Source organism: Eulemur rufifrons, chromosome 25 (assembly GCF_041146395.1).
Source record: "Eulemur rufifrons isolate Redbay chromosome 25, OSU_ERuf_1, whole genome shotgun sequence".
NCBI lineage: Eukaryota > Metazoa > Chordata > Mammalia > Primates > Lemuridae > Eulemur > Eulemur rufifrons.
In genome coordinates, this window is record NC_091007.1 from 1,491,908 (window position 1) to 1,606,349 (window position 114,442).

The following is a 114,442-nucleotide window of genomic DNA, read 5'->3' on the forward strand; positions in this document are numbered from 1 at the left end:
AGTTCTGTTTAAAAAGAGATGTCATGACCATCTCCCGTAATCCAAACATAATTGCTTTCATGAGCTGAAGTCTGCAAAGTCCTTAAAAACTTGCCTGAAACAGTTTAAGTGTAGTATAATAAGCTACTTAGTATAAATAAATAGATATGGCATGTATTTATCAAGTGAGTGTTTCATTCCTCTATTGGTAGGCATTCAAGTTATTTTCAAGATTTCCGTACAACTAACAGTGCTGCAATGATTATCTGTCTCTTTTGCTGTTATAAACAGTGCCTCAGGTGCTCATGAGAATATTTCTGTAGAATTGAGTCCTTTATGAGAATGCTAGACAATAATAGTGCTAAATTGCCCTCAAATGATTATACCCTTTTATGTTCACTCTCTCAAAAGATGTGTTTTTATCTCCCATTCTGGCCAGCACTGCATAGTAACAGTATTTTAAAAATATTTTATCTAATTAAAAATAACATCTTTTAATTTTTATCTTCCTAGATGAATAAAAAAGTTAAACATTTTTGACTGAGTCATATCCTTTGCTGATGTTTTTATTGGATCCAAGCTCTCTTTGACCCATTTAGTTATTACCACTATAGTGGTTGTTGTTGTTGCTGCTGTTGTTGTTTTGTGACAGAGTGTCACTGTGTTGCCTGGGGTAGAGTGCCATGGCATCAGCGTAGCTCACAGCAACCTCAAACTCCTGGGCTTAAGCCATCCTCTTGCCTCAGCCTCCTGAGTTGCTGGGACTACAGGCATGAGCCACCATGCCTGGCTAATTTTTTCTATATATATATTTTTAGCTGTCCATATGATTTCTTCCTATTTTTAGTAGAGACAGGGTCTCACTCCTGCTCAGGCTGGTCTCGAACTCCTGAGCTCAAACGATCTGCTGGTCTCAGTCTCCCAGACTGCGCCCGGCCCATGGTGTTTTAATTATTATAGTTTTATAATATATTTTGGTACTTTCTTTTGAAAAAAGCTTTGACTTCTGCATTTTTCTTCTAGATGAAACTTACAACCATCTTTTCACGTTTTTTGTTTTTGGGGGGTTTTTTGGAGACAAGAGTTTCTGTCTGTTGCCTCCAGCTAGGGTGCAGTGGTGCCATCATGGCGCACTGCAACCTCAATTCCTGGGCTCAAGTGATCCTCCTGCCTTAGCTTTGTGAGTAGCTGGGGCTACCAGCATGCACCACCACTCTCGGCCAATTTTTCTATTTTTAATTGGAACTGATCTTGCTCTTGCTTAGGCTGGTCTTGAACTCCTGAGCTCAAGGGATCCTCCTGCCTCGACCTCCCAGAGTGCTGGGATCATAGGCATGAGCCTCTGCACCTGGCCTGTCTTTTCAAGTTTTATAGAATATCTTGTTGGGACAGTGTGTGTGATGGCAAGGAAATATTTATAGATTAATTTGAGAAAAGATATTCTTTTGAGTTTTTTTTTTTTTTAGGAGAATAAGGTATGTCTCCCTGTTTCTTCTTTTAAAATTTCTATTGTGAAATATGCCATTAATATGTGTGTATGTTTCGTTTTTTTACAAAAAACTTGTCTGTGTACCCAGCTCAGTAGAACATCTTAAGTACCTTAGAAACTTTTGTGTGTGTCTACCTCAGAAGGAAAGCATTCCCTGCCCCCATCACCATGGTCATTATGAACTTTGTGTTAATTATTCCCTTGCCTTTCTTTCCAGTTTTATCACCTGTGTGTCCTTAACCAACATATTGTTTACTTTTACCTGTTTTTGAATTTTGTATTTAAATGGAATCATACTGTATATTCTGCGAATTACTTTTGTTAAACATTATGTTTCGGAGATTCATCCATGTTGAAGAATGTGCCTATAGTTTAGCAATTCAGAAACTTCAGTCTCAGGACTCCTTTATATTTTTAAAAACTATTGAGGAACCCAAAGATCTTTTGTTTAGTGGATTATATCTATTGATAATTACCATGTCAGATACTAAAACTGAATGATTTTAAATATATGTACATTTATTGTTACCTTTAAAAATAACAACCCCATTATATCTTAACATTTTATAAAAAGAAAACATTGACAAGGGTAGCATTGTTTTACATTTTTGCAAGTACTCTGAATGTCTGCTTTAATGTCTAGAGTCTCATGTCTGCTTTTGCATTCAATCTGTTGCAGTATATTGTTATGGTTGAAGCATGTGAAGAAAATCAGGCCTCATTCAGCTGAGTAGTTGCAAAAGGGAAGAATATTTTAATAATTTTTTCAGATAATTATGTTCGTTGATACTCATCAAAACCTAACAGTTTCTTAAAGGTTAGCTGCAATGTAGAATTTGAAACCTCATCAATGAATTCCTCATACTCTGTGATGTTATATAATATCAAAAAATCACATGCATTAGCATTATCACCACTTGTGGGAACCACTGCTGTAGCTCATTCATTTTCATTGAAATACAGTAATCTGTAAAAATACATAACCATGTTATTCTTTGTGAACATATTATTTCCAACATTGGATTATTAATAATTAGTGCTGCCATAAACGTTCTTATTCATGTCTCCAAGTGCACTGACTTTTCCAAAATGGTGGTTCTGATTCATCCTCCAGCAATAGTGAATGAAACCACCCTTTGCTCCCTGTTCTCCAAATATGGCATTGTCCAACATTTTAATTTTTGTCAGTGTGGTGGAAGTTAAATGATGTAGTTTTGTGGTTTTAAACTGCATTTCTCTGCTTACTTAAACATATTGAGAATCTTTGCATAGTTTTTGGCCAGTTGAATGTTTTTTCTAAGTTTAGTCATGTTTTTCTCACTTTTTCTATTGAGTGTTTTCTTAGTAGTTTGTAGAAGTTTTTTAAAATGCAGTTTTATGTGCAAGTTGATCTTTTCCTGTTGCTAAAAAGTGATTAGAATCATTTATTTAAACAATTAAAAAATATATAAAGGCATACATTGAAAAAAATCTTTGTTCCCTGTACCTATCCAACTCATTCTCCACCTCCCTAACTCTTAGTATCCTGTTCTTCCTTCAGTGCTTTTTGAGTGTATGAGTATGTATTTTTATATTCCTTCTTCTCACCCTAATTTTTACTACATTATGTTTTTTCCCCCACATGACAACATATCCTGGAAATCTTCACAAATCGGTGTATGAGAAACTTTGCTCTCCCGAAGCATAGGAAAACATAATTTTCCATTGTATGGCTGTAATCAGTTTATTTAACTAGTCTGTAATACATGGATTATTTGGTTGTTTGTAGTCTTTTGCTATTACAAACAATGGTACATGGAATAACTTTATATAGTTGTCATTTTGTATGTAAGCAGGTATATGATTCTATATGATTAATTTCCAGAACTGTGATTACTGTCATTTGAAAGATAAATGCTTTTGAAATTTTTCTAATTATTGCTAAACTGCCTTCTGTTAGGATTTTGTGCTTACCTGCTGTGTACTGGGGTGATTGTTTTCCCAAAGGCCTCCCCAACTGAATGTATTGCTAGACTTGTGGATTTTTGATAATCTGGTAAGTGAAAGGGGCTATCTCGGTTTAGTTTAAATTTGCATTTTATTATGACCGAGTTTGAATATCTTTTCATGTTAAAGATCCTTTTTTCCTTTTTCTTTGTACCAGCTATTCATATCTCCTTTGTCCATTTTTCTATTTTTTATTGGGTTGTGATACTATGAAATATATATTTAAATGGTCTTCAGCCCTGCTTCCTGGTGTACAACTCCTAAAGTACTTGGATTTTACAACTCCTAAAATCTCTGAAGTGATGGGGCCTTTTGTATGCTAATGAGTTGATTGATGGCCTGCAGACCCTTTGGTAGCTTCAGGATTGGGGCTGGCCACTGGGAAGACCAAGCCTTGATTAGAGGGGGTAGGACTTTGAACCCCACCCCACAACCTTTGCGGGGAGGGAAGAGGGGCTGAATGAAGGTTGAGCTGATCACCAGTGGCCAATGATTTAATCAGTCATGTCTGCATATCCCAGAGCTTCCAGATCACTGAACTTGTGGAGGTTCCTGGAGGGCATAGACGTTCTGCAACACTTCCCACATGCCTTGCCCTATACATCTCTTCACCTGTACCCTTTGTGATATCCTTTATAATAAACCAGTAAATGTACTTAAGTGTTTCCCTGAGTTCTATGAGCAGTTTAGCAAATTAATTAGACCTTAAGGAAGGAGGTGGGTCAGAGGTAAAACCAACTGGGGCTTGTGATTGGTATAGCAACTGAGCTCAGTCTTGTGGGACTGACCCCTCAATTTGTATGATCGGACACTCTCTCCAGGTAGATGGTGTCAGAACTGAATTAAATTAGGGGACATCCATCTGGTGTCTGGCAAATTGATTGATTTTTGGTGGGGAGAAATCCCAACACATTGCTTGATTGTTGTTGTGAAAGAATGGAAAAAACTTTTTTCTTCTCAAATGAGATGTTGGGCTGTAGGATGTCTTTACATACTCTGGATACTAATCTTAATAATTAAATGGGTTGTAAGTACCTTTTCTGTGTGGTTTTTGATAAGCAGAAACTCTTAATAGTTGAATTTTTCAGTGTTTTCTTTGTAAAGCTATTCCATAGTTTCAGAGTAATTTTAGAGATTTTCATTTCATGTTTATATACTTGGAATTGTTTGTGTGCATTGTGGGGTATAGGTATAATTTAATTTTATTCTCATGTAGATAGCCAGTTGTAGAATTTGCCATTGAATTCGCCTGGGCCTGAAGTTTTGTTGGTGGCAGATGTTTGGCCAGTGATCTAATTTCTTTAGTTGTTATAGGACTACTGAGATTTTTTTAAGAAAAATTATGTCAGGTTTGCTAAATTAGATTTTTCTAGGTCTCTGTCCATTTGTCTAAATTTTAATATTGGCAGCATTGTCATAAGTACCTTCCTACTATCTAGTATATATTTCTTTTCATATTTTTTTGGTTTTTCATTTATTAAACTATTTTGAGATAACTGTAGATTTATGTTTTAGATTTTTTTAATGCAGTTTTAAAATATTTTTAGGTAGAACATATAGCCCATTTACATTTAATGCAGTTTCTCTTGTGTTTTCTATTTTTCCTGCCCTGTATTTCTTTTTTCTCCTTTGTTGTTATTTTTTTATATTGATTTAATATCTTTTATCGTTCCATTTTTCCCATCTAGTATTTGGGAGTTAAATATGACCTTTCAAAATCTAAAGTTAACCAATATCTTTACCTTCCTCCTGGAAAATATGAGAACCATAGAACTTTAACTTCATTCAGCCCCTCATGATTTATATATTATTGTTATGTATTTGAATTCTTTATTAAATAAATTCCTGCCTGTTAGAAGAGGGCTTGTTTAGAATTATTGTTGTGTTTTACAGTTGGTGCTTGTTTATATTTCCCACATTTTTTACTGGTTTCTCCGTTGTTCGTAGCTTCTTTTATCCTTCTGGGACTATTTTCCTTTTGCTTAAAGTACCTTCTTTGGAATGGCTTTTACGTGAAGGTCTGTTGATAAACGAACATTCAGTTTTTGTTTACCTGGAAATATCTTTACTTCACTGTCATTCTTGAAAGATGTTTTTGCTGAATATGGAAGTTTAGGTTGGCAGTTGTTTCCTTGTAGCGCACTGAAGATCTTATTCCTTTGTTATTTGCCTTGAGTTATTGCTGTTGAGAAGTCACCTGCCAGTCTACCAATTACTTTTTCTCTGCTTCTGATTTTGTTTTTTGTCTTTAGCTTTTTGCTGTTTCACTGTAATATATTTATCTTGCTTGGGATTGTTTGGCTTCTTAAATCTGTAAATTGGGGATGTTTTTAAATGTTAATTGGCTATTCATAATTTCTGAAATGTGAATTTCCATTTTACATTCTATTTATCTATATGTATAAATAAATATTTTATTACCTACGTAGTAAATAGTCTCTTCTGGTCTTTTGCTTTTCTTTTCATATTGTTTCCTATAATTTCTCCAACAGAATACATTGCCAAACTTGTGGATTTTTGATAATTTGCTAAAAGTAAGACAATAAATCTCTGGAATTGATCTTTTGGAAGAGGAGTAGACTTATGACTACTTTTAGTTTTTTTAGTTATTGGTTTATTTAAATGTTTCTTCCATTTAGACTGGTATTGGTAAATTATATTTTTATAGGTTTCAAATTTATTTGTATAAATTGTATATGGTCATTTATAATTTTAGAAATATTTTTCTCTATTTGTGGTTATATTCCCTTTGTTCCCAATATTTGATATTTTCTTTTTTCTTGTTTGTAGTTGATAAAAGATTACCTGTTTTATTAGTCTTTTCGAAGAACCAACTTTTGTTTTTATTGATTAACTCAGTTGGCTTTTTAAATTGGCTTTTTAAAATTACTGCTTTCGCCATCAGAAATGTGTCTGGGGTGTATTTTCTGTTTTCCCTTAATAAGCTTTTAATAACATTTAATTGGAGAACTAAATCCCTAGCTAATATTTTGTATAAGAATTCACTAGCCTCCTTGGCTTGGTGAAATAGACACTGTTTAGAACCTTTGATGTACACCTGCCCCCTCATTAGGAGAAAGAATATTCAAAATCCCAGCTCCTGAGGCCTAGCTTGTCCAGTTGAGGCACCTGCTTCACCCGTGTGAATATCCCTTATTTATCTGTGCCCAGGGCATTTTTGGGTGGGATATATCTAGAGGAAGTGGCAATAAAAAATTATCTTTGTTCTGGCATGGATCAGATGTCACTTTCTCTTTTGTCATATGTAATAATTAAAAGAATCCAAAGGTGAGTCTTAATATTGTTCCTGAAAGAAATTTATTCTCAAGATTTTCTTAGCCGGGCGCGGTGGCTCACGCCTGTAATCCTAGCACTCTGGGAGGCTGAGGTGGGCGGATCGTTTGAGCTCAGGAGTTAGAGACCAGCCTGAGCAAGATCGAGACCCCCATCTCTACTAAAAAAATAGAAAGAAATTATATGGACAGCTAAAAATATATATAAAAAAAAAAATTAGCCGGGCATGGTGGTGCATGCCTGTAGTCCCAGCTACTCGGGAGGCTGAGACAGGAGGATCCCTTGAGCTCAGGAGTTTGAGGTTGCTGTGAGCTAGGCTGATGCCACGGCACTCACTCTAGCCTGGGCAACAGAGTGAGACTCTGTCTCAAAAAAAAAAAAAAAAAAAAAAAATTTCTTACAAGAGGTACAAAATTACTTAATATCCTTGTAATATAATAATGAGTTTGATGCATCCATTTTATCATAGGCCAATAGTTTAATGCTAAAGCACAAATTCGTATACCCAGTTTGATGAGGCGCCAAAACAATGGTCATTGATAGCTGTCTTAAAAAGTCACTGTATAGGTGAGGCATTGTGGCTCACACCTGTAATCCCAGCACTTTAAGAGGCTAAGGCAGGAGGATCATTTGAGGCCAGGAGTTCAGGACCAGCCTGGGCAACATAGCAAGACCCCATCTGTACAAAAAATTTTAAAAATCAGCGATGCATGGTGGTGTGCACCTGTAGTCCCAGCTACTTGGGAAGCTGAAATAGGAGGATCACTTGAGCCAAGGAGTTTGAGGCTGTAGTGAGCTATGATTGTGTCATTGCACTCCAGCTTGGACAGAGTGAGAAAAGTCACCGGCCGGGTACGGTGGCTCAGGCCTGTAATCCTAGCACTCTGGGAGGCTGAGGTGGGTGGATCATTTGAGCTCAGGAGTTAGAGACCAGCCTGAGCAGGAGCTCTACTGAAAATAGAAATTATATGGACAACTAAAAATATATACAGAAAAAATTAGCCAGGCATGGTGGCGTATGCCTGTGAGTCCCAGCTACTCGGGAGGCTGAGGCAGGAGGATGGCTTGAGCCCAGGAGTTTGAGGTTGCTGCAAGCTAGGCTAACGCCACGGCACTCTAGCCTGGGCAACAGAGTGAGACTCTGTCTCAAAAAAAAATAAAAAAGTCACCATATAAACTTTGAAATGATTCTAATGAAAGTTGTATGATCTTGAATATCAAAAGTAAGCAAGCCACAGTTAAACAAAAAGTCATAGTACCTAGGTATGATTCATTTTACTCAATGAGTGTAATCTACAAAAAATCTTTTTTAAAAAGGCAATTTCTTTCTCACTAAATATGCTAAATACCCAAAGTGAATTTTCTATTTTAAATAACACAGGAGTTAATCTACATACTGAATTTAAACAATTTGTTTTATGAGTTTAAATTATCATATATAAGTTCTATATAACACAATAACAATAATGATTCATAAGATCTACTTAGGTTTTCCTTTAGGAAATGTGGATATCTAAGACATAATGAGTTAGGAGTAAAGATATCCTTAGGTCAGGCCAAATACCTCCCCTGTTCGATTTTATGTTTGATAAATTTTGTTAGGGCCGCAGTGCACGGCTCAGTGTGTGTTTGAGGGAGGGGTGGGCAGGCGGATCCTATCTTAGGTACTAGTATCAGCATCTACTGCGGATGTGTGAGGATTCAAAACCATTTCCAGTAGTCCTTTCATTTTTGCAAATTAAAAAATAAAGCCCCATGAAACCGTAGCCAGCGAGGCTGCATAGACAACGGCGGGACAATAAATGAGCTGTGATAACTTGGGGTCGCTGTAGTCAAAGGAACATGGATTTCGGATTAGACGCGATTTGCTGTCTGCCATCATTACTGGGTGCCTGTGGGCGGGACACTTAGCGAGACTGGAGCTTGGAGTGATCCTTGTAAAATAACACTAAAACCATCCTGCTAGAGGGGTTACTGTGCGACATCCGAGAACCCGAGGCCCAAGGGCACTCTGCTGTCCCACCCTGCTTTCTGACGACTAGGCCCGCCTGGGTCAGCGGGGTCGACAGGTGTGGGGGTCCCCCGGTCTTACCAGCTCTTTTGGGTCTGCGGAGGGTGCGGGTCCCGGTCCTGCTTGCTCTGCAGGGTCCCCTGGCCCTACCAGCTGTGTTGGATCTGTGGAGGGTGGGACGCGGGGGGTCCCGACCACGCTGGCCCTGCAGGGTCAAGGGCACTGAGGCTGAGGCAGGCGGTGCCCTCCGCACTCAGCTCGCGGAGCCGCCGCCACCCTCGTTGGCTTTCAACAGGCGCCGCCCGCCCCGCGCCCCTGCGCCGGGTCGCCCTGCCCCTGGCACTGTGGTCGCCGTGTGTGGGAGGGGGCCACAGGGGCTGCTGGCAGGGCAGAGGCACAGCCCCCTCTCCCACACGCTATGAGGTGAGGCGGGAAGGCGCCCCGGTGTCCTCCCTGCTGCTGTGAGACTCCCCGAGACCCCCGTGCTTGGGCCGAACTCGCCTCCTACAGCGCTGGGTGCGAAAGAGAAGGATTTTGCGTAGCGTTTTACCATCGGGTGGGAGTGTGGGGCGTGAAGCTTTGGCGGGGCCGAGTCGGGGCCGCCCAGCCCGGCCCGCCCCCGCCGGCCACCGAGAGCCGGTGATGACTGACGTTTGGTTGGCGCTCGAAGGTTGACTGTCGCGTTTGTATGGTGCTCGAAGGTTTACTTCACCCCTGTTCCTCTTCGGACTGTGAGTGTGGTGGTGGAACCCTTGCAGAGCTGCTTCCAGGTGGCGCCACTTCGCACAGCTGGTGTGTGTTCTGTGTAGACTGCCGTAGTTAAGCTCGCCTTTTGAAATGGAGACCAGGGATTCCAAATGAATTTTTAAATTTATGTGAAAATTGCACATTTCTCTATCTGTAGTATTTTCTATTTTTTAATAAGCTCGCTTTGTTTTATGGGTCCATTATTTTGACTCATGGAAATACTATTTTTTATTTATTTTCTCTACTTTTTCTTCACTCAAATAACTATAACTGGCTACTACATAGGGCTGTGGGAGATTTTTTTTTCCAATATGAAAATATCTCTATTTCTCACCAGATTATATTTATGCTTACGTAAAGTTTCAGATAATATAGTAAGCTGTAAAAAAAAAAAAAAAAAAAAAGCAAAAATTACCTGTACTTGGCCCACCCAAAGATAAACTTGGTAGAGTATTACCTCCTGGGGTGTTAGGAGCTCTGCTGACACTGGGGGGCTTTGGGGACCAAGACAAACAGTATCAGTGTCTCTCTCTCTATAAACCTTACATTCTAGTGGGGAGGACAGACCTCCCACCCAAAGAAAAGTAAATTGGTAAAATAATTACATGCTGCAATGAGTGCTTTAAAGAAAACACTTTCGGTGGGGTGATCAGAGAAGGTTTATTTGAGGGGACAACTTCTGGGTTTCACTGAAGGAAGACAGGGAGCTCAACCTTGGGCAGAATGGGAAAAACAATATTGCAGCATGCACGAAGGCCTTAAAAGAGGAAAGAACTGTAAATGGAAAGATCAGTGTAGCTGGCTTCCACGGTAAGTCTGGCAGGGAAGGTGGGACAAGGTGAATTATAGGAAACCAGAAAGGCATAGAATGTATTTGTCCTTGGCAGGGAATGGTGTGTTGTGTCCTGAGGGCAATGAGAGGCTGTGAAATGGTTTTAAGTAGAAAGGGAAAGTGATCTGGAAAACTAATTAATTCTTTAAGTAAATACGTATTGAAACCCTGTGACGTACCAGGTGCTGTTCTGAGCCTTGGCAATACAGTGTTGAAAAGGGCAGGGCCAAAGTGGTGGTGGGGATAACCAGATAAACAAGAAAAATAACAGAGATTGATAAATGTTAGGAGGAAGATGACCATTGTTTAAATTGTGGTATATGGTCTGTAAGACTTCTTTTTTATAGTCTACTTTTCTTTCCCCTAAACAGTTTATGGTAGGACATTTTTCATTGTTAATAAAATGAACAGTTTTCTTTCATTTGAGGGCATCTTAATTAATTTTTGGACTAAGTGGTGAAAATAGCATGCATAAATGAAAAAATACTGTGCAGCAATAAAAATTTACATATTACAAGGCATCTGCTGGAAAAGAGTAATTAGTAACTTCCTTTTGATAGTCTGACTTGCGGCTATCTTCCTTATTAATTCCAGACCCCAACAGCCTCTTTGTGATTTTTTTACTTTGACCTATTAATGTGATTACTTAAATTTATAGATTTACTATTTATTGAATCATTTTCTTGCATTTGTAGAATGAACCCTAAATGATCTCTTATTATAATATTTTAATGTCCTGATGGATTTTCTTTGCCAGTACATATATTTAGGATTCTAGTATCAATATTCATAAGAGATAGGTCTATAGTTTTATTTTTTATGTGTTTTCTTTGTCCAGTTTTGGTATTAGCATTTGATTGCTTTGTAAAAACAACTGAGAAGCTCTATTCTTTTTTCTGAGTTTTGGGACAGATTAAATAGCCAGGTATTATTTATTCTTTAATTCAGTTACCACATACCTATTTCCAAAACACCCACTATGTACCAGGTATTGGGCTGGATGCTGGGTAATCAGTGGTACACAAAACTGACGTGGTTCTTACCATCATAGGGCTTGGTTTATTAAGGGAAAAGACATCAATGAAATAATTATACATATGCAATTGTAAAGCATGCTAAGCACTCCTAATGAAGAGGAAAGGGTGCATTGAGAGAGTGTGATTGAAACTCTAGATTGTACTTCTTAAAAAAAAAGGAAGTGGTTTTTTAGTAGATATGTGCTAACAATTCTCTTTTACCAAATATGTATTGATTTGGTGTGTAATTAGGGCTGCGATATATAAGTAAATAAAATGAGGTCTTCATAGTATAAATTAACATATAAAATAATGGTAGCTATCATAGTAGATGGTAAGACTTAAGTGCACACTTTTAGTTTAACATGTTCAGTTGTACACACTCTTTGGAAATCCCTCCAAGATTATATTAAAGGAATAAAGATATAAACCCACAAAAATCAAGAGGAGAGCAGAAGACAGAGGAAATCAATATTGGGGAAACTAGAAAGGAGGTGGACAAGTAATAAATGACGCAATGGATTAGAGAATGCCAAAAACTGAAGAGAGATGAGCCAACAGGAAAGAAGCAGATTCTCTCCACAGAATCTGGAAAAGGCTTAGGAATTGGAGGTACCAAGTACAGTACTTCTCAAGGCAAGAATATAGGACAGGGCGGGAATTGGGATTGGTTGGTGATCTTTATGATTTTGACACCCTGGATGCCCTTCTCCACTCCTGTACAACCAGGCAACTATGCCCTGCTCTACCCTGACAGAAGACCGAAGGTTTACACTCAGGAGACATTAAGTAGGCAGGCTCCAGATAGCTGAGGTCCAGGTGAAGCATCTAAATGAAAATGAGGATTAAGTGAAAGTCAACCTGCAGCACAGTGAAGCCCAGAGATATTTTTTTCTGTTTGGCTCCCAGAAGTAATAGTCAAGCTTATGTGCCCCTTAACAAGATATTAAGGGGTTCTTTTCTGGGAAACAGACTAGCCCATGGCAAAATATTTAACAGATGAGGGCTTCATTTGGCCTCTCACTTGGTTAAACAGCTGGATCCCCATCAGATCCGCTCGAGAGTGAGAGCTGCTGGTCAGGAAGCTGTTTGTGTCCCACGACTTCCATCAACTTTAAGTGCCTCACACTTGGGCATCAGTGTACAGCCATGGGGTGAAAGTCTCTGACAAATAAGAAACCAAATAGGAAATAAAGAAGGAGGAAGTAAAAGCAGCTTGGTAGAAATAGATTTACTGCAGGGAACAGAAACTTCAACAAATAGTATCTTTAGAGAGAAGAAAAGATGTTACATCCATGAAAGTGGAAGAGGTTCTATTTTAAAAGGAGAGAGAGAGAGAAATTATTCAGAGAAATCTCCCCAAAAAATAGAATAGTAACAAGAATTTGAAAAGATAAGAAAATTAGAGGATCAGCCAAAGAAGTCCTTCATCTGATACAATGGGAGGAAACTAATCATCTGTATCTCAGAATTGAAAGATGGGAGTTTCTACATTGAAAGGGTCTATTTAGTGCCCTGATCAATAAACCAGGAAAAACAAAACAAAAACAAAGGCCGGGCTCGGTGGCCTGTAATCGTAGCACTCTGGGAGGCCGAGGTGGGTGGATCACTCGAGGTCAGCAGTTTGAGACCAGCCTGAGCAAGAGCGAGAACCCCCGTCTCTACTAAAAATAGAAAGAAATTATCTGGCCAACTAAAATATATATATAGAAAAAATTAGCCCGGGCATTGTGGCACATGCCTGTAGTCCCAGCTACTCGGGAGGCTAAGGCAGTAGGCTCGCTTAAGCCCAGGAAGTTTGAGGTTGCTGTGAGCTGGGCTGACGCCACGGCACTCACTCTAGCCAGGGCACTCACTCTAGCCAGGGCAACAAAGTGACACTCTGTCTCAAAAAAAAAAAAAACCAAAAAAGTCCCACCATACTGAATGTATATTCCAAAAGGAACAAGACCAGATGAGTTTTTAATCTTTCTACTTGTGAAAAGCATGGGATGGGGGCAAGGGGATAGCTTTCAAATTATATTTTTAACCAATTCAGAGAAAAGAGAACCTTTGTCAACTTCAAATTATATGTAAGTGCTATTAGGAAGCCCTGATGGGAAGTTCCAACGGTGCTGTGAGAAAGAGAAAGTTGTGCAGAGGAAACATGTCTCAGACAGCAGCAGCAGCTACAATCCCAGAATCAGAGAGCCCTATCCTATGACAGAAGTGCAGTAGTATACCAGGTCAAGACTGAACAGTCACACAGCGTCCATTAAGGAAGGTGCCTTGTGGGCCCCAGTGATCTTAGATCATGCTAGCAAAATACTTCTAGGAGTGAGTGTATAACTTTGGAGAGCAAGGGTTGTCTCTCTTAGTAACAGTCATCTCTAAGAGGAAAGCAGAGCTGGCAGTAAAGGCCCTCCTGAGCCAGATGACGTTTGGAAGTTCAAAGAGGATCAACACGGCACCATATTATAAAACAACAATGCTCAGATGCAGGAAGAAAAGAGGAAACCCTAAAGAAACCTGACAACTGCGCTGTCCCCTTCGTTACACCCTGAGTTTTCTGGTAACAGTTGTCCAGGATAGTTCATCTCATTCATATAAGAAAAAGAGCACGTACGGTAGCCACACAGTGACGCTCTGGTGCATTATATTTTTTCTTATTGGTTTTTGTTCTTTTAATATATTATTTTTTATTATTGAGATATACCATAAAATTCACCATTTAAAAGTATAATTCTGGATTGGTGTGGTGGCTCATGCCTGTAATCTCAGCACTTTGGGAGGCCAAGGCAGGAGGATCACTTGAGGCCAGAAGTTCAAGACCAGCCTGAGCAATACAGTGAAACCCTGTCTCTACAAAAAAAAAACCAAAAAAAAAACCAAACAACTTAGGCATGGTGGTCTGCACCTGTTGTCCCAGCTACCTGGGAGCCTAAGGCAGGAGGATCACTTGAGCCAGGGAGTTTGAGGTTGCAGTGAGCTATGATGATCCCACTACATGCTAGCCTCGGTTTAAAAAAAAAAAAAAAAATACAATTCCTTGGTTTTTAGCATATTCACAAGGTTATATAACCATCACCACTATTGATTGTAGAGCCCAGTGCTTTATTTCTCCTTTTCTCCTTGTATTCACTCCATGACCCTATGCAGTTCCTCTGGATAAGGGGACAGAGTGTATTTCCCTGTCTTTTGACTTTGGGTTTGGATGGATGGCTTGCTTTGGGCAGCAGTATAAGGTACACATGACAGCATGTCAGTTTTAAGCCTAAGCCTTAAGAGGCCTTGGCTATTTCCATTTGCTCTCTGCACCTCTGCTCTTTCCATGAGAGACACGCGTGGCCAAGGCCATCCCAGCTGAGCTAAGCCAGATTCAGCAAACACTGTAGACATGTGAGTAATAAATGATTATGACTGTAAACCACTGAATTTTCAGATGGTTTGTTACTGAGCAATAGTTAACTGAAAAATTATATAAGAAAAAAGTTAAAAGGACAGAGAAAGAATCACAGTTTTCTACAGATGATAAACAACAACAAAGATATTGACAGAATGTACATCAGGGGTGGGTGAGCTACTGCCTGTGGTCTTGCCTATTTTTGTAAATGAAGTTTTATTTATGCCTTGTCTGTGGCTGCTTTTATGCTTCACCAGCAGAGATGAGTAGTTGTGGCAGAGACCATGTGGTTCACAGTCCTAAAATATTTATACTCTTGTGGCCCTTTATGAAATCTCAAGAATTAACTAGATGGGATTATTGTCTTCCTCATTTTAAAGGGAGTATTTTAATGTCCCACTGTTATGTATGTAGGCTGTTTTCTAGGTATCTGTTTATCAGGTAACTTATTTACTGGGAATTTTCTTTTTAATCACAGGTATCTGTTGAATTTGATGAAGTACTTCTGTACTAGGTCATAGGTTTTTCTTTAATCTCTTAGTGTGGTCAATTTCATGAATAAATTATGTTAAGCTTTCCATGAATTCCTGGCAGAAACTTCACTCAATCATGTTGTTTTGTATTTTATATATATTTGCCAGTTTAGTTTTTTTAATGCTTTTATTTAAGATTTTTGCATGTATTTTCTTTCTTTTTCTTTCTTTCTTTTTTTTAGGAGACAGGATCTTGCTCTGTTGCCCAGGCCAGAGTGCAGTGGTGCTATCATAGCTCACTGTAACATTGAACACCTGGGCTCAGGTGGTTCTCCTGCCTCAGCTTCACGAATAGCTGGGACTACAGATGCGCTACCACACCCAGCTAATTTTTTTTAATTTTTATTTTTGTAGATACAAGATCTTGCTATGTTGTCCAGGCTGGTCTCAAATTCCTAGGATTATAAGAGTGAGCTACCTACCATGCCTGCCCCAAAATTTTCTGTAGATGTTAAAGACTCTTAGAGGAACAGCATTTCAGACTGTTATTCTCTATAGAGCAAATTTAGTCTTTAGCTGTCGAGACTTGTCAAAGGAGGTAAATAAACATTACAGAATCATTCCTAATACAAATTACTCAGTAAACATTTATGTAGTAGATATGCTATAAATAGAATTATTCACGTTATGATTTTTTCTTCTTTTTTCATTTTAGCATTTATGACATTAACAAAGAACAGGACTGGGCCAAGAACTCTGTGGGTATACTTGGTGAAAATGAATTAAGACCACCTTCCCAGCCACATTCTCTCTTAGAGAAGATCAAGACAGGGTTCATATCAGAGAACAGTGGGTATTGAACTAAGTGCTATAAGTTACAACTAATGAATCCAAAGTAGAATGATAAAAAATATTTTTAATTTTAATTTAGATCATGTAAAATAAAAGGACTCTTAGAAAATTATGATTTCCAGTAGCTATACTTTTTTATAATTGTTAGTCCAAAATTAATACATGATTAAGTTTTCAGATTGGATCATAAAAGGTATATTCCTCATTTGGATTCATTTTTTTATTTGTTTCTGAATTGAAGTATTTTAAATGGTAGACAAAATAAATGATTGTGTAAGAAAAACCTAAATTGTAGTAATATATGTAAGGTAAAAAAAACTTAAGTTCCCCTTTTATCCATCCCCCAATCTCAGTAACCATTGGTTTAGTCATTATTAACAATTCAGTTTCCTATCTTTCTAGATCTTTTTCTGTACACTTTCAGATAATTTTATTTATGCATTTTATTTACCAAATGGCATTATATAGCATATGTTGTTTACTCAGTAGTATATAATATATATCTTTATATGTCAGTATATACAAATTTACCTTGTTTTTATTTAATAGTTGGAAAGGTATTCCCTGTTGGTGGCAATTTAGGTTATTGCCGGTGTTTTCGCTATTATAGATGCTGATGTACTGCACACCTGTGTGTGTGTCCTGTGTACTTATCCTAGTATTTCTCAGGAATAGATTCCTAGAAATGGGATGGTTATTGGGTATGTACATTTAAGGGTTTATTTAGGTCCTGCCAAATTGTGCTCTAAAAAGTTGTATTTATCTTAAACCAGCTATCCTTCAAAATCTTAAAAGTAAAAGTAATGCCTTTAGGATTAAGTAATGGACTGTTCCTTCAGCAACTGTCAAATAGCTTACTAGACTACATAAAATATATAGGTATTGTCGGTATTGACAGCTGCAGGTTGCAGTTCTTCTGTAGGGAGATATGGTCATGAAAGTCGTGGGGAGGTGTACAAGTGGCTAGTTTTTGTTAGAATTATTGTGACACCTAAGATGTTGACATTAAGTTTATCTCATCTGCTTTCAGACTAGATGTTTATAGAACAGAAAACAGGTACCTGTGACATAGCATCGGAAGTTGGTTTGTAACTTTCTCATTCCTATTATTAGAAGTTGAAAAGAGAAAAGAGTGTCTAAAACCAGTCTCACTCAGTATCTCTGTGACAGATTTTGAGAAAGGGAGGAGGTTATTACAGGCACTTTGTCCAGAATCCAACCTCTGTGAAGCTTGACTTAACCTTTAAGGCTGAACACACAGAGAAATATGTGTCAAAAGCCAGATGCTACAGAAAAACTCAAGTTTCCAGAGCCATTGTCATTCAACTTAACCTTTTCCCACATGGCTCTTTATTGGTCACTTAAGGCCTAAGCAATACTCTTAATGCTTTACAGACAGACATTTTCAAGTTACCTTGTTAGATGTTGCTTTAGGTTTCTTTGTGGAATAGCCTCCTCTTACTTGTTTCAAATACACTGATAACCTTGAATGTTTAAAGCATGAGCATTGCTCAGCAAAAATGAGGACATTCATTCACAAAGTGTTCATATTGTTTGGTGAGCTAAGTTAGACTCTTAAATGAAAGTATATTGTGTAAAGAAGAGAAAGCGTCAAGTAATTTTCTAGATAAAATTCTCATCCGTCTCCAAATTTACAAAGCAGGAAATTTGTGCTTTTTTGAGAGTGTCATTGAGGTTGTTATTGTGAAGCTGTGAAAGATTGAAGATTAGCTATGGTTTTCCAACAACTTTGCTTTTGACATACTTGTCCCTCTGCTAACCATAAAATTATTACTTTTATCAATATACTGGTATGTGGAGAATGCTGACCTAAAGGGGAAGCATTTGTAACCAAAAATAGTTCTAGAAATAGAAATATATAAGCACAGAATAATTTATTTGCTACTTGTTCCTCTTTGCTTTAAATCATTAGCTTTACTTGTAGCTTTACTAGGAACAATATTCCCCATACCCATGTTAATAAATGTTCTCTGAGCACGTGTATTTAGGAGACAGTGTGTTAAATAGTGTTTTTAATTGCACCATCTCTCACAGTTTTCAGCTTATTCTTGTGCATCATGATGCTCAAAAATGGGGCTGTCTGTAGTATTCAGTACTTCCCAAATTTAAAATCTGTGCCTACTAATGTCTTGTAGAATTTAGAGAAGTTGATAATCATAGAGTCATTTCCAGAGTTCCTTTTTTAAACTTTGATTTCTTCCACTTTAAACAATGTTTCTCAAATATTGAGCCTCAAAGTATATTGAGTTAGATTTTTGAAAATTATCTTTTCAAAAATACTAAATGCAAAGTTTCCGAAATTATAGTTTCCTAAAGGATTCTTGATTTGTGTTTGGGCTAGTGGGACAGGTTACTTGTAACATGAATTTGAAGAAGCACAGGATTCCCAGTTTGTTTTGAGTAATGCAGCTAATAAGGTTATAATTTTAACTATTGTCACTGGTGTTGCGCTGTGTGACTCCATTCAGATAGCCATGTTTTACAGCACTGGTACACTGATAGTGAAGGAGAAAGCGAAACTGAGCAAAAGTGATAGTGAAACTCAGAAGAAATATGTAGATCAGGTGCACCAGCTTCAGAACAGGCTTTTTAACACCATCCTTTTTTCTTTCCTATTCTGTTTACAATATTTCATTCTGATAATAGGAAGTTTGTTGAAGGATTTTTAAAATACCTCAATAATTGAAGTATTAGGATAGTTTAGTCCAAATTAAGTTTTTTGAAATGTTTCTTTTCAGTCCTGTGATAGTCTACTTTTTGTATATGTGTTTTTCATAAGTTAATTAAAAAGCTTTTTGCTCTTTAACTTTTGAGTTTTAATGCATTGGGCAGAGTTTTGGTAAAAGTAGGAAGCCATATTAATGTACTTACTTATACCATATGACCAAAACTTCCAGTGCTATATAATTCATTCCATTCTTATTATTTATAAGTAACAGGTCTATAAACCTCCCTGCCTTGATAAAGGGAATATAAAGAATACAAATAGAAGAGAGTAAACTCTTCAAATGGTTAAATGTTAAGAGCATTCGTCAGGCTTGGTTCTTGCTGAAGTGAAGACTTGTAAAATCAAAAGACACAAAGGGTTAATCAGCAGAACTCCGGGATCCAGGCAGTGCTTCTCCTAAGCCAGCCTCTCATAGCAGGGGCATAGCAGTCTCTGGGGTAGCACGTGGGTATCACTGGAAAAAAGTGCTTTCAAAAAAATGTAATATGGGTTTATTTTTTAAAATGGAAAAAATAATTTTATAATACAACCCATAGGAAGTAAAACTCAGCAGACTCTTTGGCTGGTGAGGAAACCTCAGAGACACAGTGATTCTTGTCTTTCGAAGAAGGGGCAGCAGTAGGCCCCTTCAAAGGAACCTAGCAGGCATTTGATGAGAAGATGGGGAGGGTAAGTTTACCAGAATGTGACATGGGTCAAAAAAAAACTCCAGGGGAGAAACACTGAAGAATGAAAAAAACTAAAGGTCACTTATCGATGAGAAATTTGCTTAAAGGTCTAAGCAATTGCTGACCACCATTTGATGCTACAGTTACCTCTGCTTTTGATCAGCGATTATGGTGGATAGCTTTCAACCAAAGACATGAGGAGTCCGGCAGGGCATATTTTAGCTCCTGTATTAAAAGTAATTCACCTTCACTTGTAATTTATTTAGGTTATTTTCTTCACGTGGCAAGTCTTTTAAATTTTAAAACCGTACAGATATGGTAGCCACAACACATTACAGAATTTCTCAGTTATACAGGAAGGGAATAGGTAATGTTTTGAGTCATATTCAGCGTGTCCCTCTTAACCCCATCCTTTGATATCTTAAACAGCTGCATTATCTTTGTTTGTGTTTTACAGTTTTTGAGACAGTGTCCTTGAGTTCAGACTCTCTCTTCCAGAGGGCAGTTTCACTTCTCCACACTTCTTACTTGGACTCTGCATCTGAGCATGGTTTTCAGTACAGTCAAGTGACTTTGGTGAAAAATGACATTTTCTTAAATGAGGTGAGGTATTTGGTACACACCATGTGATGGTTTTTTTTGTTTTTTTTTTTTTTAGTTTTAAAAGAAATAGACCCATCATCTTTGGTATATAAGCCTAGCACTTTTTAGGTATCGGTTTTTAGACACAATGAAAGATCCTTGGAAATAGTCGCTTGGAAGGTAATATATTCTATTTTTTATTTTTTTTCTTTTTTAGATTTTTTTTCTTTTTGGGGGGTTTTCTGGTAAGGACCGGAAAACCTGCTAGACAAATTCTAAAAGAGCTGTAACACTAATATATTCTAGGGAATAGAAAAATAATACCTTTAATTAGTCTTATAACAGAAGGAATTCAGATGCATTTAAAAAATTAATTTGCAAGGCTAAATAGCATGTTTATAGTATTTGGTTTTTCTCTCTTTCTACAGTACAAAACTTTTTACCAACAAAAAAAAGCAAGTAACTATACTCAGGAAGAACTTCAAGAAACTTACGGGTTTCTTCTGTTTGAAACTGAAAGTCAGGTAAGGGAATTAGGTTGTAGAAAATTAATTTTGTGGTATTGTACAAAATTAATGGTATCATTAGTCTTAAACATTGGTGCTTCAGTTCTGTAAGATGTGTCAGATTACCAGTTCATCAGTGTTTGTTGTTACTTAGTTCGGTAGCAGTATAAATGACAGTGGTGAGAACCAGTCATGAAAGAGATTTGATATGTACAGCTTTATTTTTTAATGAAGACTCAGATCCAAGTAACCTTGGATATAAGTTCCAATATCTGCAACTTTTCATATTTTCTCTTTGATTTTATCTTAAATGTGTTTGTAAGTTTAGGGTGAGAGTTGGATTAATACAGGTTTCTTCAGTGTCAGTAATGCCCTTTTTAGTGGAGTGAATGGATATTTCTCCATTCTGGATCATTGCTTAACATAGATATTGTTTGCTGTTGAGGTTTTTCAAGTTTAAATTACATGGTTGGGGGATAAGATGAATACTTTAAGCATTCTCATTAGTTGGAATTATTTCATTCAATCTTTGAAGATTGAACATCCCTATTATTGCCTGTACCTAAATTGTGAGAGAAGGGAACTACTATATACAGAGTATGTCTCCAAAGATATGTGTGGCTTCCTAGATACAAGTTAAACAATACCAGAGATCCATCATCAAAACTTAAAGTAATTTGGCTCATGCCTGTAATCTTAGCACTTTGGGAGGGTGAGGCAGGACAATTGCTTGAGGCCAGGAGTTTGAGGTTGCAGTGAGCAGTGATAACATCACTCACCGCACAGTAGCCCGGGAAACAGCAAGACCTTGTCTCAAAAAAAAAAAAAAAAACTTAAAATAATCCACAGGTAATACTTTGGTTGGGTTAATGGTTTATAAAAAATAAAGGCAGATTTGCTTAAAGAATAATTAACACTGACATACAAGAATTATATAGTAACACTAGAAGAGCTTATCCCTTTTTAACTTACTCATGTAAATTCAAATAAGATATGCTATGGATTCACACCAAAAATGACATTTGAAGATAAGGCATTTTTGAATGTAGTGGTTTTAAAGCCATAATTGGAAAAGAAGTCTTCAAGAGAGGCTTTATCCGTGACCTTGTTTAATTTAGTTTTGCTGGTGACATTTTTGTTAGTAGAAGTAGTAAAATTTTATGAACATTTTACACCATTAATCAAAACATGATTGCTTTACATAAAGCTCGCTTTGTGCCATGAATATATACAGTGAACAGATTCTATAGTTATTTTAAAGCTTATAGATTTATAGCCTTATTTCATTGCCTCTTCAAAGACTGATATTGATAAGCAAAGTAATATCTTGTGTTTAAAGGCAAAATTGGTATGTCAGCGTGGACTGCGTGTTGGCAGCAGTGCTATTAGTACCCTCGGTGATCCAGCCAAAGGTAAGTCTGTAAAGAAAAAAGGCATCTCTTTTACAAGATGAAGTGAGGTTTAGTTAATTTCATTAGATGCCTATATTAAAAGCTGGTTTCATTAATGTCATACAGATCATAATCTTCAGAGTCAGACCTTTAAACATATAACTGAGCTTTGAGTCTAAAACTTAAGGTATCTTTCAGTGCCGAGAGATCAGTTTGGTCATGAGGATCTCTTCTGAAATATCATAACGGCAGTTGGAATACAGAATAGATAGAACTGACAAAACTTGGCAACTGTGGAATGTGAAGGGTAAGAGAGAGGAAAGAATCAAATACAAGGTTTTAAACTTCAACTATCGTGATAATAGAAAGAGACACAAAAGAAAAGAAGCAGAATAGGAGGGAAGCTGATGTATTAGAAAAGTAATCTAATGGTTAAGAACATGAATTAGTACTCAACTTTTTTAAGCTTCAGTTTCCTCATCTGTAACATAGATTACCTTATAGAATTGTCATAAGGATTAAATGAGACTGAGTAAAGTGCTTAGCCCGGAGGCTTGCACCTAGTAAGTTCTCAATGAGTTGATAGTACTACTTTTATGAGTTAAATTTGAGAAATAATGAGATTTTCATAAGTGTTTCTTAAAAATAGCCTATAGGTGGTAGAAATAGTTGACCTGGACATGGTGGCTCACACCTGTGTAGTTCTTGGAAGGCTGAGGCAGGAGGATCACTTGAGCCCAGGAGTTTGAGTCCATCCTGGGCAAAATAGATTCTGTCTCTAAAAATAGTTGGGAAAGGGATTAGAACTGAGTTTGAGGCTGGGATGGTAGGAGTGGGGTATAAGTTGAAACCAAGACATTGTTAGCAGGATGGTATAGAAGAGAGAAGATGGTGAAGAACAGAACTTTTTGGATCGTTAATGGTACCAGGGCATGGGGAGATGCAGGGGGTAGAATGAGAAGGTGTCAAGAGCAGACCCTTGGATGGAGAGTCAGAAAATAGTTTCCCAAAAAGAGGAGGGATGTTTAGCAGTGCCAGGTGCTATAGAATGTGGAGATCAGGACTGAGAAAGATGATAGGGCTTCATGGTTAGATTCCTGCTGCCCTTTAAAAAAACAAAAACACTGCTTTATTGAGATGTAATTCACATACCATTGAATTCATGCATTTAAAGTATACAATTCAGTGTTGTAGCATGTATCAGTGGTACTTCATTTCTTTTTATGGTTTGAATAGTGTAGCCATGTGCTGCTTAACAGTGGGGATACATTCTGAGAAATAGATTGTTAGGCGATTTGTGTGAACATAGAGTGCCCTTACACAAATTTAGATGGTATTGCTCCTAGGAACCGCACAGCATGTTATTGTACTGAATACTAGACTGTTGAAACGCAGTGGCAAACATTTGTGTATCTAAACATAGAAAATGGACAGTTAAAATATATTACAATCTTATGGGACCACCATCATATGTGTGGTCCGTTGTTGACTGAAATGTTATGTGGTGCATGATTGTGTTCTCCGTTATGGTTATCCCACCTTTTTTCTTTTTTTATCCATTCATCAAGTCTTGGACATTTGGGTTATTCTTACTTTTTGGCTATTGTGAATAATGCTGCTATGAACATACATGTACAAATTTTTGTGTGGACATGTGTTTTCTTTTCTCCTGGGTATATAACTAGGAATGAGATCACTGGGGCATGTGGTAACTCTATGTAAAACAAAAAATTTTTAAACTTAATTCAACTCACCTTCTAAAGGACATTAAAGGTGACAAATTCATGACTCCAGTAACCCTACAAAAAACCTTTTTTCTTCTCCCCTATTTCTTTCACCCCATCTTCTTTTCATTATGAAAAATTCAAACGTAGAAAAAGTGGAGAGCACAGTATAATATACCTGTCACCTAAGTTTATTTGCCTCATTTGTTTAAATTTTTTTCTGAAGAATTTGAGAGTAAATTACATATAATCACCTCAGCTTACATCTCAAAAAACAAAAAAAACATTTTCGTACATTGTTACAATCCCATGATTTTATTGTGGATGTTTGAGAGGCAGGCTTTAGCAGAGCTGTGGAGGTAGCAGCTGGATTGTTCCTGACAAATACACGTTCTTCAAACACATGTGACGCATGCTGGGGTTGATACTGAAATAGCACTGCTGCCTGTGTATATTTTATAGTTTTTGGCTTGAATAGAACTGGGTAGTTCTGTATGTAACAGTTATACTTTCTATCATTAGAGTGTTTCATGGTTTTAAAAGCTTAATGATCTTTTTAAATCTTCGTGAGAACCCTGAGGTTTATGTGTGTGACCCTGGCCCACCCTTCCCACTTCAGTGGCTTATTCCTAACTGGAACGCAGGCTTCTGACCGCAGATTCATTGCTCTTTTCCACTGCACACAATTTTCTCACCCATTGTCTTTTACATTTCAAACGGGATGCGTCCATGAAGGAAGAGCTCTGGCCTTCCCTCCTTGTTTTCACTGCTGCTTCGATGGGCAGTGAGCTGCTTAAAACCTTGGATGATCCTCTGCTGCCTCCAGAATAAAGTCTAAGCTGATTATTGAGTCGTACTAAGATCTTTGCTCTCCAGCTCCAACCTTCCTCCTCAGCCTCAGTCTCCACTGCTTTCTCCCCAGCTCCCAACCCTGTGGCCTGTGCCCTAAACACTTTATGATCTTTATGCTTCTGTACTTTTGGTCATTCTCTTCTCTACTTAGGATTTCATTCCCCTCTCTAAAGAACTTGTTCTTGCCCTGACAAATTTAATTATTTCTGTGTTCTTATAGTTTTTTTTTTTTTATTTCATCTTATTGTTATGGGGGATACAGAATTGCAGGTTACATACGTTGCCCATGTACCGCCTTTCTCCCCAAGTCAGAGCTCCAGGCGTGTCTGTTCCCCAGATAGTGCGCGTTGCACCCATCATGTAGGTATATATCCCTCCCTTCCCCACCCCCCTATAGTTTTTTATACATACCACTTTATAGCATTTAATGATACTTGTTTCCATTTCTGTGTACACTCAAATAGAACACGTTTCACAAATGTTTAAGTACCTGATACATGTTGGGCTGTGGTGTGGCTACAGTAGTAAACAGAACAAATATAAACCCTGCCTTAATGGAATTTATAATCTATCAAAATAAGCATCTTGAAGGCAGGAACTTTGTTTTCTTTACCTTTGTGTCCCTGCTGTCTAGCACAGAACCTGCCATGTAGCAGTAAACTCTCAGTACATATCATTAAATAAGAGAACTTACTGATACTTTTCGTGGAGAATAACTTGAGAATCAGATTACCATAGACATCTTGGTTGAATGATTACATGGAGGAAAAAAACAGACTAATTTAGAATTTTCTAAGAATGTGATATTTTTATCTTTTTTCAGTTATACCCAACTAGAAAAATTAGTTTTCAAATGTATATTTTAAACTTTGTTTCCATACCTTTAGAATATCACATATAGTAATTCTTTAAAAGATAAGCAGTATCAAAACATGTTTTAAGTGGACATTTATTTGTCCTTTGTATAGTCTTGTTCAGTTAAAGGTAGCCTTACATGTGAATTGTGTCAGTGTAAATAGTCTTTTTAAAACTGTAAATTAATCTATATTTTATACTTTTATAGGTGTATACATTTCCAAATACTCAGACTATCTTCATCCAAGACCATGGTATCATGGAAAATCTGGTTATGTTGTAATTTTTAATCTAATTAAGGTAAAGCTTAGATGTGCTTTTATGTAATTTTCTTTTAAAGACCGAAGGTTATCTGCCTATGATATTCTGTGTAGCTCATTAGCTACACATAGTCCTTGCCAAAGACAGCTGCTCAAATTCAGGGAAAACAAAGTTATTTTTTCTTTTTATTAAAAACAGAACTTTCTCATTTACAAGATCATCAATGAGCATTTTGTTAAATAAAAAACTTAAGAATAATAAAAGGAGTATGCGGTGGAAAGCATTCCTCTCACCTGTCAGAGCTACTTTTGGAACATGAAATAACAGAGAGTGGGTAGCTTGCTTATAAAATGATATGATTACACTTACAAAAGGTGAATTTGAAAAAATTCCCTGTCTGGTTTAAATTGTCAGCATAAGAAATCTTTATTTTCTTTCTCCGTAAAACATCCAGACCTTGTTGACAGCTTCATGTGGCACCTAGAACTGATGATCTCAAAAATTCTTAAATGTCCTAAATAGTGCTTTTTATGTGACTCGGGCAATTAGAATTTTTACGTAAATAGTAGGGAAAAACTGATTTTAGATGTCGGTGGGCTTTTTGAGGACATTTCTGTGATCTAGTTTTGTTTTGTTTAATTGTTTTTGTTTTTAGCTTTCTTGCCATCTTAAATTTTTTGGTTATAAACTCAACATTACTGACCTTTTTTTATTTTTAAGAGTCTGAACTCTTCATATTCCAAAGTTTGCTCCCCAGAACCGGAGGAAACGTAACATTGTTTTGAAACGCAGTCACTGCTTTCCCCCCTTAATCTTTCTTCTGCTCCGTGATAAGTTCTGCTGCAGGAAGTGTGCCTGTCCGTGCAGACAATAAGCATTCGGTTTTTTAGTTAGATTGTGCCTCAGCCTTGGTTTCTCACCACTGTATCCTGCCCTCTCTGGCTGGAGATTGCTATTTAGTTTTTGCCTATATCTGTTAGTCCTCTTTACCTTATTTCACAAAACTGAGCCACAGTCAGTGCCATAAGGTGTTTGATGAGAAGGTAGAGATTGTGATTGCTTACTGAGAAGTGCTAGTCGCATTATTTGGCTTCTTAGGATTGCCCATGGTGGGCCTATAAATGAAGAGGCAGGATTTTAACAACAGCAACAAAATCCTTTTTTAGAAAAGTCATTACCACCTTCTTATAAAAAATTACCTATAGTCCCAAATCCCACTTCGGTATATTTGTTAGTATATATTTTTATTTTTTCCATATATGTTGATTTCTTAAGCCATAAAAAGTTTATACTATGTACACTTACATGCTAATTCTTTACCTTAACGTTACGTTGTGAACATTGTCTTATATTATTCAAAACAGTTTTTTAAATCATTGTATAATATTTCATCATATGGTAAACTTGGCCCTCCCCCACCCTTTTTTGAGAGCTGTGTGACCCTTGATGAAGAGAAATCTACAATGGGAAACACTGGACTGCACAGTGATCAGGGCCAGCTGCCTGCTGAGCACTTGGCTAAATATTTATTTGCCCCTTTCTGACTAACTAAGCCCTGACATAATAGAAGTATCTTAATCTATAATTTACAATTGATGATTCAGTTTGGAGACTCATCTTTTGAAATTTTAGATTTTGTCATCCTTTATGCTACAATCACCTAATAGCCATTGAATGACTGTAACATAAAAGATGGTGGGCTAGGCCAGGCATGATGGCTCATGCCTATAATCCCAGCACTTTGGGAGGCCGAGAAGGGAGGATCACTTGAGCTTAGGAGTTTGAGACCAGCCTGGGCAATATAGCAAGACCCCATCTCTTTAAAAAAATTAGCCGGGCATAGTGGTGCTTATCATCCTATCTACTCGGAAGGCTGAGGCAAGAGATTCCCTTGAGCCTAGGAGTTTGAGGCTACAGTGAGTTATGATCACACAACTGCAGTCTAGCCAGGTGACAGATCTAGACCCTGTCTCAAAAAAAAAAAAAAAAAAAAAATGGCCTATATAGTTTTTCTTTAAAGAAACAGCTCTCTTAAATTTGGGGCAACTCATGTATTCCTTTCGATATGGTGATTGGAAACTATGGATATTTGCCTTAGATGCCCAACACAGTATTTTTTAATACAATTTTAAGAGTTTGTGTATAATTGTAACTGTTGTTTGCCTTAAGATTGGTTTTTTTAAAGATAATTGTTTTTTTGTTTTTTTTTAGAAGCCTAGTTTTTAATACACTTACTGTTAGTTGAAACACATCCACATCTTCATTAGGCTACTTTTAAATGAATCCTAGAGTAAAGGTTATTGCTATTTGAAGACATCTGATTAGCTTTAATATTTTTATTCTAGGGAAAAGTCAAGTTTGTGTCTGAGAATTTTACCGCTAACTATACTAGGCCATCTTCTGGCTATGATTGCCACGTGGCTGCAAATATTAACAAGGTTTCTGACAAGACGAGTCATTTTCGTGCCTTTGAACTGAGTCAGGTATAGTCACCTGTGAATAAATAATCTAATGTGTTACCTTTCAGGGCTGGGTGGGGTTGAGATAAGCTTGGTGTATATGCAATTTCTGATAATACTTATTTTTCTTCTTTCAGTATTACCTTTATGAACTCTCGGGCAGCACTATTACCGAGCGGCCTAGACAGATCTGTCCATATGTAATTGTGGCTTTTCGATACAGGGAACCCAAAAAGATGGCAGCACCAGCTCGTGAAAGCATGTAGGTAATCATGTGCATACTTTGCTTTGCTGTGTTTGTTTCTTACGCTTTTACGAAAGTGCTTTTCTTTCTTTTCTCTTTTAGACTTGAACTCGGTGAAAATGGTAAGCAATCTTTCATTGATTTTAGATTTTTTCTTTCATCTTTTAGATTTTTTTTTAAGGAAATTTTTCATTTATAAATAATCTGTTGCTCTCTTACCATCATTTCTTAAAGTTCCCAGATCTCCATGGAAAGGGAAATTAACTATTCAAGGCAGTATGCTATGTGATATAACTCTCTGGCCCACTTACGGTACAGTGCTCCCAGCACAGCTGTAAGTATTAAATTTTGTGTCCTTTACAAATGCTTGTATTAAAAGGGTTTTTTTGTTTGTTTTAAAATTCTCATTTCAAGGTCTTGATGGGTGGCACTGGTGTGAAATACAGATATTGTACTTGGTTTTAGATTAGAGCACATTCGGCCTTGATGTTTAGAGCCCAGGGCCATGACCCAGGAGACCTAAATTCTAATCCATTAATGGAAAAATGACCTCTCAGGATAAGTTAAATTATTTGTTACAAGAAGTTTGACTTTCTCCAAGAAACAGATCAGATTTGCCTAGATAGCAGATTATAGGCACTTAATCCTGTTGTTGAGTTTTTATCAGGATTTGCAGTATCTGGTTTTCTAATTTCACATGATTCTTTTAGAAAAATATTGACTAGAGAAGCTGTTACATGTATTTACATTAAGCTGAATGACCATGCAGAGTGTTTTCTCCTGCGAAACTGTGAAGGCAGCTTATGAAATCTTTTTCTTTGGCCTGTTCCTAGTTTGTACCCGAAACTATTGCAAGATAGTCATACTTTAATGGAAATCTAAGGTGAAAACTGATGTGCTGTCAGAATTCATTTTCTTTTTATTGGCCTTTCTAAAAAAAGAGGCAGGGTATTATAACCTGTAAAATAAAGTAAGAATTCTGTGAATAAAATAAGTGAGAGAGAAGGGAAAGTTCTTCCTCACTACAGAGTACAGCTAATAAATGTGGAAAGAGTAATGAATTAGAAAACCACTGTGGGCCGGGCGCGGTGGCTCAAGCCTGTAATCCTAGCACTCTGGGAGGCCGAGGTGGGCGGATTGTTTGAGCTCAGGAGTTCGAGACCAGCCTGAGCAAGAGCGAGACCCCATCTCTACTAAAAATAGAAAGAAATTATATGGACAGCTAAAAATATATATAGAAAAAATTAGCCGGGCATGGTGGTGCATGCCTGTAGTCCCAGCTACTCGGGAGGCTGAGGCAGGAGGATTGCTTGAGCCCAGGAGTTTGAGGTTGCTGTGAGCTAGGCTGACGCCACGGCACTCACTCTAGCCTGGGCAACAGAGTGAGACTCTGTCTCAAAAAAAAAAAAAAAAAAAGAAAACCACTGTGTTGCAATACAATAATACCAACCAATGGATGCTAAAAATAGCAGGTGAAAGGTTGATAATGTTTATATATCTCACGACATTTTCCCACAACTTGCACATTAATCAGAATGGAAGAAAATACAGAACTGGGTGCATTGGCTCACGCCTGTAATCCTAACATTCTGGAGGCTGAGGCGGGAGGATCACTTGAGCTCAGGAGTTCAAGACCAGCCTAAGCAAGTTCAAGACCCCGTCTCTACTAAAAATAGAAAATAAAAAAATTAGCCAGACAACTAAAAACTTAGCTGGGCATGGTGCCATGTTCCTGTAGTCCCACCTACTTGGGAGTCAGACAGGAGGATCTCTTGAGCCCAGGAGTTTGAGGTTGCTGTGAGTTATGACAACAAAACACAACACAACACAGCAACAAGAAAAGAAGTTTAAAAAAATAACCTGTGTGTGTGTGTGTGTGTGTGCGCGCGTGTGGAGAAAGAATGACAAAGTAAATATTCTATACTCTTAACATTTGGAGATTCAAGATGAAGAGTCTAAAAATGCTTTGCAGCCTCCCGCAGTGGCTCATGCCTGTAATCCTAGCTAGCACTCTGGGAGGCCAAGGCAGGTGGATCGTTTGAGCTCAGGAGTTCCAGACCAGCCTGAGCAAGAGCAAGACTCGTCTCTACTAAAAATAGAAAGAAATTATATGGACAACTAAAAATATATACAGAAAAAATTAGCTGGGCATGGTGGCACATGCCTGTGGTCTCAGCCACTCAGGAGGCTGAGGCAGAAGGAGTGCTTAAGCCCAGGAGTTTGAGGTTGCTGTTAGCTGGGCTGACGCGATGGCACTCTACCCTGGGCAACAGAGTGAGACTCTGTCTCAAAAAAAAAAAAAACACGCTTTGTACTACCTTTGCAACTTTTCTGTAAGTCTAAAAGTATTTCAGAAGAAGTAGTTGAGAAATGATACAAAGATCCGTATGTGGTTCATTCTGTGGCACTGCATGGTAGACGATCCACCATTACCAAGGGTTTTCAACTCTTACATAGCTTAACTTCTTTAAATTCTCAGTTCCTGTATACGTAATTCTTTGGCACATTTGGAAATTTTGTTTATACCAAAAATACATGTGTTTAGAAAATGAACATATTTGCAGACCATGCTCTGTTACATCTATAAGTATGCATATTATTTAACCTAGAGTATTTTGATTTAAGGGCTTTTTTGTGGTTGTGATATTTTTGTTTGCGTTTACATTAGAAAACCAAAAATTATGGAACTATACGTAGTTCCAGTATTTATTACACTGCTCGATATTGTTGTTTTGTTTTTTAGACCACAGGAACTAGATTTTAAGTATGTAATAAAAGTGTCTTCCTTGAAAAAACAACTACCAGAAGCTGCCTTTAGAAAGCAGAATTACTTGGAGCAAGAAGGTCTGTTGAAACGTAATGACATACCTGCATGTCTCGGGCTTTGTTTCAGTTATTTTTACTCTGTCTTCCAAACACGCATGCACACACACTCTCCTGTCTCATGTTAAGTGATTCTTAAAAGGGTGTTTTGTGAGAAAGTTCTAGAGTTGCCCTGTTTTTCAGTTCCCTAGAACCCAACTAGAAACTGAAAGGCAGTTTTATCCAAGTTGACAAAGACTAGCTTTGATACAGAATACTAACGGAATTAAGCAGATGTTAAAAATAGTTGGAAACTCATAACCATTCCTCTGAAGGAGAACAGAATTTTTGTTTTTATTTATTTATGTTTTTTAAATCTCAGATGAAAAACAAAATATGAGAAGGAAATTTCTTGGTGTTTAGGTTAGTTCTAGGAACGTTATTTTGCAGTGTTTATTTGTCTTGTTGGTCCTATAGTAGTGTCAGTATAAAAACATTGTTTTAAAGTAATTATTTCAATAACTTCTTATTGACCAGGTGTGGTGGCTCACGCCTGTAATCCTAGCACTCTGGGAGGCCGAGGCGGGCGGATCGTTTGAGCTCTGGAGTTCCAGACCAGCCTGACCAAGAGCGAGACCCCATTTCTACAAAAAAAAAAAAAAAAACAGAAAGAAATTAGCTAGACAACTAAAAATATATAGAAAAAATTAGCCGGGCATGGTGGCACATGCCTGTAGTCCCAGCTACTTGGGAGGCTGAGGCAGGAGGATCGCTTGAGCCCAGGAGTTTGAGGTTGCTGTGAGCTAGGCTGACGCCACGGCACTCTAGCCTGGGCAACAGAGCGAGATTCTGTCTCAAAAAATAAATAAATAAATAAATACATACATACATAACTTTTTATTAAGGAGTTTTATAACCAAGAAAGAACATTAAGTAATAAAGGTTTTTTTGGGTAGAATTCCTATTCTTTCATTTTAGTAATATAGAAAATGAATAAGTTGATTATAAAAATGTAAATGCATATTCAAATTTAAAAATAAGAAATGTTTTTCTGATTTTTCTCTACAGTCTGTTGCCAAGGTTTGTGCTTCCATCTGTATGAGGTGGAACTGTCAAACAGACAAGGGGAAAAAATAGATAAACTATCAGAATACATTAAAAAGAACCAATTGGTAAGAATCATTGTATTATTTTTCCCTAAACTGAGAAATTGATATCTAAGTATTAGTTGACTATGCCTAGATTGAATGAATTATTTTAGTTTGCTAAAAGCATTTTCATTGTTTAATATTTATTTGCATATTAGTAACATAATATAGTAGTCCCCCCCCCCCGTTTATTCCTGGGGGATATTCCAAGACCCCCAGTGGATGCCTGAAACTGGATAGTACCAAACCCCGTGTATACATACATACCTGTGATAAAGCGTGATTTACAAATTAGGCACAGTAAGAGATTAACAACAATAAGTAATAATAAAATACAGTGGTTCTAACAATATATTGTTGTGGAAGTGTGTCTGTCTCTCAAAGTACTGTATTGTACTCCTCACTCTTCCTGTTGTGATGATGTGAGATAATGAAATTACCTCCGTGGTGAGATGCAGTGAGATGGGTGACGCAGTGTTGTGAGGTGCCACTGCTGTTGACCTAACGGGCAGGTGGTGTGGGCAGTGCGGACGTGCGGGACAAAGGCATGATTCCAGTCCTGGGCAGGGTGGGCTGGTGCCAGCCAGCACGAGGTTTCATCACGCTGCTCAGAACAGCGTGCAATTTAAAACTTGGGAATTGTTTATTTCTGAAATTTTCCATTTAATATTTTTGGACTTCAGTTTTGTCATCTAGTGCAGGGGGAGAACGCTTCATCCAAACCATCACTTCAGTCTCGGACTGGCCCGTGTCATCTGCACGCCCGTGAGCCAGTACTGAAAAAGGCGTAGATGACACCGGGTCGCTGGGCCCATGCCGCGCCCACTGCCAGCAGCGGGGGTGAGGCCAGGCCTGCCCCGTCTGAAGGAGCCCTCCCCGTAGGTGGGAGCTATCTCTGCAGCTCCCAGGGGCTGGGGGAGTGGGTGCCGAGGTGATAGCCGTGGGATGTCTTCTGTAGGGTGATAGTCCTTTCTTTTTCTTTTGAAGTAGCATAGTCCATTTTCTATTTGGAAATTAAAGGGAAGAAAGTCTGAAGATATTTTCAGAAAATGCATTGGTAAAGGCGCTTCTCATGAGTGCTTTACGGTGTTAGGAGTAGTAGAGACTTAGTGCTGGCTTTGCTTTGAAACCTATGAAGAACAATTATTAATAGAAATCACGTATTGCATGTGGCCCTTCCTCCTCGGTGCTCCATGCTTTTTTTTCTTATCTCGTTTTAGGAGTATTTTTTTACATATCTATCTCCCCAGCTACATTGAGTTCCTTGAGGGCAGGTATGCATTCAGTGTCTTTGATACCTTAGCGTCTGGTATAGAGTGGACAAGTGGTAAATGTCCCTTAGAGAAAGTGTATGTGGGTGCGCCTAGAGCACTGAACTTAGGAACAGGAAGGAGCAAGGTCTCTTTAAAGGGTGTTAAGAACACCAGGGGGCTGTATTATTCTGGGTACATAGGGAAGAGGCTAGAAGCAGGTACTGTATTTAAAAGAGTCTATGATTTCTCCCCACAAAGGTTAAAATAGGAACTTTATACAGCCTTTATAATACATAATTTGAGACACTAATAAGGTATACTACATATTTTTGTTTTATTTGCATGTATTTTTGAAGATTGGGGTACATGATTTTAATAGAAGGATGTTACTTCACATTTTTGTTACAAAACTAAAATGCAGAACAGTGTAGAGGCTAATTAATGTTACTTTCACTTTTTACATCAATAGAAAATGAAACAAGAACCCAACCTATTTGCAGTTCAGTAGACACCAAAGCTATGGGTATATACAATCATTCGCATGTTTATTCGGTAATGCTGGGGGCCTACTGTGTGGTAGAAGGATACAAAACAGTCCCTAAGTCATAGCTCCCATAAGTCATGGAGCTTATAAAACCATGGAGGGGACAAATAGATACTCATGTGCCATGAAGCACACAGGGGCTGTAACAAACGTATGGAGAGTCGAGAGTGATTCTTTCTGTGAGTGAGAGATCAGTACCTTAGTTGCAATCTAATAATTTGAAAAGTCTTCTGTTTCATATTTTCATTGTGCTTAAATAATTTATTGATTTACCCTATTTGTAGGCTTATGTCCTATCAGTTTTGAAATAAAATGTTTTGAACTGAAAAATTATTGTATGAACTTTGGATTTTATCTCTTTATGAGTATATAGGTTTTTGAAATGGTGAACCATGGAAAAGAAGAGCTGTTAACTTTACGATTTAGAATGACAGCTTTTAGATGACTTCCCCTACTACCTTGGGACAAAATTGCCCAAGTTACTAAAAACACAAAATTTCAAGACTTTTTTTTTTTTTTCTTGAGCCCAAGATTTCACTGAAGACTCTGGTAGAAGGGGGAAAAAAGGAAGAATTTATTTTCACCTACGTTTCTTGTTGCCATAGGACCTGATTATTTTTTATTATTTTCCATTTCTTGGGATGCTATAGAAAGGATTCTTTTATTGGATGGTATCTTCAGTTTTTCTAATTCCATATTATGATAATTTTCACATAAACATAAGCTTAAAGCGCTAATAACAGATCTGATTAATCTTGAATTTGGCTATGTAGTAACACGTGACAATTTAGGCAGTGGTATAAAATGTCAGCTGTCTCAGTGAAAAAATGAAATAAGAGTGTTTTGATATATAGTTGAACACTATTCTAAAATTAACCCTGAAAGTTCTCGTTATTATATGTAGTTCAAACAGAGCCAAGATTATTTGAGCTAAGGAGCTTAGTTTCTGAATCTGGAGACAGAATTATCCTGATTCTTATAAACATTAACATTTCCAGAATTTTTTCTTTCATTGAGGTCTTCACTAATGAGTGTGGTAGAGGGAGAAGGAGAGAGGGATTGAAGAATCTTCTTTCATACGTATTTTTCTTTTATATTCAAGGCAATTATCAAATGCTTAGAAGATCGGGGGGTTTTCATTTTACTTACATCAGCAGCCTTAATGTCAGAATCAGGTACGGATAACTTTTAAATATTTTTCAGTACGTTTACTTTTGTTTTATGAGATCAGCAACCTAACTTTTCTTCATTCTGTGTAGATTTCGGAGCTGAGCAGATGGGTCTGCATGGGCTGCATTTGTTCCATTCACCCCCGTCAGCAGGTGAGGAGACAGATTCCCGGTTCACTCTGTCTGGCAGATGTATTTCAGGCCTCATCTGACTTGACTTCTCAGTTAGCACATGCCACTGTGAACGGTTCTTTGCTCTTAAATAACTCTCTTCTCTTGACCTCCCTGGGTGACCTCTTAACCTCCTTTGCAGGTTTATCCTTGTCTCCAGCTGTCTGCTGACATTTCCACTGACATATCTGAAAGGTGCCTCAAATTCAGTGTGTCTGAAACTGAATTCGCTTGTTACTGAGCAGCAATAGCTGGAAGTCACTGTAACCGCAGTCTTTCCAGTGAATACGGGTCAGAACCTTCAGAGATGCTGTCCCCTCACCTGGACTGTTGATCTTTTTCTTATTCACCCACACATTCTCAGGGTGATGTTGCCCTCCCCCCTGCCAAAGGACGAAAACTCGGCTCTTAGGGGCAAAAAAAAAAATCACCTGTATAGTATATAAACAGATATGCAGTGGTATATCTGTAGCATTAAAATTTCAGAGGGCAGTTGGGGGAAAAAGTGAGTCTAAAAGGGCTGGGGGCAGGTAATGATTAAAAAGGTTGTTGAGCAACACTGATCTAGCTTATTCCTGTTCCCATCTGTCCAGCTTCGGTTTCAGTATCACTTCCCTGATTCTGTCACCACTCTCCCCTCTGCCAGGACCCCTGGGCTTATCAGTATAACTTACTTATTTGTGAGTATTTGCTGCCTACCCCTGTATTCTGTGTCCCTAATGCCTAGCAACGCCAAGTACTTCAAACAATGTTTACTGTATAAATAAATAAATGAAAGTGAGTCATTTTTTTTTTTGTCACATGGGGAAATTCTCACTGTCTTATAGTCACATTGTCTGTTCATAAAACTGTATACAGTGTGTATAAGGCTACAACCAATACAAAAATGTTTTCAAAGTTTATTTTTAAAAATTCTATTACTTAAAAGCCTAGAACTGTGCTTTCTTAGGCATCACTTCTTTGGAAGAGGTAAAACATTACCAATTATAATAACATAATGGCTATGGCTGCTTGCATTTTTAAGCATTCATTATGTCAGGTATTGTGGTGTAGATATACCTGATTTAGCAATCCTTCAAATAAGTACTCTTATTATAACCTTTTCAAAGATGAAGAAACTGGGGGTTTTTTGAAGATTTTATTATAGTTTAACACAAATCATACTGGATTCTGCCTTGCCAGGTTCCTTCTTGAAATAATGACTTTGCCTGGAAGAAACTGCTTGTGAACTTAGTAGCACACGTGGACTTTTCATATTTTATTTTTCCTTCACTTGTTACTCTAAATGATGAAATGCAAAGAAAGGAATTTTTATTGTAATACCCAGCCACATTTTCCCTTTTATTCTTTGTCCTTCTTTTCCTAATCCCCACTGTCGTGCTAATGTGTTTAATTAGGACTCACTTGGTGTTTTCTTAATTCTGTAGTTACTTTTTCTTTAACAAGAATGGTACAATTCCTATTTCCATTTACTGGGCACTAGAGGCCTTTGTTATTTGTGGGTTTATGTTACTGAGAACTCTGAAATTTTCTGGGATTTTATTACCCAGTTCACAGTGACCTGACTTTTTTTTTTAATTCCCTTTCACTGTTTCCTTTGGGTTATTGAGTTGCTAAAAAAAAAAATTAGCACTTTAGTGAAAGGATGAGCCAAAGAGAGGAGAGGAAACACAAACTCTTCAGTAAAGTTACTTAAGTTTTTACAATTTTTATTTCATTTGATAGAAAAGGTAATGAAATTAGCGGTAATCATTCCAATAAGATTTGGGCATTATTTAGGGCTTCTGTTTTTTCAGTTCAGTTGATTTGCATTGTAATGTCTAAAAAGAATTTGAAGTGAGTTATATAAGGTACAGATAAAATAAGAGTACGTTTTAAAAGCAATAAATAAGAATTAAAAAGTAGGAAAGCAAGTCTGCGGCTCTGCAGGCCAGTGCTACTGCCCTGATGGGCACTGAGCCTCCTGACCAGTGAGGTGGAGCTGGGTCAGGGTTAGCTCCCCCTCCTGACCTGGCCATTGCGTGCCAGGTGTTCTTTTCAGGTCAGGGCATGTGTGCAACTTCACATACGGACATACATTCATTACATGTACCGGTAAGTCTTCTGTTAATTGCCATTTAGGTTATCATTTGAAACACTATAGCATATTTAACCATCACGTAATTTTGAAATCTGAAGCGTTTTTTCTGTGCGTTCTGTTAAAAAACCAAAACTTCAGGGGTTCATTATATGTATCTGTGTATTTTAGGGGTGAAAGATTTGAAAGTCGAAGATGACGTCTCAGTGAAGGTGATACCTATTCTACCCACCCTTAATCGTGCCCTGCAAGAAGCAAAGAAATCGCTTCCCGAAGAAGCAGCCCGTCCAAACACATTAGTAAAGCAGCATTTCCAAGAACTGTGCAAGGTGCACAGAAGCACTTCCCTGACCGCTGCCCCGCAGGGTGGCATTAAGGAGACTGCATTCTTGGGGCAGCCGTCCAGCGGCTTTGACTGGGTTCCTCCAGCTGAAAAGTGTCCTTCGGAGTCTTTAACGCAGCTGAAGTCTTATTTTTCAGATCCTAGTGGTTATATTTTTGAAGTGTCTAGTGCTTTGGATTTGGTAGCAGAGCCTCCTCAGTCTCCTTGTGTTTCAGATGGCATTTGCGATGCTGGATTTTCATTAGTTATGACTCCAGATCCTGAACTTCTTGAGTCAGAGTCAGAAGTAAGAAAAGAAACCGAAATGAAAAAGAAATCTGAAGAAATTTTGAAAGCAAAGAAGGGAGTTGTGGTTCCACTGGGCCGAGCACCAAATCTGAGAGTGCAGCCGAAGAGGAAGGCCAGCATGCCTCCCGCCGTGCGGAGCAAGAAGGTGAACTTGTGCCGCCCCCTTCCCAGAAGACCTGCTCCCAGAGCAGACAGTGGCTTGGATTCTCCAACAACTCTGAAGCTGGTTAAAGGGCAGTTTCCTCAGAAAAGAAAAAGAGGTAAGCACGGTTTATGTGGATTATCATAGTAGCTGTTGTGTTCGAACCGTGTCCTGTCTTGGTCTGTGGGGACCGCAGCTCAGCAGCATCAGTTAGAAGACTGGGAGCTACCAGTGTTTGTTTCTGGGTGATTTGTGTGCGTGCCAAAGCCCAGGAAGTACTGCTCTAGCTAAAGCTGAAAACCAAGCAATAGGAAAGACTAAGATATCTCAAACGCCTGCCCAGCAAAAGCTTCTGTTCCACTTGTAAAACTGCTCATGTGTTTACATGCCATTCTGAGAAAGGTGGGTGGCTGGTTTCTGTGCCATCCCTGACAAGTGGAGGTGGGAGTAGGAGAAGAGGATCTTCTAAAATCGGGTGCACCAGTGGCAGCAAGGTGATAGCTGACAGCCTGGACACTGACAGGGAGGAAATGCCTGCGACCTCCAAAACTAAAGCAGTCCAGGGCAGCGTTTCTGACCTTTTATGTGTATCAGAGTTTTTAAAATGATCTCCTGGGTCCTCGGACAGATCTACTGAAGTGGAATATGCAGTAGCCTGGGAACAGTTGCGCACGTGGTTTTGATGCTCCCTGAAAATTGAGTGAGAGTCAGAGTCTAGAGCCATTTAGGGTGTCGGCACACGCAGTTTAGTGAACACAACACAGCAAACCACGTGACTTTGGCTTTGGGTCATCTCAAATTACCTTTTTGTGTATTTTCTCTAAAAAGGTAGGGAGCTATAGCTGTGTGACCCCTTAGAGAAGGGGTCCACACACTGGCTGAGGGACCACTCAGTTCCCACATCATCTCTGGCTGCGCTACATTGGTAGAGCCGAGCAGCTGGGGCAGAGACCACGGGACCTTCAAACCTGGAAGCGTGTACTCTCCGGCCCTTCACAGAACACGTGTGTCACCCACATCTGTCATGTTTTGAATCTGGAACTGTTGGTGCTAAAGAAGAAACATCCTAGGATGTGGTGATCCTCAGGATTCTAAATAATTAAGGTTCCACCCTGTGGTTTGACAAATAGTGATTTCTGGCTTATTGTGATCTGAGAAATGATGAGGGACGGAGGGTGGAAGCAAATACGACAATATAGAGCTGTGAGTCGGACTGCATGGCTCCTTGTAAGCATGTTCCAGGCCAGCCATGCTGAGTTTCTGCCCTCTGTGAACCAGTGCACTTTTAGGTATTAAATAATCTATAATTCAACATAGATGATCACATTTTTTCAAATGTTTTTTAATTATATTTACTGTAAGATATGCTTGCTACTATAGTTCAGTACCCAAAAATTCATACATGACTGACAAAAATTTCAGAAAACTATGTGCAATAGAATCTGATAATTTTTATTCTGTTCTGTCTCACTTAAGAAAGAATTCTGGTTGTGACATACTGAATTTATTTTGCAACCCACCAGTGGATCATTATAGTTTGAGAAACGTGATTTTGAATGTTACACATAAACAGAACAATTCCTGCAGGATCACCTGGTGTAATTTGTCTTCTTTTTTTTCTCCCAGGACCTAGGTTTTTGAGAGATTTTCCCCTCTTGTTTGTGCGAATGTTAGAAAGTCCCCCCACTCCCAGGTTTTATTTATCTACTCTGACTTTCTTTTTCTTTTTAATTTAGTCCAAACTGTTTTTATGCTTGATTTATATTTTGCCTTTTCCTACACAGAAGAGTTTAGTAAATGTAACTGGAGTGGAATGAAAAGTCTTATTGTTACAAAACAAATCTGCTGCTTTAGTACTTATAATAGTTTAATAGGGAGGGAAATAATTAGACCCAGGGGAATGTGTGTAACATTAAGAGAGTCTAAAGAGTTTTTAAAAAGCCACTCCTTTCTCTAACCCCCAAAAGAATGAAATGAAATGGATCTCTTTCTTTTTCCCTACATTTCACTAACACTCACCACAGTTTCTTAAACTGTTTAATGTTGTGTTTAGTGTTCTCAGTGAGAAACAGTGTTTTCTATATAATGTGATTTAAAAATATTTGCCAACCATGTGTATGTGTGATTATATTTGGGGGACTAAATTTTTTGGTAGGAACAACTGAAATGATGAAAAATCAGTGAGATTCAAGTGTTCAGAGTGAGCATTATTAACATTTTTCTAACTCCTAAGATTGAAACACTTTCTCTTGTGCAATATAAGCAGAGAGTTAGTGTTTTCTTTTTCTTCCCACCCTCAGCTATGTACGTACTCCATACGAGAAGCGAAGCAAAGCGTTCTATAAGGGGTGATTTGGTGTAAGAAAGTCATTTGTCGGAAATAAAGCCAGGTGCAAACTCTCCTGTCTTCCCCTGTCTTTTAAAAGGTTATTTTTCAGATGGTATTAAAACTTCGATGTTTACAAGCAGTAAAGTAAAATATGTAACGTGGCTCTTCATGCATACACAGTCTACAGTGATTATAGTTTTAACCGTATCACCTATGCGAGCCGTGTTGCTTTTTGTTTAAACAGAATTATCTGTCTCCGGGGTCTGTCAGCTAGCATGTGCCGTCTCACCTGCCACATCAGTCAGAAAAGGTTACGAAGAATTTTTTTTAATTAAGTTGTGCCTTTTTATAAAGTTATTGCTCTGATATTTTCTTCTTCACCTGACAGGGATGTAGACAGTCACTTGGCAAGTTCAGATTATATTTATGTGAGAACTTTTAAGATTTCCATTATTAGAATCTGTTAATGAAATACTTAAAACTTTGTAGTTTATTCCCCATTACTTAAACTTACCCTCTCCCCACCATAAAACAAAAGACGGAGAAAGGCTATGCTGGTGGGTGTCTGGGCCCCTGCCCCTCACAAGACGGTGTCTTTTCTACATAAGGTGCGGAAGTGCTGAGTGCACAGTTTGTACAGAAAACCAGGCTGGATAGGAAAAACCAAGAAGCTCCTATTTCTAAAGATGTTCCAGTGGCAACGAATGCTAAAAGGGCAAGGAGACAAGAGAAAACTGCAGTCAAAGCTGTTCCAAGGGCCAAGCCGCCTGTGAAGAAACCTCCTCAAAAACCGAGGGTAAACTCAAGAAGAGGCAGCCAGAACCCCAGACTCCGAAAGCAGCCACAGCCTGGTAAGAAACACTCCTCCCGTACATTTAAACATCACAATACACACCTAACAGAGGCTGCAAGATCGTGTATTGAAATCACATAAGACCAGTTAAAAGTTACTAATAACTGTTTTCTGTATTCTTTAGTTCAGATACTAACAAGAATAAGTAATTTGATTTCTCATTGTGAATACATTAGGATGGCACAAAGATCCAAACCGTCACAAAGTTGAGCCTACTTTTGAATTTGCATAAAGCCTGAACATGAATGGGATTGTTTATAAGAGTTACAGTGTAAATGGTCTGATTTATGACTAATTGTACAAGCAAGCAGTATCTGGCAGTACTATTCTAGACGATAATCAGTTATGAAAAGTGGAAGCTTATAAATCTGTCTAAAGAGAATTATAAACAGATTGTTCATAACTGTCAGTAATCCAGAATCCTGAATTTGGTATTAAAAGGCATTAAATTAATTTTTAAAATAGTTTTAGTTTTCTGACTTCATTTAAGTGAGTAATATAAGTAAGTTTAGTTACATGAACAACAGCTGACTTCTCTATCTGTGTTTTCAACTGTTAGACATAACCTCTTTACTAGAAAGTTCTGATAACCCTTAGATTTCACCTCTGTGCAACTGAACAGGCACCGGCTCTCCTCTTGGGTCTGTTTTCCTTCTTAACTGTCCTCTGCTGTGTATGGTGTGATTCTTACTCCAAACTGCAAAGTCTGACACTTTATCTTTAGTATTGAGTCCTGTTGTAGTGTACATGTTATTGTCTTTTTTAACAAAGAGACTTCATTCCCTTGTATCTTTATATTTCTCAGTTTTCTATATGATTTCCCAATTCTACTTTCTCCCTCATCTATTACTAGACTTTTGAGACAAAGTCTCACTCTGTCACCCAGGCTGGAGTGCAGTGGTCTCATCACAGCTCACTGCAGCCTATAACTCCTGGGCTCAAGCCATGCTCCTGCCTCAGCCTCCCAAGTAGCGGGGACTGCAGGTGCCACCACGCCCAGCTAATTTTTTCTGTTTTTAGTAGAGACAGGGTCTTGCTCTTGCTCAGGCTGGTTTGGTTTGGGTTGGGTTTTTTGTTTGTTTGTTTGTTTTTTGTGTGTGTGTGTGGTGTGTGTGTGTTTTTTTTTTTTTTTTTTTTTTGACAGAGTCTCACTTTGTTGCCCGGGCTAGAGTGCCATGGCGTCAGCCTAGCTCACAGCAACCTCAGACTCCTGGGCTCAAGCAATCCTCCTGCCTCAGCCTCCCGAGTAGCTGGGACTACAGGCATGCGCCACCATGCCCGGCTAATTTTTTCTATATGTTTTTAGTTGTCCAGATAATTTCTATTTTAGTAGAGACGGGGTCTCGCTCTTGCTCAGGCTGGTCTCAAACTCCTGAGTTTAAACAATCCACCGCCTCGGCCTCCCAGAGTGCTAGGATTACAGGCGTGAGCCACCACGCCTGGCCGCGCAGGCTAGTGTTGAACTCCTGAGCTCAAGTGATCCTCCTGCCTCGGCCTCCCAGAATGCCAGGCTTTACTAGACTTTTAAATTTCTCACAGATAGTGAAAATTTGGAGAAAGAAACTACTGTTTTTGTTGGGGTAGTGGAATTATGGGTGATCTTGGTTTTTTCTTAAGTTTCTTTAATATTATTTTATGACTGAAGATTTTTTTAAAGTTCACTGTGTCATTCAGAAACCCATAGTGCTGCAATTTTGGTTTCCATCCTAAGTTCGAGCTCTTCTGCTTATCTCTCAAGGGGCTTCATGGTGGTCTTACCCCGCCTGTCTGTGTGGAGCCCCTGCTGTTTCCTGACATGTGCCTCCCCTTGTGGTCAGACGGTGCCTCCCACACGCATCCCTCTGCCCAGCCAGGTCCGGCAGCTAACTTCTAGCCCCATACAGAGGCATTTCCTTACCTTCTGACCCTCACTAACCTCTCTCTTTAGGGCTTTTGAGAATGTTACAGAATTTAAGTCCTACTATTTTCTAGTCATTTGCTGTGTCTTGGTCCTATCTTGCTAATTCATTTGTAAACATGAGAACAGATGCACAGATAATGTCCTGTTCCTAACAGTGCCATTTGTGTTCTTTGTATGGAATTGGCTCTCGGATATTCACTGACAAATTGATTAGTGGGAGGAGATACACATTTGGATATTGGCAGAAAAGTGAGCCCCCCAAATTAATCGTTTTCAAAATGTATGTTCAAAAATAGGCTGATTTGTATTGCAAATGTTTGTGTGAGTTGTACAGCCACATTCCAAGTTAAAATTTTAAGATTACTGCATTTAAATAATCTTTTTTTTCCTTAATCGCGTGTACTAATCTGTTTTTTATGCTTGAAATATCAGAGTTTAAGAAGGCAGATGGAACATAGCCATGTTGGCCTCAGTTTGAAAGTTACTGATGTAAATTATTTTGAGTTTTAATTATCAGAATCAAATTATTTTAAAGTCAAACAGTCACTCTGTTACTGAAACTAATCATTTTTCTGTCCTTTTTAAAGTTTTTGATACAGTTTTTTGTTCACTGAACTTTTTATATTTTTAATATAATTCCTTTGGCGCACTGTCTTTTCTTATCTGTATGTCTTAGAGATATATGACTGGTGTCATATTTTTGATTGCGAGCCTGTAACAAGTCAATAATTAAGTGATTTATCCGAGACTATATATATGGATTAAACTATACCATTTTTCTTGACTTCAATACAATATTTATATTAGGCTTTACTTGTATTCTGTATCAGACACAGATAAGTATATGGAGGCCATAATACTAACAGAGACAGAATGAAATCAGTGTCAGACATAATCAGATCATAAAATCAATTTCACGTTTCCAATAAACCTGTGGGGCTAACAAGACAATTCTCCGCTTTGGGTCCCCTTCTCGCACCTGGCCCCCTTGCGTTTTGTTGTTTTTAGTAAAAGCTGGGCAGTAGTTTATTAATTCTGCCCTTCCGCTGGACACCCATCCCCTCTCATTCTAACTGATGACGTCATAGGCCTGTGTTTTCTTCTCTTTCAATGTGTTAGTTATTGGCCTTTGCTAGCAGGTGGTTAATTCATCTCAGACCTCTGCTGTGGACTGTGAAGAGGAGCACAGTTGGCTTTTCTGTCCATCCACCTGCCTGCACCAGGGAATCGCTGCCTAATGCAGTTGTTTATTTTATCCTTCAAAAGAACATCGGTTAGGAAGCACTAATGAATGTACTGAGAATGCCTAAGCAAAGCACTGGGGAATGTAAATTTTCTGATCAAGAACAAATGGAGGCCGGGCGTGGTGGCTCATGCCTGTAATCCTAGCACTCTGGGAGGCCGAGGCGGGTGGATCGCTCGAGGTCAGGAGTTCGAGACCAGCCTGAGCAAGGGCGAGACCCCGTCTCTACTAAAAATAGAAAGAAATTATCTGGCCAACTAAAATATATATATAGAAAAAATTAGCTGGGCATGGTGGTGCATGCCTGTAGTCCCACCTACTCGGGAGGCTGAGGCAGTAGGATTGCTTGAGCCCAGGAGTTTGAGGTTGCTGTGAGCTAGGCTGATGCCACGGCACTCTAGCCCGGGCAACAGAGTGAGACTCTGTCTCAAAAAAAAAAAAAAAAAAAAAAAGAACAAATGCATGAGTTTGATTATCTACAGAAAGGAAAATTTCAGTAATTTTATTCTTTTGGGGGTAGAGTAAAAGAGCAATGATTTCAGTAATGCAAGTTTTAAAATGTGATGAAATTGATTCTGAATACTCTTATGACTATTCTTTTTATTCATATTATTACATCGGATAATTAAAGATCAATATGGTTAAGATCATTTGAACTTTAGTGGTTTCTCTAATAAATCACTTGTTAAGGGAAATGGTTTCTGAGAAAGTACGTTAGCAGACTCGAATACGTGCTAGAAACTTCTACATTCTGACATCCTCCCTAGACTGTAAGCTCCCAAGGGCCGGACCCTCATTTTCTTCATTTGTTTTTTTCTGTTTGTCTATCTCTTGAGCTGAGCAGTACATCTTGTGTTTAGTTCATGCATTTTTAAAGGGTGATTTCTTTTTAAATTAATGTCCACGTTCCTTAAGACTTGTTCTTCTGGTCAATGCATTATAATAGATCTGAGGGTTGGACGAGACCTTGGTCTGATGGTAAAATTTTAATAATCTATATAACATAAGGTTTTCTTAAATATGTTGACATTATCATTAATTTTCACTAAGGCATAGTAATTATGGCAGAAACTTAATTCTTTGAAAAGCAAACACTATAAATGTCTTTTCTTCTTTCTTCTTTTATACTGAAGCCAAAAGAGAAACTGCTTCACAGCTTCAATCAGAAATTTCGTCAGCTGGTCAAGGAGATGGTATTAGCATAAACACAGTTCAACCAGAAAATACCGTAGTGGCTCACAAAGATCTCCCTGAAAACTCCATTGTCAACTATGACTCCCAGGCCCTGAATATGTTAGCTGATCTAGCGTTAAGCTCTGCTACCTCTTCTGCACCAGCATCTGAGCCTAGAAACCTTCCCTGCTCCTCTGAATTGCCAGAAAATGATGTTATGCTCTCCAAAGAAAATTCTTTGCGAGGTACATCTGACCATGAATATCATAGGGGAGTTAAAAATCAAAAAGGAGGATTATTACCTAAACCATCCTCTGATAAGAAGAGTAATTCTGGGTCAGACTTACCTGTTAGCCAAGAGGAAGAGAGCTTGGTTCCTTGTAGTCAGGCCCCTGCTAAAGCCCAGTCAGCACTTCCTGAGGAAAAACCAGAACCCTCAGATGCAAGCCAAAGCACTTTTGTTTCTGTGGAACATTCATATGCCCTGCTCCTTGCAGAACATTCAAAGAAACATCTACAGCAGAGAGGGGTCCCAGGCCCTGCCTTTGCCAAGAATGGGACAAAAGGCCCTGAAGCAGGGACCCCAGTGGGGAAAGTCATGCCGTTCCGGCATCAGCAGAGCATCTCCCCTCTGCAGAAGCTTCCTGAAGATGCGCTGATGAAGCGCAAGAGCCGACTGATGTCTTCCAGCCTGAAAGATTTTTACTGCTCTCACACCGTGTTTAGCTATGATGGCTCCTTCAAGGTCACGTTCAAATGTGAAGCAGAATATGCGTTCAGCTTAGATAGCAGATACACCAACAACCCACTAGAGAAAACTGTAGTAAGAGCGTTACATGGGTGAGTATGGGTGAAACTTGTTGAAAATTGATGAAACTTTTTTGTTGAGATCAACATAGCGAAGTGAGGAAACTTGTGCTAAACTTGGGGAAGGAGAAAGAAGTGTGTGTAAAACCAGTAGTTTTGGTAATAATATCAAGCACATGTGCTTACTGACATTAAGAGTAACAAGCTGACATGGAGCACTTTTTAAAGATAACTTTGGCCTTGGGAATGGCTTTCCATTGTGCAGTGCTCCTTCATAAGCCCTGTGGCCGTTGGATTATAATTTTTAGATGAGATCTTAATGTGAAATAGTGTGAGATTTAGAAATAATGCTTTACAGACTGAATTCTAGAAGAAACATTTTAAAACTTGTAGCTTGGTAGATTGGTCAGATGATGGGAGTGAGCAGTTTTACATAGGGATGTTCTGTAGATCTTCCTTAAGAAGTGATCAGGGTGATAGCAGAGTGATTGATAGCACAGGCTTTGGAGTGTAGCCTAGGTTTGCGGGTTTTCCCATTTATTGCCTCTGGTGACCCCGGGCAAGTTGCACACTCCAGACAGTGCGTCTCAGTCTTCATCGTGTGTGTGGCTCAGCTAGGATCACCCTGAACTGCACAGTGTGCGGTGGTCTGTGTGGGGTGACGTTTCTAAGGACTTTCCAGGTGATGTCAGTGGAGGGTGACAGTCTGTGGTCAGCATCTTAAAGTATGGGTGTTTAGTAATAGCTCCCTCTGAGGTTGTTACATACATTAGGGTTTTAACCAGTATGAATGGTAACCGTCACTGTTGGCAAGAAGCGTTATCTGTGTGAGGTGACTTTCAGCTGTTGGTGAGCCGTTGCACGTGTGACTGCAGACGTCGGTCCTTGCACAGGTTCAGGTGTACTCAGAAGGGCCATTTGCCTAGCATTGCTCCTGTTGAACTGTCACCTAACTCTGCAGCCACCCTCACTCACCCCACTCCACTGTCAGCTATCCATGTGCCTGTCAGATGGCTAGAAACGTTGTGTGTCCCCCCTGTGGTTTCAGGGTATTTTCCAGAACAGTAATCTGAAAATAGTATAGTTCTGTTAAGTTGCCCAGAGAGATATTTTAATCTTTAGACTTTTTCAGCTATTGGAAGAGAGACACAAAAATGGAAAAGAAATGAATCAGCCAGACTTAGCAAAAACAAGGAAATGAAGATTTGGTAGTTGCCTAAACCGTCGTTCATGCATTAGGTTTACTTTGTCTGGAGAGTTGGTGTGGTGTAAAAGACAAATGCTAGGTGAGAAGTCGGGGGAGCCGTGTTCAGGTCATGGTTGTCCCGTACAGGTTTTGTGATCTGAAAGGAGTCACCTTGATTCTCGGTTCGCTTCTCTGTGAGATGAGTAGGTGAGATTCATAATTATTCATTAGATCAACTTTGTATTAACATATTCACTGTTTCAGATTTGTGTGTTTTTGTTTTTTAATAAAAATGAACACACAAACTAAGGTTAATAATGGAGGCACTTGCTTGTAATAGATAAAAGTAACCATTTTCAGTAATTTCTGTGTGTTCTTTCTGTGAAACCTCAGGCCCTGGAATACCGATTTGCCTGATGATGTGGAAGAAGTGAAGCTTTTACTCCATACGTGGGTAGCTCTGTTTTACAGCACTCGGAACACGGTCATACGATCATCCCGCAAAGTGGTAGAGCACAGCAACCCTGCAAAATACGTGTCTATAAATAGCACGTTCGACTCCTGTGAGCTCAATGAACCGGAGGATTCCCCTCGTGTGGAAAGATGTTCTGCAGACCCTCTGTCAGAGACCAGCGAAGCTTCCAGGGGTCACGCTGCCCAAGTGTCCTTCCCCGACCCCCACTGCCTGCTTCCTCTCGTTAAACCAACACGCGCCAGAGGCTTGGCACTCTCTGTACGGAATGAACAGGAAGAAATTTTTGTAAGAGAGTGTCATCCTGATACCCCAGAAAGCCAGAATTTCCTCTTTTCTTGTAATAATGAGGTAAGACTGAATGTGTAAATGCTGGCATTATCTTAGAAGAAATTTTCATTTTTTTATATGTAAGGTCACATTCAGAACAGGGCATTGTTTTTTTAGGGAAGTAGATTCTCCAGGTATTATAAAGGATTATAATACCAAAAACCTAGTTATCATAAAGTGTCCACAAATTGTCTGCAGCTAGAGTTAATCTGCCATCTTGATTAGAAAAATAGGAGTAGAAAAAAATACCACAGGGGTCAGGTGATCTGGGAGCCTTCCAGAATTGTGTGTTGCCTATTTAATAATTTGGGACAAATTTCTTGTTCTCTCTGAGCTCTTTTTCTTAATTTTGTAAAAGAGGTGACTACTAACCATCATGTCTTACCTAGAATATTACTTAAGGATCATATGTGGTGATAATAAATATTAGACATACTTTGATAAACCTTAAGGTAGACCAGAATTGGTCATACTAAAGTTATTTTTGGAGACAAAATCCTGGAGCAGTAAATGCTAGAACTCTGAGAGAAAGAGCCATTGCAGATTACTATTTGTGCATGAGGAAAATATACTTTGTTTTGTTCCATTGTTCTTAACTGATGGTTCAGCCAGGCCAGATGATCCAAATTTCCACACACACACACACACACACACACACACACAGACACTCCCCACCTTTTTTTGAGACAGGGTCTCTGTTGGCAGAGCTAGAGTACAGTGGCCATATAACCTCAAATTCCTGGGTTCAAAGCAATCCTCCTGCCTCAGCCTCCCCGGTAGGTGGCACTACAGGTGTGTGCCACAACATCCAGCTAATTTTTTTATTTTGCATAGAGACAAGTGTCTCCCTACGTTCATTGCCCAGGCTGGTCTCCAACTCATGGCCTCAACTGTTACCCCATCTTGGTCTCCCAAAGTGCTAGGATTACAGGCATCAGCCATTGTGCCTGGCCCCAAATTATAACTAGAGCAAATCAAAAAGTTGTGACAAAATTCTAAGTAAATGGAGTGACAAAATACCTTCCTTTTTAACCTTTCAGCCCAGCTTTATTCTAGAATAATTTTGCATGGGTTTGGGCAGCATCTGTGATACTTGCCTTACTTTTGGGTTTCCGTACCTGGGGTCACTGGGGAGTGGGAGGTCCCTGAGTGGGCCTCAGAGGGCCGGCCAGTGAATATCCTCAGAGGATCACTGTCATCAAAGTTGAGATATCTGGACCACTGCATGCCAGATAGCGAGCCCTCCAGGCCCTTCACTCACGGTAACTCAGGTAATGCTCAGAACAAACCAGTGAGGTAAGGACTGGTAATCTCCCCGTTCCGTAGATGAGGAAGCTGAGGCAGAGTGAAGCAGTAATACATCATAAATTGTCAAGCCGAGACTCAAATCTAAACAACCTAGATGTTTCTCAGTGGCAAATTTGTGTGTGTGTGTGTGTGTGTGTGTGTACCCACAAGTGTGTTTGTATGTTTACATACGTATATATTAGGTATGTATGTGCTCTTTTTCTTAAGATGGGGCTCAGAAATGTCATCTGATTGTCAAAGAGATAACATAAAATCCAGTTAAGAGTCACTACCTCAGAATAAGAAAATTCGATTAACTATCATCAGTACTAATTTCAGAATGGTCTTTGGCAAATGAAATAGAATATAAAGAAATATAAAGTGGTGTATTAAAATGAATGATTTCTAACAATGTCTCTAGTGTGTGCTTGCAGAAGTTTTGTCGGACACTCTGTCCTCACTTGAAAGGCACACGCGTGTGCTGCACCGCTCCGTCCTCCACAAGTGGCACACTGGGTTATGGAGAGGACTCCAGTGTCGTAGGCACTAGAGACCAATAGCATGTTCTAGTCATGTGTTTCATTGAACAGTCTTTTTAAATGATCAGACTTTATTTTAGAAACATTACACTTTGCCTGTAGTAAAAAACATACCTAAATATAAACATACCAACGTTGTCACAAATTGCATTTCAAACAAGAGGTTTGAAACACAGGTCCTGACCGCCACCCCGTGTGCTTCAAGACGTGGCAGGCAGTCGTGCGCATGACGTGCCGAACGTTGAAGAGATGTGGCCAGTCGCATTATCAGTCCACTTTGCCATACTCTGGACAAGACCATGCTTGAGGCTTTAAAACAAAACAACCTGTTGACGAGGTTATCAGATTTGTCCTGAGGTAGTTCTGCTAAGATTTAACCTAAGTCTTGCTTGCTACTATTTAAATCAGTCCCTTAGTGTATGAATGCAAACCACTTTGATAAATTTTCAATTGCTCTGTAGGGTAGGAGGTATTAAAATGAGAAAGAAATTATCTCCAGTTTTAAGCAAAGAAGATAGCTAAGGGATGAGGGGCCTTTATTTGCCAGAATAAATGTATTCTGAATACAGGAGATAATTAATTTACTGTCTCCTCATGGGAAAATTCCAGATGACAGTGTATTTGTGGTCTGATTGAAAACAGATGTTTTAAAAAAAAGTTATTCTTTGTTTTAAAAAATCATCTTCTAGTCTCATTTATTATAAAACAAAGTTGAGTACTTTTTCTCTAGTACTACATTTCTGAGTTAAGTGATGCTATTTAGCAAATAGATTGCATTTCAGAATTGCCACCAGTCTAGCCACTTTTCTTCCAAAAGGGTCATTAAAAAAATAGGCTGTGCAATTAAGAAAGTTTCAGAGCTCTCATCTGTGTATGTATTTAAAGGAAATAGGCTGGGCGTGCTGGCTCATGCCTGTAATCCTGTCAGTTTGGGAGGCCCAGGCAGGAGGATCACTTGAGCCCAGGAGTTCAAGGTTGCAGTGAGCCCCTTGAACTCATGATGACACCACTGCACTCTAGCCCAGGCAAAATAATAAAAAAATAAATAAGGTGAAGATACAAATCTCACCGTGTGGGGGGTGGGGTGTATTTAAGCCTGTCTTAAAAAGAGGGATTTATGTGATTGATCCCTGTGATATTTTTGTAGGTTAGAAGATTCAAAAGAACAGACATAAAATTAATGTTTGTCTTTTCTGTTCCCATGTGTAATTATTTTTAAAAAATCAGATTCTGGGCCGGGCGCGGTGGCTCACGCCTGTAATCCTAGCACTCTGGGAGGCCGAGGTGGGCGGATCGTTTGAGCTCAGGAGTTCGAGATCAGCCTGAGCAAGAGCGAGACCCCATCTCTACTAAAAATAGAAAGAAATTATATGGACAGCTAAAACTATATATAGAAAAAATTAGCTGGGCATGGTGGTGCATGCCTGTAGTCCCAGCTACTTGGGAGGCTGAGACAGGAGGATCGCTTGAGCTCAGGAGTTTGAGGTTGCTGTGAGCTAGGCTGACGCCACGGCACTCACTCTAGCCTGGGCAACAGAGTGAGACTCTGTCTCAAAAAAAAAAAAAAAAAAAAAATCAGATTCTGATTTTTTTTTACTTTTGTCATTTCAGGTAATTGGGGAAAAAGCTAAAGAAGAATCATCAAATAAACTAGAGACTTCTAATCTTGTGCTTTCTGGTATTGGAAGTACTGAAACTAACAGACCTTCTATTCCTGGTGAAGATGAAACCCTTCAGCCGCTAGATAGCACAAGGGTGGCTTCTTACAACGGTACTGTCACTCAAGCCACATTCACCACGGCCTACAATGGGATCAGTAGTCAGCCGGTTATGCGTCAGAAATCTGTGTACAGCACGCTGGAAAACAAAGTTGATATTCTTCATGCAAAAGTACAGACAAAGGCAGGTGCTTTTCAGGACCTTATCCAGCATGGCAGCCCCATGAGCAGCGAGTGCCAGCCTTCCTTTGACGGGAAGGATGATGATACGGAGTACGTAGTGATTAATCTGGAACCAATTACTTTCTCTTTGGACAAAAATGCCTATGTACCAGTACAGACAGAAGTTGTAAATAGAGCTGATAAACCTACAGCATTTAATAAGGAGTTGATTAAACAAGTATCACCTGCTGCAAGTCTTAGACATCCTGTGTCCACATTGGAAATGGCGCCAACACAAGGTCTCAGGGACATTCCATCTCTAGCAGTATCAGGACAGAAGGGCACTAAATACCTTTGTGTCTCCTCAGTAAGTAGAGAGACGCTCGATAAAGAAATGCGTTCATTACAGAAAGAGATGCCTGCTCCAGGCTCATCGCCATCGGACGGTGCAGTGGTAGGGGAGGCGTTACCATCAGTTAGAGGATCTGGTTATCCGTTACCCAGTGAAGAAATGAAACACTCTCCAGATTGCTTTCTGCAGACTCGGAGTCTCTGTGGCATCCCTTCAGAAGAGGTTGCAGAGCCAACAGAGGTTGACGTAGACTCATCGTCAGCCTCTACCACCTTGGAAAAGAATTGTTCACTTAAAGGCACTGCATCAAGAAGTAGCCCATCAGATGGCTCTTTAGAACTAAGCAAGAATGTCAGGAGTGTTCTAGACAGTGAAAATACGAATTTTGAATCATTTAACTCGGTATTTATCAAACAGACCAGCCTATCTGTGAATAGAGAGGAGGTCAGCCTAGAGTTATTGGAGGAAGATTCTGATATTGACTTAACTCTCACAATATCACCACCTACAAGTCCCAGAGAAGAAATGCCAGCTGGTGAAATAGAGCAACTTCAGGAGGCCCCATTAGCAAATTTAGAACTTCAGGATATAGCTGAAGAAACAGTTGAGCCAGAAGAGCTGACTCTCACAGAAAACGGAGAAGTGAATTCTGTTGGTTATGTGTCTGTATATCCTGCAGTATCAGAAGAACCGGTAGAAAAGAAGAAGACAAAAGGTGATAATTTGCAACCAGTTACTTTAATACTTTCTAAGGAAAACTGCACACTTGAGATTGCAGAGGAAATTAACGTGACTTCTGACTTTCGCTTTGATTCTCTAATTGAGGAAGTGTCACCAGCTTCCAGTCCTGACGCCCCAGGACCAGTTGAAGAGACGAGACCGTTTCAGGCTGTGTCTCCGTGTGCGTTAAGACTTCCTGGTGCACAGTATAAAAAGAGTAATGGATTCTCCCATCTTGAGTCCGGAGATTTAGGCGTAACAGAAAAAGAAAATTCGTTTGTCAGTCCTACCCATCCAGTGGGACAAGATAACTTAACTCAGGTACAACAAATGCAGCTCTCTGCTGAAATGCCTCTAATATTAACTCACCATCCGGGAAGAAAAGGTAGACTAACCCTCCCTGGTAAAGTGACTGAGGAAGTTGTCCCTGGTGAGTGTGACGAGAGTTCATCTTTCTCAGAAAAGGTGCAGTGCTGTGGTACAGAGTTAAACCAACCTGCCTTAGCTGCTGAACACAGAGGTGACTTCAAACCTCCTCTCGAAAAACTGGTGAAGTCAGGAAATCCGTTGCAGCCAATAAGTATAGAGAACAGAAATTTGGACTTAAAACATCTTGTCTTGGGGTCCAGTGAACTTCCATTTAATCCTAAAAAGGTTAATGAAAGTAAATCTTTGGGCATTAAGAAGAATCTCTTTAACAGGGAGGTGAAAACCCACGAAGGCAGTTGCGTGCAGGTTAAGTCCTTGAACCCTGCCTCAGTTGGTGGAGCTTTGGCTACCCAGGCGTACGTGCACTCGGAGATCCCAGCACTTGGTTCTTCCTCAGATCCTGCCACGCTAACCCATTATATAAGACCAATGAATGTAGAGCCAGGCTTTCAAACACAGGAAATATCAGTAGTCAAAATGGCCAGTTTGCTTAAGAACAGTGAAACTGAAGCAAAGTCGTATGAAGAAACCATAGATGTAGGCACCGTTGACCCTCAGTCCAACGCCACATCTTCAGAAAGCGAACAAAAAGCAATCCACATGTCGCAAGATGTGTCGCAGTGTGTACCAAAGGAGCTGTTGAATGGTGGGGTTCTCCCCACGTGTGCCGGTTCTTGCCAAAATACGGCAGACTTCAGTGAAAATATCAGTAAAGAGCCTTCTGCTTCCTTTGTTCCAGAGCCCTTTGAGCCTCCTGCTGGTGGAGTCTCTAAAGAGCACATGGACCCCGAGAGGCCTGGTGAGGGGCTCGGGGCTGCGGCTGGGTCTGAAACCCTGGGCGGACACGCGGAGGTCAGCGTGAATTCTGACATGCACTATGAACCGCTTTCTGCAGACTCGGATCTAGACCCTCTGGGTGATTGTAGAAATCCCAAACCAGCCGTGGAAGACTCTTGCACTTTGCGAGGTGGTCACACCAGGAGAAAAGATGCTGCCAGAGATGGTTATGACTCTCTGGTGACCTCACACAGTGGTGATCACAAAGACTGGAGCTGCTCTAACTGGGTTCCGGGTGAGGAGAGGAGCCTCCCTCCCAGGCCCTGGGCCAGTGGGTTGAAGAAAGAGGACAGGTGTGTGCCGTATTACGTCCAAATCCCGGATCTCCGGGGCATCCCCAGAACTTACACCAACTTCACTGTAACCAAAGAGTTCAGAGATGCCCCAAGAACTTCACACCACCTTAAGGGGCACCCGAATGCCACTGCAACCTGCGGCCTGCCCAGCTCCTGGACAAGCACTTGGCAGGTGGCAGATGACCTCACCCAGAACACTTTGGACCTGGAGTACCTGCGCTTTGCACATAAGGTCAAAGAAACCGTCAAGGACGGGGATGGGCCGCGTCCTGCCTCCCACGCCGGTGTCTGTGCGAGGGAGTCACTGCTCCAAATGGCCATCGGCGCCTTCCCTCTGACGGCTCCTGAGGCCCCAGCTGTGCATCCCGCGTGCAGGAGCAGAAGCCCCCTGCGAGTCACAGTTGTGCACTCGGACCCCAGACAGAGCCAGCACGGGAGAGGCCCCGCACCCAGCGATCTGGACAGCTTTTCCTCCTGTGGTCCCAGTAGAAATCTCACACATTTTCCCAGAAATCAGACTGCTTCATTCCACCTCAACAAGCTGAAATACAACAGTAACAGTACTTTGAAAGAATCTCGAAATGATATTTCCCTTATTCTCAGTGAATATGCCGAGTTCAATAAGGTGATGATGAATAGCAACCAGATCTTCCAAGATCAAGAACTGAACATTGCTTCCGGAGAAGCCGCCGCGTCTCCGGAGACGTTTCTGTCTTGCCCGAGACAGTCGGCCTCCTACGAAGACCTGATCGCAGACTTGTGCACCAACTTGCATGTCAAACTGAAAAGTGTTATGAAAGAGGCTTGTAAAAGCACCTTCCTGTTCTACCTTGTCGAAACAGAAGACAAATCATTCTTTCTGAGAACAAAGGTAAAGTGCCAGCTTTTTCTTACGCTTTTTATTAAGTGCTTTCTAATTTTAGTTTATTTGGACATAATAAATTCAGCATTCTTGGCTTCAGAAAGAAACCATGGTATGAGATGGTATGTGGGTTTCACAGCTCAGTGTTTGCATACTGAATGTTTTCCTGCAGGGGTCTGCGGTGATACTGGAGGGTGGGTGCGATGTTGTGAGTAAGGGCAGTGACTAAGTTTTCACAAAAAACTACCAACCTAGTAGACATGCCCGTTTTCAAATGTAAATGTAAACATAACCCAATGTTAAAATACAGATTTTCCAAAAATTTTTACTGCCTGTGCTCCTCCATTAGTGGGATAGTTGAGAGGGACCTCTTTTGGTTTGGGATGTATTTTTTAAAATTTGAATATTAGGAAAACTGATGTTCTGGTGAGTACATGGGTCTTAAGTGTAAATGATGTAGCCATGGTGAGATCCTGGCTTGGGAAGAGCCAGATCTGTCTTCATTCACCATTAGCTTCCTCATTTTATCCTCTCAGAATTTATTTTTCTTCAATTTAGGGTATAGACAGCATTTTTTAAAAAAATTTTTTAATAATTTGAAATTCACATAAAGGTTGCAGAAATAGTACTCTTCATTCAGATCCCCTAATATTAACATTTCGGAACCATTTGCAAATGTGTTGCACACAGTGTCCTGTTACCCCTTGACACTGAAATGTGTGTTACCTGAGGACAAGAATACTCTTCTGTATGATCACAGCACAGCCCTCCAAGTCAGGAAGTTAACATAACCCAGCGTGACCGTCTGCTCCACCAGCTTTAGCGTAGTTCCAAGATCACAGGTGTGTGTGCTTGTCTTCAGTCTGGAATCCCTCTGTCATCCCTTATGATCTTGACAGCTTTGAAGACTGGGGGCCAGTCATTTGGTAGCATTTCCTTCAGTTTGTGTTCATGTGTTGTTTCCTCCCGATTTGTGCATTTTGGGCAGGAACACCCAGACATGGGATGCTGTGTTCCTCTTGGTGTGTGTGCCAGGAGGCCCCTGTGTTGATTTCTCCCCTTACTGGTTTATTTTTCTGAAAGGGTCATCCTCTCTTTCATTATTTTCAACTTCAGGTCCCAGACCCAGCCAGTGGGCATCCCTTTCAGCTGGCTTCTCTGTCCTCTTGACAAAATCCCCATGATTCTTGGGGCGCTTCTTTGCTTTGTGATGTAACATGTTGCAGGCTTATCTTGTATTTTCTCTGGCCCAGCCTTGAAGAACAGGTTTGGCTTTTGTTTTTCTGGAGACAGGGTCTTGCTCTGTCGCCCAGGCTGCAGTGCAAAGGCATGATCACACAGCTAGCTCACTATAGCCTCGAATGCCTGGGCTCAAGCGATCCTCCCACCTGGGCCTCCTGAGTAGCTAGGACTACAGGCATGAGCCACTGTGCCTGGCCTGTATTGTTGCTAGAGTCCCAAACACTTGTTTCCTTCTATAAATTGGCTCCTATTTTGTGTCACTTAAATATGACTAAATGATTTTTCCCAAATGTGTGGAATCTGCTCTTTAGCATATAACTGACTTTTTTTTTCTTCTGCCAAAGATCCTTTGTTCTCCAAGGTTCTTAGTAAATGGTTGCTAGGTTTGGTTTGTATTCCCTGTTGTCTTTGTTCCAAGTTCCTTGCTGTTTTGGTAAGCAGTGGTGTAGTTGAAAATATAAAGTATTGAAAGGCCTTCAGTCTTTCTAAAACTGCTTGGCCTCCAAGAGCAATCTGGAAGTTTAATTTTTTTCTTTTTTACCTTAAAGTTAATTTTGTTTGGTTAATTAATATATCCTGTAGCCTGACATGTGCTAGAATGTCTGGAGTCAACTGAGTTAGCATCTTGGCCACGCACCTGTTTTGCCACAGTGATCAAAAAATACTTGGTTTCTTCCTGCTTCCATCTCCTCAAAAGTAATGAAGCAATAATCTTAGTTCTCACTTCCTATCCAGATCAGGTGGTGATTTTCATGTAGAAAAGAGATCATAGCAATGCTAAATTTTATTTGTATCAAGAGTACTGTTAGATATCATGCTTGTTTTTATGGTGAATGTATTGTTTCATGATAAAATTTCATCACATGGCCACTGTTTACAACAGAAAATAACAAATGTACAAAGGTAAAACTAATTTTCTTTTCCTTTCTTTTTGTTGCAACAGTCTCGCTCTGTTGCCCAGGTTAGAGTGCAATGGTGTCGTCATAGCTCGCTGTAACCTCAAGCGATCCTCCTGCCTGGGCCTCCTAAAGTGCCAGGATCACAGGCACCCCTCCCTGACATGCCATACATTTTAAGTGATAAAATTTAAGATAGTTAAAATTTGAATTTTTTTCAAGATCCAGGGAAACAGACTAAAGTAACACTTTATTTTTGTAAAGGAATAAATGATGGTGGTTGTTCTTCATATAACAATGAACATCCACATAAAACCCAGCAGAAACTCAGAATCCTTCAGATAGAAATGTAATGTCAAAATCACAAGGGAAGCAGGGTTCAGGCATTTCTTCCACTATTCATACGAACTGGGGTATGGGGAGCTGTTCTCCTCCCACCTGCACCTGACCCCCATGCAGGCTACACCACAGCACCTGTCTCAGTCAGGACCAAGCGATTGCCGAGTCTCTCCAAAATCAGTCCCCATTTATGATAGAGAGATGCATAGGTATACGAATATTAAGTTCTAGAAGTGTGGCATCTTTAAATGTCCATTATTCCCAAGGTAGCTCATCCCCTTGAAGCATGTGAAACTCATGTAGATGAGTATGATGTTCAGAAGAAATCAGCCTTTCATACTTTACGGACATAGAAGATTTGTCGTGAACTGCATCATCTTTGAAATAAACTATTAAATGCAGTTGCTGACAATCCCCAAGAGTCATTTGTTTTCTATATAAAAGGTGCTTATTTAGTAACAAATTACCTTGTTAGGATATAATGTAGTTAAATAAGATGTGTTTTGACGGATTGTTTTTAATAAACTATAATAGTAGTTCTGTGCAAGGATCCTTCCTTTAGTAATGACTGTTTGGAAATCTTCCAGCACATTCTGAGGAAAGGGGGCCACACAGACATCGATCCTGAGCACTTCTGTCAAGCCTTTCACAGAGAGGATGACACACTAATAGTCATCATCAGAAATGAAGATATAGCATCACATTTGCATCAGGTAGGTTTGGAAATCATTTTCCTACAGTTCTGTAATGCTCAGACCCGTGGCCGTCACTGCCTTTCTTGCTCAGGGGAGACGCTAACACAGAGGCTGCCACTGGGCCTGTGAGTGGGGATCCAGGTCTGCGCTGAGGGGGCGCTTGATGCTCCCAAGCATTTGTAGGGCAGTGTGTTTCAGAGAGTTAAGAAAATATTTATCTTAACTAAGGGAGAACTACAAAGAGGTGAGAGAATGCTAAATTTTCTCACCTGTGATATAAATCTGCATCATTTGTATGTTTAAGTTTTGCTTTAAAAGGACTTTGAAAATTTCACCTTTTCCCTCTTTGTTATATCTGCCAACTGGTTGAGTAATAGTAATTGCTTGTCAGGGAGACCCATAATCCTGCCTTGTCAGCGAGTGGCCTGAGCCCGACACGGCCGGCACCCACGTGTGAACTGGGGACAGGGACCACAGGTCCCGCCTGGCTGCCGGTTGCTTTTCAGGTCCCCAAACCTCATGTGTGTGTGCTCTTCCCTCACTAAGCATTTCTACCCTATGGGAGTTCTAGAGACTCCTTTTAATTAATTCTGATGAGCTTGCAGCCACTGGTGATGCGCCGAGTGAACATTGCTTAGGTGGGGCAGACTTCCCTTCTGTAATCCAGGCTTGAAAGTACTTTCAGCAGTTTCCGAACCTTGAAACCCTTGGGTAGAAAAGTGAGGGAGGTTTTAAGAAAACATGCTCCGTGAACCTGTCTTCATGAGGGTCCTTCCGTGTTGAACAGATTCCTTCTTTGCTGAAGCTGAAGCATTTCCCCAGTGTCGTCTTTGCCGGTGTCGACAGCCCTGGAGATGTTCTCGATCACACCTACCAGGAGCTGTTCCGTGCAGGAGGCTTTGTGATATCGGACAGCAGGATACTAGAAGCCTTAACATTAGGTTGGTCTTGTATTTTCTTTGTTTCTTTCTTTGAAGTCTGTTCTGATCAATTGCTTCTCACTCGGTGGCGAAATATTATTTCATTTAAAAAAAAATGCACTCCAGAATATCACTTGCCGCCCACTGAGGGCTTGATTTCTGCTGCTGTCTTCTGTGCTGGCTCTTTCGGGTAGGGCCGACCCCTGGAGGGCAGTGATCCTAGCGTAAGCTCCCTCCCTCTCGGTAGTGCAGCTAAACTCCTGTTCACACAGATTCATGATTTTTATTATGTTTGACTCCTTCACTTGCCAAGTCAAGTCAGCTACATAGTAAATTTTTTCCGTAGAATCAGCCTTCTTCATTTCTGATGGCATCACCCCTCCCACCTTGTTGGTACCATGAAAAATCTTTAAATGGCTACTAAAAGTCACCTTGTTTAATCATCCGTCTGAAAACTCATAGCATTTACTTGTCTTAGGGCAGACACTTCTATGAATAATCCAAACTTGCCCCAGCTCTGATCACATTTGAAGTGACCACCACTTCTGGGTCAGAGGAAGCGTGGACCTTCAACAGTGTGACATGTCCATGGAAACTGGGGCTAGAAAATATTTGCAGGTCCTGGACTTAGAAACTTCACCCCCTTTTTCTCTGCCACAGTGGGGCCTCCTGCTTGTCTGCCATCGCGCGGTTTGTGCAGAGCTTTAGCTGCCGGTGGGCGGCGCGGGCAGGCAGGCCCGGGTGCAGGGGCCCTCGGCCGGAGCATGGGATGCTGCCCAGCCGGGTTCGGGTACTTGGCACTGATACAGTGTACACTCAGCCATGGGCTTTTTTTTTCCCCCCAAATAATAATTGCTGCACTTTGCATGAGCCCTAGGAACCCCACAACACAGTTATTTTGCCAAACCTATTCTATTCTGTAGGTGAACTGAAGGAAATTGTGAAAATCCTGGAAAAACTAAATGGAAATGCAAGATGGAAGTGGTTGCTTCACTACAGGGAAAACAAAAAGCTGAAAGAAGATGTGCGGTAAGGGCGTTACATGGTGGGATGGGAACTCTGATGTTCTGTGCTCGGCCCCGTGCGCTCCAGGCGCTGCTGCCGGCTAAGCCGTGCTGGGCGGAACCGCCCTCGTCCCTAAGCACAGCGTGCAGGGTGCTGGCTTCGTGCTGGGCTTTGTTTGTAGCAGGGCTTTCCGTGAAGAGCGTGTGTTTCGGCCGAAGTCATTAGCTTGAGGCACGCACTTCTCTAGACTAATGGAAAGGGGCCAAAGTTAGATTCATGAACTATGGGCTTGCTCCAGTAATGCTTTTTTTTAAATATTTAATCATAAGACGTTATCACAGTTTTAAGACAAATGGAAAGAATCTACCCTTAAATTCAGCCAGGCACATCCTGGTCCCATCAACTGAGGAGGCTGAGGCAGGAGGGTTGCTTGAGCCCAGAAGTTCAAGTCCAGCCTGGGCAATGTAGCAAGACTCCATCTCCAAGATACAAATAATTAAAAACAAGGGACTGTAGACAAACCTCCTTAAATCTAAACCTGAGGTTTATAAAAACATGTATTCCTGCTTCCTGACATAGAGGTTGAAGCACCAAGCACACAGACTGCCGAGTGCTCCTCTCTGAAGTGCCGGCGGCTGCCACGCGGCTTTCTCCAGATCCGCAGCCGTGTGAGTGCGCCCGACCGTGAGAACAGAATTTCGGGAAGGGCTTCCCTTCAGGAGAGGAGCAAGAGCAAAGCAGAGAGGTTTCCTTGTCAGGAGCGTAAGAAGGGAGGGGCGGAGGCTTTGGCAGGTCAAGGGTGTCCCCAGGTCCGAGGGCTTCGTTAACCAGCAGGTGAGGGGGAAATGTCAACTTCAGTAATAACTAGAGAAGCACATTAAAGCGCTGAGGTACCGTAGCACAACTGTAAAATAAATTAAAATAATGTAGCATTTCTAGGACTTTGGGTACATGGAAACACAGGCATGCATTGTTTAATGACAAGGGTAAGTTCTAAGGAATTCCTCATTAGGCAGTTTTGTCCTTGTGTGAAGGTCGCAGGGTGCACTTAGACCAAGCTGTGCGGTGGGGTAGCCGGCTGCGCTCCAGCCCAGTGCCCCGACCGCACATTCTGCTGCAGGCAGCTGGAACACGGCGCCATCGATGCATGTGAACATGGCAAGGGTACAGTGAAAACACGCTATTGTCATCCTCTGTGACTGCTGTTGTATATGTGGTTCGTCTTTGACCAAAACATGGTTTTAGGGTACGTGGCTGTACCTTGTGTTACTGCTGGCTGGCACTGTAATATGGTCTTCAAATTGTACCAGTCGGGCTTTCTGTAACAGGCGTGTTGAGAACTCATTAGAAAACTCATGACATCCTTTGCCCTTCTGGGGAATTCATCCAGAACAACCTAAGTGGGTTTGTTTGTTTTGCCTTTTGAGACAGTCTTACTGTCTCCCAGACTAGAGTGCAGTGGCATCGTCCACCCTGACTCACTGCAACCTCCAACTCCTGGGCTTAAGTAACCCTCCTGCCTCCCAAGTAGGTGGGACTACAGGCCTGTGCCACCATGCCCAGCTCATTTTTCTATTTTTAGTGTGGCGGGGCTGGGGGGGGAGGGGCCTCAAGCGATCCTCCCACCTTGGCCTCCCAGAGTGCTAGGATTATAGGTGTGAACCACTGCACCTGGCCCCACTTAACTTTTAAAAACCACTATTTCTACAAAGGTGTTTGTAGATCTCGGTGGTTATCATTAATTGCAAAACCAACCTCAACTCCATCTCTCGCTAAATATGAAAAAGATATATAGACTATATGCATATTTTAATAAACTTTATAAAGATGCCACCCAAAACTTACACGTAAGCAGAAGCGTATAAAAAGCTTCTGTTCACAGTAATAAGGATGGATGATGAGAGTTGGTATCAAGACCAGTCATATAAAAAGAAACTCATATATACATCAGGAAAAGCCTGGAAGGAGCTGTTGTCAGGTGGCAGTAGGTGAGGTCACTAGGGTTGTGGGATGGGGGGTCACTTGGTTGGTCTTCAGCGCGCAGAAGGGCTGTGCCTGGAGAGACGACGGCAGACGCAGAGATGGTCAGAGTTAAACCCAGAGTCAGAGGAAGAAAGACTAGGTGGCAGCAGGAGTTTAAGGAAGACAGTTGGTGATCATCTGCTCACAAGGCTTAACAGAGGTTCTGAGAGACGCGTTGCTATACGCAGCAGCAGGGTCCCCCCGCCCCATGGCCTGCGTGGCCGTAGATGAATATGTGGTGTTCCTCCTAGAATGAGGCCCATATTTTGAATGCGTATTTACAAAAGGAATAAGTACAGCTGTATTGTTAAATCCAGGAGGCTGGATATGTCATAAAAACACTGAAAATTAGGATAATTGTCAGAAACTTACACTGAATCAAAATTTGGTTATTGCAGAGTGGATTCAACTGCACATAAAAAGAACATAATATTAAAGTCTTATCAGAGTGCAAATATCATCGAATTGCTTCACTATCACCAGTGTGACTCCCGGTCATCGACAAAGGCAGACATTTTGAAATGTTTGATAAACCTGCAAATTCAGCACGTCGATGCCAGGTTTGCCGTCTTCCTAACAGGTAACGCACAGCCCGAGTCCCACCTACTGTCGTCGCTCAGTTAATGCCACAGAAGGTCAGCTCTAGGAACCCCTGTCCCAGTAGTCACTGGATACCTGATACAGAGCATCGTCGTCCCTCGGGTGCCAGAACCGCCCAGTCGATGCTCCAGTCCTTCACAAGGAGGGAGGGGTATGTTGGCGTATAACCTACCCCTGCTCCCGTGTCCAGAACTGAGCTCTAGATCACTTCTGATACCTAGCACTGTGCAAACACTTGTCACACTGTATCGGACCAGGGCCTCTGATTGACAGCCGAGAGCGCTTTGACAGACGCCCGGGGGCGTGGCGGGGCTGTCTCAGCAGCGCCTCTGGGTACCTGATCTGCAATTTTTAATGTTTTCTGTGACTCTTAACTAGGATTTTTCTAGGGACGGCAGGGGTCACATGGATCAGTGGTCGCCAAAACATCTTTTTCTTACTTGAACCAGATTCTTTCTCTCTCCACCCCCACATTAGGGAGTTCCATGTAGATTTCTTTTTAATAAAAGGGGCTTTTTAATAACGGGTTCTGTTACCTGAAAATAATGTACATTACCAAAAAATTTTCTTTTTCACAGACAAGCCTACTATCTCCAGAGAAGTCTTTGAAAATAGTGGAGTCCTTGTTACAGATGTAAATAACTTTATAGAAAATATACAAGAAGTAGCGGCTCCCTTTAGGAGTAGCTATTGGTAAGAATACTTTTTATGTAACTCCCATGTGGGCTGGAGTTGCTAACAGATAAAACTGTTCTTCATGCTATAAATTTAAAGTTTATTTAGAATTGCATAGTTTGGCATAAATGGGAATTCCTGCAGTATCACTAATGAAATAACTAACCGCCTTCACATGACTGCATATAACCTTCCCATTATATATACAGCATCCCATTTCTGGAACATTTTGATTTAAAAATCTAATTATCAATTTTGTTTCTCCAGGTGACTCAACTCCAGCTTGCCTAGACTTGGAAGATGCCAATAACAAATTATCTTCCCTTTTCTTTGGAAAACTTGGATACAACACATGAATAGTCTTCTATTTGAAAGATCAATGTTCTATAACTTGAAAAGTCCTTCGTCTTTTTCATTTATATTTTGCTAAAATGTCTGACTTCAAAGTACTTGTCCATTGGCTTTGGATTGCAGTGTTAAGTATTTTAAATTACTTTCATTTGAAACAGGATGTCTTCAAAGCTATTAATTGAACTTAGTATTAAGAGTTTTACAACACATTTACTTAGTTGGAGCAAAAATAAGTCTATTTTCACAAATAGCTTTGTTTTTGCATGTTAATGTCAGAAAGGCATACATAGTGCACGCTGTGGTCTGTTTTAAAGGTTTTACCACCCTTATAAAAACTATCAAATGGTTTTATTTGCTATTATACAAGCAACAACACTACATAAAGACATTTTTCCTAAATGGTACTCATTTATAAATTGTCATTTTTTTGTAAATACTGTACTACAGAATCAACTTTCTGAGGAAAAAAATAATCATTTATTTATGATATTAGAAATAATTTCTACTGTAATCTTTAAAACTCAAAACCAAGCCAAAAAAAAAAAGTTTGTAAGATACATAGTATCTATTTGGAGCAAAGGTTTTTGTAACTAATTTGTTTCACTTTTTTAATAAAGACAACTAAAAATCATTCAACTGTTCCAGCAGTGATTTTATAGGAATAATTTAACTTGTACGGAATGTCTTAGGATTTTCAGCCCATTTAGGAGGACCACTTCCATCCCGTTGGTCTAGTTACTAGACTTGCCTCCCAGAGTACACTGGGCAGCAAATTACAGGAGAGAATTGCACCTGCCCTTTACGTAGAAACTTCCTTCAAAAGTCATTTGACTGCTTTGTATCGTTCCTACCTAAACAAAAGAGCTGATTTATTTTCTCAGGACTCAGTGTTTTCATTATTGACGCTAATTTTTCCTCCAAGGACAAGAATCTAGCATGGGGACCGTAACTATTCGGTACAGTGAATTACTAGGGACAAAGAAAGTAACATTTATTGAGCACTTACCTACAAGCCTCCAAACACTGCCTGACACACTCACCTGTCACGTGGCACCTTGTAGGTGTTCACCTCCCCTTGCTGAAAAGCCTGCCAGCAGCCACAGGCCCTCTCTCTCAGTCCCATGCCGCCTCTTCTGTAACTGATTTAATACTCAGTCACACCACATACCAGTGTCGCCTGTGTGCTCCACTGGCCTAGCACACATCAGTAGGTATTCAATACATATGCTGAATGAAGGATATGAACATACATTTTTCTCTAGCTTGTGCCACCTTTCCCTGCATTAAACTTCAGAATTTGAAGTATTATGAGAAGGGAATAAAAAGGCATGCTGGGTTTTTAGATAATTTTATCATATACAAAAAGCGGTGGTTCTCAACCAGGGACATCTGATGACATCTGGAGACACTCACTTGACACTAGGGAGGTGCTACTGGCATCGAATGTATAGGGAGGGCCAGGGATGCTGCTACGGTCCCATAATGCACAGGGTGGCCGCTACAACAATGATCCAGCCCAAAACATCAAGCGTGGGGGGTTAAGAAGCCGAGCTAAAGTGATCACTCAGGCAATCTGAATAAAAACCTAAATCACTACCCTAATTCCTTTAACAGGTCATCTGCCTTAGCCTGTCTCCTTTCTAGATATTCTTCTGTGATCAACAGGAGGGAAAGGCCTTAACCTATAAGAACTATTTCTAAATATCATTTAAATTACATGGAAACACCAAAAAAGCCCAGATAGTCAAGGTAATCTCAAGCAAAAAGAACAAATCTGGAGGCATCGCATTACCTGACTTCAAATTATAAACCAAGGCTGTAGTAACCAAAGCAGCATTTATGCCACTGGAGACACAAACCGACCAATGGAACAGAACCCAGTCATAAAACCATCTACCTACAACCAGCTGATCTTCGACAAAGCAGACAGCAGCAGCCACTGGGGGAAGGAGGCCACAGGCCAGTAAACGGTGCTGGGAAAATTACAGAGCCACGTGCAGAAGAATTAAACAGGACCCCTGGGTCTCTCACCATATACAAAAATTCAAGATGGATAAAAGACTGAAATGTAAGGCATGAAACCATAAAAATTCTAGGAGAAAATGCAGCAGAAACTCTTCTAGACGTTGGCCTAGGCAAAGAATTCATGACTAAGACCCCAAAGGCAATTACAGCAACAACAAGAACAAATACATGGGACTTGATTAAAAACCTGCACAGCAAAGGAAACAACTGAGCGAAAAGACAACCTACAGAATGGGAGAAAATACAAGCCATACATCTGACAACAAAGGGCCAATATCCAGAATCTACAAAGAACTCACATCTGCAAGAAGAAAACCACCATATGAAAAAGTGGGCAAAAGACATGAACAGAAGTTTTTCAAAAGAAGATAGACAAATGGCCAATAAACATGAAGAAATGCTCAACATTACTAGTCACCAGGGAAATGCAAATTAAAACCACCGTGAGTTACCACCTTACCCCTTCAGAATGGCCATTCAAAAGTCCAAAAACAGACGCTGGCATGGATGCAGAGAAAAACGAACGCTTACACACTGTTGGTGGGACTGCAAATTCTTAAAATAGCACAGCCCCTATGATAAACTGTACAGATTCCTCAAAAAAATAAATGCAGACCTACCATTCGATCCAGCAATCCCACCGCTGGGTATAGGAAGAGAAGTCATTTTATCAAAAAGACACCTGTACCCAAATGTTTATTGCGGCACAATTCAGTCACAAAGATGTGGAATCAACCTAAGTGCCATCGATTCATGAGTGGATTGACAAGCTGTGGCGTACGTACACCACATAAAAAGAAATGAAAATGTCTTTTGCAAACCTGGACAGAACTGGAGATTAAGTATCTCAGGAATGGAAAAACAAACACATGTTCTCACTGGTAAGTGGAAGGTAAACAACGGGCGCACGGGGACAGATGCGCAACCGTCACTGGACAATCGAGGAGGGAAGACCTGTCAGGTACGATGAACACTACTCGGGTGACGGCCACACTTACAGAAGCTATCCTTGTAACAAAAACACTGGCACCCACTCAGTATTTTGGAATAAATAAATTACATGGAAACGATTAAAGCATTCGTTCTACCTGATGGAATTTATATACTCTTGTAATTGCTGCTATAAGCAAAATTATTAAGGGCAATAACTTGTATCTGTGTAGTCAAGAATACTTGTTCCAAGCCACTACTAACTAAGATCCTCAAAGAGTTTAGCAATTACATCCTTGTAAAGAATGAAATTTGAGGTCTACTCACGGGGAAGCCAGACGGCGGCGGCTGCTGTGATCCGTCCAGACCCGGAGCCACCCACGCGCTGGGTGCCTGAGCACGTGCCCAACACCCCACGCCTGGCACGGCCGTACAATGAGGACAGACAGAGCGCACCGCGCTGGTTTCCAGCATCCGGCTTTATTGTGCAGTACAGAGATCATGTGGAGCCCACAGCAGGGGCCCCGTCAACACTGCGTCGCAGCCTGGTCCTCCGAGAAGCCACGCCTGGGACACGGAAGACGCGTCTGCATTTTGCCTGCCTTACGGTGGGTTCCTCCCCCTCCTCGCATCAATTTTATTAGGTTAAAACACCACATACTGGCTTCCTCTAAGGGACTCCCCAAGTCTGGAGTTTGGGTAAGATTTTATGCCCACGTATCCAAACTTGTGGCTGTGCTATTCGGGGCCCCGCCCTAATACCCGACATGACACAAAATGTCAGGTTTTAGGGAAAACTCGTGGACGCCGTCCCGAGGCGTGGAATACTCAATTCAGGATCTCCTTGATGTCTCGAGGACAGATGTCACACGAATTGTACGGGCCCAGCTCTCGAGAGCAGCAGCACGTAACTGCAAAGCCTACACTGATTAAAAGATACAAATACTGTCTCAAATTCTCTGTATCAGTATCACAATGTTCGTTTAAAACTGATCCTTCACTAGAAAAAAGCCAGTTTGGTTAAATAGAACAGAATGTGGAGACCGGCCAATCCGGAGTAGCCACTCCATGGAAACGAGAGTTAATACATGATATTAGGAAGATGAGGGGAGGAATGTTCACCGGCACAGCGCTCTTCAGCCCGCTCCGTTTTGATCACAAAAGCAGGCCCGACAACAGTGATTTCACACAATGCATTATTTGCCACATTGTACATCTGTCCTACTTAGGTAGCGGCATGTACTGCTGTTAGTCTTCCCCATAGATGTCGTTTTTCTTGCGCTTCATTTCCTCAAAGTCAAACTCTGATCCTGTCATCCTCTTATAGATGTTTTTAATGTCATCACAGGTTGTCTCAAAGTGAGTTGTAGCATCGTATGTGCGGGAAATAAAGATCTGGAAATAAAAATTACAAAGACTTAAACTTCAGAGGTGTCTCCCAAGAAAGCCCGATCAGAACCTTTGCGCATCTCCACACTCACCTGGCTTTCTGTTCCCACATCTTTTGGTACAAGGAGGTCACTGATGCTAACAAATCTGGAGAGGGGAGAGAATTAAGTCAGCGGGTGAGGCGGCCTCACACAACCACCGCGGTGCCCGAATTTCTAAGCCCAAAGGACACACCAGCCGGAGATGAGACACTGGGGACCCCGCACAGCAGCCCGTGGCCGCCGCCTTCTCCCACGCACCCCACCATGGAGCCAAAAATCCAGGCCTCAACTTGGATGCTGGTTATTAGAATGAACACAACACTCACTTCTGTTCAATTGGTTCTAAGAGCTCCAGAGCTGGTCTGATTTCTTTCTCGGGTTCCTTGGTTTCCACGGTTGTGCTGACGATGGCAATGTACTTGCCCTGGGCCGCCACGCTGTGCGCGGAGGAGATCATGCAGACGTAGATATCTGGAACACACAGCATCAGGTCACTGCCTGGCGCTGCTGTCTGGGACTCGGCACACACAGGTGGCACCAATGTCACTGTGAGGTGTGACCTTAAGTCACTCTGAATAGGTGAGATCTTCTGAGCTTGCGCTCTAAGTGGAGGCAGACAGACTTGTATATAGATACACAAATACTCAATAACACGAATCGCTTTTAACCTATTAGATGTTAAGGATTCCTGTAGCAGTGAACTGCCGAATTGTGGAATGAGATCTCTTTCCAGCTGTGCCATAGCTAACTGGAAAACCTGGCAAACCACATTAACTACTCTTGACCTTGCATGTGGGAAAGTTTTGAATAGTGAAGAAATGATTTATTCAGTAATGATGTCTCATTTATCGATTAATGTAATATAAAATTGCAGGACCCACATAAATGATTTTGGAGTCGGCATGATAAACAGACTTGTCTGTGAGCCACACTACTGAGTGTGTAACTTCCAGCGCAGAAAGCCCCACGGGGTCCCCTTGATTCTTGTTTAGATTGTCACAGACCGGGGACCTGCTTGGGAACCCCTGAAAGATTAAGTCCCAGTCCCTTTGTTCTACCGGTAATCTTTCGTGATTTGATTTCTTCTGTGGAAAAAAATGGTAACACAGGTAAGTAGCTCTTACCTGTCCCGCTAAAACCTGTTGACCCTTTTAAGTTGAATTTTACATAATAGATGATTTAAGGCTCCAGCTGAAAGGAAGATGGGAACCATCTAGTAGCTGAAAACAACTTGTTAAAGCAAATAAACTAGGAATTGCAACTTTTAGCGCCATATCCTGATCTTAATCACAGAAACGCAAGCTGTTCTCTGCACACTGCTGGACTCGAGTGTCAGCATTAAGTTTGCAAATAATGACGGAGCAGCAGCCGTGGCATCACCTCGGAAACAGAGTGGAGTCGGCGCCACCCCCACGCTAAACCCACAGGCCCCTGCGTCCGCGGGAGCCGGGAGACTCGGCCTCGCCCGGTCCAGTCCGCCCGCCCCGATCACATGAGAAAACTCCTCCAGGTGACAGACTAAGTCCCAGGCAGGCCTCCCACTCTCAGCTGTCACCTCCACACCTGCTGCAGGGCAGCAGGCGCTAACAGGATGGCACTTTATTTCCCGTATGTAAACTGAAGTCTCTTCACTATATTACAGCAAATAAAACTCAGAATTAGGGATAAAACACAAAGCAAATCATATCTTACAAAATTCTACAAACATCTGCTCTTCAAAACTCACCTGACTTTCGATTGACTTGGTTCTGTGGAATGATGATCTGGCAGGAGTTGGCGTCGTTGGTGTTCTTGATGGGGTGGCTGAGGACGCAGATGACTCGGATCACCTGTCCCACCTTCTCCACCCGGTCTTTCACGTAGCTGGGGTCACAGATGAGCTGCTTACAGCGAGCAATCTGCCACGGAACACGGAAAAAGACTTTACAAAGCTGACTTAAATAAGTGGAAACATCCCATGTTCAATGATTAGAAGACTTAATACGGTAAGATGTCAAAAACCCATCCTAAAATTAACCTTGGATCCCGCGGGATTGAATTCAGGAACGGCCAAGACAATCCTGAGAAAAGAACAGCAAACACGGGAACCCACTCGCTGCAAAGCCACAGTGATCAAAACCGCGCGGCGCTGGCCCCGAGGGCGGGCGTGGGGAATGACGCAACAGGACAGACAGCCCAGAAATACACCCTCGCTCCCACAGTCAGACGCCAAGACCATGCGATGGGAGAGGAACAGTCTTTTCAACCAATGGTCCTGGGAAAACCACATCCGCATGGAAAAGCAGGAAGTTGGGCCTTGCCTAACACCGCTCACAAAAATTAACTCAGAATGGACCAAAGACCTAAATATAATACCCCAAACTATAAAACTCTTTGAAGAAAACAGGGCAAAAGCTCCCTGACACTGGATTTGGCAGGGATTCCTGAGATATGACACCAAAGGCAACAAAGGAAAAAAAATAGACAAATTGGACTACATGAAATTTTAAAATTTTGTGCACAGTGGGGCACAGTGGCACGTGACTACACAGTCCTAGCTACTCTGCAACGTGAGGGAGGAGGATCACTTAAAGGCCAGGAGTTCAAAACCAGCCTGGGCAACACAGTGAGACCCCTGCCTCTACAAAAAGTTAAAAAATTAGCCAGGTATGACGGCACACGCCTGTAGTCCCAGCTACTCAGGAGTCTGAGGTGGAAGGACGGCTTTACCCAGGAATTAGAGGCTACAGTGAGCTATGATCGTGCCACTGCGATCCAGCCTGGGTGACAGCAAGGCCCTGTCTCTTAAAAAAAAAAAAAAAAAGGCCAGGCGCAGTGGCCTGTAATCCTAGCACTCTGGGAGGCCGAGGCGGGAGGATCGCTTGAGGTCAAGAGTTCGAGACCAGCCTGACCAAGAGTGAGACCCCCGTCTCTATTAAAAAAATAGAAATTAGCCAAACAACTAAAAATAGAAAAAATTAGCCGGGCATGGTGGCGCATGCCTGTAGTCCCAGCTACTCAAGGAGGCTGAGACAGTAGGATTGCTTGAGCCCAGGAGTTTGAGGTTGCTGTGAGCTAGGCTGACGCCACGGCACTCACTCTAGCCCAGGCAACAGAGCGAGAGAGTCTCCCAAAAAAAAAAAAAAAAAAAAAAAAAAAGTTGCAGTAAGCTAAGGTTAATTTATTATTGAAGAAAAACAAATGTTATTTTTACAAATTTGGTGTATCCTGAGTGTACAGTATTTACAAAGTCTACAGCAGTACACAGTAACGTCCTAGGCCTTCACAGTCACTCCCCACTCACTCACTGGCCCACCCAGAGCAACTTCTAGGAGCTGTCATTCATGGCAAGTGCCCTGTAAAGGTGTATTATTTTTTATCTTTGATACCATAGTTTTACTGTAGCTTTTCTAAGTTTAGACACACAGACAGTCACGTCGCGTCACAACGGCCGCAGTATTTGGCGCAGTACCACGCTGTACAGGCTTGGAGCCCGGGAGCAGCGGGCGGTGCCACACGCTCTAGAGCGCCGCGGGCAGTGCCGTCCAGGTTTGAGTCCGTGCGCTCTGATGTTCCCATGACAAAGCCACCCAGGGGTGCGTTTCTCAGAACAGATCCCCAGCATTAAGGGACGCATGACCATATTAAAAAAGGCGGCTGGGCTGAAGTCCTTCGGACCCGGATGGTAAAATGGTGCTGACTATTTTTGCTGATATACCCAAGAATTAAATTGGCATTAATAAAATCTTGTAATGAATATGTCAAACAAAATCTGATTTCTTTTGTGGTTCGTAACTTCATTTAAAGTAGATTAACCAATCACACTGTGACAGAGCAGAGATGAAAGGGGGTTATAGAGAAGCTGCCTACAACATCTGCTCGAAGTATAAAGACCCAAGGAAACAACATTTTAGGAGATATGACACACAAAGCTAACAGCTCCAGTAGGGGACTCGCCACCCCAGGCGTGTCACACAGCAACTGCGGCTATCCTCAGCCATGACGAATACCAACTTAGCATAAAGAAATCACAGAGAGTCTGGAATCAGTGTCTGTACCAAAGTAAGTATTTAGATAATACAATTTTCTTCCTAAGAACACATTATTTTTTAAATTGTAAGAGCTACTTACCTCTCCCTCAGATTTTACACCGACCACTTTTCCATTCTGCATAATGATTTCCTCAATTGGTTTATTCAGCATGTAGGTACCTCCATAAATAGCACTTAGCCTAGAAAAATTTTAAATCTCAATTAATAATGCGTAATTGTTTCAACTACTAAAGTCTCCTTCCTTAGCTCTTTCTTTCGGTGGGTTTTTTTTTTTTTTTTTGAGACAGAGTCTCACTCTGTTGCCCAGGCTAGAGTGAGTGCCGTGGCGTCAGCCTAGCTCACAGAAACCTCAAACTCCTGGGCTTAAGCAATCCTCCTGTCTCAGCCTCCCGTCCTTCCTTAGCTCTTAATGAGTTACAGGCAATATATATTAGCTCAATTTCCTTCTAGAAAGATGTTAGCTTAAAAGTAATTGAAGCATGAATTATAAAACAGAGTCAAAAACATAAACTGATGGCTCAGTTTCAGTTACGAACACGGAGTATTCACAGATCAGTAATGGGGGAAATAGCTATACTATCTAATCCTCCTGCATATAAATAAAACTATGGACTTAAAACCAAAACAATTACTAGAAAACACTGGAGAACGCCCAACAACGCAGGCAGAAACTGGAGAGACTCGAAAGGAACCAACCAGGTGAGATCTTTGTGGCTCGTGCGCCTTCCCGAGGGAATCACCTACTTAGTCCTCGCCACCCAAGGCAGCGAGAGCAGCGAGAACGTAGGCAGGAAGCCTGCATCTTACCGATGCGAGGTGTGTGGGACAGAATTTGAGGCTGCTAAAGGGGATAAACATCAGTGGGGGACAGAGCCACCAAAGGAGGAGTCAACAAATCTATGAGAAAATCTCTTCAAATCCCCCAAAAGTACTCACAGATGAGGGAGGATCCAGGAATCCATCAAAAAGCAACAGCTAAAGGCTAAAAGAGCTCAGCAGAGGTTGCAGATGCTGGCCAGAAGGAAAACAAGTTTGAATTTTAAAACTGCCACATTAGAGGAACTTGGTTACCCCAATTTAGCTAAAGACAAAAAGCAACACTAGACAAGAATGACCTTAATAAAGTGTAAAGTCCAGTCTCCACAAGTTCAAGATGAACAGCCAATAATTTAACTGCCTACTAGAACAAAAATCAACTCTTCAGAGGAAAAAAATCAGCATCTCTACAAAATACCAGTCTGTATGTCCAGTGTATGATCCAAAATTCTAGACATATGAAGAAACAGAAAAATGTGATCCAAAGTAAACAGAAAAAGCAGTCAACAGATACAGATGCCCAGATGTTTAAATATGCAGGAGACTTTAAGGGCAACTATTATAAATATGTTCAAGGATATTGTCATCCTTGTTTAAGGGTATGTTCAAGAACAAATACCCTTGGTTCGAAGATCAAGGATAAATATTTGGTTATAAATACATTCAGAAGAATCAAAATGAGTAAACAGAGGAGCTCACAAAAATGAGAACTATATTAAAAACAAATGGAAATTCTATATCTAGAAAGTACAATATAAAAATTAAAAACCACTGAATGGCATTAATAGCCTATTGAAGATAGCAGGAAAAGAGGTCCGGGAACTTGGCTGGGAATGGTGACTCATGCCTATAATCCTAACACTCTGGGAGGCTGAGGCAGGAGGATTGCTTGAGCTCAGGAGTTCGAGACTAGCCTAAGAAAGAGCAAGACCCCGTCTATACAAAAAATTAAAAAAAAAAAAAAAAAAACACTAGCTGGGCAACTAAAAACAGAAAAAATTAGCTGGTGGTGGTGGTGTGCACCAGTAGTCCTAGCTACTCAGGAGGCTGAGGCAGGAGGATCGACTGAGTCCAAAAGTTTGGCATTGCTACAAGCTAGGCTGACACCATGGCACTCTAGCCCAGGCATCAGAGTGAGACTCTGTCTCAAAAAAATAAATAAACAAAAAATAAGTCAGGGAACTTGAAGACATATGAACAGGTATTATTCAACACAAAACAAGGAGAAAAATGACAAAAGAAAAATAAATGAGCAGAGCCTCAGTGACCTAGGGAATAATATCAGGCATCTAACATACAGTGGTTGTTTCAGAAGGAGGGCAGAGAGAAAACAGGACAGAATACCTAAAGAAATAATGATTTTAAAATTCCCAACTTGATATAAAAACATTAAACATCCAAGTAGTTTCAAGGCAAAATCATCCTAGCAAAACCACCCAGGAAAATCCCAGTGAGACTACCAAAAACTAAAGACAATCTTGAAAGTCTGAAAACAGCCAGGGGAGGAAAACACATTTCATATACAGGACAAGAAATGACACCAATGACAACTAGCTCCTCATTCAAAACCAAGGCCACCAAGAGGGAACAACAGCCTCAATGTGATGAATGAAAACAACCTGAGCCATCAAAACATCCCACAAAAATGACAGTGAAATATTTTCAGATAAAGCTGAAAGAACACGAATACACCTATGTAAGAATATCAAAGAAAAGCTAAAGAGAAACTATACAAGTGGAAACAAGGATTTATGAGAAAGAATGAAAAGGAACAAAAACAGTAAATATGTGGATTAATATAATTACTTTTACCTTTGTCTTTATTTTTTAATAGTGATTGCTTAAACTGATTGCTTAATGCAAAAAACTGTAACATTGTATTGTGGGGGGTTATAAAATATGAAGATGTGGGATTTATGAAGTACAGAGAGGCAAAATACAGATGCTGAATACACATTCTTTTCAAGGGGATAGTTACTAAGATAGATCATATATTTAGCCATAAAATATGCCTCAATTAATTTCAAGGATTGAAATTTTACAAGTTTGTTCTCTAACCACAATAAAATTAAATTAGATATCAGCAACAATAAGATATTTACAAACATCTCCAAATGTTTAGGAGTTAATATACTTACAAATAATTCAAGGATCAAAGAAAAATCAGAGGAAAGATAGTGGCAACATATTGGAAAGAACAGATTTAGAGGGAAATAAAACCTTTAAACTTACATTAGACAAGAAAAGAGTAAAATCAATTATCTGGTTCAACCTTAAAAGGCTAAAAAGAAAATCAAATTAAACCCAAATAGAAGGAAGAAGGTTAGAACAGAAACCAATATAACAGAAGATAAGCTACAACAGAAAACAAAGCTAATACTTTGAAATGATAAATAAAACTGATGCAATCCTATCAAGAGAAAATATACATTACCAATCACAAAAATGAAGATAAGAACATCACTACAGAGCCTACACATACCAAAAGGAAAATAAAGGGAGACTATATCAATAAATTCAACAACTCCCTTGAGATTGTCAAATTCCTTGCAAAACACAACTGAAAGCTGCAGTGAGAGAAAACAGTCCTTGTGCACTACACAAGCACGTGCAGCTACTAGAACTCTCACACATTACTAAGCGTACGCACCAAGACATAACCACTCTGGAAAACTGTTTAGCAATTTCTTATGAAATTAAACATATACTTTGCCAAATCAGGCAGCAATTTCACTCCCAATATTCACTCAAAAGAAATGAAAACCTATATCCACAGAGAGACTTGTACACAAAACTTTCATAGCAGCTTCATTCACAATAGCCAAAAACTGAAAACAGACACGATGTCCACCAATAGGAGAATGTTGGATATTCATATAATTCATATAATGGAACCCTATTCAATGATTTAAAAAAAAAACCCAAACTACCAGAACATGCATCAACATAGATGAATCTCAAAAATATTTATGCAGGCCGGGCGCGGTGGCTCACGCCTGTAATCCTAGCACTCTGGGAGGCCGAGGTGGGCGGATCGTTTGAGCTCAGGAGTTCGAGACCAGCCTGAGCAAGAGCGAGACCCCATCTCTACTAAAAATAGAAAGAAATTATATGGACAGCTAAAATATATATATAGAAAAAAATTAGCCGGGCATGGTGGTGCATGCCTGTAGTCCCAGCTACTCGGGAGGCTGAGACAGGAGGATCGCTTGAGCTCAGGAGCTTGAGGTTGCTGTGAGCTAGGCTGACGCCACGGCACTCACTCTAGCCTGGGCAACAGAGTGAGACTCTGTCTCAAAAAAAAAAAAAAAAAAAAAATATTTATGCAAAAGTCAGACACAAATGAGCACATATTGTATTATTCCTTGTATATGAAATTCAAGAACAAGCAAAAGTAATCTCTGGTGATAAAAATCACAATTCTAATTGCTGGGGGCAGTATTGTTTATAAGGTAATACAAGAGAACTTTCTGGGGTAAAGAAAATGTTCTGTATCTTAAATGAGGTTTTAGTTGCACAAGTCTATACATGTATCAGATGGAATTTTTTTTTTTTTTTAAAAGATCTAGCCTTTCACTGCATGCAAATTTTACTTCAATAAAAACAAAAAGCATCTCATTACTCATAGACATATCTCGTCTCATTATTCAAACTATATCTTGTGTATGTTGTATTCAAACGAGATCCTGTGTACATGTTCAGGAAGAGTGAGGTCCTAGCTAATGGGCTAACACAGGCTCTTACCTTGCAAATCCCTGTGGCAGTTCGCCAAGGCCATAGAGTGGATAAAGGTACGGGCTTTTGCCGTATCTTGCCAAAGACTCACTGTAAAGTTTAATTCTATTAATGGTTTCACAACATGGTTGATCTAAGTAGCTGGAGAAAAGGAAATGAATATTAGAAAAGGGCTTTAGTTTTCATTCTCGGTGTTCAGTTTAAAATTCTTCTGAAGTGATTTCAACCTACTACCCTCATATTTCACTTAAAAAGTTCCAACACTAATTTGTAACTAGAACCTCTTCTTTCACAGTATTAACACGGCTGTATATTGGGTCACTGGGTATGAAATGTCCGATTTCTTTAAGTACCAAGTTTGACAGCTGCTCTGACATTTCACTTTGACACTTACTATTTTTTCCCCCTATTATAAAGGTACATCCACGGTCTTCCAAACACATATTTTGGCTTGTGATTATCTTTCACACTTTTTTGAGAGCAATTTTTGTGAAACCACAGGTAAGTCAAAAATTCGTTGTTATTTTTGAACATGAGTTCCATCATGGAACCAACGCAGTACAGACAGCTCGAAATACCATCAAAGTGTTTGGGAAGGATGTGGCTAAAGAACGTATGTACATCGATGGTTTGAGAAGTTCCTTCTGGTTATTTTAATTTTGAAAATGAGCCATGTGGGTGACCTGACACCAAGGTGGATAATGATGAGCTGAAAGCTGTGGTGGGAGCAAATACAGCTCAACCTATGTGTGAATGAGCAGCAAGGTCTGATGTTACTATTAAAACAATATTGGACCATTTGAAAGACATGGGCAAGGCAAAGAAGCTGGACAGATGGGTACTGAATGAGTTCAATGAGCGTCAGAAGAGAAATCGTGTCAAAGCTTGTCTTTCTTTGCTGTCACGACAAAAAGATGAACCATTTCTACACTGTATTGTTACATGTGATAAAAAATAGATTCCTTTTGACAACTGCAAGCATTCAGCACAATGGCTGGATAAAGATGAAGTGCCAAAACACAGTCCAAAACCAAATATTCATCAAAAAAGGCTACTGGTGTCTGTTTGGTGGTCCAGCACTGGTATAATCCACTACAGCTGCACGGAACCGGTCAGTCGATGACAGCAGCTGTCTACTGCAACCAACTGGATGAAATGCTGAGGACGCTTGCGATGAAGCAGCTGAGACTGGTCAACAGACACAGGCCAATCCTCTTGCAAGACAACGCTGGACCACATGTCGCACAAACAACGCTGCTCAAACTACAGAGGCTGGGCTTGGAAACTGTTATCCACCGTATTCACCAGACCTTGCACCAACTGACCACCACTTCTTCCAGGCTTTGGAACACTGCTTGCAAGGAAAAATATTCAATTCTGAATGAGCTGTGGAAAACGCCTTTCGTGATTTCATCGCCACTTGCTCTCAAGGCTGCTTCGCTGCGGGCATCAACAAGCTGCCTTTAAGATGGCAACACTGTGTCGATAGTTCAGGCGCATACTTTGATTAACTGTACTGCTTGTTTGAGATATAATAAACTAAACTTTTGATTCAAAATTGGACATTTCCTATTGAATGACCTAGTACGTGTTTTGTTAGAATTTCCACTTGGGAGAGAATTGGGAAAATCAGTGAGTGTTCCAAGAAAAATACCAACCTAAAAGCCAAAATACTTACTCATCCGTTCTGTAAAGTGCAAGAGCATGACCAGTAAAATCTATAACATCTTGGCCCAAGTCAAATTTCTTATACACATCGCGCATTGTGGTCTTCTTAGGATCAACGCCCTCAAAAGTTCTGGTATCTTTTTCATCAAAGTTGGCAACATACACTAGGAATTTCCTGAAGCGGCGTTTTTCAAACAGTCCCATTAAGCCTAAAAAACAATTTTTCAAAAGTACACATTCACAATAGCACACCGAAGAAAAGAAAGTGAGAGAGGAAAGTTTAAACATGTCACATCTTCCCCTGAGGAATCCAAGGCGCCACTCAAGACATGGGAATTTGGACTCCATGGCTTTCAGTTTCACAACACTTTAAAATAAAATGACACAATAAAAACAAGTCAGGTATAAAGTCTTCAATTTTACCACACAACTACAAGTAATTATAACCAATAATTAATTAAACTGTAAGCCAAATTGTGTCTCTTACTAGGTACAAAGTAAATATGACTTTGAAACGTATCCCTGGAGGCATCCAGCTGACCTACACTCAAGTCCCCAGCAGCCACATTGAGATGTTGATGCTGCTGCTGTCACTTACCTGAAGGAAGGCCTAGGTAATCAATTCACTGCTTTTTCCACTAAAAAGCAGAAGAAGAGAAGCTATAAACTCCCTTTACAAATTCCCAGCTCCTCCCACTGGTCTGCATTTCCACCAGGAGGACGCGGCCGGCAGACAGACCAGTGCCCACTGCAAGGGAAAGTTTTGACTTCATCTCTCATCCCCCCCTTTCCTAAACTGTACAGCTACTGTAAAAAACTCCACTTTTAACGAACTCTCGAATGTTTCTATTGGCAGCTTAATGTTTTGATAGGTTTAGTATTATTTCCAGGACTATTTTATAGTTCAAACAAACAAAACAGAAAACTGAAACCATGAGCCTATTCATAACTAACTCCACTGAATTTTTTAAAAATAAGACTTCCAAGCCAGCTTTTTAAATGGACAGAAGACACACACGGCAAAGCCACAGGGCTGAGGAGAAATATCCTATCACTTCACCAGCACCAAACTTTAGATCAGACAGGCAAAGGGAAACCTGAATCACACTGATGCACTAAACCTCAGACAAACTCCAGTGGAAACTAAAGCTACTACCAACAGTTTATTTTGGAGTATCTCCTAACATTTTTTTTTTAATCAAAATAAAAATCTGCCATGAGCCAGGTGCAGTGGCTCACGTCTGTAATCCTAGCAATCTGGGAGGCTGAGGCCGGAAGATAGCTCAAGGTCAGGAGTTCGAGACCAGCCTGAGCAAGAGCGAGACCCATCTCTGCTAAAAAAAAAGAAATTATATGGACAACTAAAAATATACATAGAAAAAATTAGCCAGGCATGGTGGCACATGCCTGTAGTCCCGGCTACTTGGGAGGCTGAGGCAGGAGGATCGCTTGAGCTCAGGAGTTTGAGGTGGCTGTGAGCTAGGCTGACGCCGCAGCACTCTAGCCTGGGCAACAGAGTGAGACTCTATCTCAATCAATCAATCAATAAATAAATATTCATGAAACTGTATCCTAAAGCAGGTGAATTCTACCATATGTAAATTATACCTCAATAAACCTAACCTTAAAAATACATATTTCTTTATTTTTCAAAAAGAAACAAAAGAAGGATAAACCAGAAAATTACCCATCAGAGCAGAAAGATTGGAGTACAAAGATAAGAATGAGACCAAGACTATAAATATACCTTTTGACTTTCAAGCCATGTAAATGTTTTTTATATTTGAAAAAGTTAAATCAAAAAGGGAAAAATAAAACTGCCAAAAAGTAATTTCTGTTAAACAAAGGAGGTAACTGAAGTTTTAATAACACAGACAAGAGCTCCATGAAAGAATAAAAATTAAAAAACAAACAAACACAAACCTTATTTAAAAGAATTCTATTTAAACTCTTAAACTCCTATGAAGACACTTTATTAGGATTAAAGTTTCACTGTCATTTAAAATATTTAAAATAATCTCAAATGGATGATCACACTGATAACTGCTCCAACTGAATGAGGAACCATTCCTTTGTTTTCCCAACTGTCACTCTCGACCTAGCCACGATTCTGGGTGGTGTTTTTTGCCTTCCGGCCACCGTGTCTTTGAACATTTTATACCCAATATTTTCTCCCCTAATAAGTAAATAAATGAAGTTAGAGAAATTGCTGAGATAATTCAAACTGGGTTTACAGATCAGAAAACTTTTCAACACTGATCCCAAAATAATTATGAGAATTTATCAGCAGTTTTCCTATTCTCCCAGCCTAAATCTTCCCTCCTCTCAACTCCTAGAGCATCGCCATCTACAAAGCTCATCTACCTTTCACTTACACAGATTTATCCTTCCTCAAACCACCCTGTACAACTAAAACACCTTGAAGAACGGAAGGTCTTTTCTAAGGGTGTTTGCTATTTAAGAGAAGACACCAGAATAGGAAATGTTAACAGGAATCTTTAGTGAGAGGAGAGAAAATAATTTGGGGCAGAGAATAAAATTACTCCAAACTCACTGGGAATTCCCAAAATCAGACATGCTGGGGAATGACAATAGTACCAACAGCAGTCCCCAATCTTGTGGCAGCAAGGACCATTTTCATGGAAGACAATTTTTCCACGGACTGGGGAGGGAGGATGGTTTCGGGATGATTCAAGCACATTACATTTATCGTGTACTTTATTTCTATTATTGTGCTGTAATATATAATGAAATAATTATACAACTCACCATATGTTGGGGATCCCTGAACTAGAAGACAAGCTTCACCAGAACGGAGTACTTCTCTTTTCTTTTTTGACAGGTTGGACAATAGAGCAGAGGGGTCAGCTTAGTAACACAAGGCCCGGGAGCAACACTACCAGTGTTTCAATTCCGACCCTGCTACTTATTATCTACTGGATTGTAGGCCTGAGTTTCCTCACCCATGAATAGAAACCCTACCTCACAGAGGTGTTTTAAAAGTCAAATAAGAAAAAGATATGAAGTGTTTAGTACAGAGGCTAAAGAGATAGGAAACACTCAAGAAAAAGCACAGCTATTAAGAATGACCATGAAAAGAGCTCAGATGCACCAGCAACGTGCTACATGGTCTACAGATGATCATTTAAATTCCTAAGGGTGGAGGTTTTTGAACCTTTTGTTCGCTGATGTCTTCCCAACTGCCTAGAACAGTGTCTGGCACACAAATATCTGTGCACTGGATGGATGAATCCCTAAGATTCTTTTCACTATAAAAGCCATTATTCTGAGAAAACGAAAGGGAATTACTTACTAGATGCCAGAGCTTCTGCTTCAGTAGAAGGAACCTTGTAGATTTTTCCACCCTTATAGACAAAGCTCCCTTCAATCACTTTGAAATCCAGATAGCGGGTGACCTCTGTATAAAGCAGCATCTTAACCAGCTGACCTACAAAAGTCACATAATTCAAACTTTAAGTCTTACTAGCATTAAAAATTAGCAGAAATAAAAGTACATTCACTAACACTGACAGCTTTCCAAATTTTTCTTAACCATGTCTGATAACTCTGACAAAAAAAAAATCTCCAAAGCTGTATTTTAAATAAGACAACCAGAATGCATACTTATTGCGTTGCATATTGAGAAGTTCTCTTTCTTTATTATTACAACTTAAAGGTTAATAATTCTATCAACATGCTTTTGCAAAAGCTATGAGAACTTTATTAGCGGAATGAGGTTTAGGATTACAGTATTATTGTAAACAGGTTTGGGTTGCTTCACAGTTGCTACTATATTTTAAAGAGAGGCAAGTCCCAAAATTTTCCAGTAATTTGTACTTCTCATTTCCAACTCAATTTATAAATTATTTGTTAAAATGAACAGTAACTTCTGATTAAGGCCAGGATAACAATTGGAAATATTTTCTGCCTATAAACAAAAAACTTTTGGCCAGGCATGGCGGCTCGTGCCTGTAATCCTAGCACTCTGGGAGGCCAAGGTGAGAGGATTGCTTGAGGTCAGGAGTTCGAGACCAGCCTGAGCAAGAAGGAGACCCCGTCTCTACTAAAAATAGAAAAAATTAGCCAGGTGTGGTGGCTTGCACCTCTAGTCCCAGATACTGGGGAGGCCGACACAGGAGGATTGCTTAAGCCCAGGAGTTTTGAGATTGCGGTGAGCTATGATGACGCCACTGCACTCTAGCTGAGGTGACAGAGTAAGACACTGTCTCCAAAAACAAGGGGGGGGGGAAGGTAACACATGTTTTATGTAACACAAATAGACTTAGAACCAAAAATTGAGTTTTTCAACATCATTTCAGAAAAAGGTATTAACATCATATCAATTTAAAAAGAGATTTAGCTCCTCTAAAATAGTGAAAATTAATAGGAAAATATAATTTTAAAAGCCTACAAAGTAGAAAAACATTAAAATGACTCTGCTTCTGAAAGCCCAGTTATCTAACAATGTCATGAAGTATCAAGAGGGAAGTCCATTACAAATGTTTAGAATTCTGGTACATAATGGGCCACATCATAATTTTGTTTCTCTAGAACCAATTACTAGTAAGTCACCGTCTTTTCCCTCCTCCATTCTTATTAGCTCCAGACATCTAATGGACCGTGTGACTCACCATACTATTGCCATTCAACAAAATCTAGTTCCTCATACCCAGAATAATATTCTGTCAAAAGTTAGGTCTGATGTTCAAATTGGATTCAAAGTGCCATCACAAATTTATCATAAATTTAAGTTAGAATTCTTTACCATTAGCCATAAGGAACTTGGGAATCAAATCAACATTCCAGTCTCTTCCTCTCCCCATTGATGCTGGTGGTGGTCCTGGTAATTTAAATCTTTTGTATAACTAAAAGCAAAACAAAAAATACCCACAATGTCACAAAATTTAATTTTTCATTATAATATGCAACTATTTTGATTAAGTGATTTTAGTATTAATGTAGTAACTAAGCATACCAGCCTGGGCAACACAGCAAGACCCCATCTCTATGAAAAATTAGCCTGGGGCGGCAGCGCACGCCTATAGTCCCAGCTATTGGGGAGGCTGTGGCAGGAGGATTGCTTGAGCCCACGAGTGCAAGGATGCAGTGAGCCATAATGGCACCACTGCACTCCAGCCTGGGTACCAGAGCAAAACTGTTTCTCAAAAAAAAAAAAAAAAAAAAAAAAACCCCAAACCTAAGCACAACTATGTAAGTATGGAAAGTATGAGGGCATTTCATTTTTTTTATCAGATAAAATTTTTAGCAAGCTTCTAATGCATATGTAAATTAAGTATATTACTAAATTCATGAATGCTAAAATATTACAGAAGTGAGTTTTTAATTTGTTTTCTTACTAGCAGAAAAGAATACAAAACAAAACTATTTGTCAATGACACACTAGTTCTGCAGAAACCTCCCTTACTATCCGCAGAAATCATTTAAACTCATTCTCTCCCAAATAAAAAGTTAACAAAGGCTTAATTTTGCTTCTGTAGTTATATAAGGAGTTAAAAATAAATTTTAGATTCTTCAAGTCAGAAAAGGCAATTAAAGTTAGTTACAGTTCTTTACTGAGATATAACTGATACTAAAAAAGCTGCATACATACATTTTGATGAGTTTGGACATAGGCATCCACCTACGATGACATCCCCACAAATTACTAATCATCACCCCCAGCAATTTTTTTATGTTCTTTTGAGTGGTTGTTTTGTGGTAAGAACACTTAATTTATAATTTACATGAACTGAGAAGAAGCTCAGATAAAAGAAAGCTTATAGTTTAAAGAATATTCACTTAATCTCATGAATCCTATTGCTAAGGTAGAACAGAATATGGCAAATGGGTAGAAACTTAGTTACTAAAAATTTGAGTTAATATATGCACAAAAAAAAAAAAAAGGAAAAGAAACTTGCTCATCTTTTGAAGACCAGCCAATAAATGTACTCAGTGTGGGCGGCATGGAGCCAGCCCATCACGACACAGCTTACTGCCAGCGCAGAGATCTGGCTCAGCGCCCCCACCGAGGGGTCAAACTTAGCACCATGAATGGTGGGGTAACCTGAGATCACGCGCCTCCCAACTGTGATGCAGTATGAAGTACTCGACAATAATGTCTAATAAACTAGGCTCAACTTCTCAGAAGAAAAAAGAAGTGGGGAAACTTTTATAGGTTGAGAGAATAAAGAGGAAACAATACCAAATGCAATATTTGAACCTTCAGTTAATCCTGGTTTAACAAACAAGAGACTACCACACAGCTGTATGATACATTCTTGGGATCACTGAGAAATCTGAATATGTCTGGATATCATTGTTAATTTTCTTAAATATGATAATGGCATTATAATAATGTCAGAGAATGTTATTCTTAGCAGATGAATACTGAACTATTCAGGTCAAGTTATCATGATGTCTGTATTACTTTCAATGGTTAAAAACCAGAATCAACAAAAAAAGAGAGACATGAAACATATATAGCAAAACATTAACTGAATTCAGATGAAAGTTTTTGATGCAATGGTATCATTCTTTAAACTTTTCTGTATTCCCGAATATAGAAAAAAAACTGTTTGATGAAGCATTAAGTCTAATAAGTTACTGATTATATAAAAGTCACTGGCGATATCCATCTTCCATAAAATGCAGTACAGCTCATATCCATACATGTCAATGTTCAATAAATAAATTTAGTAAAATAAAAAAATTTTCCACACTGTGGAAATGCTTCACCTGCCCATGTTTTTAAAAAGCAGAAAACAGGGCCAGGCTCGGTGGCTCACGCCTGTAATCCCAGCACTCAGGGAAGCTGAGGCAGGAGGATCGCTTGAGGCGAAGACCAGTCCGAGCAGGAGTGAGACCCCATCTCCACAAAAACTAGAAAAAGTAACCAGCCATGGTAGTGCCACCTGTAGTCCCAACTACTGGGGAGGCTGAGGCAGGAGGACCACTTCAGCCCAGGAGTTTGAGGTTACAGTGAGCTATGATGATGCCACTGCACTCTAGCCCCAGGGAACAGAGTGAGATCCCGTCTCAAAAAAAAAAAATTAGAAACAGGGCAGTATAACAAAAGAACTAAGCTTTGGAGTCACATAACCTAGGTCCACAACCCATCTCTGCAATTTTAACCCCACAAAGACTATTCTGAAATCTGAAAAATAGGGATAAAAATATGTCTTTGAGTGACTGAGAGACTAAACAAAACAATGTGGAAATTACTGGCCTCGTGCCATGTACATTCTGCCATCTTCAGTGACCCCCTTTTCTGGTTCTATCCTTTATTAACTGAGATAATAATGCTCCAGACAGCAACAAAAGTCATAATTTAAATTTCTACAAGTCCCAAACTATCAATAGAACTTCCTGAAAAGCGATGGTGCTCTAGATATTCTACTTAACACAATTAAAACCATCTCTAAAGAGTAAGGTGCAGATTCACAAGTAAAATACTCCGGAGTATGCAAGGCATATTGCATTTTACTAATACTTACATCTTCCAGTGGTGTTATAGATGCACTCTCTCCTCCGTAATACGGGTTCCGATCCATGTGAAGAACTTTCTTGCCATTCACTGACATTATACCTGACAGGATGCATTCCTACAAGAAAAGTAAAAATATCTTCAAAAGAAAGCAAGTGCTACAGCATGCTTAAAACTGATCTTTTTCTTCTAAAGCCCACCACTACACATTCTCTTAGTGATGAACACTTACATTCCTGCAACATATGACATAATTTGTGGAGAAAGCCCTACAGCACCTAGGGTTCAAAGTGCTGTAGTCTGTGGACATAAGCCACCTTTTTTACTGTGTTGACATTTGCATTGATGACGCAAAATCAATGGTAGGTAACAAATTAAGACAGGGCTCTAAACTATACTAGCAGTCGTTACAGTCTTCACCACCAGGCACTCACTAGAAAATGTCCTTAATAAAGCATTAAAAATTAACTTTAGGACAGGCTCATGCTTGTAATCCCAGCACTTTAGGAGGCCAAGGCAGGAGGATCACTTGAGGTCAGGAGTTTGAGACCAGTCTAAGCAACATAGCAAACTGTCTGTACAAAAAATGCAAAAATTAGCCAGGCATGGTGGCATGCACTTAGTCCCAGCTACTCGGGAGGCTGAGGCAGGAGGATCACTTGAGCCCAGGAGTCTGAGGTTGCAGTGAGCTATGATGACACCACTGCACTGGAGCCCCGGTAACAGAACAAGACCCTATCTCAAAAAAAAAAAAAAAAATTAAAGAATTAACTTTCTAAACATATTCCCTTCAATAAACATTTTGAATACTCTGTGTAACAAAATGGGGAGCACACAGACAAACCTTTTGTGTGCCACTGATTTATAAGCTGAACTAGACATTTTCTTCGTGGATCATCATTTTCATTTGAAAGAACAGATGACCAACAAACTATGGTTATTCAGACTTAGGTACCTGACAGACATTTTCTCAAAAATGAACACAAGGAAAATAACTGACATTATTTGTTGCCAATAAAAGTCAAAATTTTGAAGAAAAATTAGAATTTTGGAAAATTCACATCTACTACCATGAGCATCTCAGGTCCCTTTTAAAAGGTAAAGAATTTTTCAGAAGTTATCAGTGACAGTATTAACAAACATGATTTCTTATATTGTAAAATGAAATGTGTCAACATTCAGACCTGCTTCACTCAGAGTAAAAAAGTATTTTCTAAATGACAGGTTAATGAATTTACAAAATCACACGGGGAGAAAGGAGTTCAAAGAACAAGCCACATCAATGGATTTTAATGTATCACAATATGAAACATTTGTTGATGTAAATTTCAGAATTCATATTGCAAGTAATCTTTTAAAAAACTACTACTTGTGCTTTTGTGTAAATCAAAGAATACGACAGTCTGAAAGGCTATTAAAACACTCCTCTCTTTTCCAACCACAATCTGTATGAGGCCTGATTTTCTTCGTATACTTCAGCCAAGACAATATACCACAACAGACAAAACACAGCAGCAGATATAAAAACCAGCTTTACTAAGCCAGACATTAAAGGACTTGCAGAAAACGTAAAACAGTGATACTCTTGTCCAATTTGTTCTAGAAAATATTAATAGTTATATTTAATAAAAAGTTTATTCACATTACCATGTAATGGGTTTATTATTTTTAAGTGGATTAAAATTTTAATTCTGTTGATTTCTAATGTGATAAATATTGATAGCCATAACCCTTATGAACAAAAGCTCTTGAGGGTCCTCAATCTTTCAGACTATAAACACATCCTGAGACCAAAAAGTTTGAGAACTAGAGCCCTAAACAAAACATCCAGGATAACCACCGATAAATTGCCAATCAGAGTTATAAATGGCCAGCCTCAGGAAAAGGTAAAGAAAGCATGGATACTTTAAGACAAACCAAATTAAGATGTGGGGGGGGGGGGGGGAATCAAGAAAAAAGAATACAATTAATGAGAAGAAACAAAGAGATGGGGTCATGTCCACTGAAAACTGTCATACCAGTGTTTTGATGATCAGTGCTTTATTTACTATAAAAGGACAAAGGAAATTCCATGCATCTTTATAAATCCTTAGTGCTTCTCAAATTTATCCAAAGGACTCTAGATATCAGAGAAGAAAATCGCATTCTCTAGATGTCTATTTGAATTTGAAACCTTTATTTTTAAAATTCATGTAAATTCCAACTTTTCGTCCGTAGTGTATCTATTCATTATTTTCTAAATGTTTTCAATTACTTACCATGAGGTTCAAGTTGTACTATAGGAGTGTGCATCATTTTTTATTTGGCTCAAGAAACAAAATTTCCTGGGCACTGTGTAGAGGCCCTCACACCCTCGTCCTGTCACCCCCACCCGGCACTCCTGACTGACAGCAAAGATCTGCTCTGCCTGCTTCCCAACTCCGTAAAAATAAAATCCCGTGCTATTTACTTTTTGTACCTGACATCTTTTATTTAACATTATGTTTCAAAGATTCATTCATGTTTTGTGTGTGGTCTAATTTATTTCCTCTCATTGCTGTAGAGCAGGGGTCCCCACCAAATCCAGCCTGCAGACTATGTTTTTTATTTTTATAAACAAAATTTTACTGGTAGATACACCCTGCCGTTCCCATACATACTGTCTACGGCTGTCTTCACAGCACCTCAGCAGAGTTTGGTAGTTGTGACAGAGACCACATGGCCTGCATTAACCTAAAATATTTACTATCTAACTGGACCTCTACGGAAAGCATGCCTAAGCCCGCAAGCTGGCGATCTCAAAGTCTGGTTCCTGATTTGACATCACCTGTGAACTTATTAGAAATGTAAATTATTACCACGTTGAGTAGTTAGGTTAAAAAAAAAACCAGAATGTGAATTCTAAGCAGATTCTCCAACTTTAGGTTGTACCCACACCACCTGAAGGGCTTGACCCAACAGAGTGCCGGGCCCCACCTCCAGAGCTTCGGAGTCAGCAGGTCTGGGTGGGGCCTGATAATTTGCATTTCTAACAAGTTGCCAGGTGATGCCGCCTCTGCTGCCAGTCCAGGACCAACTCCAGGCCTGCTACTCAAGTGGAGAGCGCCCATTTTATCTTACGGAAGAACAGCCTGGGGATCAGGCTAAACTGCGGATTCTGACTCTGTGTGCCATGTGGGCTGGGGCCTAAGCTTCTGTGTTTCTGACAAGTTCTCAGGTGTTGCAGATGCAAGTGATCTATGGACCACTTTGGGCAACAAACCCGTACTGCAGCAGCCCCCAACCTTTTTGGCACCAGGAGCCGGTTTCATGGAAGACAATTTTTCCACGGACGGGGGAGGAGAGTGTGGAGCTCAGGTGCTGATGCACGGCCCATTTCTTAACAGGCCACAGACTGCACAGGGCCACAACCGGGGTTTGGGGACCTCAGGTGTAGAGGATTCACTGAATGAACATATCACAAGGATATACCATAATTGACTTCTCCCTGCTACAATCGGTGGACATTTGGATAGTTTCCAGTTTTTGACTATTACAAATAATGCTCTGTGAACATTTTCACATGTGTCTTTTAAGAATGCATTTCTGGCCGGGCGCGGTGGCTCACGCCTGTAATCCTAGCACTCTGGGAGGCCAAGGTGGGCGGATCGTTTGAGCTCAGGAGTTCGAGACCAGCCTGAGCAAGAGCGAGACCCCATCTCTACTAAAAATAGAAAGAAATTATATGGACAGCTAAAAATATATATAGAAAAAAAATTAGCCGGGCATGGTGGTGCATGCCTGTAGTCCCAGCTACTCGGGAGGCTGAGACAGGAGGATCCCTTGAGCTCAGGAGTTTGAGTTTGCTGTGAGCTAGGCTGACGCCACGGCACTCACTCTAGCCTGGGCAACAGAGTGAGACTCTGTCTCAAAAAAAAAAAAAGAAAAGAAAAAAAAATGCATTTGAATGCCAGGCTCAGTGGCTCAGGCCTGTAATCCTAGCACTCTGGGAGGCCAAGGCGGGAGGATCACTTGAGCCCAGGAGTTTGAGGTTACAGTGAGCTAAGATGAGCCACTGCACTCTAGCCAGGGCATGAGAGCAAGACTGTCTCAAAAAAAAAAAAAAAAAAAAAAAAAAAAGCATTTCCATTAAATGTATATCAAGAAAAGTATGAGTATGTTCAACTTGAACAGATACTGCCAAACAGCTTTCCAAATTGGTTGTACCAATTTACACTTTTGTCTGCGAAGTCCCCATTGTTTCAAATCCTTAACCAACACTTATATTGTTGTCTTTTTAATTTTAGCCATTCTAGTTAAGAGGTGATTTAATTTGTATTTCCCGATAATTAAGAAGGTTGAGCACTTTTTTAATAGTTTATTGATGATTAGGGTATCTTCTTTTGATAAATATTCAAATTTTTTGCCCATTTTTAAAGTGGGCTGTCTTTTTTCTTATGCCTTTATAAAATTCTCTATATATTCTGGATATATGTCTATCAGTTACAGGTACAGCAAATTTCTTCCCTTCTGCGGCTTGCCTTTCCACTTTAACACATTGACTGCCACACTAGAAAAAAAAGATTTTTTTTTCCCTTGGGGCCATGGTGTTTTATTACAAAAATAGAGTAAAAACTTTGAAAACAAAACGATCCTTTCTAATAAAAAATGTTTTTTATTGTTTTGTGTTTTTCAATAAAAAATAATATAAAAATTTCAAAAGCAGTATTGTAAAAAGTAATGCAAATACCTGAAAAATGGTTCATAAGGGTAAAGTACTTTTCTTGACAGGCTTAATGTAATTTAAAGGTAAATATAAATAGAAAAATGAAATTTACTGACTTCTATTCATTTAATACATGTTTTTAGAATTAAATTGTCAATATCAATTGCAAAAATAAGAACATCAACAAGATCTGCACGAACCAACTGAAGGGGGTTTTGCTCTCCTTTTGCTTCACGAGGCCCCGGGCTCAAAACTAACTTGAGTTAAATACAACTCACATGGTAGTTAATGTGTTAATCATGTCTTAATAAACACAACTGAAAGTATCTTACAACTACAAAAATCATGCCTAATATTCTCTAAAACAATTTATTTGTTCAAAAAAACTAAAGCAGCACTAACATACATAACATATAGTTCAAAATAGTGTGTGAAAGTAGAGTAACACTTATTCTCTTAAAAATAGGTTATGACATAACAGAGGAAGACCAGTCACATTCCCAGCTAACCAAAGTAGACTTCAGGGTTCAACTTTTGGAAGCAAAATCTCAGCAAGCAACTTTGAGTGCTGCACAGCTTCTATATATAACTTCTCACACCCCGCTGCAAATAAGCATGATCCACTGGACAGTGGCCCTCAAGCAAGCACTGAAGGCTCACGCCTAAAATAAGGGCCCAATAACGTAAAGATGCAGCTGAGTCCAAAGAGCCAACTGTAACTAGCTTCAAAGGCATCACCTGGAGCAAATATGACAAAAGCTAACTAAAGCTAATCAAAAATCTGCAGGTTCACTGATTCTTCTGAACCCACCTACAAAAGACTGCTTCTACACTGCTAAAGAAATAAAATGTGTAGTAACATAAACATAATATTTTAAACGTCACTTTAAAACATGGAAGGTCCCCACGATGCCAGTGAAGAAAAAAATAAAAAATAAAAAAACAATGGAAGGAAGTCAATAATTCACTAATAAAATTTATCAATCATATCTGGGCATAGGGTGTATACAAAATGTTAATAAAGAGAAATGGGGAAAGGTATGTCTGGGATATAAAACAATTTTTAAACATATAATGCTGAGAATAATCTGGTTAAGTATCACTAAAGTATGTTTCTATTCTTTTTTTTTTTTTTTTGAGACAGAGTCTCACTTTGTTGCCTGGGCTAGAGTGAGTGCCATGGCGTCAGCCTAGCTCACAGCAACCTCAAACTCCTGGGCTCAAGCAATCCTCCTGCCTCAGCCTCCCGAGTAGCTGGGACTACAGGCATGCGCCACCATGCCCGGCTAATTTTTTCTATATATATTTTTAGTTGTCCATATAATTTCTTTCTATTTTTTAGTAGAGACGGGGTCTCGCTCTTGCTCAGGCTGGTCTCGAACTCCTGACCTTGAGCGATCCACCCGCCTTGGCCTCCCAGAGTGCTAGGATTACAGGCGTGAGCCACCGCGCCCAGCCTATGTTTCTATTCTTAATTCCTTACTGTATAAAACAAAAAAACAGAAAAGAAACCTCTGGGAAGCACAAATAGCTGTACTTATCCTTTTAATCTATTATTTCTAACAAGATTCAATGAATTTATTTCCAAGCCCATGGTGAATTACATGCAGATTATGTGTTGGCCCGGTACAGTGGCTCATGCCTGTAATACTAGCGCTCTGGGAAGCCAAGGTAGGAGGCTTGTTTGAGCTCAGGAGTTGGAGACCAGGCTGAGCAAGAGCAAGAGCAAGACCCTGTCCCTACTAAAATTAGAGAACAACCAGCCGGACGTCCTGGTGCACACCTGTAGTCCCAACTACCATGGAGGCTGAGGCAGGAGGATCGCTAGGGCCGCCCAAGAGTTTGAGGTTGCCGTCAGCTAGGCTGACACCGCGGCACTCTAGCTGGGGCAACAGGACGAGACTCTGTCTCAGAAAAAAATTACGTGGCGAAAGGCTGCCTATACATGTTGAGGGCATAGAAAAGTAAAAGTTACAAGCCTAACAGCAAGAAACAGAAACCCACAAAAAACCCGGAAAGTAAACTGAAGAACTCAAAAGCAGGGCAGTCGGACAGCATTTGAAGGCAGGCAAGACAAAGCCCACCAGGTCTCAATGGCTGCATTATGTTATAGCGCAACACAATACTTAATCTTCCTGATGTGAAATCTCTGGAAGTAAATTATGTTCCTTAGTTTGTTAAAGAAGTTGTGATTCAAAAGCTGTGGTTCTTTAAAGGGATAACCCTCAATTCTTTAAAAAATTCAATTATATGGAATACTCCATTTCTCCTAGACAAAGAATGAAGATTTTACTCCAGTTTATGCCAAATAGTTTTACGTCTTATTAGTATTATCAATGTTTGTAGATTAATACGAGACTATTTTAACTGACACACAGCAACACAAAAAACTCCAACACTTCTTTACACCCTCTGTAAAAGTAACAACTTCCTAGCACTAAAAGTACTTGCCTTTAAGGTCTTAAATCCCAGGTGTTAAGTATTTATAAACCAAAAATTATGAAAATTAACTCCAGATCCTCCAAGTTAATTCTAATTTGAAGGTTACCTTTGGTTTTCTCTTTAGTTTTCAACCCGTTTAGTCCTGGTATCGCTAAAAGTGAGGATATAAGATTTCTCATTATCAAAATCATACTGTCATCACTACTCCTCTCAATGACAGTAACAATGTGATTGTCCTTAATTGATATAATTCTCAAAGAACATATCACAAAACAATCTTAGGAAAGCTCATAAGGATTGAGGTTTTCATAGCTACAACGTGACAGCAGACATTGCCCTGATTTCTAGTTAAGTGTGCATCTGCCACTCCTCAAAAAGTTCACAATCCACATGAAAATTTAAACAAAGTGTGTTATCTTAATTGTGACATTATACAATAACACTGAGCCATCTTTGATAACAAAGTGATGCTTCTGGACTGGGCATGTGAAAACCTGCAAGAGGATGGATTTGCACTCACTTGTCCATGCTCAACTGACCTTAATCATGAGCAAATCTGAAAGACCAGCAATAACCATAGAAAAGCAGTGGAACTAACTGGCTCTTCCAACATGCTGGCAGCAACAGTACCCATTCCAAAGGGCAAAATTCACCACAAACTACTAAGCTCAACTTGGAATCCCAATTAGGCACAAAAAAAAAAAAAAAAAAAAAAAACACCTGCAGTGGATAGGGTGTATTCATTTAGGCACCCAACAGTCTTCCAACTCACCATAAAAACAAACAAACAAAAAAAACCCGAATCCCTCACATTCAAAATGATTAAATGGCTTTCTACATAAGTAATCACATCTATTTGGTCCTATTTCCTAGACAGTCACATGTCTATTTCTGGACTGGTCAAACATAATGAAGTATTCAGATATATACTCATTTCTGAATATAATACCACTATAAAGAGAAAAATGACAGGCCAGAAATCACCATTCTAATTCTTAAACTTTTCCTTAAAAATTAGCCAAATTTGAAAAATTTTAAAAAGTCCAATGAAAGTTCAAAGGCTTTCTCTTGTCTAGAGAAATCTAGACGAGTTATTTGGGGATGTTACCTAAAAAAAAAAAAAAATTAATATGATCCTGAGAGAGTATAATAAATTTCCACAAATTTGAAGTGGTGGTTTACATTAAATGACTCAGGAATTTGAGGTCAGAGTATATGGGATACGTAAGATTTACATCAGTGCTCATCTTCTTATGATGAAGTAGCCCAAGGTCAGATATTCAAATTTCCCCCCTCAAAAAAAATTGATAGTTAAAATGGTTCTCTCTCCAAATTGAATTCTTCTGCAAGATGAATGTCCTCATTTTCTTAAGAAAGCAAGAACTGAAAAAGTACAAGATACGAAACCTGCCTGCAATATTCGCAGATTATCTAAAGGTCTCTAAGCAGAGAGGTACCCAGGAAAATAAACACACCATGGTATTAGGTAAACCCTGCATTCATATGTTACAATGCAATGCTCGTATTGTTATCTTCTAACTCCCCTTGCGCTCGCTTCGGCAGCACATGTACTAACTCCCCTAAGAGAGCTTCGAAGTGCAGAGACCTTGGCCTCTAGCAATCCATCACCAATCCATTTCTTAGGGGAAGCATCCAGAAGAGACCACGGAGGCAGGGATCACACCGAACAAAAGGAGACGGCAAAGGTCAGGCGCGAAAGCATATGACGGGCAAGTTTTGAGAAAAACATTTCCAGTTCTACAAATGCTCCATAAGTGCGAAGGGAGCGAGGCTTAAAAGAGTCAATAATGCTTATTTGGAAAAGGAAAGAGGATGAAAAAAAACGTCCTCATTTTCTCCCACGATTTAAGTTAATCAAACTCTGGCAGTTACAAAGCAGCGGTTATGCAGTGACTTGTCACGAAACCTCGCGCCCGGCTCGGGCAGCCAAGGGCTGGGGCTGGGCAGGAATCACGGCGGGCGGCCTCCGCCCTCCCCCTCCGCCCGGGGCTGCTCCGCCTCCGGTCCGGAGGTCACCGGCCCGAAAGGGCGGCGAGGGGGCGCCGGCCCCGACAGGCTCCCCCGCCGGTGCGTTTCCGCGGGAGGTGAAGCCCTCGCCCCCACCCACTCCCGGCCGGCCCTCGGGCGCCAGCAGCGCGTTTCCACTTCCTGGTCCGTCTCCGCACACCCGGGGGCGGCCCGCCCCGCGCGGGGCGCCCTCAGGCCGTCCGCGGCCCCCGCCGCGCCCCCGCACCAGTAGCCCAGGCCGACGGCGAGGAGCCCGCGAGGAGCCACAATCCGCGCGCCCGGCCCCGCGCCCGCCGCCCGCCGCTCACCGTCAGGCCGGTGCCCAGCACGATCACGTCGTACTCCTCATTCATGGCGCGGCCGCGCGAGGACCGAGGGTCCGAGGACGGCGAAGGCGCGGCGGCTCTGCGGCCACGCTAGGAAGGCGGGGAGGCGCTCCGGCCGCTCTGGGCCCGCGAGGACAGGCAGAAAGGAGAGGCAAAATGGAGCTGACGAGGAGGCGAGGCCGGCCGCCACCTCAGACGGGAAGAGAAGAGCGAGCAGGGAGGGCAACGCGGCGGGCGGCGACCGAGCCTCCGCAGCCGGGGCGGGGCCTGCAGGGGCGCCGCAGGGGCCGTCAATGAAGCGCTCGCGGCCCTCTCATTGGCCACGTCCGCGCCGCTCGCCCCACCTTTTTCCTTTCCCGCCTCTCGCGAGAGCAGGGCGGGGGCGTCGCCATCTTGCTTTCCGGTTCCGCTCCAGTGTTTTGCCACCGTGGTCTGGGCGGTGGTGCGCGGGCTGTGGTTGCGGCATGGCCGCGGCGCTCCTGACTGGCGCCTCTGGGGCGGAAGCTCCCTCGGTCCAAGGTCCCCGAGCCTGCCCGCCGCCCTTGGACTTTGAGTGGGTGCGCACCGTCCGCAGCGCGTGCGGCAGCCACGTGGGCGAGGGACGCGGGCCAGGGACAGCGCGGGGGTCGCCCGCGTCTCGTCGTATTTCCCGCCCTGGGCCATCCCTGCTGGTGGCGTGGGCGCCTTAGGAAATTTGGGAAAAGAAAAAGCCAGCCTCCTTTAAAAAAGTAACCCTTAACATATATGGAAAAGTTTAGGCCATGAGCACAGTAGAAACGGTTCCTGTTTGCCTTCTGGCCCTCTCCCCCCAAAAACCTTTTCCTGTGATTCTCTCTGGAATGTCCAACTTTGGTGAGGACACGGATGTAAGCAGGAGCTGTGTTCTCAACCCAAAGAGGCAGACGTGCAGGTGTTCTAGAGTGATTGTCCTAAAGGCGTTGGCACTTGGAAAACCGGTGTTTTCAGCATGTGACAGATCTGCATACTCAGCAGACAGTGACGACTTGATTATCCAAGATTTACTCTCCAATGTGGCTGGATAACAGCTACTCGGAGCTTATTTTGCTCGACAGGATTTCGTCCCCTTTATTTAAGTCATTTGGATTGAAGAAAGAATGTAACAATTTTTTTACAATGTTTCTTCACCATTGAACAATGGGGGGGCGGGGCGCAGAAGAAAGTTTAAAGTTACATATAAGCTTAATAGGACTTGTATACATTCGTGGCCAAATGAATTAATACGAAATTTACCAGACTATTGAACTGATTATATAACAGTGGGTGTAACAGACTTTTCTGTTGGCTAAGCAGATATTGCCTCTAGATCCTGCTGTTAACGCTCTGTTCAAGTAGTCAGGACTCATATTTTTGAACCAATTTGAAATACCCATTTTTTAAAAACTAGCAGTAACAATAAAGAGCCTTTTTCACATATTGCCATCAGCCTCTGAATGTTGAAGAGGCTTTTAAGGGTATCAGCTGAATTATGTTATGTTGTAAGTGAAGGATATTTCATCAGCATGCAGCGCTACTGAGAAACAAAGGCACTGAGGTGAGGGAATTGAATTTAAGGATGAGGATCTCTTACACTGAAGGTTAGTTTTGTTGGTAGTACAGGTCCTGTGCCCTTGCAGGAGGACAGAAAAGAAAAACAGCCACCACCACCACCACCAAAAAAAAAACCCTAGAATAATCTTCAACAGGCTGAGTCCATCCAAAATTCTGTACCTGTTCTTGGATCTTCCACCCCCACCCATTCCAGTTGCCAAGGAACTTGTAGGCAACAAACTATTTATGGTGAGGCTTGTAAGCCACTAATTGGTTCAGTGGATTGCGTGCCACAGATAGCAGTTCCTGTTAGAGTGAAACCTTAGGTTTAGGGAAGTAGGTTGGTCAGGTTGGTTGGTGAAGACAAGTAGGAAACCCCATCAATCTTGAAACTATTTCAAATCTTTACACAAAACCAGAGTCTGTGGGAGTCCTATTTGGGTACTTTCAGGGGTGGGGAACCTGCAGCCTTAAGGTCCTTAATTAAGTGGCCTTCTGGGTCCTTAAGTGTGGCCTTTTGACTGAACAAATCTTTTTATTAAAAGGGGTGCAGCAGAGAAAGATGCTTTTCTTGCCTCCTTTGGTGCTTAAGAAAGAACAATCTTGAAATCAGAAGGCCGCAGGTAAGCTTACATCTGCACTTTCCAAAGGAAGAGATTAGTCTAAGGAAAAGAAACAGAGTGAACCCGCGGTGCCGGCCTCCTGTCTCACCCCTGGACCACTGCAAGTTTCTCAGCAGATTTCCCCCCCACTTCTCACTCCCCTCCTATCTGCTCTGGCCATTACCTTCTAAAAATGTGAATCAGATCATGTTCATGCTTCCGCATATCTTTTGCATTTAGAATAAAATGCAGATCCCTTACTATGACCTACAAGGTATTGCTTAATCTGGCCTCTGCATATCTCTCCAACTTTATCTTATACTGCTGCTTGGCTCCATGGTCATTAAACTCCAAACACACTTGTCTTTCAGTTCCTAGAATCTGGTCAAACTTTTAACCACCAAAGGGCCTTTGCACAATTCTTGGTCCCACAGCTACCAAACCTCCCTTCCCCACCCCGCCTCCTCCTCACACAGCTAGCTCTTTCCACTTACTTGACCTTTTTTTTTTTTTTTTTTTTTTTTTGAGACAGAGTCTTGCTCTGTTGCCCAGGCTAGAGTGCCATGGCGTCAAGCTCACAGCAACCTCAAACTCCTGGGCTTAAGCAATCCTTCTGCCTCAGCCTCCCGAGTAGCTGGGACTACAGGCATGCACCACCATGCCCGGCTAATTTTTTTTTCTCTATATATAATTTTAGCTGTCCAGATCGTTTCTTTCTATTTTTAGTAGAGACGGTGTCCCGCTCTTGCTCAGGCTGGTCTCGAACTCCTGACTTCAAGCGATCCTCCCGCCTCGGCCTCCCAGAGTGCTAGGATTACAGACGTGAGCCACCAAGCCCGGCCCACTTCCTTAGCTTTCAGCTTAAAAATCTTCCCTGACCACTTCATCTATAGCAGGTTCCCCTCAATCATCATTCTCTGTCAGCACCTCACTTATTTCTTTCCCTGCTTTTGTCAAATTGGTAACTGTTTTCTTCCCCAGTCTTTGTTTGCCTGCCTAATTGAAACGCAAACTCCACGAGGGCAGGGATATTATCTGTCTTGTCTACAGCTATGCCCCGACACCCAGAACAGTGCTGAGCACCTGGTAGGGGATGGGTAAATGTTTGAATAGGAGACCTGGAAGTCGAGCCCTGGTTCAACAAGGACTAAATGTGATGAAATTGCAACCAGTTCCTCTCGATACTTTTGAGAAGCACAGATTTTCTTTTAGGAAAAGAAACCAAAACTAATAATTTAAAGGGTCTTTGAGAGAGGCTCTGGGAGGCCGAGGCAGGAGGATCGCTCGAAGTCAGTAGTTCCAGACCAGCCTAAGCAAAAGCGAGACTCCCATCTCTACTAAAAATAGAAAGAAATGATTTGGACAGCTAAAAAATATATAGAGAGAGAAAAAATTAGCCGGGCATGGTGGTGCGTGCCTGTAGTCCCAGCTACCCGGGAGGCTGAGGCAAGAGGATCGCTTGAGCCCAGGAGTTTGAGGTTGCTGTGAGGTAGGCTGATGCCACAGCACTCTAGCCCGGGCAACAGAGTGAGACTCTGTCTCAAAATGTACACATATATATATGTATTATAGATAGCTAATGCTGCAGAGAAAACATAAGGGGATATCTAGAAAAAAATTCTAATATAGTTTGAAAAATGTATATTTCCTAGGTTACTACAGGTTATTTACCCACATCCATCGCCCCCCCCCCTCAGACTGTTCAGCTGCTCCTAGTCTCTGTCTCTGCTCAAACTACTACAGTCATCATCCTTGATGCTGCCTTCTTTCTCTCCTTCCAGTCTGTCCTGGTTTTCTGCTGCTGTGTAACAAACCACCCCAAAACTTAGCGGCCAACAGTTGAGGCTGGCCACTGGCTGGGAGCTTAGCTGGGGCTGCCAACCAGAGCAGCTGTGTACGTGTGGCCTTTCCACTTGCCTTGTGCTTTTCACAATGCTCGTGTTCCCAGAGTACATGTTCCGAGAAATAAGAAATGCCCATTTATTAAGGTCTGGGCCCAGAAACTGGCACGGTGTCACTTCTGCCTTATTCTGTTTGTCAGCACAGTTACAGAGCACACCCACACTCGGACAGGGGAGCTATAGAATGTATCTCTCCACAGGAGGAGTATCAGTGAATCTGCAGCCATCTTTAATCTGCCACAACGCCCCATTAAATTCTGGCTATTCCACCTGAAACGTCCCTTCTCTCACCACCGCCACCCTAGTACAGACCGCCAAGTTCTCTCCTGGGTCACTGCAACACACCTTCCTAATTGCACACCTGGTCTTCAGTTCAGCTGGCCCAAAACTCTTCTCTGTATTATTGTCCAAGTGATCTTGGACTATAAAATCAAGGTGGGAGGATCACTTGAGCCCAGGAGTTCAAGACCAGCCTGGGCAACATAGTGAGACCTCGACTCTACAAAAAAAAAATTGAAAATTAGCTGCACATGGTAGCCCGTGCCTGTAGTCCCAGCTACTTGGGAGGCTGAGGCAGGAGGATCACTTGAGCCCAGGAGTTTGAGACTGTAGTCAGCTATGATGGAGCCACTGCATTCCAACAAGCATAACACGGTGAGAACTTGTCTCAAAGACAAAAACAAAACAAAACAAAAAAAGTGATCAAGATGATCTTGTCTTTAAGATCTTTCATGGGTCTCCATTGCTCTTAGGATAAAGTCCAAACACCTGGTCATTTCCTAACATGAGCTTGAATGATCTGGCTCTGAATTACTACCTATTCTACCAAATCTCTCACCACAACCCTCCTCCACCCTTCATTATATTTTCTTCCTTTCTTTCTTTCCTTTTTTTTTTTTTTAAGAGATGGGGTCTTGCTATTGCTATGTTGTCCGGGCTGGACTTGAATTCCTGGCCTCAAGAGATCCTCCCACCACAGCCTCCTGAGTAGCCGAGATTATAGGCACGTGCCACCACACCTGGATCCTCGTCATATTTTCTGATTGAGTTGCTGTATCGGTCAGCATCCAGTCAGAAAGACAGAAACCACTCTAGGTATTTTAAACAGAGACAATATAATACAGGGAATTGATCTTAAAATGGTTGAAAGAGCTGGAGGGGCAGAAAGATAAGGTTACCTCCCCAGAGATCCAGAACTGCCTGAAACTCTAGGCTGGAGCTAGACGGAAGCTGGTGTTACCCAATGCTTGGCAGTGGTGTTACCCAATGCCTGGCAGTGGTGTTACCCAATGTGCTGCTGTGGCTGATGGAACTCAAAGTGCCAGCCACCACCACTACTGCCACTGCAGAGCCCCTGTCTCTGAAGCTGCTGAAGTGACCGCTGCCACATTTTTGCTGGAACCCAGCGGGCCCCACTCACTGTCGGCTGCTGCCACTAGTGGCAGTGCCACCAAAGCAGGAGACATGGCTTCTCCTTCCTCCAGCCTTCCCCAGCGCCTTCCCCTGGCAGTGCCTGGCCAGAAGCCAGTTGGCAACGGGATCTGGGAAACGTGATTTGCAGGCGTCAGTCTCTACAATGCAGAGGAAATGGCTCCATTTCAGGAGTGGAGCTGAAAGCTACCAGGCAGATGGCTGGAATGCTGCACCCAGCATTTTTGTGGGTGCGCTCCCCATGCTCCGTCTTATCTGAACAATTAACATTTCCTTCACTCTGCCTGGAGTCCCTGCCATCCTCCTGCTTGGCCTTGCTTAAAGTCTCAGTGCAGATGTCACACCTTCCAGCGATCTTTCCTTAATTCCCCAGTCTGGACGAAGTTCCGCCATGCTGGGTCCCCACGGTACTCTCTGTTACCCTTCTCTCAGCGCACAGCGCCTGGGCCGTCACTGGGTGTTTACTGCTCTGCAGTCTTGCTGAGTTGTGTTCCGCTCAAGGGTTGAGCTCCACATTATTCACCTATTTTTCCTCACCATCTAGTTCAGAGTAGGCACTAAATAAGTATTTAATACAGGGGCTTCTAACCCAGGGATAATTATGATGGCCTCTACGTGGTCTATGACCCCTCAGGATTGTATGCAGAATAGAATGCACATGTGCCCTTCTTCAGAGAGAAGATCCATCATCCCAAAGGGGTCAATGACTACCTAAATGATTAAGAAATCATATGAGTGGCCAAAGGAATGAGTTCACAATATTCCTAAGAATTAAAGAAGCCCGGGTGCATTGGCTCATGCCTGTAATCCTAGCCCTCTGGCAGGCCAAGGCGGGAGGATCGTTTGAGCTCAGGAGTTGGAGACCAGCCTGAGCAAGAGTGAGACCCTGTCTCTACTAAAAATAGAAAGAAATTAGCTGGACAACTAAAAATATATATAGAAAAATTAGCCGGACAACTAAAAATATATATAGAAAAATTAGCCGGGCATGGTGGCACATGCCTGTACCCCCAGCTACTCAGGAGGCTGAGGCAGGAGGATTGCTTGAGCCCAGTAGTCTGAGGTTGCAGTGAGTTGTGATGATGCCACTACACTCTACCCACGGTGACAAAGCAAGATTCTGTCTCAAAAAAAAAAAAAAAAAAAGACTTACAGAAAAAGACAACTTCCAGGAAGAAACTGAATATCAAGGATCATGTCCAGTGGCTTGCCAGAGGTCACAACTTTTATTGAATTTTTGCACACAGCAAAATGAAATCAGCACCCAGATTGGTGACAGACCTGGAAACAGGAAATGAAACGCCAAAGGAAATCACTTGCAGGCTGGGTGCAGTGGCCCACACTTGTAATCCTAGCACTCTGGGAGGCCCAGGCGGGTGGATTGTTTGAGCTCAGGAGTTTGAGACCAGCCTGAGCAAGAGTGAGACCCCGCCTCTACTAAAAATAGAAAAAATTAGCCAGTCAACTAACAATAGAAACAAAAAAATTAGCCGGGCATGGTGGTGCACGCCTGTAGTCCCAGCTACTCGGGAGGCTGAGGCAGGAGGATGGCTTGAGCCCAGGAGTTTGAGGTTGCTGTGAGCTAGGCTGACGCCACGGCACTCTAGCCTGGGCAACAGAGTGAGACTCCATCTCAAAAAAATAAATAAATAAATAAATAAATGAATAAAGTGATTTTGAGTACAAGTAAAAAAAAACTATATCAGGCTATCTAAGGTAGACAAAAGAGAATTTATTAGAGGGATAAAGGGGCAAAAATGTAGCCACCTCTCTGGAAGGAGCTGGAACCAGGAATTAGAAACCTGTCTCTAACCTCAGCTGCTCTCTGTGCAACTTGGTAAGTATTTTCTGTCTCTCCTGTTGACTTCGACTGCTCTTGCACGTGGTGGGTAGACAGCGGCTGGAGCCTCAGTGAGCTGAGTTTACATGTCTCCCTTCAAATGCTCAGATGTAGAGCAAGGTCTCTCCACCTCACACACCTGACGTTTTAGGCCAGATCACTCTTTGTGGTGGGGCTGTCCTGTGTGTGGTGGGACACTGAGCGGCATCCCTGCCTCCAGCCACTGCAGGCCTGTAGCACCCATCCACCCACTCCTGAGTTAGACAATTGAAACGTCTCCAGACATCGCCAGTGTCCCCAGTGGGCAAAAATCCCCTTGGTTGAGAACCACTGGACCGGACTATCCCAGTGTTCATAATTCAATATCACATTTCCAGAAGAGGGAATCTGATTGGCCCCGCATGGGCCTCGTGTCCAGCTTGATGCAATTAACCACAGCCAGGGTGTAGAAATACGGCGGCCAGGCACCCACACCTGGGGAGGGACGCCGATTACTGGAAGAGAGGGAGGAGCAGACACTCCAGCACAGGTGCCAGTTACAGCTGTAGGTGTGAGGTCCGTCTCCTCAATCCTGCCTGACTCTAGGTGCCCCCACTCCAGGGGGTTAGGGGGAATCTCCTCAGAGATGTATGTAGGATATCTACAGACCTTTAAAAAATTTTAACCCCCCAGTCTTCCACTATAAGGGCTTTAAGGTAAAAATATCTGATTTTTAAATTTATTTCTTCAGCACTTATTTATTGTGCCTCTTCCATGCCAAGCACTGAGCTAGGCCTTCCTGGGCTGGGGAGATTGGGCCCTGTCTTTGCAGAGGTTGCACTTCAGTCCCAGATGGATTTCATGTTTAGAATAGTGTACCCACCACATCTCCTACTTTGGATTAGAACTTTTTAAAATTTCAGAGTCATTTTACCTTCAATATTTAATTACTTTTTTTTTTTTTTTTTGAGATAGGGTCTTGCTCTGTCACCCAGGCTGGAGTGCAGTGGTACAATCACAGCTCACTGCAGCCTCCAACTCCTGGGCTCAAGCAATCCTCCTGCCTCAGCCTCCCGAGTAGCTGGGACTACAGGTGCATGCCACCACACCTGGCTAATTTTTCTTTTCTCTTTTTTTTTTGAGACAGAGTCTCACTCTGTTGCCCAGGCTAGAGTGAGTGCCGTGGCGTCAGCCTAGCTCACAGCAACCTCAAACTCCTGAGCTCAAGCGATCCTCCTGCCTCAGCCTCCCGAGTAGCTGGGACTACAGGCATGCGCCACCATGCCCAGCTAATTTTTTCTATATATATTTTTAGCTGTCCATATAATTTCTTTCTATTTTTAGTAGAGGTGGGGTCTCGCTCTTGCTCAGGCTGGTCTCAAACTCCTGAGCTCAAACGATCCGCCCACCTCGGCCTCCCAGAGTGCTAGGATTACAGGCGTGAGCCACCTCGCCCGGCCCTAATTTTTCTTTTTAATTTTCTTTCTTTTTTTTTTTTTTTGTAGAGACAGGGTCTGGCTACATTGCCCAGGCTGGTCTTGAACTCCTGGCCTCAAGCAACCCGCCTGCCTTGGCCTCCCAAATTATTGGGATTACAGGTATAAGCCACCATGCCTGGCCAATACTAATTACTATTTTTTATTTAAAAGTTTTTAAATCAATCTTTTTTACACCACCATGTTCTTACCTGCTTGTCAGAACTGAATGTTAGTCCTGGTTTTCTTATCAATGATTGGTGAACAGATGCCCCTGTTTTACTGGAATTGTCACAATTTTGACCACTGAATCTCACTTGCCCAGGGCCCTGGAAAAAAATCCCATGGTTAGTCTTGACTCCTACTAGAAATAAATAACAAAGTATTAGAAAGGACATTTTGTCTTTTCCCAGGTAATAGGAAGGTAAGTTTTTGCATTAGTCAGGAAATAAGGATTCACTCTGTGGTGACGATTATGTAGAATGACCCTGTTAGGTTAAAAATAAACTGGGTTCACAGAAACTAATCTTTCCTCATCTCCTAAATGGTGTGTTGCTTTTCCATTTCTGCTTAATCTACATCAGTATCTCTGTGAGACACTAAAGCCTCAAGATGCTTTGAAGGAAAGAGTTCCAAGGTCGTACAAGTTTGCATGTTATTAACATATCCTCCCCTGGGAGAGTCACAGTGCCAATGAACATGTTAAGGGCTCTGAGAGGTTTGCGTTGCCATAGCTGTTTTGGAAAAAACATCTGGTAATATTTAGTAAATGTGTTGATCCTATGTCCCAGCATTCTGTTCCTGGGTAGATATCTAAAAGAAATGTTGTTACATAAGAAGACTTGCTAAAATGTTTATTAAATTGTACTGCAGCAATCAGAAGGACTAAACTACAAAGTAGCAATGCAGAGAAAGCTGGAAAACAGTTGTAGAGACAAGTAAGAGGCAGAATGAGATTTATTTACTATACGGTTGTCAAATTTAAGAACACATACCAAAATATACTTGGGAGTAAAATTGAACTGTGAAGGCATTGATTAAATAAAAGGGTGGGTGCATGGGTGAGAAAACAATAGTAACATAAAAGACTGAACTTGAGATGGCATCTTGCAGATTGAACGCATGCCTTTATCTTGATTTTGTCCCCAAAGTCTGCTGAAATGGCATCAATGGAATTAAAAAAAAAAAATTAACCCACAAGTTCAAAGAGAATGGAAGAGGAGATTCAGCAGTGGGAAGAAGTTGATGGGGTCTTGAAAGACAGAAAGCAGAGGGTCAGCTGTAACTGACCACAGAGGAGGGGTAGTAAGAAGCGAACTCACTGGAGCTGCAGGACCCCAAATACCGGGGGTCGCCTGGAGCGGCTACCCCTGAGGGCCAGAGGCGAGCTGGGGTGGAGGCGGAGCTGGCTGAAGGTGTGGGCCGGGGGGCAGCCCCCAGAAGGCGGCTGTGGGCGTGGAGAGGCTGAGCCAGAAAGGCCTGGGTCCCAGAGCTGCAGACACAGAGGGAAAACGGTGAAACTGACAGGGAGGAGAGTAAATTGCAGCGGTAGAAGCACCCCGAGGACGTCCTGGGATCCTGGCAGTGGATGGCCCTCCCTGGCTCCTCTGCTGTCTGTGGCCAGAAGGGCACACCCGGCTTCTCAAGTGAGCACCAAAAACAAGAGACCTTCCCTCTTTCTTGGAATGAAAACAACTTCCAGACCGAGACTTGGAAGCGCTTAGAAGTCTATTACGTAAACCTGTGGACCAAGCTGTGGCCATTCCATTCTGGCCTTTTCCACACTCACCTGAGTGATCCTCGTGCTTCTGTGTTGTCATGAGACGGACAGTCCCTGACGTGGCTGCAGAGCAGGTCACCTCTCCACTCCAAAATCTTCAGATGAGTTAGAACCACTGGGCTGTAGAATGAGAGTGGAAAGGACCTTCGAGATCCCATTTAATCTCCCCATTTTATGCACTGAAACCTGTGGCTAAGAAAGTTAAAATAACTTGTGCCGTTAACTGTCATCTCTCAGTCAGATGAAATTTCTCTGCTGGTAGGATTCTGTCAACGCTTTATGTTGCGCTTTATGTTTTGAAGGTGGTAAATTAGACCCAGCACATTTCTCCGGCGTTCAGCCCTGTGACTTCAGAGACGCTGTTCACACTGAAAAGCCACCGATGTGCTTTCTCTTTGTTTTGGGGGAGACTCTGCTGACAGGCGTGGCCTGGCTGGCTTGTGTGCTTGACTTGTTATGTTACTGGTTGGCACAGCAAGAAAGCAGGAAACATACAAGTTAAGTGTATGCGTTCACTTCTGTGCCCTCAATGCCTAAGGCTTTCTTGGACAGCATTCCTTTTATAATAATTAAGCAATATTTTATTTTTCACATGAGCACTTGAGCAGCAGCACTGGCAGGAGCAGATGGCCAGGAGATTAGCAGACAGGTCAGTGGGTCGCCCAGATTGTCCTGGATCATGAAGGCAGATCCTCGCTCCGTCCCTCTCCCACACCTTCTCTTGTTCGCTATGCTCCCTGTTTTCCTTGCCTTCTCTCTGCCTCTTTTCCGTGGGCCTTTCCTCCCATGGGCCCCACCATCTATGCCACCTTTGACACTTTCCAGACTGCTGGCCTGCAAAGGCATGCTGTTTGCAAATGTGACCTCATTAGGAATTTCCGTCTGTCTGGCGTGTGCCGTGAGCTTCCCGACCTTCCATCTGAGACAACTCCGTGTTCCCAGTCCTGGCAACGGGTGGGTTTCTCGGGGCTCTGTTTTTCTAGGGTTTTGCTCACCCCGCTGCCGAAAAATCCTCGGGGTGCAGGATAAGTGTCCTGCGATGTGGTTTGAGGGGCTTGTGTTAGTCCTTCCTTCAGCTCAGCATCCAAGTGCCCAGAGTTTTCCCTGGGGACCCGCGTGTTGGCCAGCTTCCTGCACGGTGAGGTCAGCTGGCATTTGTTCTTCTATGGGAAGCACCTGGCATCCCCCTGTTGCAGAAGAACTTTCCCCTCCCTTTATGGGATACATGAAACCACCTGATGGACTCTGTGACTCAGCCTGGTGGGTGGGAGAACTCCTCTGACTTAGACTCCAGCGTTTCTAAATGTTAGAAAACTTACATTGTCAAGATTATATATTTTTATTACCTAATTCTTGTTTTAAAAATAACACACATGCATCTGTCAGCAGTTGCTAAAATAATAAAATAAAAAAATAAAATAAAAATAAAATAAAAAAAAAACACACATAGTTTTTTTTTTTTTTTAAGTCCAACAATACTTAAGACTCTACAGTGAGAAGCAGGATGTGTTCTTTCTACCTGGACCTCAAGTCCCTGTCCCCCAGAAATACTCTACACGTGTCCAAGCAAAATTCATATGTACATATGTGCATGATAACATAGTGGCCGAGATACTTAACATTATGCTGCTCCTTCCTTTTTTCATTTAATATAATTTATAGGCAGTTTCATTTCTCCACATATAGTTCTAACTCATTCTTTTTAACAGTTGCATAGCATTCTAGGATTAAGCACACTATTGATGTTTTGGTTATAGTATATATTCAAAATTATTATTATTTTAGAGATGGGATCTCACTCTGTCACCTAGGCTGGAGTGCAGTGGCACAATCATAGCCCACTGTAACCTCAAACTCAAGCAATCCCCCTGCTTCCACCTCTGAATAGCTGGGACTTCAGGCACGCACCACCATGCCTGGCTAATTTTTAATTTTTTTTTGTAGAGACAGGGTCTCACTATTTTGCCCAGGCTGGTCTTGAACTCCTGGCCTCAAGCGATCCTCCCCCCCTAGCCTCCCTAAGTGCTAGGATTACAGGCACGGGCCACTGTGCCCAGCCCCAAAACATTATTAAGATACAAGGTGGAAAACAATTTGGAGACACTCACTGTAGACACCCAAATAAAACAGAAACCCGCACCTTCCTGGCCAAGCATTATGTCTACGTCAGGACGAGGGTGGGCTTCCTCCCGAGGAGCGTGTAGTGGATTGAGTGGTGACCCCCAAAGCCCTGTGTCCTAACCCTTGGAATCTGTGAAGGTGACCTTATTTGCAAAAGGTTCCTTGCAGGTGTAATTAAGTTGAGCATCTCAAGATGAGATCACCCTAGAGTTAGGGTGGGCCCTCAGTCCAAAGACAGGCGTCCTAAGAGAAAGGCAGAGGGAGATCTGGCACAGATAGGGACAGCAAACAGAAGAACAGCAACTGCAACAGCCAAGCGCCCGCCGGGGAGAGCAGGCTGCGGCTGAGGCTGCGGAAGCGCCGTGGGGGCGGACAGGTGCGTGGGGGAGGCATCCTCCAGGCACTGCTTCCTGAATGACTGGAAGACAAACACATCCCACGTCATATGAAAGAGAAGACATTAAGGAGAAAAATTATTTTTCCCAGTTCTGACCCTTTAGGTAGATGAGGAACATATTTAATGGAAGGGTGACCTTGTGCCACTTATAACCCCGTCCTTCCCAACCTCCCTTCATTTGAAGGTCAGAAGCTCTTGGCACCCAGAGACCCGTGTCCAGGCTAGGGCTGCGGAAGCTTCAGTGTCTGACCTTCCCCGGCGGGGTTTGTTTTCCTCTCCTTTCAGAGCACTTCTTTCTTGTGCATTTCAGCGAGTGCCAGCATAGGGCACCACGACCACCTCCACCCAGAAGGAGCGATTTGCCCTTCAAGCAGTCAGGACTCGTGTGTGAACAGAGTGCAGCTCAAAACAGCTTACGGAAAAGGGACCGTGCTGGGTGCTAGGATGCGCCTTGCAGAAGTGACTTGCCGCCCAGAGGCTGGGGTGCGGCGGGCAGGCCCTGGCAGCAGAGGGGCCCTGACCCGGGGCTGTGCCTTTCCCAGGCCACAGCAGTAACTGATGGTCCCAGAAGTACAAAGACCTGGGGCTCTGTCTCTCCTGCTCTGCAGGACTCCCCTAGCTGTTCCCAGTTCCCGTGGAGCTGGCCGGGCTGGCCGTGGGCCTCCTTGGCCTTCTCCCCACCACACCCCTGCGTCCTCGCCCTGCCTTTCAGGCATGGGGCGCAAGACACCCCCTGATAGCCACTGTCTGCTGAGCCCCGTCACCACCCCACCCTGGGCGGGGGACCTCCTGGCTCCTGTAAGCAAAGCCCCGCTGAGGCAGCACAACACCCTCAGGGCCCCCGACTGGAGAAACCAGACTTCGTTCTGCCTCTGCCCCACTGGGAAAGGCTCCAGGCAGCTGCGTGGGGTCAGGCCCAGCTCCACCTCAGCCACCTGTTAGAAGGGGGAGAGGTCACCGCCACACTAACGGGGCAGGAGAGCGCTACCGGGCAGGCAAGCCGATGCCCCACCTCACCTTGGGCCTCCAGACAGCACCCGTCCCCATCACCACCTCCACCTGCACCCAGGAAGCCCAGCCCGGGGCCAGCCCAGCACATCTCGGATGAGCCGAGGAGCTTGGCCTCCCTGTGGCGGGCTGTGGCTTTGGAGATGCCAGCGCCCTGCCTCATGGCGTGGCCGTGTGTCCGTTCTGTTTCTCCAGATGGTCTGCTGCTCCTTGAGCTCAGCATCCCGCTTTCAGGACCCCATTCCCCACCGGCCCAGGCGGGTGTAATAAATGCTGGCTGACGAACGAATACCAGCTCAGTGTTTAGGTGGAAAGGACAGGGTGGACCTGCCCAGGAAGGGCTTCGCAAAGCCCCCCAGGTGTGCTTTTTGACCTATGTCAGCAGCTCAAAACAGCGCTGACCTGTCAGTGCACGTAGCCTTGAGGCCGATCTGACAAATGTAACGTGACAGGATTCAGAAGCCAATTAAATGAACACCAAAACCCTAACCGAACAGCCCTCGGTGCCCAGCTCTCTCTCGTGGCACCCCACCCCCGACCAGGGTCTGGTCACACGTGTGCTGACCAAGTAGGGACTTCAGGACTCCGGGCTCCCCCTTCCTCCCCCCATCCCGCCCCCCAGCAACGATGGCACCACCTGAGCCTGTGGCCTGAGAACTGGTGGGACCAGGACGGTCCCGACCACACCAGGCAAATCTGGAGTCAGGGCCAAAGGTGCTGTGGGGCCGCGCGGTGCTGGGAGGGCAGAGGTGCTCAGAGGCCAAGGAAGCCGGAATTGCGGCTGCCAGGAGGGAAGAGCAGGTCAAGGGACCACGAGACAGCAAGCCTGGGGCATGGAGCAGGGCCATTTCCCCGAGTGCTTCGCCCCCTCGTTAGTGCCGATGGCATCAGATGAAAGGGAGAAGCAATCTCCGAAAGAGCTGCCCCCAGCCACCAATCTGTGTCCACCTGGATCCTCCTTTCATTTTAGAATGTGACAGTCCAGAGCGGTAAAGCCTTTCCTTGGGCGCTGACATTTTGATAGGGATCAATGCCTTAAATCAAAGAGATTAAACTCTAAGAAAAGAATTCCGGTGTCCCTGCATTCTCCTCGCTATCTGGAAGCCAGAGGGGACCTGCCTTTATCCTCGGGGCAGCCCCCGTGACAGCCAAGACAGCGTGAGAATCACATTTTGTTATCTGCGGAGGGAAGGACTGGGCTCCGAGCTCTGAGGTCACTTAAGGCAGAGGACATTTACAGCCAACTGAGGTCGCTGGCGTCCCAGCCTCCCTCACGCCGCCCCTGTGCGGGCCCACCCTGGGCACTCAGCAAGCACGCGTGGGTGAATGGGCGAACAGCCCTTCAAGGACCTGCTGCAAAAGCAGGGACCACCTTCAGGTGGCCAGCGAGGGCGACCGCAGGGGATTCCCAACCTAGGAGTTCTGCAGACCTAATCGGAGACTGATAATGTGCATTTCTGGTGCAAATGTAAAATGGTGCAGCTGCTGTGGAAAACAGTGTGGTGGTTCCTCAAAAAGTTCAACACAGAATGACCGTGTGATGCAGCGGTTCCACTCCTAGGTATGTGCCCACATAATTGCAAGCAGGGACTCAACGGATACTGTATACCAATGGTCACAGCAACACTGCTGACGGCACCAAAATGGAAATAACCCAAATATGCATTAGCAGATGAACAGATAAACAAATGGTGATCTATCCGTAAACTAAAATATTATCAGCCATAAGAGGGAATGAAGTACTGGTACCTGCTGCAACACGGATGAACCTTGAAACCATTAAAACGAGTGAAGGAAGCCAGCCACAAAAGGTCACATATTAGGTGCGTCCATTGATAGGAAATGTCCAGAATGCGTAAATCCCTAGGGACAGGAAGCAGACCAGGGTTGCCAGGGGTTGGGGGAGGGGAGGAAGGAGGATGCTCACAGGTACGGGCCATATTCAGGTGATGAGACCGTTCTGGAGCTCGATAACGGTGGTGGCTGCAGAACACTGTGGATGTGCTAAATGCCACTGCATTGTTCACTTTAAATGGTTCGTTTTACATCGTGTGAATTTCACCTCCAGAAAAAACAAAAAGACACACGATGTTGTGCCTAAGCTGTACAAAGCACACGAAAAGGCAGGACAGAGGAGGGGGTGATCTGCTCCTTCTCTGGGGTCAGGAATGCCTTTCTGGGTGACTCGGATTTCCCCTGGCCATAGATTTCGTCTGAGCTACTGAGGCAAGTGCAGCTGCGTGCAGGGCCCCGAAGTTCCTGTTTCCTTTGAACGCGCCGCCCGCGAGGAGCACGCGCTTCCCCCTGTGGAGGTGGGTCTCCGTTTCAGGGTCAGACCTCAAAGCACTGGCTGTGTTTGCTGCAGTGCCTGTCAGCGTGTCTGCTGCTTTGATTTGGAGGCCAGGATAAAGGGCGATTATCAGAGAACTGCATGTTCCCCGCCTGACCACTCTGGCCTGGGCAGCATCCCTGGAGGCAACAAGCTCACTGGACAGGAACAGAGGTGCCATTGTTGTGTGGATAAAGCGGTTGGGAAGCGAGCTTCGCTTTGCTGGCACTGCAAGGCAGGCAGGGGCGCCTCTACTTCTCAGAGCACCTCCTGTCATACTGAGGGCCTGTGGGCAAGTGTCTGCCTACCGCAGAAAGCGGGGAAACCGGAGGCTTTGGGCCACGTTTAGATGCACTGGGCATTCATGCCTACACACCTTGTCCAAGGCTCTCCCGAAAACCCCCATGGTGGAAGAGTTAGACAAAGGAGGACTTCAGCACAGAGAGGCTTCAGCCCACCGCTGCCCCTGAGGGGACCCTGTCTGGGCCTGTGACATCAGGCCGTCCTGTCCTCAGCAGCCCCCAGGCCCCTTTATTTCCCTCCTCATTTCTGGCATTTCCTTGCTCAGTGGAAGGCCCCCAACCTGATGCCTTTAATAAACACCAGGTTCCTTGCAGCTCCCTCCCTGATGCAGCGCCACCTGTCCTGTGCCCTGGCCTGCCGTCCTGTCAGGGTCCTGTGACACAAACTTACACTACTGCTTGGAGGTATTATTCTCTTTGGCCAGGCACTAGCTAGGTATTTAACATATGCTGGTTCATTTAATCCTTGTAATTGCCACTGAAGGCAGGTATTGCTAAATCCATTGTGCGCATAAGGAAATTGACTCAGAGAGATTGGGATTGGGCCAGGGTAAACAGCTGGTTAGTGGTGGGATGGGACTCAGGCTTATGAGTTACGGTGTTTTAAACTCTAAGTCCAATGTTCAATAAACTGATCTCTACAAATAAAACAGTTTTTAGAGGTATTATCCCTCCCTCAACAGAGTAAAAATAAGAGAGAAAAGGGATTTGGATATATTTTCACGGGGTGGATCTTCCTGTAACCCTGAAATCACCGAATGTGATGGCTAGTTTGCATTTACCAGAAGCTGCCATTTAACAGCTTTATTTAGCAAACGGCTTAATCATGATATTTACCCCTTGAGTTGACATAACGATGACTCCAAGGGCAGAAATGCAGATGGCATTTCCTTCACTGTCCTGTGAACAAGTACATTGGAGAACCGAATTAAGCGTAAGCTGCCCCTGAGGTCCTGGCACGAGTTGGATGCTCTTCCCCAGCTGGCAATGTCGTCGTCTGTGAAGCCCTCTGAGAATCCCCATTCCTCACACGACTTGTTGCTTCTTTTGTGTTTATCTCCTCCACTACACTGTGAGACCTTCGAGCTCAGGGACTGTATTTTAGTGATCTTAGCCAGTGCTCTTTTAGCGAGAATACAAGAAAATACAAGAAAGAAAAAAGGAAAGAAGGAAGGAAGGACGGACGGACGAAAAGCTCTCAGAAGGCTTATGATTCAATATTAAAAAGGCAACCCAGGCCAGGCACAGGGCTCACCCCTGTAATCCCAGCACTGTGGGAGGCCGAGGCAGGAGGATTGCGTGAGCCCAGGAGTTCAAGACCAGCCTGAGCAACACAGCAAGACCCCTGTCTCTACAAAAAAATAGAAAAATTAGCCAGACATGGTGTGCAGTCAAAACCACAGAGATACTCCTTCACACCCACTGGGATGGCTACAGCCAAAAAGTCAGGTAACAAGTGTTGACGAGGAGGTGCAGGAATCGGAACCCTCATGCACTGCTGGTGGGAATGCAAAATGGTGCAGCTGCTTTGGAAAATAGCCTGGCAGTTCCTCAAATGGTCAGACTAATACCTCGGAGTTACTTCTATAGAGAGTTGCCAGA

At 41.7% G+C, this 114,442-nt stretch overlaps 2 protein-coding genes and 1 non-coding gene across 4 annotated transcripts; 1 reads left to right on the plus strand and 2 right to left on the minus strand.

Annotated features, from left to right (window-relative positions):
• The first annotated feature begins 9,177 nt into the window (after positions 1-9,177).
• Positions 9,178-64,200, plus strand: TASOR2 (transcription activation suppressor family member 2). Its single transcript, XM_069458620.1, has 23 exons — positions 9,178-9,182; positions 15,925-16,058; positions 19,936-20,081; positions 20,489-20,584; positions 21,906-21,978; positions 25,597-25,688; positions 28,246-28,370; positions 28,455-28,474; positions 28,587-28,686; positions 31,096-31,196; positions 32,223-32,326; positions 35,202-35,274; positions 35,359-35,421; positions 37,688-38,407; positions 41,227-41,469; positions 45,748-46,627; positions 48,174-48,603; positions 52,020-55,793; positions 58,849-58,974; positions 59,744-59,897; positions 60,800-60,905; positions 63,302-63,483; positions 64,082-64,200. Exons 1-23 carry the CDS (start codon positions 9,178-9,180, stop codon positions 64,198-64,200), a joined length of 7,866 nt encoding a protein of 2,621 aa, XP_069314721.1.
• On the minus strand, positions 20,294-20,355 carry LOC138375441 (U7 small nuclear RNA). Its single transcript, XR_011231511.1, has one exon. It is a non-coding gene; the product is annotated as a U7 small nuclear RNA (small nuclear RNA).
• Positions 64,201-67,925: 3,725 nt separating the features above from the next.
• Positions 67,926-96,585, minus strand: GDI2 (GDP dissociation inhibitor 2). 2 transcript variants are annotated; one of them, XM_069458863.1, is made up of 11 exons: positions 96,110-96,584; positions 86,658-86,765; positions 83,930-84,029; positions 82,478-82,612; positions 79,175-79,373; positions 77,506-77,637; positions 73,025-73,124; positions 70,641-70,812; positions 69,241-69,385; positions 68,966-69,020; positions 67,926-68,879 (listed from the first exon to the last, which is right to left on the minus strand). In XM_069458863.1, exons 1-11 carry the CDS (start codon positions 96,152-96,154, stop codon positions 68,733-68,735), a joined length of 1,338 nt encoding a protein of 445 aa, XP_069314964.1. In that variant the 5' UTR covers positions 96,155-96,584; the 3' UTR covers positions 67,926-68,732. The 2 variants fall into 2 exon arrangements, with proteins under 2 accessions (XP_069314964.1, XP_069314965.1); XM_069458864.1 differs by lacking the exon at positions 82,478-82,612 and having other exon boundaries at positions 96,110-96,585.
• Between the last annotated feature and the right edge of the window lie 17,857 nt (positions 96,586-114,442).

Excerpts from the sequence above, each read along its gene's own strand:
- GDI2 (XM_069458863.1), bottom strand. The coding sequence starts at position 96,154 with ATGAATGAGGAGTACGACGTGATCGTGCTGGGCACCGGCCTGACG. Across the intron at positions 86,766-96,109 it reads TGCTGGGCACCGGCCTGACG|GAATGCATCCTGTCAGGTAT; the intron begins GTGAGCGGCGGG and ends CTTTTCTTGTAG. Across the intron at positions 68,880-68,965 it reads ATGTGGGAACAGAAAGCCAG|ATCTTTATTTCCCGCACATA; the intron begins GTGAGTGTGGAG and ends TTTTATTTCCAG.
- TASOR2 (XM_069458620.1), top strand. Across the intron at positions 31,197-32,222 it reads GAATTACTTGGAGCAAGAAG|TCTGTTGCCAAGGTTTGTGC; the intron begins GTCTGTTGAAAC and ends TTTTCTCTACAG. Across the intron at positions 63,484-64,081 it reads GTTTGCCGTCTTCCTAACAG|ACAAGCCTACTATCTCCAGA; the intron begins GTAACGCACAGC and ends TCTTTTTCACAG.